We start from the raw sequence: 144,179 nt of genomic DNA, 5'->3' as shown, positions 1-144,179 counted from the left end.
CCAATCACATCAAGATTATGATCAGTGATTAGTACATTGACTATAACTGCCTTTGAAGTGAGGGATCTAACATTAAGTACAGTAGCCCTATTGAGGTGTGAGGTATCGCGATCTCTTTCAATAATGGCAGGAATGGAGGAGGTCTTTATTCTAGTGAGATTGCTAAGGCGAACACCGCCATGTTTAGTTTTGCCCAACCTAGGTTGAGGCACAGACACGGTCTCAATGGGGATAGCTGAGCTGACTACACTGACTGTGCTAGTGGCAGACTCCAATAAGCTGGCAGGCTGGCTAACAGCCCGCTGCCTGGCCTGCACCCTATTTCATTGTGGAGCTAGAGGAGTTAGAGCCCTGTCTATGTTGGTAGATAAGATGAGAGCATCCCTCCAGCTAGGATGGAGTCCGTCAGTCCTCAACAGGCCAGGCTTGGTCCTGTTTGTGGGTGAGTCCCAGAAAGAGGGCCAATTATCTCCAAATTCTATCTTTTGGGAGGGGCAGAAAACAGTTTTCAACCAGCGATTGAGTTGTGAGACTGCTGTAGAACTCATCACTCCCCCTAACTGGGAGGGGGCCAGGGACAATTACTCGATGCCGACACATCTTTCTAGCTGATTTACACACTGAAGTTATGTTGCACTTGGTGACCTCTGACTGTTTCATCCTAACATCGTTGGTGCCGACGTGGATAACAATATCTCTATACTCTCTACACTCGCCAGTTTTAGCTTTATCCAGCACCATCTTCAGATTAGCCTTAACGTCGGTAGCCCTGCCCCCTGGTAAACAGTGTATGATCGCTGGATGATTCGTTTTAAGTCTAATACTGCGGGTAATGGAGTCGCCAATGACTAGGGTTTTCAATTTGTCAGAGCTAATGGTGGGAGCCTTCAGCGTCTCAGAACTCATAACGGGAGGAGTAGAGACCAGAGAAGGCTCGGCCTCTGACTCCGACTCGCTGCTTAATGGGGATAACCGGTTGAAAGTTTCTGTCGGCTGAATGAGCGACACCGGTTGAGCATTGCTACAGCATTTCCCTCCAGAAGCCATGAGAAAGTTGTCCGGCTGCGGGGACCGTGCGAGGGGATTTATACTAACGTTACTATCTGTACTTACTGGTGGCACAGACGCTGTTTCATCCTTTCCTACACTGAAATTACCCTTGCCTAACGATTGCGTCTGAAGCTGGGCTTGCAGCACAGCTATCCTCGCCGTAAGGCGATCGTTCTCCTGTATATTCTCCTGCACAGCAGCACGTAAACAAGGCTCCAAATTGTGACCGGAAATGACATATAGTTAACATAGTTAACATATTACATATAGTTAAAACCTCTGGGATATGTGGGACGCTAGCGTCCCACCTGGCCAAAAGCCAGTGAAAATGCAGAACACCAAATTCAAATAAATGACTAGAAAAATCAAACTTTCATGAAATCACACATGTAAGATAGCAAATTAAAGCTACACTTGTTGTGAATCCAGCCAACATGTCAGATTTCAAAAAGGCTTTTCGGCGAAAGCAAACGATGCTATTATCTGAGGATAGCACCTCCGTAAATAAAGAGAGAAAAGCATATTTCAACCCTTCAGGCGTGACACAAAATGCAGAAATAAAAATATAATTCATGCCTTACCTTTGACAAGCTTCTTTTGTTGGCACTCCAATATGTCCCATAAACATCACAAATGGTCCTTTTGTTCGATTAATTCCGTCGATATATATCCAAAATGTCCATTTATTTGGTGTGTTTGATCCAGAAAAACACTGGTTCCAACTTGCGCATCGTGACTACAAAATATCTCAAAAGTTACCTGTAAACTTTGCCAAAACATTTCAAACTACTTTTGTAATACAACTTTAGGTATCGTTAACGTAAATAATCTATAAAATTGAAGACAGGATAATCTGTGTTCAAGACAGGAGGAAAACAAACTGTAGCTAGCTTTCTGGTCATGCGCCTCTATCTAACAGTACACTTGAAGTGACCCTCGTTCTGAACAGGGCTACTTCTTCATTACACAAAGGAAAAACCTCAACCAATTTCTAAAGACTGGTGACATCCAGTGGAAGCGGTAGGAACTGCAAGAAGGTCCCTTAGAAATCTGGAATCCAAATGAAAACTCATTGAAAAGAGAGTGACCTCAAATAAAAAATCGGAATGGTTTGTCCTCTGGGTTTCGCCTGCTAAATAAGTTCTGTTATACTCAGAGACATGATTCAAACAGTTTTAGAAACTTGAGAGTGGTTTCTATTCAAATCTACTAATAATATGCATATCTTATCTTCTGGGGATGAGTAGCAGGCAGTTGAATTTGGGCATGAATTTCATCCGGATGTGAAAATACTGCCCCCTGTCACCAAGAAGTTAGCAATGTGTTAACTATATTTTGTCTGCAAATGTTTATTATCAAAATAAAGAAAGTCGCACACTCCATGTGTAATCTCCCAGCAATTTAATTGGAATTTACCAACATTTAGGCATCACTGTGCCTTTAATCTTGCCACGTAGATCCCTTTAGCGGGATCATTTTCATCCAGATCCGGTGAATTGCAGAGCGCCAAATTCAAATTAAATTAAATTACATTTTCATTAAATCACAAGTACTATACACCAAAACACAGCTTAACTTGTTGTTAATCCAGCCGGCGTGTCAGATTTCAAAAAGGCTTTACGGGGAAAGCAAACCATGCGATTATGTGAGGACAGCTCTCAGCTGACAAAACATTACAAACAGCTTGCAGCAAAGTAGATTGGTCACGAAAGTCAGAAAAGCAATAAAATTAATCACTTACCTTTGATGATCTTTGTATGTTTGCACTCACGAGACTCCCAGTTACACAATAAATGTTTGTTTTGTTCGATAAAGATTCTCTTTATATGCAAAAACCTCCATTTGGTTGGCACGTTTTGTTCAGCAATCCACAGGCTCGTGCGGTCACGACGGGCAGACGAAAATTCCAAATAGTATCCGTAAAGTTCGTAGAAACATGTCAAACGTTTTTTTATAATCAACCCTCAGATTGTTTTTACAATAAATAATCGATAATATTTCAACCGGACGGTAGCCTTTTCAATAGAAGAGAGAAAGAAAAGGTCTCGCTCCTGGCGCGCGCGCATGCACAAATCTGAGGACATCTGGCTATCCACTGACGCGAAGGCGATTATTCTTACTTATTTTTCAGAATAAAAGCCTGAAACTATGTCTAAAGACTGTTCACACCTTGTGGAAGCCATAGGGAAAGGAATCTGGTTGATATCCCTTTAAATGGAGGATAGGCTTGCAATGGAAAAGAGTCGTTTCAGAAAAACAGCACTTCCTGGATGGACTTTTCTCAGGTTTTCACCTGCCATATCAGTTCTGTTATACTCACAGTCAATATTCTGACAGTTTTGGAAACTTTAGAGTGTTTTCTATCCTAATCCGCCAATTATATGCATATTCTAGCATCTGGGCCTGAGAAATAGGCAGTTTACTTTGGGAACTTTTTTCATCCAAACATCAAAATACTGCCCCTAGCCAAAAGAGGTGGGTATTTGCTGGGAGATTACACATGGAGTGTGCAACTTTCTTTATTTTGATAGTTATAGTTTATTCACCGTTAGTCATCACCTGCACACTAACTATTATTCTGGGTGTGCGGCATCTCATGTTTTTTTATCTGCAAATGTTTATTGAAAACAAAAATACATTTGCCCAATAAAGCACGTTTGTTTTCCAAATACATTGTTACAGTTGTTAGTTAGCTAGCTAACCCTAGCCATATTAGCATTTACATGACAAGAGTTAAAACATGTCAAACCAGAGATGGTATCAAGAAGAAAATACAACTAACTGAAATAAGCCATCTACATTCACTGGACAGCAGCTTCTAGTCGTTGTTGCTAGCTATCTGACCTACGATAATGACAACACAAAGCGTTTTGTCTCAGGGTTGAGCGCAACTTTTGTCGGGACGTTGTCAAACCCATCTGTCTATTGTTATCAGCTCTAAGTTTTAAAAAGTTGTAGTGCCTTTTTTCTTAGTAAAGAAACATTTGCTTCGTTTCTAAAAATCACAAATGGTCCTTTTGTTCGATTAATTCCGTCGATATATATCCAAAATGTCCATTTATTTGGTGTGTTTGATCCAGAAAAACACTGGTTCCAACTTGCGCATCGTGACTACAAAATATCTCAAAAGTTACCTGTAAACTTTGCCAAAACATTTCAAACTACTTTTGTAATACAACTTTAGGTATCGTTAACGTAAATAATCTATAAAATTGAAGACAGGATAATCTGTGTTCAAGACAGGAGGAAAACAAACTGTAGCTAGCTTTCTGGTCATGCGCCTCTATCTAACAGTACACTTGAAGTGACCCTCGTTCTGAACAGGGCTACTTCTTCATTACACAAAGGAAAAACCTCAACCAATTTCTAAAGACTGGTGACATCCAGTGGAAGCGGTAGGAACTGCAAGAAGGTCCCTTAGAAATCTGGAATCCAAATGAAAACTCATTGAAAAGAGAGTGACCTCAAATAAAAAATCGGAATGGTTTGTCCTCTGGGTTTCGCCTGCTAAATAAGTTCTGTTATACTCAGAGACATGATTCAAACAGTTTTAGAAACTTGAGAGTGGTTTCTATTCAAATCTACTAATAATATGCATATCTTATCTTCTGGGGATGAGTAGCAGGCAGTTGAATTTGGGCATGAATTTCATCCGGATGTGAAAATACTGCCCCCTGTCACCAAGAAGTTAGCAATGTGTTAACTATATTTTGTCTGCAAATGTTTATTATCAAAATAAAGAAAGTCGCACACTCCATGTGTAATCTCCCAGCAATTTAATTGGAATTTACCAACATTTAGGCATCACTGTGCCTTTAATCTTGCCACGTAGATCCCTTTAGCGGGATCATTTTCATCCAGATCCGGTGAATTGCAGAGCGCCAAATTCAAATTAAATTAAATTACATTTTCATTAAATCACAAGTACTATACACCAAAACACAGCTTAACTTGTTGTTAATCCAGCCGGCGTGTCAGATTTCAAAAAGGCTTTACGGGGAAAGCAAACCATGCGATTATGTGAGGACAGCTCTCAGCTGACAAAACATTACAAACAGCTTGCAGCAAAGTAGATTGGTCACGAAAGTCAGAAAAGCAATAAAATTAATCACTTACCTTTGATGATCTTTGTATGTTTGCACTCACGAGACTCCCAGTTACACAATAAATGTTTGTTTTGTTCGATAAAGATTCTCTTTATATGCAAAAACCTCCATTTGGTTGGCACGTTTTGTTCAGCAATCCACAGGCTCGTGCGGTCACGACGGGCAGACGAAAATTCCAAATAGTATCCGTAAAGTTCGTAGAAACATGTCAAACGTTTTTTTATAATCAACCCTCAGATTGTTTTTACAATAAATAATCGATAATATTTCAACCGGACGGTAGCCTTTTCAATAGAAGAGAGAAAGAAAAGGTCTCGCTCCTGGCGCGCGCGCATGCACAAATCTGAGGACATCTGGCTATCCACTGACGCGAAGGCGATTATTCTTACTTATTTTTCAGAATAAAAGCCTGAAACTATGTCTAAAGACTGTTCACACCTTGTGGAAGCCATAGGGAAAGGAATCTGGTTGATATCCCTTTAAATGGAGGATAGGCTTGCAATGGAAAAGAGTCGTTTCAGAAAAACAGCACTTCCTGGATGGACTTTTCTCAGGTTTTCACCTGCCATATCAGTTCTGTTATACTCACAGTCAATATTCTGACAGTTTTGGAAACTTTAGAGTGTTTTCTATCCTAATCCGCCAATTATATGCATATTCTAGCATCTGGGCCTGAGAAATAGGCAGTTTACTTTGGGAACTTTTTTCATCCAAACATCAAAATACTGCCCCTAGCCAAAAGAGGTGGGTATTTGCTGGGAGATTACACATGGAGTGTGCAACTTTCTTTATTTTGATAGTTATAGTTTATTCACCGTTAGTCATCACCTGCACACTAACTATTATTCTGGGTGTGCGGCATCTCATGTTTTTTTATCTGCAAATGTTTATTGAAAACAAAAATACATTTGCCCAATAAAGCACGTTTGTTTTCCAAATACATTGTTACAGTTGTTAGTTAGCTAGCTAACCCTAGCCATATTAGCATTTACATGACAAGAGTTAAAACATGTCAAACCAGAGATGGTATCAAGAAGAAAATACAACTAACTGAAATAAGCCATCTACATTCACTGGACAGCAGCTTCTAGTCGTTGTTGCTAGCTATCTGACCTACGATAATGACAACACAAAGCGTTTTGTCTCAGGGTTGAGCGCAACTTTTGTCGGGACGTTGTCAAACCCATCTGTCTATTGTTATCAGCTCTAAGTTTTAAAAAGTTGTAGTGCCTTTTTTCTTAGTAAAGAAACATTTGCTTCGTTTCTAAAAATGATGATGCTAGCCATTAAATATGTTAAATGGACTAGGCATCACCTATCATCTAGTTTGACTTGACTCATGATGATACTATGGTCAGGTTTAAAAAATATGAGAATGATTGAGTAAAATGTCTGTTCACTTTCCAGGAAGACCCACAGAGAACATTTGAAATGGCTTCTGGAAAGTACTGATAAGTGTATAAAAGTCAAGGGTACTGTTAACCCCCCCAGATGCATTTATACAGTAACCTTTTTATCCCCCCTCTTCCCTGGACCCTCTCATCAGCTCTGGTTTCAGCCCATGTTCAGTGGCAGTGAGTAATCTGCCACAATACTTAGCCTCAGCTTGGTTTCTTGGAATGAATTCTACAGACTATCTATTCCAGGCAGAACTCTCAGAAGTAAGTAGCTTTGACAACAGGGGTTGCTGTAACCATCATTTGGGATGTTTTACTTCACACTCCTTGTGCTCTCCATTTCTGTTGACCTACTTGGTACTTGGGATGTTTTTTGTAAGGGTTATCGTTAGTGAAGTAGACCCATTCAAGCCATAACTTGATCTGAAGACCCCTGTCTGAATGGCATTGTGCTGTTACAATAGCACTTTCAACAGAAGCGGCCTTCACATCAAAGCAACAGTCCTTTCTCAGAACCCACTCCCTTGGCAGAGTGATCGCACAGTTGCTGCCGAGTGCAGACTGCTTGAGCCCAGTCAAGTAGGTTACAACATGTCCCAAAACCCCTTTGAGGAAGCAGTCTGCAGGACAAAAGTCTCTTTGAATAGGGTATCATGACTGTCATTTACCAAGTAGCTCCTGTCAGATTTCAAGAACCTGAATCATAAGATACTAGACACATGCTAAAAGCCACATGGCATGACCCAAAACTCAAATCCTTTGCTCAGATGGGAATCCACCAACACAACTCTCAATTATCTTTCATTGGATAGACAGCTCCCTAGGTCACAATCATATTGATTTGTGCTCCTGAATGAGTACTCCTGTAGAGAAGGATTATATTAGTCCCAGCTCCTTGGAGGACAGGCAGCACAGTCGCCACACATCATCATTTTGCCCCTCTATGGGCTAGACAGGATTGGGTGAGTGAGACATTCAACAGAAGATTAGATTACACCTTGCCTGGGCTCAACATTATAGAGTTGCACCCTAGACACAAAACATTTGACTTGAATAATCATAATACACCAAACTTGCTAAGTAAATGATGCCACTGTAATGTCATGCAAATGCCATTGCAATACCTTTCTTATTTCAATGCCTTGATATTGGCACTGAGCAGGAGACAGGGGACCTAAGCTTCTGTGTAACAAACTTGATATGAACACATTAGAAAGAAGACCTGTACAGTGATGCACACTATTCATAGAGGAGTACCTGAAATTACTATAAAACAGCATATGCCATGAGAGAGGCAGGTGGCATTGATAGAGACAGATCGCAGATGTTTGTTGAGCACAGTGGCAGGAAGCTACTGGAAGAGCCCACCACCTGGTCCTGCCGTGTAACAGTAAAGGTCAAATAGGGAGACGAGGCCCTGCCTGAAGCACTGCCACATGGATGATGTCCAAGGTCCAGTAGATTTACAGTGAAGGCATAAAACCTCAAATGTTATTATGCTGACAAATTTGGAGTCATGAAAGAGGAATAATACTCTTACTGCACATTGAGCCTCTGTTCAGGCATAGTGAAGCAAGTTCATCACTGTCCAAAGCTTAAGATAGAGTGCAGTAACCAGTCGGAAAACAGACATTTGACTTTTAGAAAGCTGAGCACAGTACACAGAATCATTTGTATTTTTGTTTATTTAACCTTTACTTAACTAGGCAAGTCAGTTAAGAACCAATTCTTATTTACAATGACGGCCTACCAAAAGGCAAAAGGCCTCCTGCGGGGACGGGATCTGGGATTAAATTTAAAAAAATAAAAAAATATATAAATATAGGACAAAACACACATCACGACAAGAGAGACAACACAACACTACATAAAGAGAGACCTAAGACAACAACATGTTAAGGCAACAACATATGACAACACAAAATGGTAGCAACACAACATGACAACAACATGGTAGCAACACAACATGGTAGCAGCACAAAACATGGTACAAACATTATTGGGCACGGACAACAGAACAAAGGGCAAGAAGGTAGAGACAACAATACATCATGCAAAGTAGCTACAACTGTAATTAAGAGTGTCCATGACTGAGTCTTTGAATTAAGAGATTGAGATAACTCTCCAGTTTGAGTGTTTGTTGCAGCTCGTTCCAGTCGCTAGCTGCAGCGAACTGAAAAGACGAGCGACCCAGGGATGTGTGTGCTTTGGGGACCTTTAACAGAATGTGACTGGCAGAACGGGTGTTGTATATGGAGGATGAGGGCTGCAGTAGATATCTCAGATAGGGGGGAGTGAGGCCTAAGAGGGTTTTATAAATAAGCATCAACCAGTGGGTCTTGCGACGGGTATACAGAGATGGCCAGTTTACAGAGGAGTATAGAGTGCAGTGATGTGTCCTATGAGAACATTGGTGGCAAATCTGATGGCCGAATGGAAAAGAACATCTCGCCGCTCGAGAACATCCTTACCTGCCGATCTATAAATGATTTCTCCGTAATCTAGCATGGGTAGGATGGTCATCTGAATCAGGGTTAGTTTGGCAGCTGAGGTGAAAGAGGAGCGATCACGATAGAGGAAACCAAGTCTAGATTTAACTTTAGCCTGCAGCTTCAATATGTGCTGAGAGAAGGACAGTGTACAGTCTAGCCATACTCCCAAGTACTTGTATGAGGTGACTACCTCAAGCTCTGAACCCTCAGAGGTAGCATTCACACCTGTGGGGAGAGGGGCATTCTTCTTACCAAACCACATGAATTTTGTTTTGGAGGTGATAAGAACAAGGTTAAGGGTAGAGAAGGGTAGAGAAATCTGGTTGGACACTAAGAAAGCTTTGTTGTAGCGCATTTAACACAAAATCCAAGGAGGGGCCAGCTGAGTGTAAGACTGCATCTGCATATAAAATGGATGTGAGAGCTTACTACTGTTATTGTTTTTTTGTTTTTGTTTTTTACCCCTTTTTCTCCCCAATTTCGTAGTGTCCAATTGTTGTAGTAGCTACTATCTTGTCTCATCACTACAACTTAGCCGCACTGCTTCTTAACACAGCGCGCATCCAACCTGGAAGCCAGCCGCACCAATGTGTCAGAGGAAACACCGTGCACCTGGCAACCTTGGCTAGCGCGCACTGCGCCCGGCCTGCCACAGGAGTCGCTGGTGTGCGATGAGACAAGGACATCCCTACCGACCAAGCCCTCCCTAACCCGGACGACGCTAGGCTAATTGTGCATCACCCAACGGACTTCCCGGTCGCGGCCGGCTTATTAGCAGATTTTCTGGCTTTATACACTGCACTCTTTGAGAGAGGTAGTTAGCAAACCAGGCCAAATACTCCTCAGAGACACCAATACTCCTTAGCCGGCCCACAAGAATGGAATAGTCTACCCGTATCAAAAGCTTTGGCCAAGTTAATAAAAATAGCAGCACAACATTGCTTAGAATCAAGGGCAATGGTGACATCATTGCGGACCTTTAAGGTTGCAGTGACACATCCATAACCTAAGCGGAAGCCAGATTGCATACCAGAGAGAATACTATAGACATCAAGGAAGCCAGTCAGTTGATTGTTGACAAGTTTTTCTAACACTTTTGATAAACAGGGCAAAATAGAAATAGGCCTACAACAGTTAGGATCAGCTTGAGCTCCCCCTTTAAATAAAGGATGGACCGTGACTGCCTTCCAAGCAATGGGAACCTCCCCAGGAAGGAGAGACACGTTAAAAAGGTTGGAGATAGTCTTGGCGATGATAGGGGAAGCAACCTTAAAGAAGAAAGGGTCTGAACCATCTGACCCAGATGTTTTTTTGGGAGTCAAGTTTCAGGGGCTCCTTTAGCACCTTGGACTCAGTGACTGCCTGCAGGGTAAAACTTTTAGCGAGGCAGGGGAAAAAGAGGGAGAAGCATCAGGGATAGTCGCATTAGAAGGGCTGGGAGACGAGGAAATGTTGGATGGGCAAGGAGGCGTGGCTGAGTCAAATAGGAATCCTGACTTAATGATGTGGTGATGATTAAAGAGCACAGCCATGTTCTTCTTGTCAGTAACAAACACATAATCAACTTTAATCAACATGGGCAGCTTTGAGGAGGAGGGTTTATTCTCCAGGTCTTTAACCGTTTTCCAGAACTTCTTGGGGTTAGACCCACAGAGAGAGAAACTAACTTTGACCTCCCAGATAGCCTGAGTGCACTTATTTCTCATTTGCCTGAACGAGAGACAGTCAGCCTGAGTATGTATGTGCCGAGCCTTTCGCCATATGTAATTCTTGAGGTGGAGTAACTCTGCAAGATCACTGTCGAACCAGGGGCTGAACCTGTTTTTAATTCTAATTTTCTTTATGGCGGTGTATTTGTTAAAAATACCACTGAAAATATCAAAAAAGAAGGTCCAAGCGTCTTCGACAGAGGGGATCAGGACCATTCTATACCATTTTACAGAGGCCAGTTCACGAAGGAATGCTTGCTTAAAAGCTTTTTAGCATTGTGGAATCCAAGCAGCAGTGCAGCAGGCAACAGGAGTAGGTGTCACATCCACTTGGGAGAAGCTTATATTTCTGGAGGCAGATTTCTTGTAGAAAATGCTATTGGATGGACTGAACAACAGGAGGGGGCTTCAAGGCCTCTGGATCTGAATGGGGTAGCCAGCCATTTGTTGGGCTCAAAGGCTTCGACACCTCTCGCTTCACATGTCAGTGCTAATTGAAGTTGTATCTCTTTGTCCTAGCAAGCTTGGTAGCCTGAGCATTCAGTCCTTATAAAGTAAAATATATCATTGTGATGTATTTTTCTTCTTGGCTTTTGAAAGTAAAAAATTGCTTCAGACTAAGCACTACTCACTCAGCTCCAGGTTGGATGATGTTTTCATGTCTCTGCTTTGCCAGAGCATTTGCTGTATAGCTTAGCTTAGCTTAGCGTGTGTGTGTGTGAGAGAGAGAGAGAGAGAGAGATTTACTGCACAGGGACGACAACGTACTTCAAGCTTTTCTACAGCAGGGAGACTCCATACTAAGGATTTACACAACAAAAAGCCACAGATGCAATCAACCTCAGAAGCACAACATTTCCACGCCCCCATGAAATTATATACAAACCAACTAACAGTAGCACAGCAAAGACGTATCTACCCCAAACTCCAAGTATAGCCACCCAGACTAATAAAGCTTAAGATAGACTTACAAAGTAGATGCTAAGATATACACTCACCGGACAGTTTATTAGGTAGACCACCCCGTTCATGAAAATGGATTGCTCCTACAGACAGTGAGTCAAGTGGCCGTGCCCTGTTATATAAGCAGGCACACAGGCATCGAGGCATTCAGTTACTGTTACAGTTACTGTTCAGTTACTGTTCGATTGAACATTAGGATGGGCAGTGACCTAAGCAACTTTCAACGTGGCATGATCGTCGGCGGAAGGCATGCCGGACCCATTATCTCTGAAAACAGCCATCCTCCTGGACTTTTCACGCACGGCAGTGTCTAGGGTTTACAGAGAATGGTACAACAAACAAAAAACATCAGGTCAGCAGCAGACCTGTGGGCGAAAACAGCTTGTTGATGAGAAAGGTCGGAGGAGAATGGCAAGAATCGTGCAAGCTAACAGGCGTGCCACAGACAAATAACGGCACCGTACAACAGTGGTGTGCAGAACGGCATCTCGAAACGCACAACTCGTCGATCCTTGTCATGGATGGGCTATTGCAGCAGACGACCACATGGGGTTCCACAGCTAAAAACAAGAAGCGGTTCCAGTGGGCACGCAATCACCAACACTGGACAATTGAGGAGTGGTAAAACATCTGCTGGAACATGACAGCGAGTTCAGTTTACTTGAGTGGCCTGCACAGTCCCCATTGTCAATCCAATAGAGCATCTTTGGGATGAGATGGAACAAGCCTGTTCCCAGCATGAATGCACCACCGTCCAATCTGTAGCAACTGCGTTTCTGACACCTTGTAGAATGCCCCAAAAAATTCAGGCTGTTCTTTAGACATAGGGGGGTCCGCCCGGTACTAGATGGGTGTACCTAATAAACGGTCCGGTGTGTGTATAACTATATTACACTTACAGTAAGGATAGCTGTGGCTTTAAAGTGAAACCCTTAGAAACTGCTGGGTCAGTGCAAACCTTAGCAATGTGTGTGTGTGTCCTCTTCACTTCCACATGCCTTCTAAACTACATTGTATTTAATTAATAAAATGCACCCTTTTTTGAGCATTTATAGCCTAATGCTTCTAACTTTTAGTGCATCACCTTGCACAGTGATATATGAAAATGTGTCTGAACCAATCAGATTACTAAGGTGCTCTCTTGCTGAAGACACTGCTGCATCAATTTGACTGTGTTTCCAAGCCTGCTGACATGACATCTAAAGCTTTCGCATACCATAACAATCTATCACATGCATCTGTCTCTGGCCACCTGCCATTCCTGAATAAAAGAACACTGCATATTTATTGGAACACCAGGGTGGGGGAATGTTCTGTATACATTTTGTGTACTAAGTATATATATATATGTATATAGAGAGAGAGAGAGACTCAGGACAGAGAATGTGCTCAATGTATATATACAAGCTTTGATTCTCTTCAGCTTTGATTACAGGTCAGCAAATAGCGGTCAGAAAATAGAAAATGAAGGTCAGAAAATATCAGGTGTTATGTAAATACACTGCTCAAAAAAATAAAGGGAACTCTTCAACAACACAATGTAACTCCAAGTCAATCACACTTCTGTGAAATCAAACTGCCCACTTAGGAAGCAACACTGATTGACAATAAATTTCACATGCTGTTGTGCAAATGGAATAGACAACAGGTGGAAATTATAGGCAATTAGCAAGACACCTCCCAAAAAGGAGTGGCTCTACAGGTGGTGACCACAGACCACTTCTCAGTTCCTATGCTTCCTGGCAGATGTTTTGGTCACTTTTGAATGCTGGCGGTGCTTTCACTCTAGTGGTAGCATGAGACGGAGTCTACAACCCACACAAGTGGCTCAGGTAGTGCAGCTCATCCAGGATGCAACATCAATGCGAGCTGTGGCAATGAGGTTTGCTGTGTCTGTCAGCGTAGTGTCCAGAGCATGGAGGCACTACCAGGAGACAGGCCAGTACATCAGGAGACTTGGAGGAGGCCGTAGGAGGGCAACAACCCAGCAGCAGGACCGCTACCTCCGCCTTTGTGCAAGGAGGAGCACTGCCAGAGCCCTACAAATTGACCTCCAGCAGGCCACAAATGTGCATGTGTCTGCTCAAACGGTCAGAAACAGACTCCATGAGGGTGGTATGAGGGCCCGACGTCCACAGGTGGGGGTTGTGCTTACAGCCCAACACCGTGCAGGACATTTGGCTTTTGCCAGAGAACACCAAGATTGGCAAATTCGCCACTGGCGCCCTGTGCTCTTCACAGATGAATGCAGGTTCACACTGAGCACATGTAACAGACGTGACAGAGTCTGGAGACGCCGTGGAGAACGTTCTGCTGCCTGCAACATCCTCCAGCATGACCGGTTTGGCGGTGGGTCAGTCATGGTGTGGGGTGGCATTTCTTTGGGGGGCTGCACAGCCCTCCATGTGCTCGCCAGAGGTAGCCTGACTGCCATTAGGTACCGAGATGAGATCCTCAGACCCCTTGTGAGACCATATGCTAGTGCGGTTGGCCCTGGGTTCCTCCTAATGCAAGACAATGCTAGACCTCATGTGGCTGGAGTTTGTCAGCAGTTCCTGCAAGATGAAGGCATTGATGCTATGGACTGGCCCGCCCGTTCCCCAGACCTGAATCCAATTGAGCACATCTGGGACATCATGTCTCGCTCCATCCACCAACGTTGAAAAGAAAAAGAACATTGATAGTAAAATACTACACCACCAGCCTTACATTTTGGGGCGGCAGGGTAGCCTAGTGGTTAGAGCGTTGGACTAGTAACCGGAAGGTTGCAAGTTCAAATCCCTGAGCTGACAAGGTACAAATCTGTCGTTCTGCCCCTGAACAGGCAGTTAACCCACTGTTCCTAGGCTGTCATTGAAAATAAGAATTTGTTCTTAACTGACTTGCCTAGTAAAATAAAGGTAAAATAAAAAATAAATTAAGTTTGAGGTTTAACAGCAAGAAACGTTGCACCACAGACTGTCCAGGAGTTGGCGGATGCTTTAGTCCAGGTCTGGGAGGAGATCCCTCAGGAGACCATCTGCCACCTCATCAGGAGCATGCCCAGGCGTTCTAGGGAGGTCATACATGCACGTGGAGGCCACACACACTACTGAGCCTCATTTTGACTTGTTTTAAGGACATTACATCAAAGTTGGATCAGTCTGTAGTGTCGGTTTTCCACTTTCATTTTGAGTGTGACTCCAAATCCAGACCTCCATGGGTTGATAAATTTGATTTCCATTGATATTTTTTGTGTGATATTGTTGTCAGCACATTCAACTATGTAAAGAAAAAAGTATTTAATAAGAATATTTCATTCATTCAGATCTAGGATGTGTTATTTTAGTGTTCCCTTTATTTTTTTGAGCAGTGTATTGACCAAGCATGGTGTATTGCTGATAACTTTGTGTGTACTGCTTCAACATTCAGCACTACGCCACCTATTGGTGTGAAATAAGTATTATCATGCGACATCTGGTGAACTAGTACAGCTTCTAGTAGGAAAACAGTTTGTGTAGCATAGAAAATAAAACTGCCTGGTTTACAAATTAGCTGCCATTTATTCTTTCAGAATTTCAAGTTGAGTAAAATCCTCTTTCATAACAAACCTAACAGAGAACATTGGGATATTACATGAATATAAAAGTTTTACAAAACATAACTTTTTAGAACTACATATAAACTACATAAAACAACAGCATAACATTAAAATTGGTGTATTAGACACATTTTATATCTTCAAAGTTCTTTAACATTTCTAAAATTGGATAAAAACCCTCTAAGAAATGATACTATAATTGGTGTCAGGAGAAAAGATGTCGGCTTAAGAAGAATGACATACTTCTCTCCATAACACCACCACACTTAAGAGCCATTTAAAACTATTGCAGGTTTGAACTGTGCAACCTGCTTCTCAATTTGAGAATATTTAATCCTGGGTTATTTTGAAGATTCATGTGTCAAGTTAAGATCATTTCAGGCCATGTATACAAGATGGACCAAAGAACAACAGCACATCCTTTCAGCTTTGGAGTCTCTCTCAGTTCTGGAGTGTCACATATATTTTCCCAGGACTCTTGGGTCCTAGGCATGCACAGTGCTCTGTTGTTGTTGTTTTTCAAAGTATCAGTAAATGGCCTCATCCATGTTGTCATCACTGTCCCCTCCGAACTCCTCTCCATTGTCAAAGTACGACATGATATAGTCTGTCTCCTATGGGAACACAATCAGAGTGGGAAAAAAATGCTACGTATGAGCTCATTCCAACCTTGTGAACTGTGTTTGCTCACTTTCTGTTAAATCATGCATTGGTGTCAATGGAATATGTATGGGGGAAATTGTCTCTAGTAAGGATTCAAGTCAAAGTGATATTATCTCACTGAGGTTGTGTGGGGCATGAACCCTGATGAAAATAGTAAGAAAGAGCTTGGATGTGTAACAGTTTGGCATCCATCCCTCTCCTTTCCCTAACCTGAACGAAATGACAACTGTCACCCAGGAAGCATCGTTACCTGTCAATGCGGAGCAATGGAAACTACTTCAGGTCTCAGAGTGGGTGACGTCACCGATTGAACGTTACTAGCGCACACCGCTTACTAGCTAGCCATTTAACATTGGCTACAGATGCTTACCTCTTCAAACTCTTCTTCATCATACTCCTCCTCCCCATCTTGCTGCTCTTCCTCCTGCTTCTTCTTCTCCCCTTCCTCTTCATCTGAGGTCACTTCCTCCTCTTTTTTCTCCAATGTCTGAAATATGACACAAATGAATACAAATGAAACTAAAAGAAAAAGAACATTGATAGTAAAATACTACACCACCAGGCTTACATTAAGTTTGAGGTTTAACAGCAAGAAACATTTCCCTCATCTAGTGTGCCGAGGTTGAGTTGTGTTACCTTGATAATTTATTGTTAAAACGAGAGGCTGCCTGGATCTTTAATTTAAAGACCCTTGCGCCCTTCGGTCTCAACGTAGACTTTGACCTGAAGGCATTCTTGTGATTATTGTGACTTTGCCATTGTAATTGTTTGTAAACTTGTGTAGTGAAATTAATCTATGATCGTATGCTATCCATTTGTTGTTTGTATGCTGTTCTTTGTATGACATTTGATTATTTGATTATTAACCAATGATATTAGGCCACTCTTGGCCATGATTACAGACACCTGTGTCTTCTGACACTATATAAACGAGTCATCCCGCAGTGTTTGTGATTATACCCTGATGAAGACAGCTTGGCTGTCGAAACGTTGGTATTAATTTTTTTTTGGCATCTGAGCTCCTAGAGTGTGCGGGTCTTTTATTTTTGAGTTGTGTTACATGCCTATATATGTGGTGAAGAGGTCAATAGAATACAGACTATGGAGTTAATGTCTGATGTTCTGGCTGAGTACCTACTATTCCCACCTCTAGTTTATGGATGATCTCCTCTTTGTCCACCCGGGTCTTTTTGCTGGGTTTGGGGCCCACTGATGTATCCACACTAAGAGAGGTGTCTGTAACAGACGAAAAGGGGCAAAAGCCAATCATTAGTGAAAACCAACTCCCTCTATCTATTCCCCCTCCTCTCCTTTCATTTAAAAGGCCATTCAACCAAAAGCTATATTTATCTCATAATAGAAAATGGCAGATCATTTATGTATAAGTCAGGCAATATTGTCATTGTCAGTAACCAGCAGTGATTTTATCTTATCCTTCTGTTCAAAGCAGAAGGGCAAATTGATGCATTCATGTCTCTAGGGAGACACAAGCAGTCAGACACAATATTCTTCTGAAGACACCTCTCTCTTCAGCACTCCGCCCAGGAAATAGGAAGGAAAAAAATTGTGGGCGTAATATGCTCTGAAAGAGACAGGTCTTTCGCCAGCAACGTACATGTCATCAAGTCCTGCAGGAAGCAAACTAAACAGAACTGCAGAATGAATGGATTTTTTTTTTTGCAATAGCCTTCTGTGATCACATGGTGGTGGGTGGGCTTTCATAGTGAATCTGTATCACTCACAAAAATGTCCAGTCAGTCAATGTGAGGTATAAAACAACACTGTATCATCCACTTACTCTCTTTTAGGGGCTTCTTGACACGGATTCGAAGCTCTTTTGGTAGCCTTTTCCAGTCTGGCGTTAAAAAACAAAAATCAAACATAACCAATCAGCAGACACAGGTTCTACAATAATGTTTTTACACAGCAATGACCTTGTGAAAATGATGGAATGTTGGTTCACATCCGGTAAAGCTGAGGGACTAAAACCTCAAATTGTTTTCCCAATCAGCCTCTATTCAGCAGACCCTAATTGTGAGCGACAGCTCAATTTCTCCCATTTGAAACGCTTTGGGTCACCTGACAGTTTCAATCAGGACCGTTCACACTCCATTGTGGCTGACATCTCTGGGGCGGCGTAGCGAGTGATTTCATACTGCTTCAGGATTAGATCATTGATTCTATTAATCCCTGTTTAACAGTGTTATGCTGGTAATCAGATTGTACAATGCAATCCTTCTAATACATGTTCCATAGTCTCTATCTCCTTTCTGTTAAATTTTTTTAACTGGAGGTATGATGCAGCTGACTCACCTGGATTCCACTCAATGGTGTTGTCTGACGGCTCACTGTTCTGATATTTATCAGAATACCGCTCCACATCTGAAAGTCAGACAAGAAGCTCATTCATTTCTTAAACATGGTACAAGAACAAACATGTCTTTGAAAAGAAAGCCTCTGTGTATTATCATGTCTACCTCATTTGCTGCTCCCAAATGTTCTTATCGAAGCATAATTGCTTGACTGAATAATTGAAAAATATTTCCACCCCTGATTTAGGTAATGTCAGCCAAACCTTGTATCACCTAAAATCTTGTATCATTTTAATAAAATAACACCATTGGGAGCTGCTGACAGTGACAATACATTGACTGTCTAATTTCTGCTATGTTTGGATGTCTGTAATTATTATTTTCATCGCTAACACACAGAGATGGTGTCTTCCCAGGCTTAAGTACCTTTCTTGGAGACGGCTTGGCGGACATAAAATGGTAGGGTCTTCATGTTTCCCCTGAACTCCTGCTTCAGTGCCAACATGTACTCTGCTTCCTCTCCCATCACCAAGGGGACAGGCTTGTGTTCCATGGGCTACATGTGCACAAAAAACATAATACATATTAGGCTAGTCCTTAAAACGACAACAAAAGGCTCAATGCATGCTTTCCCAAAATAGCATGCTCTTATTTGCTCCCAACCAAACACATATCTTACTGTCTCAATACATTTAAACAAAAAATGTCAGCCCTGGATGTTGCTTAGACAAATAGAAAAATCAGGAGAAAAGACTGAGAATAGCCTCTAAATAAAGCCAATATTTGACAACAATGAGGTGCATCCAAAATGAAAAATGACAGCTACAGGGTCAGTCACATCACCCCTTACTTACAGGGAACAGAGGTGTAGGCTGGAGAATTGAAGGTGGCAGGTTCTCCCCTTTCCCAATCCCGACTGCCTCGATACTGAAGCTCATGTACCCCTTGCCGCGACCTCTGCCGCGGCCCAGGCCAGCCATGGAGCGAGCACACAGCGGGGGGGGGGGGGGGTTCACAGGTAAATCTGTCAAGGGAGGAAGAATGCAATGGGCACTAAAAGAGTACTGAGTAATAGCAATTCTATTTTCCCAAACTATCTGTGTAAAGCTACAGTTGAAGTCGGACGTTTACATACACTTAGGTTGTATATCATTAAAACTAATTTTCAACCACTCCACAATTTCTTGTCAACAAACTATAGTTTTGGCAAGTCGGTTAGGACATCTACTTCATGCATGACACAAGCCATTTTTCCAACAATTGTTTACAGACATATTATTTCACTTTTAATTCACTGCATCACAATTCCAGTGGGTCAGAAGATTACATAAATAAATCATTATCTCTACTATTATTCTGACATTTCACATTCTTAAGATAAAGTGGTGATCCTAACTGACCCAAGACAAGGAAGTTTTACTAGGATTAAACGTCAGGAAATGTGAACAAAAAAATATTTGGCTAAGGGGTATGTTAACTTCTGACTTCAACTGTATATAAGCTTATTTTTTATCCTGGCCAGTGCCTTGCAAAAGTATTCACCCTCCTTGGCATTTTTCCTATTTTGTTGTAAACTGTCGAAACGTCCTTTCACTGTCAACTGCGTTTATTTTCATCAAACTTAACATGTAAATATTTGTATGAACATAAGATTCAACAACTGAGACATAAACTGAACAAGTTCCACAGACATGTCCCTGAACAAAGGGGGAGTCAAAATCAAAAGTAACAGTCAGTATCTGGTGTGGCCACCAGCTGCATTAAGTACTGCAGTGCATCTCCTCTGAATGGACTGCACCAGATTTGCCAATTCTTGCTGTGAGATGTTACCCCACTCTACCACCATGGCACCTGCAACACTCTACCACCATGGCACCTGCAAGTTCCCGGACAATTCTGGGGGGAATGGCCCTCCGATCCAACAGGTCCCAGAAGTGCTCAATGGGATTGAGATCCTCCAAACCAATCCCGCTCCAGAGTACAGGCCTCGGTGTAACGCTCATTCCTTTGACGATAAACTCGAATCTGACCATCACCCCTGGTGAGACAAAACCGCGACTCGTCAGTGAAGAGCAATTTTTGACAGTCCTGTCTGGTCCAGCGACGGTGGGTTTGTGCCTATAGGCGACGTTGTTGCCAGTGATATCTGGTGAGGACCTGCCTTACAACAGGCCTACAAGCCCTCAGTCCAGCCTCTCGTAGGCTATTGCGAAAGGTCTGAGCACTGATGGAGGTCTTGTGCATTCCTGGTGTAACTCGGGCAGTCGTTGTTGCAATCCTGTACCTGTCCGCAGGTGTGATGTTTGGATGTACCGATCCTGTGCAGGTGTTGTTACACGTGGTCTGCCACTGCGAGGACGATCAGCTGTCCGTCCTGTCTCCCTGTAGCGCTGTCTTCGGGGTCTCACCGTAGGGACTCCTCATGCCTCCTTGCAGCATATCTAAGGCACGTTCACGCAGACGAGCAGGGACCCTGGGCATCTTTCTTTTGGTGTTTTTCAGAGTCCGTAGAAAGGCCTCTTTAGTGTCTTAAGTTTTCATAACTGTGACCTTAATTGCCTATCATCTGTAAGCTGTTACTGTCTTAACGACCGTTCCACCCCTAAGCAAGGGACACAACCAAGCGGCACTATGAAGACCAAGGAGCTCTCCAAACAGGTCAGGGACAAAGTTGTGGAGAAGTACATCAAGGTTGGGTTATAAAAAATATCTGAAACTTTGAACATCCCACAGAGTACCATTAAGTCCATTATTAAAAAATGAAAAAAAAAACATGGCACCACAACAAACCTGCCAAGAGAAGGCCGCCCACCAAAACTCACGGACCAGGCAAGGAGGGCGTTAATGAGAGGCAACAAAGAGACCAAAGATAACCCTGAAGGAACTGCAAAGCTCCACAGCGGAGATTGGAGTATCTGTCCATAGGAACACTTTAAGCTGTACACTCCACAGAGCTGGGCTTTACAGAAGAGTGGCCAGGAAAAATCCAATGCTTAAAGAAAAAAATTTGCAAACATGTTTGGTGTTTGCAAAAAGGCATGTGGGAGACTCCCCAAATATATGGAAGAAGGTACTTATAAATGCCTCCTGAGCTAAGTTCACCTGTCATACCCCATCACAATTCAATCAAAATTATAAGCTTTTTTTACTCCATTGTTTGTAAACAATGCAATAGTAAACAAACACTGTATAGACTAAAAACTAAAAACATGGTTAAAACTATAATTTTAGTCTCATGGATGGTCTGGGTACCAGTCTGGAACTCTTTTCTTTTGCATGTGACATGGAGTGAAATGAATGGAATATAGCCAGATAAGGATATAATGAGATGCTTGTCTCCACCCTAACAATAGGATTAGTTGTCCACAGAGTGGAACGGTGGGCTGTCAACTCTTTGGATTGGTGGATACATTTTGTTATTTGAATAATTTAAAAAATATATTCGATTAAGGGTGTTGACATCAACCACTAGTATTCAATGGAGCTTGAGATGCTATGCTAGCTTCATGAATATGCATAGACCTGCTCTAATTTCAACAGGGAAGTGTATCACACTTTTATCAGTACACTCATAGCAACCTAAGCATTAGAAAATGTATATTAGATTAAACAAGCCTCACGAAACAAAATAACAATTTATATTTATCTGGACTAAATTCAACACTATGATTTCGCCCCCATTCAAAAACTCCTCATCTGCTTAATAATTAAGGATATGCTTAAGTGGACAGTTTTTGGGCAGAAATAGGGCTCTCTGGTAACCAGGCTACCATCCTCCAGCTGCGTACCAAATCAACGCCAGGTGTTGCAGGAAGGCCAAGAAGATCATCAGGGACCCCGTAGCCTAAGCATCTCTGAATGGTGGGGTCCCTGCTTAGTTGTTGTTGGAATCGCATTCTGCCCCTTTAACAGCTACCAGCAAGTTACCTATCTAGTTTTGTGCGGCTTGCTAACTTGTTCCATCTTACCTTCTAGTGATTTCAGTGATATTAACTTGCTTGCTCAGATAACTTGGTTGCACAGTAGCTACATGACAGCTGTAGCAAGTAAGAACTTGCTAGAAAACGACTAGCGCCTAACGTTACTATCTAGTTAGCTAGATAACGACGTTAGCTAGTGCTGTCAGATTTATCACGACAAAATATCGGTCACCAAGACAACGTGCTTACTAACTAACCATATCAACTTATTCACGACCTCCCACCTTCTGCGCCATAGCTAGCTACTAATCTTAAAATATTAAAAAATATTAAAACATCGAAGTTAACGTTAGCTAGTTTACAAATCCGCGGGCTACGTTATTGTTTACCAAACACTATGTTGTTTGCGGAACTCCAGCGACTTGGGGTCGACTACCCTGCGCTACACTGCCCCCTGCTGTATTGGAGTTGAATACATTCCAGAACCTCATTCCAGATGCAGTGTCTCGCCAAAAATTATGGTCACACTTTTGCTTGCCATCTGAGAGATCAATATGTCTGTACCATACATTCATTTCGATTAGCTGAATGTCATGGCTGAAATGTTATCTAATGACCATTAATGACTAATGACCATTGTCAGGTGCAATTGTAAATGAGAACTTGTTCTCAACTTGCCTATATGGTTAAATAAAGGTGAAATAAAAAATAAAACAAAAAATTAAGGTTTGAGCCACCAAGTAGGAACCTCCGAGGGGAGTGAGTGTGATACAACATAAAGTAGATATATTTGTTCCCTGGTGTGGGAGCTGGGTTGGCATGCATTAGCTCAAAATATTTAATTTTGCTGACATTGTAAAGGTGGTTTGTCTTGGTCTGGATATTACCACATCCTGGTGATGTTTATTATTAATCGTTGTTCTTGTTTCTACAGTTGAAGTCGGAAGTTTACATACACCTTAGCCAACTACATTTAAACTCAGTTTTTCACTATTCCTGACATTTAATCCTAGTAAAAATTCCCTGTTTTAGGTCAGTTAGGATCACCACTTTATTTTAAGAATGTGAAATGTCAGAATAATAGTAGAGTGAAGGATTTATTTAAACTTTTATTTCTTTCATCACGTTCCCAGTGGGTCAGAAGTTTACATACACTCAATTAGTATTTGGTAGCATTGCTTTTAAATTGTTTAACTTAGGTCAAACGTTTTGGGTAGCCTTCCACAACCTTCCCACAATAAGTTGGGTGCATTTTGGACCACTCCTCCTGACAAAGCTGGTGTAACTGAGTCAGGTTTGTAGGCCTCTTTGCTCGCACACTCTTTTTCAGTTCTGCCCACACATGTTCTATAGGATTGAGGTCAGGGATTTGTGATGGCCACTCCAATACCTTGACTTTGTTGTCCTTAAGCCATTTTGCCACATCTTTGTAAGTATGCTTGGGGTCATTGTCCATTTGGAAGACCCATTTGCGACCAAACTTTAACTTCCTGTCTGACATCTTGAGATGTTGCTTCAAAATATCCACCTCATTTTCCCCCCTCATGATGCCATCTATTTTATGAAGTGCACCAGTCCCTCCTGCAGCAAAGCACCCCCACAACATAATGCTGCCACCCCCGTGCTTCACGATTGGCATGGTGTTTTTCAGCTTGCAAGCCTCCCCCTTTTTCCTCCAAAAATAACGATGGTCTTGATGGCCATTATGGCCATTTTTGTTTCTTCAGACCAGAGGACATTTCTCCAAAAAGGACCATCTTTGTCCCCATGTGCAGTTGCAAATCATAGTGTGGCTGTTGTATGACGGTTTTGGAGCAGTGGCTTCTTCCTTGCTGAGCGGCCTTTCAGGTTATGTTGATATAGGACTTGTTTTACTGTGGATATAGATACCTTTGTACCTGTTTCCTCCAGCATCTTCACAAGGTCCTTTGCTGTTGTTCTGGGATTGATTTTAACTTTTCGCACCAAAGTACATTCATCTCTAGGAGACAGAACGCGTCTCCTTCCTGAGAGGTATGATGGCTGCGTGGTCCCATGGTGTTTATACTTGCGTACTATTGTTTGTACAGATGAACGTGGTACCTTCAGGCATTTGGAAATTGCTCCCAAGGATGAACCGGACTTGTCTCGGCTGATTTCTTGGCTGATTTCTTTTGATTTTCTCATGATGTCAAGCAAAGAGGCACTGAAGGTAGGCCTTTGAAATATATCCACAGGTACACCTCCAAATGATTCAAATTATGTCAATTAGTCTATCAGAAACTTCTAAAGCCATGACGTCATTTTCTGGAATTTTCCAAGCTGAGGCACAGTCAACTTAGTGCATGTAAACTTCTGACCCACTGGAATTGTGATACAATGAATTATAAGTGAAATAATCTGTCTGGAAACAATTGTTTGAAAAATGACTTAGTAGATGTCCTAACCAACTTGCCAACTTGCCAAAACTATAGTTTGTTAACAAGAAATTTGTGGAGTGGTTGAAAAACTAGTTTTAATGACTCCAACCTAAGTGTGTGTAAACTTCCGACTTCAACTGTATCTATTTAAGGAGGATAAATAAGCTTTTGGCCAAGTCACCCTAAGCCAACTACAATCTCAAAGCACTTGGTGATGATTCCCCTCCCATCTGGGGGATTGGTGGATAGGGACACCATCACTTTGATAGAACCTTACAGCTGTGTCTGTGTGTGTGTGTGTGTGTGTGTGTGTGTGTGTGTGTGTGTGTGTGTGTGTGTGTGTGTGTGTGTGTGTGTCAGTCTGTCTGTCTGTATCTGTGTGCCTGCGTGCATGCAGCGTGTGTCTGTGAACTTGTGAGCATGCTTGCCTCGGTGAGTGTGTCACCGTGGGAACATTTCTGTAGGAATCCAGCAAATCAGTTGCCATAGCAACTGTGTTCCATAATAGCAACAGTCGCTGAATAAGTATTTTATGCATTTGGGGGAGTACACGTATTTCCTCCTCTCCATCTTTAGTAATGCAAGTTTCTCATTTATTTTGAGCTTTTAATGTGTGTTTCAGTTTAATATACTATTTATAACACCAAGTGAGACCAGACTTGTCAGTTGAAGCAGAACAGTTAGGCTACTTCTTCAATTGTGTGTATTAGGCTATATGTTCACAACGCTCTCACATTCACAATTAGGTAGGCCTACCTGTTGTATACATCTGACTTTGCATTGAAACAATATCTAATCTATACAGCAGGTGACTAATCATGGGCTACCACCAAGGATATGTGGGCCACTTCCTTCCTCTGAAAATTTGCAATGACTGAATTCTTATGACCTTATTTAAGAACCAGGAACTCATACGGCAACAAGATGGGGCCCTGGTGCAGATTAGTTTTAGCTGTGATCACAAGTGGAAATAATAGATGTGCTTACTGCAGAGGTGCAAAACCCCTTGCTACAGAGGTGCGAAAAGGCATAGAGGACTACAGAATCAGTCTATATAAATCTAAATGAAATCACATTTTATTGGTCACATACATACATTTAGCAGATGTTATTGCGGGTGTAGCGACATCTATACCAACCAAGCCATTGAGCCTTGTACACATTCTTTATTTTCCCTTGAGGTAACAGGACAGGAATAGTGTCATAAGCACAGAACAGACAATATTGGGCCCATACTTGCAGCTCAATCAGGTTTAAATATAGCCTATCCTTTGTTGATATTTCTTATAATAGGCTGTGTGGAAACTTGTATGCCTATCAAGACACCAAATTGTGTGTATAACATTGTATAGGCTACTGTTTTAATGAACAACAGTCATATGGTTCCTGCACATGATGTCTATATACAGCAGGTCTTTCTCTCTCTCGTGTTTCTTTATCTGTCTGTCAAGCGCAGGGATCATCATAGCGCATCGTCTGCGCGCAACATATCCACCGCGTTCGTATTCACTCCCACCACGCGACCCACTCCCCACCCCCGCTGCGACGCACCGCGTCTTCTAAACTAGTGGTTGCGGGAGAGATACGGGTGAAGAGGGGGAGGGGGAGAGAGGCTCGACGTTATCACAATTTCGGGGGGATATTACAGAGACTGAAGTCTGGCTTTTATATCAGAAAAAAAACATGCCAAATGGATCTGAATAAACTTGTTTCATCCATGGTAAGGATTTATATTTTCTCTTTATATCGTGTTTGCAGCGCATGGTGATAGAAGGCTACATTTGCATATTGTAGATTACATAAATATTTGTTGCCATTAAATTATTCCTTATGAGTGGTTAATGTCATGGCCAAATGGCTTGACAAAGCAATATCGACATGAACTGAGAACAGTGTTTTGGTATTCCATGTGAAAAAAATAAAACAAGTTGAATTTGATGAAAGACCAACAATAAAAAAAATATGCAATTCAACTGAACTTATTCAGATTTTATAATTCCTTGTTTCTTACCATATTTGTGTAAGAGATAAAATATGCTCTATAGCCTAAAATCCCGCAGACCAACGAACACGATTCGTTTGGCAGTTGTAATCAGATTGGTTGAGCCTTGCTATATGCAAAACTGCTACAAAAAGCAAATAGATTCAGCTGATTCAGATTTGCTGTCACAATTTTTCCATATTATAAGCAGCACATTTCTTGCCTGAGAGGCAACCCCTGGAACCTAAATCATGAACCAATCTGCATTGTCATGAAATTCTGTCACTTGGCTTATTGCGGTCCTATAAGATCAGCCGTATGATGGAATGTGGTAAAAAGAGAAGCAGACCTTCATGTTACATGTTATGTGTGTGAGAAAGGCAATACGTGCAGGGATGTAACTTAGGTCCTATTTTATTATCTCTGCTGTACTAATGCATAGGCTAGGCTACATTCAGTGTGGAGAAACATGTTTTATATCAACCGACTGTTGAAAGGGCTGTTTCTTTTTACTGGCGCAGTTACTGTTTTTGTCCAATAACCTGGAATAGTATAACTTCCCTGCTAGTTTAATATTAGAAGAAGTACGTCAGAAAACCAATTTACGTAGTGACTGGTCACCGAAACAGGTTTGAATTAGTTTTTCTTGGAGCCGATATGATAACACTGATGATGCGTCTCGGTTTCATTCAATATTACCAACACCATCACGAACTTGAATTGAAAGCATGAATTTCTTTACATTGCTTTTCTCAGTTCTCGGGAAGGTTGGCGTCCGGCAGAACGACCGAATCAGCACCATGGATAGCGACCGTAGTTTGGAATGGATTTAAGTTTCTTGCAACATTTCACATAATAGTTTCGCTGAATCTTTTGCTATTAGGCCTGTATGATATTGTAGAATTGTATACATATACACCTGATTAAGTTTCTTGGAAACAATCATATGAAACGCTTGGGAACGATGTTTGCTTGTATTACGAATTTACATTATACACAGAAACTTCCCTTGTTATTCATGTTCCCGAGAATAATCATTATACTTCTGCATTAAATGTATATCTTTAAATGTATTTCACATAGTGATATTGATTAATAGCTTATGTACTGTAGCAATTAGATGTATAGCTACTGAACTATGGGTTTTGTAAATGTTACAGAGAGCACTGCAATTACTACTCAGAAACAACAGGTTCACTAAGGGACAAGGGCATAAGACAACTATGACACGTGGATGGCTTCTTACAGGCGTTCTATGGAGGAAAAGTTAGGTGTAGGTCACATCCACCCCCACAAACCTGGAATTATGAATAATCTGTCTAGAGGGCCAATGGAGGGCACTGTCAGTGCTATATGCCATCACATCCATCGTTCCAACAGGAAGTGTGGCACACTCTGACATGCACAGCTCACCCGAGATGGGATACCAGGATGGCGGATCAGGGGGTACAACAGGGCCAATTATTGTAATGGGTGTTGGGGTGATGTCAGTTCTTGACATGGTGCAGCTGCACACCAGGGGACGGACATGTCATAGAAGGAATATTCTATTCTACTCTAGAGTACTCAGTCCTGACTGTCTCCGCCATGAGACTGTGTGTCTTCTGAGAGCAGATGGAAATGCATGACTTTAGCTGATAGTGAGTCAGTGAGCTGATAGTGAAGGAAAGAGAGAAAGAGAGCGAGAAAGAGAGAGAGAAAGAGAAAGAAAGAGAAAGAGAGGGAAAGAGAGAGTGTGTGAGAAAGAGGTCTGATGATGAACGATAATCTCTTTGGAATGGGGGTGGGGGTGGGGTGGATTTTAATAATGTTGCCCGCCTACACGTACAAATACACACACACACACACAGATTGATGTACATGTACTCAGACAAGCTTTTACACACCAATAACTAGACACGTATACAGTGCCTTTGAAAAGTATTCAAACCCCAAGACCTTTTCCACATTTTGTTACATTACAGCCTTATTCTAAAATGGATGAAAAAAAACATCCTCAGCAATCTACACACAATACCCCATAATGACAAAGCAAAAACAGGTTTTTAGAAATCTTGAAATACCTTATTTACATAAGTATTCAGACCCTTTGCTATGAGACTCAAAGTTGAGCTCAGGTGCATCCTGTTTCCATTGATCATCCTTGAGATGTTTCTACAACTTTGTTGGAGTCCACCTGTGGTAAATTCAATTAATTGGCATGATTTGGAAAGGAAAACACCTATCTGTATAAGGTCCCACAGTTGGCAGTGCATGTCAGAGATTAAGATCTGGGGAAGGGTACACATTTTTTTTTGCAGCATTGAAGGACCCCAAGAACACAGTGGCCTCCATCCTTCTTAACTGGAAGAAGTTTAGAACCACCAAGACTCTTCCTAGAGCTGGCTGCCCAGACAAACTGAGCAATCGGAGGAGAGGGCCTTGGTCAGAGGGGTGACCAAGAACCCGATGGTCACTCTGACAGAGCTCTAGAGTTCCTCTGTGGAGATGGGAGAACCTTCCAGAACCATCTCTGCAGCACTCCACCAATCAGGCCTTCATGGTAGAATGGCCAGACGGAAGCCACTCTTCAGTAAAAGGGACATGACAGCCCGATTGAAGTTTGCCAAAAGGCACCTAAAGATTGTCAGACCATGAGAAACAAGATTTACGGTCTGATGAAACCAAGATTGAGCTATTTGGCCTGAATGCCAAGCGTCACGTCTGGAGGAAACATAGCACCATGCCTACGGTGAAGCATGGTGGTGGCAGCATCATGCTATGGGGAAGTTTTTCAGAGGCAGGGACTGGGAGACTAGTCAGGATCGAGGGAAAGATGAATGGAGTAAAGTACAGAGAGAGATCCTTGATGAAAACCTGCTCCAGAGTGCTCAGGACCTCAGACTGGGGCCAAGGTTCACCTTCCAACAGGACAAACACCCTAAGCACACATCCAAGAAAACGCAGTAGTGGCTTTGGGACAAGTCTTTGAATGTACTTGAGTGGCCCAGCCAGAGCCTGGACTTCAACCTAATCAAACATCTCTGGAGAGACCTGGAAATAGCTGTGCAGTGACACTCCCCATCCAACCTAACAGAGCTTGAGAGAATCTGCAGAGAAGAATAGAAAAAACTCCCCAAATACAGGTATGCCAAGCTTGTAGCATCATACCCAAGAAGAATCAAGGCTGTAATCACTGCCAATGGTGATTCAACAAAGTACTGTGTAAAGGGTCTGAATACTTATGTAAATGTGATATTTAATGTTGTATAAATTAGCAAACATAAAAAAAAAACAGTTTTTGCTTTGTCATTATGGGGTTTTGTGTGTAGATTGATGAGGAAAAAAACGATTTAATCAATTTTAGAATAAGGCTGTAATGTAACAAAATGTGGAAAAAGTAAAGAGATCTGAATACTTTCCAAAGGCAGTGAGATGCACACTCTGTTTTAGAAACCCAGACAGACCCAGGTTTACACACAGATAATGTGTGTAAACCAAACAACAGAGATGTTATAAATGGAAAGTCAGGGAGGAAGAGCAATAAGGAAGAGACCTGTCGAGAGATGGGGAAAGAAATTTGTTATGGAAAAGCACAGACTCTTATATATTAGTAGCCTGAAATATGTTTTAAGAGGGATATCAATAAATAGTTACTGCAGACCTATTGTTGGTACTCAATACAACAACAGTATGAAATAAAAAATAAATCAACTGCTTATCAATTACCTTTTGCTGTTGTGCTGTGCATGAAATATGATGTTTTTGCCAATAGATTATCAATATTTAACGCGCGAACAATAGGAGGTTTTAGTGGATTAGTGGATGCGCTATCTACCCAGATTAAGGCATTACGTCAGTTGAAACTGCAGTGATAGATAGCAGCTAGGATGATAAATGTCATGCTATAGCTGAAACTACCCAGCCAGAAATAGCTTCTACTGCCTCCCTTATCAGAGTGGGAGTGCGAAGTGAGGAGTCTGGTTGGAAAATTGCAGGTGGATCGATGTCAACCCCTCTGTCGCTCCTGTCCTTTCCACAGCCCAGAGCAAGGGGTCAAACTGGGACACTCAGAGGCGGCGACAATCATGACACCACTGTGTGAGTTGGCGTGTGTATGTGTTTGCAGCTGCAGTAGGTCCTACCTGAATATTTTTTTCACAACCAAATCTCTATATTTTATGTAAATGGCATGTTATGGAAGGGTCCATACAATTGTTTTTGTGATTTCACATGTTTTAGAGGAATTTACCCCAAACTGCAAATCACTTCCTCATCCTCGTGTATCTTGGGGGCCCTGAAAAAATGATCAAAACACCCAAATACATCATTTTAGAAACAGCAAAGCTCTCAGTATAGTAATGCAGGTCTTTAGATGTTGTACACTTGAAGTTGTGTCATTCCGAAATGTATCCGCAATGTTATATTCCCTTTTTTGCGACTCAAGCCTTCTCAAGCAGTTCCATTTTCCGTGTAGCCTGCTGCTACAGGTAACTTCCCAAAAAAGGAAATACTGTACTAACATATAGTGTCTTCATTTTTGGGCGACTACCCCATGCTTTCAATATAAATTGTATCCCTCATTTACTCAAGTCTTTACTTTATTTAGGCAGTTAGGCCTACCTGTAAAATTGACTTTGGAGGTATCGCTGGAGTCGCAACAAAATGGAATATAGCCTAACGTTGAGGATAAATTCGAAATGACACAATTTCATGTGTATGACATCTAAAGACCTGCATTACTAGACTGAGCGCTTTGCAGTTTGATGTATTTGGGTGTTTTTGGAGCCATTCATGGTTTTTTTCGGGGGCCCATCAAGGATGAGGAAGTGATTTACTGTTAGGGTTAAATTACTCTAAAACATATGAAATCACAAAACAAATGTCTGGATCCTTCTGCAATATATCATTTACATCATTTTTTTGTTGATTGGGTTGTAAATGAAAACTTCTCATTTGACATGCCTAGATAAACACAGTATGACAGGGAAGAAAACATTTGGTGTGAATCATTGAGAGATCTCAGGGAAGGAATCTGTGTCAGGGATTCGTATGCTGCAACTATATTGGATTAGCAGCTCCATGAAGCCCCCTGAGCATCGTCATCTGACTGGAGCAGTGTTGCCAACTCCTCAGTAAGGAAAGTAGCTATTGGCTGTCCTAAAAGTCGCTAAATGACGTCATCACCTAATTTGCATAATTGGCCATGTGCATGTAATTGTGATGGACGCTGTAGGCAAGAGGAATAACGCCGTGGGAGAGACATAAATTGAGTAAAAAACACCCTAAATATGTTTAGAACTACAAATTAACTTTCTTCTGTCGATTCTTGTTTTTTTTTATGTCACAATTCCAACCCACCTCCTTTATCCTGGCTTGGGACCGGCAAAAGTGACCCAAAAGAGACACTCTGGAAGAGTTACTTAGTTTTTTATTTTATTATTTATTTATTATGTTATTTGTTTTTTTGTTTCGTTTTCTTAATTTGGTTTGGTTTTTAACCTTATGGTCCACAAGTCACAGTAAAACATTTTTAACCATAATATTTTTTACATTTTTTTGTATACAATCTAAATGGACCCAAAAGAGACAATAGAAAAAACTGTCAATGGCAATGTGAGAAAATTATGGTAACTAGTCTGGCCCTAATTGAGGTTAATTGTTTAAAAAAAATGTAAGCCAGGGCAGGATCACCCAGCGGATGGCTTCCCGCATGCGCGATTCATTTGTAGTCTGGACGCAGAAGGGTGAACATCTCCTGCACTGACTGCAGCTGGGAGGGACTGCTGCGCAAGGACTGGGCCCCGCCTGTGAGTGCTTTAGGACGGGGGTGGGGCCCAAAGCTCGTTGAGAAGAGTAAGAACGATACGTGCTTTCACGTCAGAGTCTCCAAAAGTCTCCAATAACACCAGAAAAAGTCACTAGATTTGTCGCTAGTCACTTTAAAAAAAAATTGTCGCTAGAGGGATCTGAATACTCACTAAATATAGCAACAAGGTCGCTAAGTTGGCAACACTGGACTGGAGCACTCACACTGTGCCTGTTTTCCTGGTCCATCTTGGCAGAAATGACTAGTGCCTCTGAGCTGGAGTCCATAGATCTTAGACAAGACAGCTCGCTCTCCCTCGTCTGCTGTGGGAAAAACTCTGCTCAGACCCACACAATACACCTGGGCCCGGTTTACCGACAGCCATGGAATTTAGTTTTACTAGTGTTTTAATGATGCAGCCGAATATGTAACACGCATTTCCCAAAACACCACGCAGAGTGCATCGTTGGAGCATCCTACTCTGATAGGATCGAAAGAAAGTGAGCTCTGCTCTCGGGTCAGCTTTCTCTATTAAAATCTCACCTTAATAGCATTATAATTATTTCACAATAATGACGACGGATCAGCAACAGTACCTCTACGATTGTATCCCTGAGTTGTCAAGAGTATCCCAGATGTAAATGGAAAAGGCCATGTCTGCTCTGCCTCATCTCCTGTTGTAGTGAATCCATACTGTCAAGGACCAGGAGATACATACTATTTGTCTACCTCTTTTCTTCAGCACTACAGAGATGTTTATGGTCACACATTACTTCTTCAGAGGTGTTTGACAGATAAATCCACTGGAGAAATAATAAGTAGAGCCGCAGGCTGCATTCAGATGTAGGATCTTAATTTGCCAAGGCAGCAGGTACTCTTCCGGGAGTCCAATCACAATTACATAACACAACACATTATTACACACTACTCTACCATAACATATCTACAATATGACCGTATGGCATTACAGAGGGTAGTGCGTACGTACATCACTGGGGGCAAGCATCCTGCCATCCAGGACCTCTATACCAGGCGGTGTCAGAGAAAGGCCCTAAAAATTGTCAAAGACTCCAGCCACCCCAGTCATAAACTGTTCTCTCTGCTACCGCACGGCAAGCGGTACCGGAGTGACAAGTCTAGGTCCAAAAGGCTTAACAGCTTCTACCCCCAAGCCATACGACTCCTGAACAGCTAATCAAATGGCTACCCAGACTATTTGCATTGTCCACCTCCCCAACCCCTCTTTTATGCTACTGCTACTATCTGTTTATTATCTATCCATAGTCACTTTAACTCTATCTACATGTACATATTACCTCAATTACTTCGACTAACCTGTTCCCCCCGCACATTGACTCTGTATCGGTACCCCCTGTACAGTGGGGCAAAAAGGTATTTAGTCAGCCACCAATTGTGCAAGTTCTCCCACTTAAAAAGATGAGAGAGGCCTGTAATTTTCCATCATAGGTACACTTCAACTATGACAGACAAAATGAGAAAGAAAATTCCAGAAAATCATATTGTAGGATTTTTAATGAATTTATTTGCAAATTATGGTGGAAAATAAGTATTTGGTCAATAACAAAAGTTTATCTCAATACTTTGTTTTATACCCTTTGTTGGCAATGACAGAGGTCAAACGTTTTCTGTAAGTCTTCACAAGGTTTTCACACACTGTTGCTGGTATTTTGGCCCATTCCTCCATGCAGATCTCCTCTAGAGCAGTGATGTTTTGGGGCTGTAGCTGGGCAACACAGACTTTCAACTCCCTCCAAAGATTTTCTATGGGGTTGAGATCTGGAGACTGGCTAGGCCACTCCAGGACCTTGAAATGCTTCTTACGAAGCCACTCCTTCGTTGCCGGGGCGGTGTGTTTGGGATCATTGTCATGCTGAAAGACCCAGCCACGTTTCATCTTCAATGCCCTTGCTGATGGAAGGAGGTTTTCACTCAAAATCTTTACACGGATCAGTCGTCCTGGTCCCTTTGCAGAAAAATAGCCCCAAAGCATGATGTTTCCACCCCCATGCTTCACAGTAGGTATGGTGTTCTTTGGATGCAACTTGGCATTCTTTGTCCTCCAAACACGACGAGTTGAATTTTTACCAAAAAGTTATATTTTGGTTTCATCTGACCATATGACATTCTCTCAATCTTCTTCTGGATCATCCAAATGCTCTCTAGCAAACTTCAGACGAGCCTGGACATGTACTGGCTTAAGCAGGGGGACACGTCTGGCACTGCAGGATTTGAGTCCCTGGCGGCGTAGTGTGTTACTGACGGTAGGCTTTGTTACTTTGGTCCCAGCTCTCTGCAGGTCATTCACTAGGTCTCCCCATGTGGTTCTGGGATTTTTGCTCACCTTTCTTGTGATCATTTTGACCCCACGGGGTGAGATCTTGCGTGGAGCCCCAGATCAGGGGGAGATTATCAGTGGTCTTGTATGTCTTCAATTTCCTAATAATTGCTCCCACAGTTGATTTCTTCAAACCAAGCTGCTTACCTATTGCAGATGCAGTCTTCCCAGCCTGGAGCAGGTCTACAATTTTGTTTCTGGTGTCCTTTGACAGCTCTTTGGTCTTGGCCATAGTGGAGTTTGGAGTGTGACTGTTTGAGGTTGTGGACAGGTGATTTTTATACTGATAACAAGTTCAAACAGGTAACAAATTAATAATACAGGTAACGAGTGGAGTACAGAGGAGCCTCTTAAAGAAGAAGTTACAGGTCTGTGAGAGCCAGAAATCTTGCTTGTTTGTAGGTGACCAAATACTCATTTTCCACCATAATTTGCAAATAAATTCATAAAAAATCCTGCAATGTTATTTTCAGGATTTTTTTTTCTTCTCATTTTGTCTGTCATAGTTGAAGTGTACCTATGATGAAAATTACAGGCCTCTCTCATCTTTTTAAGTGGGAGAACATGCACAATTGGTGGCTGACTAAATACTTTTTTGCCCCACTGTATATGGCCTCGCTACTGTTATTTTACTGCTGCTCTTTAATTATTTGTTATTTTAATTTTTTACTTAACACTTGTTTTTCTTAAAACTGCATTGTTGGTTAAGGGCTTGTAAGTAAGCATTTCACTGTAAGGTCTACTACACCTGTTGTATTCGGCGCATGTGACAGATAACATATGATTTTATTTAATAATACAGCAAAATAACTATATTAAAATGTATGTGTGTGTAGAGTGCGTGTGTTAGCATGTGTTTGTGAATGCTGTGTGTTTGCCTGCACAGTCCAAACTGTTCCATAAAGTGTAGTTTTATCAGTTTTCTAAATCAGATTGTACTACTTGACTGAGTTACATGATGTGGAATAGAGTTCCATGTAGAAATGGCTCTATGTAGTACTGTGCATTTCCCGTGGTCTATTCTGGACTTGGGGACAGTGAAGAGACCTCTGGTGGCATGTCTTGTGGGGTATGCATAGGTGTCTGAGCTGTGCGCTAGTTGCTTAAACAGACAGCTCGGTGATTTCAACATGTCAATATCTCTCACAAAGACATGCTGGCCCTCCGTGTACCTCTAAGGGCCCGCCGTGCTCTGTTCTGGGCCAATTGTCATTTGCCCATGTGTCTCTTTGTGGCACTTGACCATATGACAGGACAGTGGTCCAGGTGCGACAAAACTAGGGACTATAGTAGTTGTTTTGTTGATAGCGATGTCAAGAAAGCATAGTAGTGCTTTATTATGGACAGATCTCTCCCCATCTTAGCTACCTTTGCATCAATATGTTTCGACCATGACAGTTTACAATCCATGGTTACACCAAGCAGTTTAGTCTCCTTAATTTGCTCAATTTCCACATTATTCATTACAAGATTTAGTTGAGGTTTAAGGATTTAGTGAATGATTTGTCCTAAATACAATGCTTTTAGTTTTTGAAATATTTAGGACCAGCTTATTTCTTGACAGCCATTCTGAAACTGACTGCAGCTCTTTGTTAAGCGTTGCAGTGATTTCACTTGCTGTGGTAGCTGACATGTGCATTGTTGAGTCATCAGCATACATGGACACACAGGCTTTACTCAGTGCCAGTGGCAGGTCATTGGTAAAGATTTTAAAAAGTAGGTGCCTAGACAGCTGCACTGGGGAATGCCTGACTCTACCTGGATTATGTTGGAAATGCTTCCATTGAAGAACACCCTCTGTGTTCTGTTAGACAGGTAAGTCTTGATCCACAATATAGCAGGGGATGTAAAGCCATAACATATACATTTTTCCAGCAGCAGATTCTTATTAACAATTCTTCTCAGCCAATCATCAGTCATTTGTGTAAGTGCCATCTGTACATGTTGAAGGCCCTTCCCTGTAAGCGTGCTTCAAGTCTGTAGTTAATTTGTTTACTGTGAAATAGCATTGCATCTGGTCAAACACATTTTTTTTATTAAGGGTTGTTAACAGGCTTACTCTGGACGGCTGTTTGAGCCAGTAAAGGGTGCTTTCTTGCTATTCTTGGGTAGCGAAATTACTTTTGCTTCCCTCCAGGCATGAGGGCACACATTTTCCTGCAGGCTTAGATTGAATAGATGGCAGATAGGAGTGGCAATATAGTCACTATCATCCTCAGTAATTTTCCATCCAAGTTTTCAGACCCAAGGTGCTTGTCATTGTTGATAGAAAACAACATTTATTTCACCTCTTCCACACTCACTTTACAGAATTCAAAATTGTAATACTTGCCTTTTATCATTTGGTCAGTTATGTATGGAGTTGTAGGTTCATAATATGTTGTTGTTATGTAATTTCTGAATTTTCAATGAAAAAATCTTGGAAGTAGTTGGCAATATCAATGGGTTTTTTGATGAATGAGCCATCTGATTCAATGAATGATGGAGCTGAGTTTGCCTTTTTGCCCCACATTTAATTTAAGGTGCTTTTTAGTATCATTCTTTATATAATTTATTTTTGTTTCATAGTAATTTCTTCTTCTTTTTGTTAAGTTTAGTCACGTGATTTCCCAATTTACAGTACGTTTGCCACTCGGCTGTGCAACCAGACATTTTGCCATTCCTTTTGCCTCATCCCCCCAACCACAATTCCTCATCAATCCACAGGTATTTAATAGTTTTTACAATAATCTTCTTAATGAGTACTTGCTTATTAGTAACTGGAATAAGCAATTTCGTAAATGATTTAAGTGCTTGCGTGAGGATGTTCCTCGTTACACATTGCCACATTTTCAACATAGGAATCATTGCAAAACCTCTTGTATGATCACTTATACACTATTTTAGGTCATCTTTGAAACGTTGTTTTTCCTAGATATGGCTTATTATATTATGATCATTACAGCCGATGGGTGTGGATACTGCTTTAGAGCAGATTTCTGCAGCATTAGATGTGATCAATACAAGTGGATGATTTAGTTCCTGTTCTGTTTGTGAATACTCTGGTAGGTTGACTGATAACCTGAACCAGGTTGCAGGCACTGGTTACAGTTTGAAGCATTTTCTTGAGTGGACAGCTTGACGAAAGCCACTCAATATTTAGGTTACTCAGAAAATATGCAAACTTGTAATGTATTTGAGTTTTAAAAAGGCTTCTAACGTTTGTAATTTCCACTTTGACATTTCAATTGAAATGATTGATTTGCCTTAACGAAAAATGTAACAACCTCCACAAATTATAATCTGCATAATAATGAACATTTCCTATTGCTGCAGGATTATTTTACTGTGGTAGCAAACTGGCTCAAATTAAGATCCTACATCTGTATGTATACAGTAGTATCAAATCAAATCACATCTTACTCGTCACATGCTTTGTAAACAACAGGTTTGGACTGACAGTAAAATGCTTACTTACGGGCCATTCCCAACAAAGCAAGAGAGAAAGAAAATAGCTAAATAATAGAAAACTAAAACATGTAATAATAAAAGTAATAATAGATACACAATGAGTAATAATAACTTGGCTGTACAAGGACTACCAGTACCAGTTGATGTGCAGGGGTACAAGGGAAGAGGTAGATATGTACATATAACGAAGAATAAAGTGACAGATATTAAACAGCAGCAGCAGCGTATGTGATGGACTAACTATTTATCAGTATTGTGGCTTGGGGGTAGAAGCTGTTCAGGGTCCTGTTGGTTCCAGACTTGGTGCATCGGTACCGCTTGCCATGCGGTAGCCGAGAGAACAGTCTATGACCTGGGTGGCTGGAGTCTTCAACAATTTATTGATGTATTTATTTAATATTGTAGGGGAACAATATATAGAGAAAGGAGAGTCTCTCTCTCTCTGTAATTCTGAAACGCTAATAATCTATAATGGTGGTTAATCCAGTAACTGTAATAATACTTTACTACATTGTTTCAAAGGCATCAATCCACTTTGATGCAGATCATTGTGGATCGTCATCCACTTTGATGCAGATCATTGTGGATCGTCAAGTTGCCTTCCGCCCCAGTCGACAGATTGGGTCTTTAGCATGGGCAGACTAGTGTCAGACCCACAGATACGCACGCACGCACGCACGCACGCACGCACGCACGCACGCACGCACGCACGCACGCACGCACGCACACACACACACACACACACACACACACACACACACACACACACACACACACACACACACACACACACACACACACATACACACATACACACATACACACACAAACAGAGAGAGAGCTGTAGGTGGCAGCCTCGTAGCCACATTCTCAGGATAGAGAGCCTCTCCCTCAGCCCATCTCAACTCAGCACCTGTCAACTGCTTCCCACTCCACCCACGGAGTCCCCTGGCAGCGAGCCAGTAATGACAAAGTAACAACTGTTATTAAACTGCCATTGATTCCCAACAGAATTATTTAGGCAAATAGGCCATAATAAAAAGGGGTGGATGGATTAAATGTAATTGAGTGTATTGATCATAGTCTGAATGAAAGAAAGACGGAGCCCTAGCCATTGTAAGGACTGACTCCGACTCACTCAAATTAAACTGTGTTTGTAAATGCTGCACTGTTAAAATGAAGTGCTTTGTAACACCAAAACTAGCGGCAACTGAGCTGCCACCAATTTGAAGGAGACGACTTGCAGGAGGTTTGAACTTTTCAGGAGTATTGAAACACATCATCCTGATATGTTTTGAAACATAACATGGTGTGTAGTAACACCACTTAATCAAGGGTTCTGCAACACCTTGCCAGGGACTGGGAGCCCTAACAGAAAAGATTGAAAACACTATTTTGTTGTTTCGCGTCCTGTTTAGTGCAGAATTAGATACCTTCTCATTTGGTGGCGTTTCCTCTCTCTAAAACAATGTGTCAAACACATTCTGTGTATTAAAACACGTTAGGTTTACATTCAAACACCCTTTCAAACACCTGATCTCAGCTTAGGTGCATTACTTTTCATGGTTTCATTACACAATCATGGTGTTTTGAGACATTCTATTCTATCTTTTACAGTGTGTATTATAATATGCATGCTTAGGGATGGTTAGTTAGACGTCTCAATATGTGTTTCAACTCAGCCAAGGAAAGACTCTGGCCTATAATATTGTTGTAACAGAAGTCACGAGTCTCTCAACCTATTTCATGTGAGGTTGTTGGATATATTGCTACACTTAGGGGGAATGAAGAACAAATAATATCTTCCCTCTTCATTCTGGCTTCCCAACTCCCTTCCCCACAACCACCACTAACTACTTCTCTATTATACCCAGATGATTACACTCCGTGTTTCGGTTTGTATAGCCACTGTCTGTCCCCATGCTCGTTGTTCACCTGGGTTATGAAATAGAGTTGTTTATTAACATGAACAGGGCACATTGAATCACCTTAGCATAGAACTAAATATCCCAGTTGACATACGTAGGAAGCTCATTCATTGCTAGACAGCTGTTTATTTCTCTCTGCACAAGATGCATCTCCTTCTCCCCATCCAAATGGATCACTAGATCCCAAATGGTGGGTCAGGACCCACTGGTGAGCCACAGGCAACCAGTCCCTCCTCCTCTTGGGTCACGGTGAAAGTTGTGGCTGGATTTTTTTGTCGTTGTCTATTTGATGGATAATAATCAATCGTTTGAGATCATTGAAATAGATTACTTAGAGGAAGGTTTGGTAGAATGAATATTCCAAGAACATCATTATGTTGATTTTCAGTCACAGAAAAAAATATTATAATAATTAAATCAGTATTAGGAGTCATTTAAAAGTTTAGACAAGTCAATTCACCGTATATCCTGTTGGATATCAGATTATTCTTTTTTGAGTCATTTGAGTTATTTTGAGTCATTGCCTCATCTTTCTGTATCTCACACTTGCAGATAATTTCACTTTCAAGCACCAAATTATTAATTATTCACTGTTTTACATATTACCATGTTACTGCAGCAGGAAGTTGCTCTTTTGCTGATGGGGAGGCAAAAAGTCCAAGTCATGCATAGTTAATTCTCTGCAAAGTCAAACTTTATTCAACTCTGCATAGTTTAAGAATACCAGGAAAGTTAGTAAAATAAGCCAATCTTAGCATAGTGCGGTCAAGGATCAGTATCATGCATTCACCAATCATGGCAGAGATGTTGTCAATCTTGAGGGAGAAAAAACGCTTTCCCTTTGAAAAAGATTGTCTAAAATGTTTTTGTTACACCAGATGGGTGCTGCATCTTGTTGTCATTTCACCTCATGAGATGGCTATCCAGACACTCCCTGTCTTGCTCTTACAGACACACTTCATATCAAAGGCTTCAATTGCAGTCACTCTGAGATGGCATTGGTAATGCAGTATAACTGTTGTACTGCTGCATACTAGACATTAGATATATGCATAGACCAACCAAACTAAACATCTTAACCACCTTTTAGCACTGCCTGTCTGTACTGTACGTTTAGAATTCTGACATCACTTTGTTTTTCATCACAGGTTCACCAACTTCGTCTTGAAGATGGCCAGTCAGCGCTAAGCTAACTAGCTGGGTGTAGCAGATTTGACTGGAAGAAGAGGTGCCAAAGGTACCATGGGAGATGGAGGAGCCCTCCATACGGAGGGGAACGCCCTTCTCAAAGCCGTCTTCCAGGGCAAGCTGCGACTGACCCGGCTCCTCCTGGAAGGGGGTGCCTACATCAACGAAGGCAACGAGCGGGGCGAGACCCCCATCTCTGCTGCCTGCCTGGCTGGCTACGAGGACCCCCAGAGCCGCCAGAGGATGGTGCGCTACCTCCTGGAGAAAGGAGCCGATCCCAACATCCCAGACAAGTCTGGGCGGACCTCCCTGATGCATGCCTGTGTCGAGCAGGCGGGCAAAGAGGTGGTGTCCTTGCTCCTAGAGAATGGAGCTGACCCCAGCCTCAAGGACTACACAGGCTCCTCCGCCCTGGTCCATGCCATCAACAGGGGTGACAGAGACACCCTCCAGGTCCTGCTGGACGCATGCAAGGCCAAGGGCAAGGAGGTAATCATCATCACCACCGACACGTCACCCTCGGGCACCAAGAAGACCAAGCAGTATCTCAACTCCCCCCCATCACCAGGGGTGGTGGACAAGCTCTCGCCCGTAGCCTGCATGTCGCCCTCAGAGGTGGCAATCCAGACCTCCAATTCCCCAGCAGCAGAGAAGGTTGAGGAGGAGGACAGTATCTTCAGCTTTGCGCTGACATCAGCCTTACCCCTACCCTCCACTAGAACCCTAGGGGAGAAAAGGCCGCCTCCCCGCAAACTCCTGAAGAGGCTCAACTCTGAGCCTTGGGGGCTGGTAGCACCTTCAGTGCTCAGCAGGGTCCCACAGGAGAGGGTTGATGGTGGACTGGAGGAGGAAGGTGGAGGTAGGATCATCACTGAGATGAATGGTCTGTCAATCTCGGGTCCTGGCAGGCCTCTCCTGTCTCGTCGGCACAGCATCGAAACACATGACCCCTGCTCGCCCAAACTCATTGACCGATCCTGCTCAGAGGACTGCGCAGCCCTTTGTAGCTCCTCCTGGGCCGACAAGGTCCAACAGCACCAGATCCTGTACCGCAGGAACACCGCGCCGGAGTCTCAGGAAAATGCAGGCGGACCAGGGGGGGTGGCTTCACGCACCCTGACTCACCCCAAACTTACACGTATGGAGCACTATGAGTCAGACACACACCTGTGTCCTGAGTCCATCCCTGGATCTCCAGACTCGGGGCGCGTGTCTGTGGAGCGGAGGAAGTACAACGCCTCGCCCCTCTCTCTTCTCACCACCTCCTCCCGGGAGTCCCTTGAGAGCATCCCCAATTCTATCTCCCCCATCACCATGCGCAGACGGCCCCCAGGCCTCCTGGAGCGCAGAGGCTCAGGCACCCTCCTCTTGGACCACATCTCCCACACCCGCCCTGGGTTCTTGCCCCCACTCAATGTCAACCCCCACCGGCCAATCCCAGACATCCGGGCCAATGGCAAGCCCACTTCCCCTGTCCACTCTGGTCCCAAGATCCTGGTTCCAGTTGCCCCTGCCTCACCCAAGAGAGGCCCAGACTTCAAGATGAAGAAGAAACTGACGAGGAGGCACTCCATGCAGACGGAACAGATGAAGCAGCTCTCCACCTTCCAGGAGATCCTGACAGAGAAGGTCATTGAGTCCAACGGGGACTGAGACTTATAAGGACATGTGAGGGTACAGTGGTGGATCAATTAGTCTATCTAATTAGTCCATCATTATCCTCAACCAGTGCTTAAACCAGGACTACTAACGTGAATTTGGCTCATTCAGAGTGAGACCTCAGTCCCATCCTTGTTCTGTGTCAAGTGCAGATGGTTATTTTTATTTTTAGGTGACCTATTTTAATTTGTTGTGTTTCCTTTCTGTGCTGTCACAGAAAGCTGGTTGATTGAGTAATACGGTATACAGCAGATGTTCTTTTAATTTCTCCTCAAATGATTTATTAATATACCATTTGCAGTCAACAGAAATAGAAACGTATTTCTGTGTTTTTAGATGTTTACACACTGCAAAATGTGCGCCAATGTCATGCCCATTGTTCCGTGTGCTGAATACATTTTCTTCCCTTCTGAAATCAGTCACCCTATCTATCTATGACACTTTAAGTCGAAAGAAAAAAATCAACAGTAGAGATGCTAGCAACAGCTTACCTTGTCATTCTGAATGCCCTGTCTTCCCGATTTTCAATTCTTGCGTTAGCTGCTTTAAAACGTCAAACTTCAATCCTAAAATGCTCTCATGTTGATGGGTTTGTTTGGGGGAGAATAATGCTGCATTCCATGAAATAGTTTTCAAGACATATTGCCTGAAGATTTCACTGTCATTGTATTGTTGCTGTTATCTACTTTCACTGTATTTATTTGCCTTTACTTTTTAATCACTTGAGATTTTGTGTTTTAGAGAGCTATTTAGCTATATGGTCTAACCACACGCCTGACTTACCCTGACAACTACAGTGGGATCAACATGTGGGACTCTTTATGAGTATCACACTGTAATAATGTTATTATCAATTGATAAAAAAAATTAAAAAATTAAAAAGTCAATTGAGGTGCAATTCATTTCATACAAAATTCCAAAGAAATCCCATGAAAGCATGTTTGTTTACATTGGAGTGTGTGAATACTGTTAGATGGCTTTTAGAAGAATTAACCTCAAATAATTGCACATTGATGCTGTGCGTTTCCATATGGAAAGAGCTCCTAGCACATATTAACTGTAAATAATGTAAAGATAAGACAAACCTAATTTGCTTAAGAAATATGTCCATGTGCAATATGCTGTACTGTAATGTCAATGGATTTACTTCATCTATGGTGGATGTCAAGTTGTCTTTACAAATTGTACATTAAAAGCAATCTGAAGCACTTCTTAACATTTACTGTACACAGATTTGCTGAAAGGTAGAGTTTTAGGCTCACAGAACTAACATTTACAGTTACTTACACATTTAGATTGTCACTTGAGATTTAAGAGAAAAAAAGTTAGAAAATGCTTACCGAGCTTACAATGTGACCGCTTGTCCCGCTTCCATTTGGAATATTTCTGTCTTTAATGAAATAATGTTTATGTGCTACAAGGTTTAATATTGACCTCCTGTCGATTGAACTGTAATGTAGGTTACTTGAAGTTTAAGAGAAATACAAACAAAAAATACATATTTTTGTATGCCTGTTAGGAAATAGCAAAGTCAATTCTAATATGTAATCTATTTTCACGTTTGAACTTGATTGTAATTTGATTGTGAAATAAACATTTGTTAAATGTTCGTAAGTGAATTATAACAACCTTTAGTTGTCATGTGTCTTTAATATGAGATTTGTCATGTCAATTTGACTTAAGAAGTGTAATCATAAAATGTATAATACTGTACTTTCAGTATCAAGAATCAACCAATCTCCATTCGTTTGGATATTTGTTCAAAAAAAATGATATGCTTCATTTTCTGTGATGGCAAGAATCACAGGGTGCAGAACACTTTCCATACTAGTCGTAGGTATTGGGTATTCAGTACAGGTTCCATACTAGTCGTAGCTATTGGGTATTCAGTACAGGTTCCATACTAGTCGTAGCTATTGGGTATTCAGTACAGGTTCCATACTAGTCGTAGCTATTGGGTATTCAGTACAGGTTCCATACTAGTCGTAGGTATTGGGTATTCAGTACAGGTTCCATACTAGTCATAGGTATTGGGTATTCAGTACAGGTTCCATACTAGTCGTAGGTATTGGGTATTCAGTACAGGTTCCATACTAGTCGTAGGTATTGGGTATTCAGTACAGGTTCCATACTAGTCGTAGGTATTAGGTATTCAGTACAGGTTCCATACTAGTCGTGGGTATTGGGTATTCAGTACAGGTTCCATACTAGTCGTAGGTATTGGGTATTCAGTACAGGTTCCATACTAGTCGTAGGTATTGGGTATTCAGTACAGGTTCCATACTAGTCGTAGGTATTGGGTATTCAGTACAGGTTCCATACTAGTCGTAGGTATTGGGTATTCAGTACAGGTTCCATACTAGTCGTAGGTATTGGGTATTCAGTACAGGTTCCATACTAGTCGTAGGTATTGGGTATTCAGTACAGGTTCCATACTAGTCGTAGGTATTGGGTATTCAGTACAGGTTCCATACTAGTCGTAGGTATTGGGTATTCAGTACAGGTTCCATACTAGTCATAGGTATTGGGTATTCAGTACAGGTTCCATACTAGTCGTAGGTATTGGGTATTCAGTACAGGCTCCATACTAGTCGTAGGTATTGGGTATTCAGTACAGGTTTGAGACTATTGTCCAGCATGAAGGACAAAATCATCTCTTAATTGAGCAAAATATCCACCACGACCAATATTGATTAGAAGCCTGCCTGACTCTGCTGCACATGGCGGGAAGTATTTATTTTAGCCAGAAGTGACCTCCACACATTCATCTGTTAAACAAGATGCACTCCAGCACAGGTGGAAGATGTCTTCTTTGGCAAAGGCCTGGAGGAGGGACTTTAGATTGCGTCATCATAGGCTAAGCGTGAGACAACATACACTAACACTGCAATGGATAAAGGAGTCATTTGGTGAGGTAGACTTAATCTCCATAAAAGCATAACTTTGGACATGGTTAATAAAGTATGTTTTGTGAAAGTGACAAACTTTCTAATAGAGTGGGGTTCAAAGTCAATGGATCTCTTGATAAAGATGAGCAAAAAAATACTAAAATAATACAAATACTTTGTTATATTGTATGCTCAAATAAATGGAAAAAGTATATTATTTTATACTAATACAATTGCTCAGAGAAAGAAAGCAATTTTGTTTAACAAGTAATACAAAAAAATCTAAAAAGATAGTGGTCAACATTTTTGGATCACCTGTTTTGTCCATCTCTGTCTCCGGACTTGAACCCCATTGAAAACCTGTGGCTTGAATTGAAAAGGTTAGTCCATATGTGCAGACAAAGAACATCTAGGATCTGGAAGGGGTCTGTATTGAGGAATGGTCTAAGATCCCTCCCAATGTGTTCACCAAGTCTCATATGCTAATCTTTATCAAGGGATCCAATCATTTTGGATACCACAGTATATTGCTAGACTAGGCCACATATACATAGATCAGGGATGTGAGTTTGATATAAATAAATACAAATTCAGGACTTATTCAAACATCACTCTTTATCAGGCTGCATCTTTAAGGACATGGCCGGTTTAAGAAATCATAGTTTATTTGGTGCACATGCTGCCCAAATTGCAGCCTTAACCGACTATAGGAAACCAGTAACTGCCAAAATAAAGCAAACAGTTGAGTAAATGAGTGATTCAAATTTGATGTTATGGTGTGGGGTGCATTTTCCTGGCATGTTTTAGGTCCACTTGTAGAATCTATGCCAAGGCGCATTGTTCTGGCAGCTCGTGGTGCCCCCAACACCCTATTAAGACTTAAGACACTTTATGTTGGGAGGGTCCGGGTGGGCATCTAACCGCGGTGGCGGCTCTGGTGCGGGACGTAGACCCCGCTCCACCTCTGGCTCACCCCACTTTGGTGGCGCCTCTGGTGTGGGGACCCTCGCCGCCGACCCCAGACTGGGCACCCTTGCTGCGGGCCCCGGACTGGGCACCCTCACTGCAGGCCCCGGACTGGCATGTGGAGCAGGCACCGGACTGGACCGTGGAGCAGACACCCGACTGGCCCTTGGAGCAGACACACCGGACCCACCAGGCTGGGGAGACCTACTGGAGGCCTGGTCCGTGGAGGAGGCACAGGATGAACCAGGCTGAGGAGACCTACTGGAGGCCTGGTCCGTGGAGGAGGCACAGGATGAACCAGGCTGGGGAGACCTACTGGAGGCCTGGTCCGTGGAAGAGGCACAGGATGAACCAGGCTGGGGAGACCTACTGGAGGCCTGGTCCGTGGAGGAGGCACAGGATGAACCAGGCTGGGGAGACCTACTGGAGGCCTGGTCCGTGGAGGAGGCACAGGATAGACCGGGCTGGGGAGACCTACTGGAGGCCTGGTCCGTGGTGGACGCACAGGATAGACCGGGCTGTGGGGGAGCACTGGATATCTGGTGCGTAAGCCTTGGCACCACTCTTTCAGGATGAATGCCCACTCTAGCCCGGCACCTCCAGAGCGCAGGCACAGGTCAAACCGGGCTGTGGGGGAGCATTGGAGCTATGGTGCTTAGCACTTGCACTGCTCCTCTTGGCTGCATGCCCACTTTAGCCCGGCACGTGCGGGGAGCTGGAACAGGCCACACTGGGTTCTCCTGTCGAACTGGGGAAACCGTGCGTATAGCCGGCACAGGACTCACCGGGCTGTGGAGGCGCACTGGAGGTCTGGAGCGCCAAGCTGGCACAAGACGTGCAGGGCTGGAGAGGCGCACAGGAGGCCTGGTGCGTGGGGATAGCACAGTCTTCACCAGACGGCTAGCACCCACCTCAGGACGCTGACTCAGGTGACATCAAACCGAGGACACGCTCCGTAGGGCGAATGTCGTGTCTCATGCACCAACACAGTAGCTCTCTCATAGCTCTCTCCTCCAATCTCCCCATCAACTCCTTCACTGTCTCTGCTTCGCTCCCCTCGCTCCCCTCCAATTTCAACACGACTGGCTCTGGTTCCATCCTCAGCTCCGCCGACCGTCCCGTGTGCCCTCCCCCAAAAAATGTCTGGGGGCTGCCTCTCCTGGCCACACTGCTTGGTCCTTTGGTGGTGGGAAGTTCTGTCACGGCGTTCTTCCTGGAAGGAATAAGTGGACCAAAGCGCAGCGTGGTGAATGTACATTTTCCTTTTATTTCAAATGTCGCCAAACAAAACAAGAACCGAAACCGTGCCACTTAAGTGGGCTATAGTGCCACTAACAAAGTCAACTACCCACACTGAAAGGAAGGAAAAAGGGCAACCTAAGTATGATTCCCAATCAGAGACAACGATAGACAGCTGTCCCTGATTGAGAACCATACCCGGCCAAAACATAGAAATAAAGAAACATAGAAAACAAAACATAGAATGCCCACCCCACATCACACCCTGACCTAACCAAATAGAGAAATAAAAAGGCTCTCTAAGGTCACGGCGTAACATTTTCTTTAGTTTGGAAGTTACCTGTATGTGCTTGTGATTAAATGTTTTTTTTACTATTGATCCTTTGTGGTGGTGTATTTTGAACATTGAGAGCGGGCTCCTGTGGTAGGATTTTTATTTTATTTTTATAAAACACAAAAATAAATTGTTTATTTTATTTTGCCTCTTGGGCCCAGCCACTGACTCACACAAATCTATTTTGCCTCTTGGGCCCACCCACTGACTCACACAATTCTATTTTGCCTCTTGGGCCCAGCCACTGACTCACACAATTCTATTTTGCCTCTTGGGCCCACCCACTGACTCACACAATTCTATTTTGCCTCTTGGGCCCACCCACTGACTCACACAATTCTATTTTGCCTCTTGGGCCCAGCCACTGACTCACACAATTCTATTTTGCCTCTTGGGCCCAGCCACTGACTCACACAATTCACCGGCCACTTGTATTAATTATGCCGTTTATTTTATTAATCCCAATCAATCACTTACCCACGTGGGCTCCCTACCTCCTCTCCTCCCCCATCTGACCATTAGCAGAGCGGCAGCAGGCAGCTGCAGGCTGTCTATGCTCGTTGACAGCGGGCTCCTGAATCCTTCTGTGGTTGAAGGTTGCAGTAAAACAATAAAAAACATATAATACATATTTAATATACAGTTGCAAGAAAAAGTATGTGAACCCTTTGGAATGACCTGGGTTTCTGCATGAACTGGACATAACATTTGATCTGATCTTCATCTAAGTCGCAACAATATACAAATACAGTCTGTTCAATCTAATAACACACTAACAATTATACATTTTTATGTTTTTATTGAACACACTGTGTAAACATTCACAGTGCAGGGTGGGAAAAGTACGTGAACCCTTGGATTTAATAACTGGTTGACCCTCCTTTGGCAGCAATAACCTCAACCAAACATTTTCTGTAGTTGCGGATCAGACCGGCACAATGGTCAGAAAGAATTTTGGACCATTCCTCTTTACAAAACTGTTTCAGTTCAACAATATGCTTGGGATGTCTGGTGTGAACCGTTCTCGAGGTCATGACATAGCATCTCAATCGGGTTGAGGTCAGGACTGGGCCACTCCAGAAGGTGTATTTTCTTTTGTTGAAGCCATTCTGTTGTTGATTTACTACTGTGTTTTGGGCTTCAATTGGCGGACAGATAGCCTAAGATTCTCCTGCAAAATGTCTTGATAAACATGGAAATTCATTTTACCGTCGCTGATAGCAAGCTGTCCAGGCCCTGAGGCAGCAAAGCAACACAAACCATGATGTTCCCTCCACCATACTTTACAGTTGGGATGAGGTTTTGATGTTGTTGTGCTGTGCCTTTTTTTCTCCACACATAGTGTGTTCCTGCCAAACAACTCAACTTTAGTTTAATCTGTCCACGTCAAATTTTGGAACATCCAGGTGCTCTTTTGCGAACTTCAGAACTTCCGTGTTGTCCTCCCATGAACACCATTCTAGTTTAGTGTTGTATGTATTGTAGACTCGTCAGCAGAGATGTTCTGTCTTTAGCTAAGATTCAGTCTAAGATTCTTCTTAACCTCATTGAGCATTCTGCGCTGTGTTCTTGCAGTCATCTTTGCAGGACGGCCACTCCTAGGGGGAGTAGCAACAGTGCTGAACTTTCTCTATTTATAGACAATTTGTCTTACTGTGGACTGATGAACATCAAGGCTTTTAGAAATACTTTTGTAACCCTTTCCAGCTTAATGCAAATCAACAATTCTTAATCTAAGGTCTTCTGAGATCTCTTTTGTTCATGGCATGTTTCACATCAGGTAATGCACCTTGTGAATAGCAAACTCAAATTGTGTGAGTGTTTTTTACAGGGCAAGGCAGCTCTAACCAGCATCTACAATCTCGTCTCATTGATTGGACTCCAGGTTAGCTGACTACTGACTCCAATGATCTTTTGGAGAAGTCATTAGTCTAGGGGTTCACATACTTTTTTCAACCTACACTGTGAATGTTTAAATTATGTATTCAATATAGACAAGAAAATACCTATAATTTGTGTGTTATTAGTTTAAGCACACTGTATTGGTCTATTGTTGTGACTTAGAGGGAGATCAGATCACATTTGTTGACCAATTTATGTAGAAATCCAGGTAATCCAAAGGATCTGCTGTTTATATGCCTATATAGCATATGTGAACGTATGTATCCCATCATGGTAGTATATGTTTTCCCTGGCATTGCAGTGCAACACTCATTTACACTCTACTCTATGCATTGCCTTTGGGACTGAGAATACTCCTTGCAGCCCTGATGAATAAATGTTCGGATGAAAATCAATTGGGCAGCAATTTGCACTGTGACACCACAGAATGCAATAATCTGCCAAAGGAGACAGACGAGGGAATAGGACTTTCCCGTTGGTTATTATTTCCAAATTTGCACTGACAGTAGAAAGCTGCAATGCTTTTTTTAATCATGATTTTTTTTCACTGTCACAAACCTCTATGTATGTAAATCAGGCTGACATAAACAGCATCTCTGTTATTTTTTGTGACATTCAAACACAACAAAAAAATTGTAATTATTTAAGTTTTTCCACTGTACAACTGACTATGTGACATGTGTCCATGGGACTGCATTCCTCTCAGGAAAATCCCATTAGGAATTCTATCACTGTTGAGGCCAGCTCATCCCAGTTTAATTTGAAACCAGACGGTGTGACCCCTGCATTTCTTTGATTGTGGCGTGAGCTACAGGGAGCGACCTGACTGCTGAATGCTGATACAAGGGGGCTCTGTGCTGCAGCCAAAGTACATTTACTGCTTCAGTATACAGAAAATACTATAGCAAGCTGAGGCTTCCATAGGGCTGTTCAATAGCTGTGGATCTCACATAATACGTTTTTTTTTGCCTATTTGAGTGCACTTCTTGTTGTGTGTCACAGAGCACATATAGAACAGGCCTTTGCCATATTGATATTAAAAACAAAAAACAAAGTTTTAAAACTTCTTAAGGATCGGTGTCCGCTAGCAGGTCAACTTCTGGTGAAACTGGAGGGCGTGTGAAGTAGGCATTGGTCTGAAGACGAAAAAATGAAGGAAATTCACATGAGCATCACAGTGCATCCTTCACCCATGCTCTACCAAGGTTTTCCAGCACACAGCTTTGACTTACTACAATATCTATGTTGGTTTATTGTACCTCCAACAATGTGCAGGCAGATTGCTTAGGATTCAAATACAGGAGGTTGGTGGCACCTTAATTGGGGAGGATGGGCTCGTGGTAATGGCTGGAGCAGAATCAGCAGAATGGTATCAAATACATCAAACACATGGTTTCCAGGTGTTTGATGCCATTCCATTTGCTTCGTTCCAGCCATTATTATGAGACGTCCTCACCTCACCTATTTTTTGGTGAGTAGATGCCAACATAACAACAGGAGGTGGTGTGTTCGACTCAGTCACTCATATACAGTGGTAAGAAAAGTATGTGAACCCTTTGGAAATACCTGGATTTCTACATAAATTTGTCATACAATTTGGTCACAACAATAGACAAACACAGTCTGCTTAAACTAATAACACAAACAATTATACATTTTCATGTCTTAATTGCACACACCATGTAAACATTCACAGTGCAGGATGGAAAAAGTATGTGAACCCTTGGATTTAATAACTGGTTGACCCTCCATCAAAGGTTTTCTGTACTTGCGGATCAGACCTGCACAACGGTCAGGTGGAATTTTGGACCATTCCTCTTAACAAAACTGTTTCAGTTCAGCAATATTCTTGGGATGTCTGGTGTGAACTGCTCTCTTGAGGTCATGCCACAGCATCTCAATCGGGGTGTAGTCAAGACACTGACTGGGCCACTCCAGAAGGAGTATTTTCTGTTGTTGAAGCCCTTCTGTTGTTGATTTACTTCTGTGTTTGGGGTCGTTGTCCTGTTGCATCACCCAACTTCTGTTGAGATTCAATTGGCGGACAGATAGCTTAACATTCTCCTGCAAAATGTCTTGGTAGACTTGGGAATACATTTTTCCGTCGATGATAGCAAGCTGCCAGGCCCTGAGGCAGCAAAGCAGCTCCAAATCATGAATCTCCCTCTACCATACTTTACAATTGGGATGAGATTTTGATGTTGGTGTGCTGAGCCTTTTTTTCTCCACACATAGTGTTGTGTGTTCCTTCCAAACAACTCAACTGTAGTTTCGCAAACTTCAGACGTGCAGCAATGTTTTTTTTGGACAGCAGTGGCTCCTCCCATGAACACCATTCTTGTTTAGTATTTTACGTATAGTAGACTCGTCAGAGATGTTAGTATGTTCCAGAGATTTCTGTAAGTCTTTAGCTGACACTAGGATTATTAACCCACATTGAGCATTCTGCGCTGTGCTCTTGCAGTCATCTTTGCAGGACAGCCACTCCTAGGGAGAGTAGCAACAGTGCTGAACCTTCTCCATTTATAGACAATTTGACTGATGAACATCAAGGCTTTTAGAAATACTTTTGTAACCCTTTCCAGCTTAATGCAAGTCAACAATTCTTAATCTTAGGTCTACTGAGATCTCTTTTGTTCGAGGCATGGTTCACATCAGGCAATGCTTCTTGTGAATAGCAAACTCAAATTTTGTGAGTGTTTTTTATAGGCAAGACAGCTCTAACCAACATCTCCAATCTCGTCTCATTGATTGGACTCCAGGTGCACTGACTCCTGACTCCAATAGGAGTCTAGAGGTTCACATACTGTTTCCAAGCTACACTGTGAATGTTTAAATTATGTATTCAATATGGACAAGAAAAATAAAATAATTTCTGTGTTATTAGTTTAAGCACAGTTTGTCTATTGTTGTGACTTAGATGACTTCTGTCATGTGCGCTCCTTCTCAGGCCTCTAGGTCACCAGGCTGCTAGCACACCTGTCACCATCGTTACACGCATCTGTGCATCATCAGACTCACCTGGCATTCATCACTTCCCTGATTACCTTCCCTATATATGTCACTCCCTTTGGTTCCTTCCCAGGCGTTGTTTCTGTTCCAGTGTCATGTCTATGTGTTGTTTGTGTCTCTTGTTTTGTATTTCGTTGTGTTTCTTTATTTAAACACTCACTCCCTGAACTTGCTTCCCGACTCTCAGCGCACATCGTTACAGAATAACGCCTCACCTAAGGGAAGCATCAGGGAGTGTTTTTTGTGTCAGTGGGAATGACGTCGGGTCCGGGAGCTGCCACAGGCTCTCATGTCTCAGTTGGATCGCCAGGCTCCCCTGCCTCAGCCTGTCTGTCAGGTTCCCACGCCCTAGCCGGCGACAGGTTCCCGACCATCAGCAGGGGTGACCGGTCTGCTCCTGATCCCTGGGATCGTCCCTTTGGTTGGCGTATTGCGGCTGGAGCGGAACGCGCCGGTGAGGGGGTACCGTCACGTATGCTCTCTTTCCGGCGCTCTAGGTCGCCATGCTCCTGCGTCTCAGCCGGACTGAAAGGTTTCCCTCTCCTCAGCAGAGGTGACCGGTCCACTCCTGATCCCCGGGATCGTCATTTTGGTCGGGGTCCTGCTGCTGGAGCCGCGCGTCGGGGAGAGGGTACTATCACGTTTTCTCCCTCTCAGGCCTTTAGGTCACCAGGTTGCTCGTTATGGCACATACCGATCACCATCGTTACGCACACCTGTGCGTCACCAGACTCCCCTTGACTTAGCTCTGACAGCTGATGCATAAAGTTAGAGAGGGAGATATAAGCCTCGAGCTTCAGGGATTTTTGCAATTCGTTCCAGTCATTGGCAGCAGAGAACTGGAAGGAAAGGCAAGTTGCTGCCGGGGGTGCTGAGCTGTTGGCCCGTGTAGGGGTTGCCAGGTGGAAAGCATGGCCAGCCATAGACAAATGCTTATTGAAATTATCGATTATCTTAGATTTATCGGTGGTGACAGTGTTTCCTAGCCTCAGTGCAGTGGGCAGCTGGGAGGAGGTGCTCTTATTCTCCATGGACGTTACAGTGTCCCAAAACGTTTTGGAATTAGTGCTACAGGATGCAAATTTCTGTTTGAAAAAGCTAGACTTAGCTTTCCTAACTGCCTGTGTATTTTGGTTCCTGACTTCCCTGAAAAGTTGCATATCGCGGGGGCTATTCGATGCTAATGCAGAATGCCACAGGATGTTTTTGTGCTGGTCAAGGGCAGTCAAGTCTGGAGTGAACCAAGGGCTATATCTGTTCTTAGTTCAACATTTTTTTAATAGGGCATGCTTATTTAAGATGGTGAGGAAAGAACTTTTAAAGAGCAACCAGGCATCCTCTACTGACGGGATGAGGTCAATATCCTTCCAGGATACCCGGGCCAGGTCGATTAGAATGGCCTGCTCGCTGAAGTGTTTTAGGGAGCTTTTGACAGTGATGAGGGGTGGTCGTTTGACCGCGGAACCATCACGCATGCAGGCAATGATCGCTGAGATCCTGGTTGAAGACAGCGGAGGTGTATTTGGAGGGCAAGTTGGTCAGGATGATATCTAAGAAGGTGCCCATGGTTACGGATTTAGGGTTGCACCTGGTAGGTTCCTTAATAATTTGTGTGAGTTTGAGGGCATCTAGCTTAGATTGTAGGACGGCCGGGGTGTTAAGCATATCCCAGTTTAGGTCACCTAACAGTACGAACTCTGAAGATAGATGGGGGGCAATCAATTCACATATGGAGTCCAGGGCACAGCTGGGGGCTGAAGGGGGTCTATAACAAGCGGCAACGGTGAGAGACTTGTTTCTGGAAAGGTGGATTTTTAAAAGTAGAAGCTCAAATTGTTTGGGCACAGACCTGGATAGTATAACAGAACTCTGCAGGCTAACTCTGCCCCCTTTGGCAGTTCTATCTTGTCAATAGATGTTATAGTTAGGGATGCAAATTTCAGGGTTTTTGGTGGCCTTCCTAAGCCATGATTCAGACACGGCTAGGACATCAGGGATGGCAGAGTGTGCTAAAGCAGTGAACATGCATGAAACCAAGGCTTTTACGGTTACAGAAGTCAACAAATGAGAGCGCCTGGGGAATGGGAGTGGTGCTGGGGGCTGCACGGCCTGGGTTAACCTCTACTTCATCAGAGGAGGAGTAGGATAAAGGTATGGCTGAAGGCTATAACAACTGGTCGCCTAGTGCATTCGGAACAGAGAATATAGCAAATATTGTTAATCTCCAATCAACATTAAATAACCTTAAACTGAGGAATTCTCTCTCACACCATTTTTCGAATAGGAGCACAATCTCCATAACTTCACCTACTCAATCAGTGCATAAATTCCAGAGGCATCACCATCTAATTCAGTCATAATTACTGTAAGTCTATGGAAGGGGGTGAGAGCCATGAGCCTCTTAGGTTTTGTATTGAAGTCAATGTACCCAGAGGAGGACGGAAACCATCTGTTCTACGGCTACACCATGGTGCTACCCCAGAGAGTGCTGTTGAGAATACTGTAGACTTTCATTGCAAGTGTGTTTTATTAATTATTTAGTGACGTGAATATATTTAGTATAGTTGTATCTAAAAAATAATACATTTTTTGATGTTTCACTGAGGAGAATGGTCCTCACCTTTCTCCTCTCGGGAGCCTCCACTGATGTTGCATCCCAGCATATTTTACGTACTTCAGGTTCTCAATGGTGTTAATGCCCCTAAAATCATGTACATTTGAAGCAGCATTATGAGGACTTATTGTCACAATGGTAACTGAGCTGGTCTTTGTTCATTTACCAGTCATTGTTTCAACGCAGCCTTGAAATGCATGGACAGAGTCCAGGAGCCAAGATGATTTGGATGGACTCTGTTATTCCTGTAGAGTATCTTCTGTTTCTAGAAGGTGTCATAGTTATCAATAAAAGTGACTCCAGCAGAGCTAAAGTAGTCTTTTAGCCAGATGTGCTGAATCTTTCACACCCGCGACCCAACGATGGTACTGGACCTGAAATGTTTGGCTGTTTTTTGGAGTCTTTTAATGCTAAAATCAGTTCTTTAAAATCCATTTTCAAATGTTCCGAGCTAGCCCTCCTAATGGTGTTTGACCTAACATGGACTACGACAGTGTCAGCTCCCGGCATCTGTGGTAGAACAGTCGGAAGCAGCCTTGTTATGTCCTGTACTCGTGCTCCTGGGTAGCACAGGGTTTTTGCCTTGGGGACCGAGATGTTTCTCACCATAGAGCTGCCGATGATGACAGCTGGTGGCAGGTCCCTCAGGCAGCCTAGACTGTGAGGCTGGGAGCTCCGAGAATCTTAACCTGAGATAGAAGCCACCGGAGAGGGAGACAGAGCCGAGGATGAAGACACAGGTACCTCGGATCAGATCTTGATTGGGAAGCAACCACGGACAAAGGCGCCGGAACCTCTGGATCCAGGGCGACAAAACTGTTTCTGGTCTGTGTCAGGTCCAGCCTCAACATCTCCATGGAGACCCTTGTTGCCAGAGGACGCCTTCCTCGACTTCCACGGCGAGTGACGTGCCTCCATGTCTGGTTGGTTGGGTCGAGATCAGCTCCATTCTCCAGGGAAGGGGGAGACCCCTTCGGGGATGGAACCCTGCCTAGCACCGGCCAGTAGCCTGTAGAGAGCCGACGCGGCGGCAAAACATCCACCAGACCAGAGCGGCGTCCGGCTACTGGGGTGGAAGAAAAATAAAAAGTAGGTGGGTGTGGGTTCCCCAGTAGCTTATGTAGGTTTGCTACTTGCTTGCTAAGAGTTCCTACTTCACTCCGCAAGCAAGCAGTTGCTACATTGAAAGTCAACGCGGTCCACATTGTCCCATAACAAAGTAAAGTAAATGCAGCTCCTGCAACGTTGGAAACATTCATTAGTAGCCTATATTCGAAGGAGAGAGAATTGTAAGCAGAATGACTAGCTGACACACTGTTAATTTATGTAATTTCGTCACAGATGGATGACTAACAGAGGTTTCAGGTGGAGTACAAATAACCAGGCTCATCAATACACCACTGACTGGTCAGATCACCTCTTACTACAAACATCCTGTTCTCCTCTCTGAAGATGTCCAGCTCTGTAACAACAAATCAAAGTTTATTTGTCACGTGCGCTGAATACAACAGGTGTAAACCTTACAGTGAAATGCTTACTTACAGGCTCTAACCAATGGTGCCAAAAAAAGGTATGTGTGTGTGTGTGTAGGTAAGTAAAGACATAAAACAACAGTAGAAAGACATTTGAAAAGAGAGTAGCAAGGCTATATACAGACACCTGTTAGTCAGGCTTATTGAGGTCGTATGTACATGCAGGTATCGTTAAAGTGACTGTGCATATATGATGAACAGAGAGTAGCAGAAGCGTAAAAAGAGGGGTTGGTGGTTGGTGGGACACAATGCAGATAGCCCGGTTAGCCAATGTGCGGGAGCACTGCTGGGTTGGGCCAATTGAGGTAGTATGTACATGAATGTATAGATAAAGTGATTATGCATATAAGATTAACAGAGAGGAGCAGTAGCGTAAAAGAGGGGTTGGGGGGGAGGGCACACAATGCAAATAGTCCGGGTAGCCATTGGTGATCATACCTGTTCAGGAGTCTTATGGCTTGGGGGTAAAAACTGTTGAGAAGCCTTTTGTCCTAGACTTGGCACTCCGGTACCGTTTGCCATGCGTTAGTAGAGAGAACAGTCTATGACTGGGGTGGCTGGGGTACTTCTCCTGTCCTATCCGGTGTCCTGTGTGAATTTAAGTATGCCCTCTCTAATTCTCTCTTTCTTTCTCTCTCTCTGAGGACCTGAGCCCTAGGACCATGCCTCAGGACTACATGACATGATGACTCCTTGCTGTCCCCAGTCCACCTGGCCGTGCTGCTGCTCCAGTTTCAACTGTTCTGCCTGTGATTATTATTATTATTTGACCATGCTGGTCATTTATGAACATTTGAACATCTTGGCCATGTTCTGTTATGATCTCCACCCGGCACAGCCAGAAGAGGACTAGCCACCCCACATAGCCTGGTTCCTCTCTAGGTTTCTTCCTAGGTTTTGGCCTTTCTAGGGAGTTTTTCCTAGCCACCGTTCTTCTACACCTGCATTGCTTGCTGTTTGGGGTTTTAGGCTGGGTTTCTGTACAGCACTTTGAGATATCAGCTGATGTACGAAGGGCTATATAAATACATTTGATTTGACAATTTGTAGGGCAACAACCACTAATGGAGTAGTGGTCATCACCCATGTGCATCCTTCTGGAAACTGAATGAAGGACACTTCTCTCCCTCACTGTCTGGGACAGACAGTCTTCTCAGTGCTGGGAAGATTCCGGATGGGGCATCCAAAAGTGCTGGGGGTAATTTCGGTTTAAGATAATTTATATTTATTTTCCAACCAACATTTTGGTTTGTGGCTTTAGCGAAATGTACTATAATACTATTTTACTGCACAATGAGCCATTGTACTATGCTACTTTAAGATGTTTTATATGGTTTATTCATTTAAATCCAGGCAGAAGCTAATCCTTTGATTTTCTCCCACAGATCAAACAGTTAATGATTGGTTCGATGATGCTTTTGATAGGAATTGTAATGATTATAGCACCACAGATAGACAGTATTGGAGGAATCAGTTTAATATTTGTCTAGGGATCCATCATTGTATGTGATGTAAACAATGTACATGTAAAAACAATGTAAACATCTTTATAATTGAATCATGTAGTTTTGAATAACAATGCATTCCAATTGTTTTTTATGCTATTTAAAAAAAATCTTTCATTTGAGATAATGCTTCATAATCTCTTAGTTATCTAATGACATATATTATCTAATGACTAATATATACTGAACAAAATATGAACGCAACATGTCAAGTGTTGATCCCATTGTCACGGCTGGCTGAAGGACTGGACCAAAGTGCAGCATGGTAAGCGTACATTTTCTCTTTATTCAAAAATGACGCCAACAAAACAAAGAACAAAAACCAACCCGTGAAGCTTTGGGCTATGTGCCCTGAACAAAGAAAGTTAACTTCCCACAAAACAGGTGGGGGAAAAGGGTATCTAAGTATGGTTCTCAATCAGAGACAACGATAGACAGCTGCCTCTGATTGAGAACCACACCCGGCCAAACACATAGAAATAGAAAATCATAGAACATAGACTGCCCACCCAAATCACACCCTGATCAAACCAAAATAGAGACATAAAACGCTCTCTAGGGTCAGGGCGTGACACCCATGTTTCATGAACTGATATAAAAGACCCAGACATTCTCCATACACACAAAAAGCTTATTTCTCCAAAATGTTGGCAGCGAATGTATTTATACATTATTTAGTCAACTTGACCAGCGATAATATAGCAAGCAGGAATGAGTTGACGGAGAATCCACGCATCAGGCGCGACTCTCACTCTCTCGCTGCAGTGTCCCCGTGAGAGGGTGCGTATGCCAAAAATGATAATCAGGTCTCTCCGCGACGAACATACAGTCGTGGCCAAAAGTTTTGAGAATGACACAAATATTAATTTCCACAAAGTTTGCTGCTTCAGTGTCTTTAGATATTTTTGTCAGATGTTTCTATGGAATACTGAAGTATAATTACAAGCATTTCATAAGTGTCAAATGCTTTTATTGACAATTACATGAAGTTGATGCAAAGAGTCAATATTTGCAGTGTTGACCCTTCTGTTTCAAGACCTCTGCATGCTGTCAATTAACTTCTGGGCCACATCCTGACTGATGGCCTCCCATTCTTGCATAATCAATGCTCAGAGTTTGTCAGAATTTGTGGGTTTTTGTTTGTCCACCCACCTCTTGAGGATTGACCACAAGTTCTCAATGGGATTAACTTCTGGGGAGTTTCCTGGCCATGGACCCAAAATATCGATGTTTTGTTCCCCGAGCCACTTAGTTATCACTTTTGCCGTATGGCAAGGTGCTCCATCATGCTGGAAAAGGCATTGTTCATCACCAAACTGTTCCTGGATGGTTCGGAGAAGTTGCTCTCAGACGATGTGTTGGTTCCATTCTTTATTCATGGCTGTGTTCTTAGGCAAAATTGTGAGTGAGCCCACTCCCTTGTTTGAGAAGCAACCCCACACATGAATGGTCTCAGGATGCTTTACTGTTGGCATGACACAGGATTGAAGGTAGTGCTCACCTTGTCTTCTCCGGACAAGTTTTTTTTCCGGATGCCCCAAACAATAGGAAAGGGGATTCATCAGAAAAAATGACTTTACCCCAGTCCTCAGCAGTCCAATCCCTGTACCTTTAGCAGAATATCAGTCTGTCCCTGATGTTTTTCCTGGAGAGAAGTGGCTTCTTTGCTGCCCTTCTTGACACCAGACCATCCTTCAAAAGTCTTTGCCTCACTGTGCGTGCAGATGCACTCACATCTGCCTTCTGCCATTCCTGGGCAAGCTCTGTACTGGTGGTGCCCCGATCCCGCAGCTGAATCAACTTTAGGAGACAGTCCTGGGGCTTGCTGGACTTTCTTGAGCGCCTTGAAGCCTTCTTCACAACAATTGAACTGCTCTCCTTGAAGTTCTTGATGTTCTGATAAATGGTTGATTTAGGTGCAATCTTACTGGCAGCAATATCCTTGCCTGTGAAGCCCTTTTTGTGCAAAGCAATGATGACGGCACGTGTTTCCTTGCAGGTAACCATGGTTGACAGAGGAAGAACAATGATTCCAAGCACCACCCTCCTTTTGAAGCTTCCAGTCTTTTATTCAAACTCAATCAGCATGACAGGGTGATCTCCAGCCTTGTCCTCGTCACTCACACCTGTGTTAAAGAGAGAATCACTGACATGATGTCAGCTTGTCCTTTAGTGGCAGGGCTGAAATGCAGTGGAAATGTTTTGGGGGGATTCAGTACATTTGCATGGCAAAAAGGGACATCTGATCACTCTTCATAACATTCTGGAGTATATGCAAATTGCCATCATACAAACTGAGGCAGCAGACTTTGTAAAAATTAATATTTGTGTCATTCTCAAAACTTTTGGCCAGTAGTAACCGTCTACCTGCTTCTCTACCGATAACCTTTTAAGTCGCACGGCGAAATGGACGGTCAGAAAACTAAAGGCGGAGCAGAGAGGGAGAGAATAAAAAGAGAAAGGCCCTTGCCAAAGACGCAGCTAAATGCTGCAAAATAAGCGACATGTTTGCCAGTAAGGGACCAGGTCAGTCAAAAACACTAGCTAAAACACACACACTGACACACACACACGACACCCAGCATGACAAGCTAAGTAGCCTAGCTAATAATAGTGACACAACGGCCGGTAGGCTAAACAGTTTCCACGTCTTATGTCTTTGTGGAGGAATTATATCATAGCAATGAGTGCAACATAGCGATCATATTATGACATTGAAGGCAATATGTTTCAACTAGTAAAAAATAGTAAACCTAGACTATGGACTTGCCAGCATTCGGTCATGACTCATGCCACATAAGGTAGAGAATGTGCACATACACTGTACAGCAAAACAGGCTACAGCAATGTAACCATCCATGAACGTAACACAGTAGCCTGTGTGACACAGCACAGGCAATGACAAAGATCATTAGCGCCATTAGTACCTGCAGTTACTAGAATAATATACAGCTCTGGGAAAAATTAAGAGACCACTCCAAATTAAGAGACCACTCTTAATTTTTTCCAGAGCTGTAATAATGTAGCCTACCGATACACTAATGATAGTGAGTATGATAATATAGTATTTTTTGGAGAAGGAAGGGCACTAGAGCTTCAGGTGCTCCTGCAGAACTGGAGATGGTGGTCAGTTCAGAGTCAGACTCCGAGCAGGAACCTTCAGGCACAACTTAAGAGCACAAACCTAAACATGGAGTCTATGATTTCAGATTCATATGTGCTTTATTTATGAGATTATCAGTAGGACTGTAACCGGGGGGAATACAATCGATGACTACACAAGTAATACAAGTTTATGTCTAGGTTATTTACAATGTTAATCTCATTCTGCAGAGCAACCAGATGTTCAGAGAGAGAGAGAGGTTCGGAGCGCAGTACAGGGAAAATAGAAAGGGACAGCGAAAGCACTGAAAATCCATTTGATTATTTTGCCCGTCCTCAGTCCAAGAATTTTGGCTTATTTGTTCAGTACCACCCAAAACAAACCCCTCAGAGTCATTCCCAATGTATTCCACTCCAAAGATGGCACAAACAGAAAATGGCTGACATACAATGAAGTAACTCCCTCCTTGTTCTGCTCAGTATGTCTTGCATTCGCAAAACCTTCAGCCAGTGATAGTGCATTTGTCAAAGGAGGCATGCAGGCCTGGAAACATGCCCATCAGAGAGTGCAGGAACATGAGAGAAGCAAGACCCATAGAGAAAGCACAGAAGCCTTTTTCCTCAGAGCCGGCAAAGCAGACATCTGTACCCTTCTGAGTGATAAGCAAATGTCAGTTCAACGAGACCAGGTCAGAAAGAGGAGGCAGGTCATGGAACCGTTGATATAGTTAAAGTTAAAGCAAATGCTTACTGGAATTTGATTAACATGCCACTGTTGAACTGATCAGCCTTGCATAACAGTGGGAAAGTCTGAAACAGTCAGCATTGGAGGAGTACAACACCAGGGCTGCCGCCACCAATGATGAATCAGGGGAAGGCTTTGAGGATCCTGATGAAAGGGTGGAGTTTAGTGAGCAGAGGTTTTTCCACATGCAAAAACTGCCCGATATGCTGCTATCTTCTCCTGTTAGTACAATTTGCTCACGGATGCGTATCACATCATTGGTTTGGCCTACAAGTTCCTCCTCACCCTATCCATCACTCAGGTGGCTTGTGAGAGGACCTTCTCCACCCTGAAATTCATGAAGAACCTAAAGAACCTCCCTCACTCAAGAGAACCTTGAAGCGTTCCATTTGATAGCCACAGAAAAGGAGTTTGGTAACTAGTTTGGTACCCGTTACATCAACAAATAGGGTTAGCCTACAAAATTAGCAGTCTGGTGGTTTGCATGAACAGGGTGGCCTGGGATGGAGTCAAATTCCCAGCCTGAATTATTGTTTCAGTCCGCCCGTGCCTACGGTGAAGAATGGTAGTGGTAGCATCATGTTGTGGGAATGTTTTTCAGCAGCAGGGACGGGAAGACTAGTCAAGATTGAGGGAGAGATGAACGGAGCAAAGTACAGAGCGATCATTGATGAAAACCTGCTCCAGAGCCCTCAGGACCTCAGACTGGGCGAAGGTTCACCTTCCAACAGGACAACGACCCTAAACACACAGCCAAGACAACACAATAGTGGATTCGGGACAAGTCACTAAATGTTCTTGAGTGGCCCAGCCAGAGCCCAGGCTTGAACCCGATCGAACATCTCTTGAAAGACCTGAAAATAGCTGTGCAGCGACGCTCCCCATTCAACCTGACAGGGCTTGAGAGGATCGGCAGAGAAGAATGGGAGAAACTCCCCAAATACAGATGTGCCAAGCTTGTAGCGTCATACGCAAGAAGACTCGATGCTGTGATCGCTGCCAAAGGTGCTTTAACAAAGTACTGAGTAAAGGGTCTGAATACCTATGTAAATCAAATCAAATATGTTAGTGGTTACATACACATGGTTAGCAGATGTTAATGCGAGTGTAGCGAAATGCTTGTGCTTCTAGTTCCGACAGTGCAGTAATATCTAACAAATTATCTTACAATTCCCCAACAACTACCTAATACACACAAATCTAAAGGGTTGCATGAGAATAGGTACATAAGTATATGGATGAGCGATGGCCGAGCGGCATAGGCAAGGTGGAATAGATGGTATAAAAGACAGTATACACGTGATATGAGTAATGTAAGATATGTAGACATTATTAAAGTGGCAATATTTAAAGTGGCATTGTTTAAAATGACTAGTGATCTATTTATTAAAGTGGCCAGTGATTGGGTCTCACTGTAGGCAGCAGCCTCTCTGAGTTAGTTATTGCTGTTTAGCAGTCTGATGGCCTTGAGATATAAGCTGTTTTCAATCTTTCTGTCCCAGCTTTGATGCACCTGTACTGACTTCGCCTTCTGGATGGTAGCGGTGTGAACAGGCAGTGGCTTGGGTGGTTGTCATCCTTGATGATCTTTTTGGCCTTCCTGTGACATCGGGAGCTGTAGGTGTCATGGAGGGCAGGTAGTTTGCCCCCGGTGATGCGTTGTGCAGACCGCACCACCCTCTGGAGAGACTTGCCGTTGAGGGCGATGCAGTTGCAGTACCAGACTGTGATACAGCCCGACAGGATCCTCTCGATTGTGCATCTGTAAAAGTTTGTCAGGGTTTTGGGTGACAAGCCAAATTTCTTCAGCCTCCTGAGGTTGAAGAGGTGCTGTTGCACCTTCTTCACCACACTGTCTGTGTGGGTGGACCATTTCCAGTTTGTCTGTGATGTGTATGCCGAGGAACTTAAAACGTTCCATCTTCTCCACTGCAGTCCCGACGATTTGGGTAACGGCGTGCTCCCTCTGCTTTTTTCCTGAAGTCCACGATCATCTCCTTTGTTTTGTTGATGTTGAGTGAAAGGTTGTTTTCCTGACACCACACTCCGAGTGTCCTCACCTCCTCCCTGTAGGGTGTCTCGTCGTTGTTGGTAATCAAGCCCATTATTGTTGTGTCGTCTGCAAACTTGATGCTTGAGTTGGAGGCGTGCATGGCCACGCAGTCGTGGGTGAACAGGGAGTACAGGAGAGAGCTGAGCACACACCCTTGTGGGGCCCCAGTATTGAGGGTCAGCGAAGTGGAGATGTTGTTTCCTACCTTCACCATCTGGGGGCGGCCCGTCAGAAATTCCAGGATCCAATTGCACAGGGCGGGGTTGAGACCCAGGGTCTCAAGCTTGATGACGAGCTTGGAGGGTACTATGGTGTTGAATGATGAGCTGTATTCAAGGAACAGCATTTTTACATAGGTATTATTTTTGTCCAGATGAGATAGGGCAGTGTGCAGTGTGATGGCGATTGTGTTATCTGTGGACCTGTTGGGGCGGTATGCAAACTGAAGTGGGTCTAGGGTGGCCGGTAAGGTGGAGGTGATATGATCCTTGACTAGCCTCTCAAAGCACTTCATGATAACAGAAGTGAGTGCTACGGGGTGGTAGTCTGTGATTTCCTGTAGACCCTGCCACATACATCTCGTGTCTGAGCCGTTGAATTGTGACTCCACCTTGTCCCTGTACCGGCATTTCACTTGTTTGATTGCCTTGTGGAGGGAATAACTACACTGTTTATATTCAGCCATATTTACAGACCTCTTTCCATGATTAAATGCAGTGGTTTGCGCTTTCAGTTTTATGCAAATGCCGTCATCCATCCACGGTTTCAGGTTAGGGTGGGTTTTAATAGTCACAGTGGGTACAACATCTCCAATGCACTTCTTTATAAACTCACTCAACGAGTCAGCGTATAGGTCGATGTTGTTCCCTGAGGCTGACCGGAACATATTCCAGTCCATGTGATCAAAACAATTTTGAAGCGTGGCTTCCGATTGGTCAGACCAGCGTTGAATGGTTCTCGTCACTGGTACATCCTGTTTGAGTTTCTACCTACAAGACGGTAGGAGCAAGATGGCATGGTGGTCGGATTTGCCGAAGAAAGGGCAGGGGAGGGCTTTGTTTGCATTGCGGAAGTTAGAGTAGCAGTGGTCGAGAGTATTACCCCCGCGTGTAGGGCAATCAGTATGCTGATAGAATTTAGGTAGCCTTGCTCTCACATTTGTTTTGTTAAAATCCCCAGCTACAATAAGTGCAGCCTCAGAATATGTGGTTTCCAGTTTACATAGAGTCCAGTGAAGTTCCTTGAGGGCCGTCTTGGCGTCTGCTTGAGAGGGAATGTACACAGCTGTGAATTTAACTGACGAGAATTCTCTTGGCCGGCATTTCTAGGTTGGCTGAGCAGAAGGACTTGAGTTCCTGTATGTTTTGATTACACCATGAGTCGTTAATCATAAAGCATACACCCCCGCCCTTCCTCTTCCCAGAGAGGTGTTTATCTCTGTTGGCACGATGCACGGAGAAGCCCGGTGGCTGAACTGATTCTGACAACATATCCCGACAGAGCCATGTTTACGTGAAACAGAGAATGTTACAATCTCTGATGTCTCTCTGAAAGGGAACCCTTGCTCGAAATTCGTCTACCTTGTTGTCAAGAGACTGGACATTGGCGAGTAGTATACTTGGGAGCGGTGGGCGATGTGCATGTCTATGGAGCCTGACCAGGATGCCGCTCCGTCTGCCCCTTCAACGGCGCCATTGTTTTGGGTCGGCTACTGGGATTAGAGCTGGGTGGTGGTCCAAACTGAGGATCCACATCAGGAAAGTCGTATTCCTGGTCGTGATGTTGGTAAGTTGATGTTGCTCTTATATTCAATAGTTCTTCCCGTCTGTATGTAATAAGACTTAAGATTTCCAGGTGTAGCAATGTAAGCAATAATACGTAAAAAAAAAACGAAATACTGCATAGTTGAAGAAAGGTGACCATCTCTGTCGGCACCATCTGTGATATTTCTTATTTTTTTATACATTTGCAAACATTTCTAAAAACCTCTTTTTGCTTTGTCATTATGGTGTATTGTGTGTAGATTGATGAGGGGGAAAACGACTTAATACATTTTAGAATAAGGCTGTAATGTAACAAAATGTGCAAAGAATCAAGGGGTCTGAATACATTCCAAATGCACTGTATGTCATTGTCAAGGTAATAAATATCCTATGATGTCCTGTGTCACTATTTTTGTTGTTATCTATGTTTCCGTTGAAAGCCGGGCAATGGCTAGCACATCACTGTGACGACACTATTATATTGATGGTGTCTGTTGTTGTCCACAGCTTCTCTAATTATGTTAACTAGCTATACGGTTAATAATATCATAGCATCATTTTTTTATGTATTTGTAATTTATTTATATTTGTTCTTTAACTGACAGCCAGAATTGTGTGAAAATATTACATTTATCAAAGAAAAGGAACCACAGTTTAGCCATGTTAGTTTTGTCAATGATTGTTATAAGACAAAATACTTTGTTGAAAATTGATCTGGCATCACTTTTTAGAATATTAAAACAACACAAATTAATGTGACTGGATGTCCCGAAAAAGATAATTACCTCATTGTCCACACAATAACATTTCCATAGAAAATTTGTCTCTGAAGGGGCTGAAAACATTATTATGAGAGATCAATGCAATCTCTTTAGGTTGAGAGGTGGATGGAATATACAGCAGCCTGCCCTGGAGATTATTAGGATATCATTTGGGTATTCTTTAACATTTATTTTTGCAATTGTATAATTCTTGTTTACAGACAAGTGATGTAGATCATGTCGACCATAATGACCAGATGTGACTATAAGGAGTACAGCTGCCACCCGTAGTGACTTTAACAGCAGGTTAGGAGAGCAAAACCCTAACCCTTTTCCTAACCTTAAGTCTCCTAACCTGCCACATTAATTCTCCTAACCTGCTGCGTAAATTCTTCTAACCTGCTACGAAAGTCTCTTCTGGTCATAGATGTACTTCTTTTAGTCAGAACCATAATGACCCTGACACACGGGCAAGGGGAGGTGTGTCTGTGTCACACACGGCCACAGCACAAAACACTTGAATCCATTTATTTATTCAAATATCGAGTGTATTCTTTCAGATGTTTTGTTTCCATTACATAATAAAAGGTCCACATATCATAGACCATATCACCATCATCATTTGACCACATCAAATAGTTGAAAACATCGCTTAAACTTTATTGACAGAATATGATGCAAGCCATTGGAGTCATATTGTGACAGTATTGCGTTGTGTTGTTGAGAGTATTCCATGCTCTGTTTGACACAACATCTAGTACTCCTTCATCTTTTAAAAGGGGTATTAGAAGACTTGCTTTATGACCATGGCTAGGTTAGCACATAGCTTATCCATTAGGACTGTATTTTAAACACACAGCGGGTAGTTCATCTCATGAGTCTCTTTCTTACTTATATGTGGACCATGCACTGCCATTCCCTGGAAAATATATACTAGGAGAAAAAAAAATTATGAAATGTCCCATTCCAGTTGTCTGATCTACGCCAAGCCTTACAATAATTTTTACGAGGAGAAATGTTTAAAAGTGTACGATAATGATAATAATATGAACTAATCTCTAACTGAACATCAATGCTGCTGAAAGTAAAGCATGTAATAACAGCGGAGCACTTCATACAATGTATAGACAAAGTGGTCCTGGGATAGATCAAACAACTCTCCATAAAAGATGATCCTACTGCCTCTAAGTACTAGAAAACAAGATATAGAAAGTTGAGAATGCTTTTGATAGTAAATAGAAAAACCCCACACATTTTTGCACATTTGTGGCACAGGAATATACAGTGATCAATAAACAAAATGACAAGCTTCACAATATCCATGGCTTTTTGTTAGTTTTTCTATACAATGCATACCCACCTTGAATTCAATGTGTCTTATTCCACAAAGGAGGAACGCATATGTACAATAAATACGTCATTATTATAACTACAGCCGTTCAAGATAATATTACCTGACAATTTCTTAAGTTAATTATATTTCTTGATTTTTCTTTTTCCCCATTTGTTTGTAAAAAATTTTTTGAAATTAAATTGAATAGACAGGTCAGCAAAATGTAGGTTTTTTTAAATGTTAGAAACCTTACAAAAATGACATCTGAAAATGCTATTTTTCCTGTGTTTTTTTTCTTTACTTTCTTTAAAACAAAAATGTTAAAATGGTGCATCTGGCATAGTTTGAGAAAGAGAGAAATATTGATGATGAAGTAATTCCATAACGCATACATACAACAAAGAGGACAAAGATAACTATCAAAAACAGTGAGGCTGAAAATCACCCATGGGTCACTGTTGTCCATCCCAAACAGTGATCTAGCTGTGGGGTGTTCTGTGTTATTGGACTACGGCAAACCCTGGGTCGTGTTCATTCGGCACGAACAGTAGGAAAGGTTTTCAGACGGACAATAGAAATGAACGCCCCTATAGGACAAGTGCAGGTAGTACTACCTCTGTTTAAAATATTTTCTTCAGTTTGGTGCTTACTGAACACGGCCAATACAACATCTGTTCCATCTGGGTGCAACAACAATAGTGCTTATACTACTGTATATGGGAGTAAGGCTACCTAACTAGTTGGGATACTAAATGGATAAAATAGTAACATTCAGCACAAATACTTGAATGAACTTTGTCTTCCCTGTGTCTCAAAATATTGCACCTGTTTTTGAAGTTTATCAAAAAGGGCAAGGAGTAATCCACTGCTCTCTGGCAATATGTTTAATGTTATGTTTTAAAACTGCAGGGTATAAGAGGCAATAACCAGGCAACTCCTGCTTGCAAGAAGAAAATTTAATTGGAATTAATATTTCCTGCTGCTTTAAAATGGATGCACTAGTATTTGTTACTTCCAAATATTATCCTGAAATAATTCAACATCAGGCATTGCTGAAATAGAGCCACAATTATCATGAGATGGAACAATAATCAATTCAATAATAATCAATCAATTCACCCTGGATTCCTGGTGGACAGAAACAATATCCCTACTCTCTGTACCTAAGTGCTCTGCATGTACAGTCCTGTGCATTGCCATAACCCATCATGTACAGTACCAGTCAAAAGTTTGGACACACCTACCCATTCCAGGGTTTTTCTTTGATTTTACTATTTTCTAAATTGTATAATAATAGTGAAGACATGAAAACTATGAAATAACACATGTGAAATCATGTAGTAACCAGTGTTAAACAAATCAAAATATATTTGAGATTCATCAAAGTAGCCACCCTTCGCCTTGATGACAGCTTTGCACAGGCTTGGCATTCTCTCAACCAGCTTCATGAGTTAGTCACCTGGAATGCATTTCAATTAACAGGTGTGCCTTGTTAAAAGTTAATTTGTGGAATTTATTTCCTTCTTAACACGTTTGAGCTAATCAGTTGTGCTGTGACAAGGTAGGGTTGGTATACAGAAGACCGCCCTATTTGGTAAAAGACCAAGTCCATATTATGGCAAGAACAGGTCAAATAAGCAAAGAGACATGACAATCCATCATTACTTTAAGACGTGATGGTCAGTCAATCCAGAACATTTCAAGAACTTTTAAAGTTTCTTCAAGTGCAGTCACAAAAACCATCGAGCGATATGATGAAATTGGCTCTCATGAGGACCACCACAGGAAAGGAAGACCCAGAGTTACCTTTGCTGCAGAGGATAAGTTCATTACAGTTACCAGCCTCAGATTGCATACCAAATAAATACTTCAGAGTTCAAGTAACAGACACATCTCAACATCAACTGTTTAGAGGAGACTGGTCTGATGTGTCCAAATTTAAGATTTTTGGTTCCAACCACCATGTCTTTGTGAGACGCAGAGTAGGTGGACAGATGATCTCTGCATGTGTGGTTCCCACCATGAAGCATGGAGGAGGTGGTGTGAGGGTGTGGGTTTGCTTTGCTGGTGACACTGTCAGTGATTTATTTAGAATTCAAGGCACACTTAACCAGCATGGCTCCCACAGCATTGTACAGCGATACACCATCCCATCTGGTTTGCGCTTAGTGGGACTCATTTGTTTTTCAACATGACAATGACCCAAAACACATCTACAGGCTGTGTATTGGCTATTTGACCAAGAAAGAGAGTGATGGAGTACTGCATCAGATGACCTGGCCTCCACAATCATCCGACCTAAACCCAATTGAGATGGTTTGGGATGAGTTGGACCGCAGATTGAAGGAAAAGCAGCCAACAAGTGCTCCGCATATGTGGGAACTCTTTCAAGACCGCTGGAAAAGTATTTCAGGTGAAGCTGGTTGAGAGAATGCTAAGAATGTGAAAAGCTGTCATCAAGGCAAAGAGTGGCTACTTTGAAGAATCTCAAATATATTTTGATTTGTTTAACACTTTTTTTGGTTACTACATGGTTCCATGGCGTTATTTCATAGTATTTTTCTTTATTTTTACAAGAAAATAGTAAAAATAAAGAAAAACCCTTTAATGAGTAGGTATGTCCAAACTTTTGACTGGTACTGTATATCCTGTAAATATCTCTTTCTATAGAACTATTTGATTTATGTAGATATTCAAGTTGCATTTGTCATTCTGTATTTATTTATTGTCTCCTGTTCAAAGTACCTTTCAGATACGCAAACACTTCAGAAGACACAAAACATCTAAATAGCTTAGAGCAGGTTTAAAGCTAATAGCTAGCTAGCCACTCTCCCTGACCGTTTTCAAATGCCTCCCAGACACCATGGGGATAATGTTGACATAAGAAAGTTCAAATAGTATCTAAACGGAATCCATAACTTTGAATGACAGGGTAGAGTGAACAATAGCAAATCCTATTAGCTAAGAGATGAAAACAGGGGAGAGAGGGAACCCCTGTGCCTCTTCCCCCCCATTCCCACTCCTAAATAAGTACAAACCATGGTCCTATGGGAAACGCCTTAGATTTTGAGTCTAAGGATGATCCCTCCCACCAAATCCAATACCTGTATCCTCTCCAATTAAATAAAAACCTTATTCACCTGATCTCTCAGTACGTTCACATGAGCTCTCGTCCAATTAAATGATCTCTCCAATCAATACCCCATCAATTATATATGCTTTAGGATACTAACTGCCTCAGATGAAAAGGTGAAAGGATACAGGGCAACTCTGCTATAGGTTCAGTTTCTGTGCCTTCATATCCAATGGGAGTAGTATTTTTTCAGCGGTGCATCCAATCCAAGTCCAGATGGTGCATTGGGCTGTCTCTCTTTGTGGGATATGTATCCATCCTTGTTTCAACAATCAGTTAGAGGAGCATTGCTTCAGACAACTCTGGGGTCTCAATCATCCTCTTTTCTCCCCACAAATCTTTGAAGAAAGCTCAAGCTCAAAGGCTTGAGAGTATCAGGTCAAAGTTAAACCATCACAATCACCTTTTTAAAACAAAGGTTTGGTCGGTCTGGTAGAATTTCTCTTCCAATAATTCACAACCAAATGTGGAAAAACAGGGTGATGGTTGAATTCAGAAATCAGAGAAAGAGCAGGGATTTGAGTGATGCAGTTCTCAAAAAGATAGCTTGGTAATTCCAGACATAACAAAGACTTGAGTTCGGTAAGGAAAGCTCAAGCGAGACAAAATATTGCTTCAAAAACAAGCACATAAATTCCAAAACAAAAGACACCCCACACTCGGGACACTGCCACAAGCATATAAAGACAGGGGTTCTCCACAAAGATGGGCACGCTCATAACTGGTAGCGGCAATGTAGTAACAACATCCATAGCACTAATGACGATAGTAATAACAAGAGGAATTAAAAGGGGTTTGCATCACGTTCAAATGAAAAGTCATTTCAGAGTTTGGTGGCCTCTTTTGACTCGTTGATTGTGTTCTTCATACAGGTTAGTTTGGTAGGCACACTAACAGGCACTGCATGCGATGGGGGTTGAGGTGTGGTGTGGGGAAGGGCTGTGGTATTGCGTCGGGGCGGGGTGAGGTTCATTTCTGTCCGCTGATGGACTGGGATATGGAGCGAGGCGGGATCATGTCCAGCAGGTATTCCCTCTGGCGGTCAGCCAGGCTGGACCCCTTGTGGCCGACCACATTGCCTGGGTTCAGGTAGGCAATGTTCACCCCTGGAGAGGGAGGAAGAGGGAGGGAGGCAGTGTGAGACTGTCAGAAAGGCCTGCCTCAGCCCCATCCCCTGGTCTATAAAGTTATTTGGCTAATCTCAGCCCCATCCCAACCCCTGGTCCATACAGTTGTATGGCTGATTTCCGTCCCAATCCCAGTCCATCCCCTGGTCTATAAAGTTATTTGGCTAATCTCAGCCCCATCCCAACCCCTGGTCCATACAGTTGTATGGCTGATTTCCGTCCCAATCCCAGTCCAACCCCTGGTCTATAAAGTTATTTGGCTGATCTCAGTCCCATCCCAACCCCTGGTCCATACAGTTGTATGGCTGATTTCCGTCCCAATCCCAGTCCAACCCCTGGTCTATAAAGTTATTTGGCTGATCTCAGTCCCATCCCCAGCCCAACCCCTGGTCTATAAAGTTATTTGGCTGATCTCAGTCCCATCCCCAGCCCAACCCCTGGTCTATAAAGTTATTTGGCTGATCTCAGTCCCATCCCCAGCCCAACCCCTGGTCTATAAAGTTATTTGGCTGATCTCAGTCCCATCCCCAGCCCAACCCCTGGTCTATAAAGTTATTTGGCTGATCTCAGTCCCATCCCCAGTCCAACCCCTGGTCTATAAAGTTATTTGGCTGATCTCAGTCCCATCCCCAGCCCAACCCCTGGTCTGTTTACTCACCAGGGATGCTGTAGAGCTGGCGGCGGTTGTCGTGATGCTGCTGCTGCTGCTGCTGCTGCTGTTGCTGCTGTGCCCGGCTGTGCCCACTAGTGCCCAGCTGTCCACTGCGCTTTCCAGTCATGCCCAGCAGGCTGCTGGCCACCGAGAGCTGGGAGGCCTGGGCGAAGTTGGAGAGGACGCCCCGGGCCGAGCCAGACAGACCCCGTTGGAGGGAGGCCTGTGACTGGGTCACCTGGGGCTGAGGCGCCTGGAGGTCACACACACATACACACATCAGATGGAGAGTCTATTTGTCAGCATGGGACATCCTCAACAACTAAAGGGGGTGTGATGATGGTTGGGGAAATGTGAAAGTATCAATGCACATTCCCCGCCTACCTCAGGATTCCCCTTTTTGCAGCCATTTTACCCCTGTTTTTGTCACATAATCGTCGCTGGATGGATTTATTTCAAAATAATATGCCAATTAGGAGACACTTTTAACCAAAGCAACTTACAGTCATGCATGCATACATTTTAAGTATGGGTGGTCCCAGGAATCGAACCCACTATTCTGGCACAGCAAGCACCATGCTCTACCAACTGAGCTACAGAGGACCACGTGAAAGCAATGCACATTCCAACCCTTGCTTGTAAATACACTTCCCAATTGATTTTGCGATTGCTTTTGCTCACTCAAACACATGCCAGTCAAGTTCAAAATGTCAACAATGGCATATGTGGTTTTTGATATACATCCATTTCAACGCCCACCCTTAGACGGGGATTAAAGACAGAAGAGAAAGTGATCATTGCACAAGACAGTACATTTTTGTAAAGTTTTTAAAAGTTCAGATTGAATTCATTTGAAGTGTTTACAGAGTAACTCAGCCAGTCACTCCCAAAAATGTACAACCAAATCTCATAAATAGGAGGTTTAATATTACACAAGACAGAGGTTTATGTGGTTTATGAGCTATAATTCAGTCAATATTTGATCAATTAAAAAAATATTGATCAAGTATCCATTACGCAGCTGTTACAATTGGACCTTTCATCAACTTTGCTGAACAATGCTAGATGACAGGGTGTCTGTTGCAGCAGGTAGCACTTACTAACAGCGGTGACAGTGACATACCTGTCTGTGTGTGTGATGTCTGCTCATAGACTCCACCTTACTGACGCTTGGAACAGTTTGAGCTGAACTGGTGGCAAGAGCGGCTTGCAACTGGATTCTCTGCTCAATCTCCTGTGACACATTTAGTAAAATATGGTTACACACACACACACACACACACACACACACACACACACACACACACACACACACACACACACACACACACACACTATAAACAATGGTTGCCTGAACAGAGCAACGGGGAGCCAATGGAATGCTGACCTGCTCCTGCTGTAGAGCCTTGACGAAGGCGTTCTTCAGCCTATTGGTGTGCTCAGCCTTCAGTGCCTTCTTCTGATTGGACGACATACAGGTCTCGCAAAGTATGCGCCCACCCTTCTCCTGCTTCCAGTGAGGGGTGAAGTCCGTCTTGCACTGGGCACACGAGAAGGGCTCCATGGAGGAGGGCAAACGCAGTTTACCTAAAGAGAGAGCCACAAGAGTTCAATGAGGGGGGGGAAGAGCCCAATTCCAAACCGACTCATCTGATAAAATTGTTGGTTTGATGGTTGTGCGCAGAACAAATGGCTAGCTAGCCATCAGCAAAAGGGTTCCAGTTCCTTCCCTTACCCTGACTGTCAATGACACTCTGCACAACCTCCTCCAGGCCCACCATGTAGATAAACTCGCTGTTGGCCGCTGACGGCAGGAAGTGGAGGAGCGGCGCTGGCGGCTTGGGAGGAGGGATCTCTAGCAGGGTTTTCTCCAACTGCTTCCTCAGGGCAAGTTTGGCAGCTGCCTGACTGCTGGCTGTGTCTGCCATGGAGGAGCCCACCGATGTCCCCCCTGGGCTGTGTGTGGCTGAGGGGCTGACCGACCCCACCCCTGACACCCCGCTGATTCCTCCCGCGGCTCCGGCCGCCTGCATTTGGGTCAAGTTCATGTAGATGGCAGAGGAGGAGGAGGAGCCAGAGCGCTGAGAAGCTGCCACCTGCTGGGTGGAAGACTGCAAGTAAACACAGAGAACCATACACGTCATTCAGATTTACGTTTAAGTCTGATGGCACAACAGCTACATTTATCTGCTAAAAATGATATAACAACCCTCAAAACCTGGCATCTGAGTGGAAGCAACTGATTTTGAACCTCTATGACAGTGGTATTCAAACTTTCCCAGCACTTTTTCTATGGACATACCCTGTCCATAGACTGCTTACAGATTAAAGAACCCAATATGTGATTTTGTAATTTGGGTAAACTATCCCTTCAGTTTGAGAGAACCAATAAATACAATTTAATCAATAAAATAGTATTTTCTAATTATCTCTCAAAAAAGTTAGCATTATCCCCTACAATAATCTATACTCTTATTTCATTTTTTTCCACTGCTCTATGATGATTATGACCAATAACAGGGATGACGTTGGGGTTTTACCTGCTGGTAGCTAATGGCGTTGTTAGAGCTGCCAGTCGAGGAGCGCATGCCACCCTGCTTCTGCTGTGACAGCCTCTGGCCCTGCAGCTGGGCAGGGTTGGGCGCTATCACCCTGCTCTGTGACATCATCATCTGAGACATGGAGCTGTTGGTGGCTGACCTGATCACCGAGTGACCCTGGGGGACGAAAGAGGAGAAGAAGGAGGAAGAGAAGGAGAAAAAGATCATAAATAGGACATGGATGGTGGTTTTTGTCAGTTTTCAGTGTCATGTCATTTTCCTGCTCATATTCACCAGAGATTATTTAAGAGGGTAATGCCTCTTCATACCACGAGATGGCACCACTGTGCTATTATTGAAACAGGAGACTGCTTTATTGTGAGATGGTTCTCAAGCAAAATATTAAAAATCATTGTTCAATCCCATCCCCCAACTTTGGCTTCCTTGCGCCTGCCCAACTTGCATTGTGACCGACCCAAGGCACAAAGGGAACCCAAAGAGAACCAGTACTGTAGCCCACCTGTGCAATGCTGTAGCCCACCTGTGCAGTGCGATGGTTCTGGGGCTCTGGGGTGTGGTGGCCAGGGCGGCCAGACATCTTGCTCATGCTCTGAGCACCGTGGACGGCACCGCTCTGGAGGGCAGACGCTGTGTTCTGGACCACAGGGACCTGAGGGGGACGGAGGGGAGAGGTGATAGAGGGGTCAAACATAGAATAATACTAATGTAATAAGGTTATTTACCTGACACTTTTATCCTAAGCAACTTATAAGTAAGCCCTTTCCACTCTATATTGGGTGAATATAGCAGATTTGGTCACTGATATGCACATTAATTGGATAGCAGTATAGTAACATACTATACATTACGTCAGACCTCTGGGTATCTGTTTTAAAGCGGTATATTTAATTTAAATTGTATTTAACCTTTATTGAACTAAGCAAGTCAGTTAAGAACAAATTCTTATTTACAATGACGGCCTACCAAAAGGCAAAAGGCCTCCTGCGGGGATGGGGGTGTAACGCTCTGGGTGTAGTGGGTGCAAAGTCAGGCGCAGAGAGTACAGGGTAGTGAGGGTAGTGCTATTTATTGCACACACGGCGAACATAAGTCACCCCACGAAACACAGGGCGCACACAAAACAATTGCCCCAAACACGGGGACCTAAACAGTCCGGAGAAAAGCCCACGAACGAGACACGTCAACTTCGAACGTGCTCAGAGCAACACAAAACAATCCCGCACAAGGAGCAGGCGGGCCTACTGGCTAACATAGCCCGACTAATCAGCCTACACACAAAACAGGTGAAACCAATAAACAGAAAGGGGAAAAGGGATCAGTGGCAGCTAGTAGGCCGGTGACGACGACCGCCACCCAAACAGGAAGGGGAGCCACCTTCGGTCGGAGTCATGACAGGGGGCTGGGATTCAAAATAAAAATAGATGAAATAAAAATATAGGACAAAACACACAACAAGAGAGACACCACAACACTACATAAAGAGAGACCTAAGACGACAACATAGCATGGCAGCAACACAATGACATGGGAATCGACTGACAGACATTCCAAGCGGGAGCACCACCTGCAACAAGAAGATGCCCCCATCCTTCGCGCCAATTGGGTTACTTTGGCATTAATGATTGTTATGTTTGATGTACAATTACGGCGTCATACCCTGGGTTGTTGTTCTGAACAGAAGGAGCCTATATTCGGCGTAATGTGAAGAAAATGATCTGTGAATTAGCACCCGAATGCACCCATGGCTCCATTCCATGCGCACCAAAAATTCTGTTCCTCTGAAGTGCCTTGTGAAAGCCTAACACTAAAAATCAGATTATAGAACTTCGCTACTCATGTTGGCAATATAATAATCATTCAAATATGCACACCTAACCCTGATTGCAATTTGTAATGGACCATTTTTGGATTGCATTAACAACAGTAATTGTGTGATGGTGTGGATGCGGGGCTGTGTTCCAAACCCAAAAAATACAAGGGTGCTTGCTTCAGTTCCTTAACAGTACAGCTAGGAGAGCTCAAAAGAGAATATAATTGTTGAAGGCTCTTTCCTTGTCTCATAAACGTGTATTTAAATTACTTAGGAACTGTGCACACATAGGTGTGGTGTGTAGCAACTTGGAGACACCAATTTGACCCCTGACCCTGAAATTGTTTTGTCTTATACTGCATCTACCCCAAATGTTGCATGGATATTCTCATTGTGTTATTGAATGTGTCCAGAGTATTTCCATATTTCTTTATCAACAAATATTGCAGAAAGTACAAGAAATGTCAAATGCAGATAAAATGAACTGCGTAATGTTTGGATTTTGTGTCAGGTGAACTGTTTGTTTCCCCATAATCTCTAAAATGTTCCCTTTCAATTGCTACAATGGTTATGCATATGCTTCTTTTTTATGTTAAGGCCCTATCCGTATAGGCCAATTCCCCCAAGTGTAAAGTGTTAATGCATAAGCAGTAAGTCAGTGAGAAAAGGATGAGTGAGTGAGAGAGTGATGAGTGCAGTGCAGTGGCTGAGAGAATAAGAGAGGGATGAGTGCAGTGACAGAGAGAGAGGGATGAGTGCGGTGGCTGAGAGAGCGAGAGAGAGAGAGGGGTGCGTGCAGTGGCTGAGAGAGCGAGAGAGAGAGAGGGATGCGTGCGGTGGCTGAGAGAGCGAGAGAGAGAGAGGGATGAGTGCGGTGGCTGAGAGAGCGAGAGAGAGAGAGGGATGCGTGCGGTGGCTGAGAGAGCGAGAGAGAGGGATGAGTGCGGTGGCTGAGAGAGCGAGAGAGAGAGAGGGGTGCGTGCGGTGGCTGAGAGTGTGACAGAGTGAGCAGTGGATGCCAGAGGGATGAGCGATTGAATGACTGAAGCAGGTGAGTATAGAGGATGGATGGGCAGCGTTGGGTGGGTGACTGACTGACCTTCTGCACCAGGTTCTCCTTCTGCATCTGGCTCTGCCTCAGCTTCTTCAGGAGCACCAGCCTGGCCTCCTCCAGCCTAAGCTCCTCTCTCAGAGCCCTGATCATCTTCTGCCTCTCCTCCCCCGTCTTACCCTGAAGCACACACATAGAAACAAATGAGCACACATACTGTACCCACTTCTGCCATTCCTCTCCATACCCACATATATAACTATAAAACATTTTATCTATTCTACTTGGTTTTTGTGTATAGATTATGTGTTATAGCTGATACCAATGATGTATAGATGATATAATGTATTATAGCTAATACCAAATTAATATCTGTACTGTTTGCCTACAGTGTCTCAAAACTATCTGAGTGGTCCACAATGTATTTTTTTAAGTTAATGTATTAACTCTACACAACTATGCACTATTCTAACACTCATACACACAAAAAGACAATATGCACATACTTCAACATTTGTCAAGACTGCACTAATATGTGCTGTAACACACACACACCTTAAACATCTCCAGGTTCGCTGCCCTCAGGCGTTCTTCCCCTTGGCTGGGCCCTCTTGGACTGGACGCCTCATTGTCTGACAGGACGATCACATCAGGGGAGGGTGTGTGTCGCTCCCGGTCCGCGTCACTGTGGAGGAACACACACACTTTCAACTCTGACTGACTGATTCTTAATTGTAAGAAGGATTTCTATTTTCCCTCCTATCCTCTTGTACTCCCCCTCTCTCCTCCTCCACTCACCCTTTCCGGGCGCTGAAATCCACTGGCTCCTCGCCCATGTTCTCCTTCCCGCTCTTTCCCACCATGCCATGGGCTCCCACAACCTGACCACGGAGGCTCCCATTGGTCTTCTCCTCATAAGCCCCTCCCCCTGAAGACCCATGACCCTTGACCTCACCCCTTAGGGCCCCGCCTCCTGAGACCCCTCCCAATCCTCCCCCCTCCAGGCCGGCCAGGTCCTTGCGTTTCAGATAGGCCAGCATCTTGAGGCGCTCCATGGCTTGGTGGCCCTCCATCTTGATGCGTTTGGAGAGCAGCTCATCTCGCTCACTGCTCGTGGCGCCACCTGCAGGCGAGGAGGAGTCCAGGCCTCGCTTCAGCAGGCTCAGCCGCACCGCCTCCTCATTCAGTCGATCCATACTGGACTGGATGGATGAAAAAGAGAGACAGGGATAAAGGGATGGAGAGGAGTACGTAGGAAATCGCTTAAGTTAGCCATGATTATTTGTCCTAATGTGGCCGATGTGAAATGGCTAGCTAGGTAGCGGTGGTGCGCGCTAGTAGTGTTTCAGTCGGTGACGTCACTTGCTCTGCAAGGGCCACGGCTTTTGTGGAGCGATGGGTAACGATGCTTCGTGAGTGACTGTGGTTGATGTGTGCAGAGGGTCCCTGGTTCGAGCCCAGGTTGGGGTGAGGGGAGGGACGGAAGCTATACTGTTACACTAAGATAAAACAAATATGATTATGACATATATTGAAATGTGCAACTCAAACACAAACAATGAAAACCTCTACTCAAGCAAAGAAAGAAAATATCTTCACTTGTACGTACAGTGGGCATACTTGAGCTAATGATACACTAGCCATTTTTGGAGACAATATTGCTGGCAACGGAGTAGGGTATGAGACACTGGAGCAATTATAAGCAATATGGCCATGAATAGCATATGAACTTAAAACCTAAATTTCCACATTTATTTACTCATCTCCTATAGCTTTTTGTTGCTTGTTGACCGACACATTGGTACTGGAATTTGTCAGCTAACAAACGAGCAACAAAGAACTCAACCTACTGTCAGTCAAGTCAACAATGGCAATGCAGACATAAGGATAACTACATTTAGCAAACGTTATGCTTCACAATTCTAAGTGTAAATGGTATTCATCAAGCTATCCAGCTAGTTTAACATACAAAAAAACTATCTAAAAGAAAAACGAAAAAGGCTAGCTAGCAAATTAGCCTGTTAGTCTGATTGACATAGCATGGGTTTTGGGTTAGCATGCTAATGACGATTAGCATGCACCCCAGGTGGATATATGTCCATTAACATGACAAACTGAATACAGTAAAACACTGAGTGTACAAAACACTAGGATCACCTGCTCTTTCAATGACATTGACTGACCAGGTGAATCGAAATGAAAGCCATGATCCCTTATTGATGTCACCTGTTAAATCCACTTCAATCCGTGTAGATGAAGGGGAAGAAACAGGTTAAAGAAGGATTTTTAAGTCTTGAGACATGGATTGTATATGTATGCGCCATTCAGAGGGTGAATGGGCAATGCAAAATATTTAAGTGCCTTTGAACAGGGTATGGTAGTAGGTGCCAGGCGCACCGTTTGTGTCAAGAACTGCAACGCTGCTGGGTTTTTCACACTCAACAGTTCCTATGTGTATCAAGAATGGTCCACCACCCAAAGGACATCCAGCCAACTTGACACAACTGTGGGAAGCATTGGAGTCAACATGGGCCAGCATACCTGTGGGACCCTTTCGACTGATCAAAATTCCTCAGCTTATAATAAGTTGCTCATTTTCAATGTTGCTCTCCCACCATATTGTTTGTTTTGCCACCTCAGACAGCGCTAACAGTTATCTGTCATTACCCCTGTCCCATAACCATAGACTAGCAGCAGGCTAACACAGTACAGCACACACAGCTATCCTATTGAATTAAGAGTCAAATAAGCATGTGTAACAACTGTTACAACTCCAATAATCACTATTCATACTTCTATCCTAAAAGTTCATATTTCCATCAAAGCCAACAGAAAACAATGGGAGAAATACTTTCTGTCCTTTAACATGGTTGCAGGTACAGAAAAAGGCACACACCCACATTTTTTCCTTCCTGACCTTCTCCAGTCTGAGTTGAAGGGGTATGTAATATGATATGTACCCAAGACAGAACATTCTTGAGGGCTTTATTTATCTATATGGATGTATACTGTACCCTGTGTGTGTGTGTTACTGTAACATGCATGGTGTGCAAATCCGATTGTATTTGACACACTTGAGTCATACAAAGGTTGGTTGAGGATGCACAGGCAGACAATGTAGGTTGTGCCACAGGGAGTTAGTTTGCCCTGCAACTTCGACCAATGATACGCTTGAAGAAGTTGGAGAGGGATGAGGATTGGCCAGGAAGAGGGGGGGAGTGGGGGGAGTGGTTGTCAGGGGACTAGGATGGTGGACTGGTTATAATTAGAGCATAATGCCTTGCTATGTAGAAATGGTAGCACTCTTATGTACACACACTAACACACACACACACACACACACACACACACACACACACACACACACACACACACACACTACCACACCCATTCATAAGGAAACACACATAGTATGATTTTTCAATGTAGCAATTAATAAATACAAAAAAATATGTGTACTACTCTCTCTCTCCAGGTCCAGAGAGTCATCATGCATGAGATATGGAAGTTACCACGTCCTTTACAAAGGAAAAAGGAAGTGGTAACCCAGATAGAAAACTGTGGAGAGAGAGAGAGACAGAGAGAGCAAGAGCGAGAGAGATGAGGAGAAGGTAGAATAGTGAGTAAGTGTGAGTAAAACCAAATGTGGCTAACAAGCCAATCAGAATTTTCTTGTGGTGTGTGTTTTTGTGTCTGTGTGTGTACATGTGACCATCTTTACCCAGCACCTCTTGCCCCCCCCCCTTCTCTGTCCCTATTGCTCCTTATATAATGTGATGACTGTTTCCCTCAGCTGCAACAAACCACCATCTATCTCTCTCTCCCACCAGTCTCCTCCCACAGCGCCCAACCCCAACACGCATTGACACACATGCACGCACACATGCACACACACCACACTCTGGGCACGCTGCCAAACAACACAAGTCAGACGCCTCCATACCGCGAGAGGAAGAGAGGAGGAAGAAAAAGGGGGTGCTAAGATGGAAGGATGGTAAACGAGAGGGGATGATCAGCACAGACACACACAGACATACTTAAACAGCACACAGACAGACACAGACAAACAGACAGACAGTCAGACTAACATTCCCCAAAGCTACATAATCATTATCCTGCAAAGTGAAGCTACTGTTGAAGTGATGTAGAGGTTGGACAAAAATACATTCTACTGGGACCAGCACCCTCGGATAAAAGATGCAGTGATATACACAAATCTGTCTTACTGTCCTTTCTCTTTTTTACAATGATCATATTGGCATTCAATCCTAAACAATCCTACAGGGACAACGGACAGACTGCTATGATACAGTATATATATCATAGTCACTGTAGCCTATATCCTGTAAAAGAGAGCTACACAATAGAAGACTGACACAGTAACAGATAAAGATATGTACAGTATTCTTCATCCATACCCAGCCCTGTGAGAAGACACGCACGCACACACACACACACACACACTGGGTTTTCAGAGACCATGCCAACATAAGGCTCCTTTGTTCCCGTTCCTCAACCCCCACCCCTCCTCCATTTTCCTACAGTTGTGCGATGCCAACAAAGCACCCGTATAAACACTCCCCTCCCTCCCCTCTCCCCGTCCTGACTCCACTTCCCTCCATCCATCCCTCAAAAAACACTGGGGAGAAAATACAACTTTGTTTTATCGTAAACATATGCTGCATAGTTGTGTTTGCAAGACCCCGAGGGGGGAAGGGAAGTGACGAATAAGGGCTTATGTCGTACTGTTGGCAATATAGTCCCAAGGGCTTTCATTTATGTAGGGACCAAGTATGTACATGTACGTGGTGAATGAGGAGTAGATTACAAACAGAGATGTGATTTACTTCGTTAACCTTATTGTTGCTTGGTACTAGCAGAAGTCAGTGCAGAAGCAGCCTTAGAAACCCACCAATCTCAGCCTAACCTGTCAATGAGAGAGCACAGGTTGTATGCAAATAATGAAGTACTGATGATCGCCACACTTTTGACAACACATTGTTAGCAAGGTGCAACCGAATGGAAGAAAGGAATCAGCCATGATCCCATCCATGTCCTGACTTAATGTGGGAGAACCCTGAGCTAAATTCTGAAAAAACACCCAAAAAATCTTGTTTTAGCCTTTGTTCCAACAGAATACCATATAGCAGTGGATCCCAAACTGTGGGTCAGGACCAGGTGGGTCACGTGATTACATTTTTTTGCGCATTGCACATTTAGAAATACATTTTTGGAATGGAAAAACGCTTTCAATGTCAACTTAAATGACTAAAAGCAAATCCAAAGTATGTAGAAAAGATAATGGACCTATAGAATAGCCTATAATCTTTGAGAACATACAACAAAATAAATGCTAGACTATCAGGCCCCCATTCATTTTGTTATCATGTTTGAGTATAAGAACACAGCATTAGACATGCAAAAATGTGTAGAATTGCAGGAGATTAGCTAATAACAGCAACAAAAAGAATCTCAGCTCCATGGCAACATTTGTAGAATAGCTGAAAATTAGGTTTAAAAATATACATTTTTCTGTCCTCTGCTAAGGCGATATTTTTGACTTATTCTTTGGTCTGTGTAATATTAAAACTAGCTACTTTTATATGTGTTGTGTTGTGATACTTTCATTAACTTTCATAATTGCCCCCGAGGGGATAAATAAAGTTGTATTTAATTTAAATGAATATGTACTGTCAGACTGAATCCCTAGAATGACTCTAAGGCTAATCTAAAAATCCTATCATCATTATAAATCACCATTATTACTATAATAACATGTAATGGTCCGTTCATAAAGAACATGGGGGGTTCATGCCGGGTCACTGTGGTCATTAGGAGGGAATCAAACACAATCATATCTAACTCCATTCAAGATCAGTGTGTTTATGGGGGGGAGGAGAGAAATTAGGACAGGACACAAATAATTAACCGGGCCTTAAGTTTATCTCATAACTGTAGCCTGATGAAAACTGTATTGACTGAAAAGAAAGGGGAAAATATATGAGGACATGGCAGTGATGGCATCAGGGGTTGTTGTCTACAACCAATAGGGTTTCATCACACGATCAACCCCAGAGTACAGAGGGTTCCTGACATGAGACTGGTTAGGAAACAGTGTCCATGGGAAACCAAGGGGTAGCTGGTCACCTTGACAAAAAAGTCAGATTAAAAACATTTAAAAAACAGAATCTATTCAATTGGATGAATCCATTTACTCACACAATGAATCTAGCACAAAGCAAATGCAAAACACACACACACAAACACACAGTCCAACATTACACTGTGATATCATATCACACCTGTTAGTGTCAGATCACATAATCCAGACAAACGAACCTACACACTGTCACCCACACCCATCCTCCTGCTCCCACTACACTACAACAACACTTAGGAGGCCCAGTTCTTCATCACACAACACTTATCACATGGTTGCCATGGCAACCATGCCCTGTCTATTTATAGACCGCACCACTAATCAATTTAATTTCTGCGGTTGCCTAAGCAAAGGAGGGAGCAAGGGACAAAGGGAGCAAGAAGAAGAGGAGGAGAGAGCAGAGATGTCAGAGTTTTGTATTCTGTTTATAGTGGAGATGCTGCATTTCCTAGAAAGACATCCATACCTTTGTCCTAATGATACGTCAATCACATTTATTTATAAAGCCCTTCTTATATCAGCTGATGTCACAAAGTGCTGTACAGAAACCCAGCCTAAAGCCCCAAACAGCAAGCAATGCAGATGTAGAAGCACGGTGGCTAGGAATAACACCATAGAATGGCCGGAACCTAGAAAGAAACCTAGAAAGGAACCAGGCTATGAGGGGTGGCCAGTCCTCTTCTGGCTGTGCCAGGTGGAGATAATAACAGAACATGGCCAATATGTTCAAATGTTCATAGATGACCAGCAGGGTCAAATAATAATAATCACAGTGGTTGTAGAGGGTGCAACAGGTTAGCACCTTAGGAGTAAATGTCAGTTGGCTTTTCATAGCCGAACCATGATTGATCGAGACAGGTTTGTTTGAGGTTTGACATAGACCAAGATGGACAGACATGTACATGCATATTATGAAAACGGGCAATTCCACAGATGCTGAGACTCAGATTTTTCACTTTAACCCTATCAGTCCCAAGACCCCAACATCAATTGTTGGGATGTTTATTATATTAAGCCAATTAAGTGTTTTAGGCCTAATGTTTTATTTTCAGGACAACCAAGTAAAACTCAAATCAGTTTGACAAACAGTTGCATTGATGAGTTTTTTTGACAAATGTCCATTTAAAAAAATGGTCAGCCAAAGCAAAAACCTGATAAAAATGGAATGCTGTAAGTACAGAAATGGTTTGCTCACTGAGAAATGAATATGCAGCTAGTCAGTGACAACTGTGTGGAGTTTGGAGTTTGTGACCGCAACTATGTGAGCTTATTACAGCATATTACGCTTGTGAGCATCATAGAGCAAAACGTGCTACATGTGTTTGTGAGGGTCTCAGGCTTCCATAGATAGCTTTTAGTAGTTCGTAGCACAAATCATTCTGACGTTTTTATAAAAAGATCCGTCCCTGGGCCCCTTCGGGATCCGCCCGTGTCTCACAAATACCACTCTAGCTCAGCCCCTGTTAATCATACATACTAGTTTTTTTTTTATTTAACCTTTATTTAACTTGGCAAGTCAGTTGAGAACAAATTCTGATTTACAATGACGGCCTACCCCGGCGAAACATGGACAACGCTGGGCCAATTTTGCGCCGCCCTATAGGACTCCCAATCACAGCCGGATGTGCTACAGCCTGGATTCAAACTAGGGATTGTAGTGTTGCCTTTTGCACTGAGATGCAATGCCTTAGACCGCTGCGCCACTCAGAGCATGATGGTCTGTAAGTCAAACACATGATGTTTAAAGGAGGTCAAAAGTCCAAAACGTGACAATGGGACTCATTGGGTTAAAATGTATGCCAAACTAAAACCAACGATTGCAAAGTTAAACAAACCAAAACATTATATGCACAAGGATGAGTTTGAACAATTTCCACAGAAAATTTAGCTGAAGAACAGTGCAGATGCAAAGTTCGGTAAAAGAAGGACGGCACAAAAGAGCACAACCCATCATTCTGCATTTGCATTGTTCATGTGTTTTTCTAACATTTTCAGTGGAAATTGTTTAAGTAGTCAATCTGAATTGTTGTATCGTTTGTTTAGCTTTGCAGTCATTGGTTTTTGTTTGACATACATTTTAAAGTGAAACATGTCAGTCTCAGCATCATTCTGTTACCGTGGAATTGCCCATACACAAATGCATTGCAACTGCCGTAAGGCCTATCCCATCTAGGTAGATAAGGCCTAGCCTATAACATGGGTCACAGAGTTGGGCCCCCTGTCCCTTTAAGAACAAGAGTCACCCATTATCTCTCCTTTCTGTTCCCCTGTGGTGCCAAGCACTGTCCTAACGCGCTAGCCAGTCTGAGCCGGTCTATAACCTCAGGATATGGAATGATCTCTTAATATGAAGCCTTTAGTGACGTCACACGGGGGAGAGAGAGAGGTGGGTATGTGTGTGGGGGGCAGGCGTACAAACGCATGATGTGCAAAATTCAGATTAGTTCTATGGCGTTTGTATTGTGGACGCCTTTCAAACCATCCACACTGCTTCTAACCTACATTAACCCACACATCGTCTGTCAACCACTCATGTCAGGGTTTGTGTTGTGATGATGATGTGAGGTATATGAACCCTAAAGAGTTGCCAGTTCGGGTCCCACTTCAGTTCAACCCTGGCGGTGCTCCTTTAATGGCACACTTCAGTCCAATTTGCTTCTGGAGATAAAGAGCCCAAGAGATGTATAATTTGAAGCCAGGAGATCTACAAATGGAGACTAGAATGACAGAAGAGCACATAGACAACCACCTGTCCACCCCCTTTCTGAATTTCTATTCCAAAAATAAATTGTATGGCAGAGGAATCTCCAAACTTTCATCTCACCTGCAAAAGTCAAAGTCAACTAGACAAGTTCTTCCTGGAATAAATCATCAGGAACGTGACAGTCAAAATGTGTCATAAATCAAAGATTTGGTCCGTTTGTTACGGTCTCTGTTTGACCTCCATGAGTAAATGCCATGATAGTTTGAACAAGTAGTTCTCAAGGATGGAAAAGATTTACTATTGGATTCTTGGAAAAAGTGGCACTGACTAGTGAAACATTGTCCCTCTGTGTTGGTCACAAAAAAAACAGAGGTAAAGTCTAACCCTAGTGGGAAAGTTACAAAATGATAATAAAACACGTACATACACAAACTAGATTATCTGCTTATCTATTGGTTTTCACAAGTGACATTTCTGATGCAAAAATAAATACATCAATTGATCGGTCACTGAAACATACATTAACCTGTCATACATTGACCTGCCACTGAAATGTTCATGAAACTCAAAGAAAAAAACGAAGTTGACACCAGCTGAACAAAATTTGATTAAAGTCAATTGATAAGAACTCTGATAATCTGGTTGCCCCACGTATCACTACAGGCATTCACTGATTCCTTCAACAGCACTTGTCATCGCCAACCATGGTGGCCATTTGCATAGGGCTAGGAAACAAGTTGAGAGGGTGAACACGTCTTCACTTACGTAAATGGCTGATGCATTTTGAATTAATTTTATTGTATGACATATGTACAACACTTCATGCCATTTGTCTCCAGTTCGCGCAAAAAATATCCTTCATATTCAAACTCGATCGTAGCAACGTTGATAAATATATTTCAACAATCAAATTACAACCATCGGTTTCAGATTAACATTTTGTTCATAACGACACCACGAAGACGCATTTTCCCCCCAACCAATCTAGTTTAACCTCAAGGGACTCGAGATTAAACAATAAAAGTATTCTATCAATATGATCCGCGCTCACTGTATCATTTATTGCTATAATGTAAACAAATTTGGAACGTTAAAACATTATCAACGTTTGTGTCCGCTGTTTTAGGCAGACCTCTCTCATTACCTACATTTTGGAACTAAAAATAACGGCAAAGCGCATCACTATTAACCCAATAGAACTACTATGTAACCGTTATTTCGCTCCTCATCTCACATTGTCCCAGTACTTCAGTTGGACTGAAGTCTGGAGTCTCATCACATCTAGAACCATGATCCGGGCATTGAGGTTTTTAGTTAAACTTCACTTCAGATAGGCCGCGGCAAAATCCTCGGTCTCACCTGACTCGCCTTCACCCCGCAGGTTCCACTGGCTTCGGTTTTGGCTTTGGGATCCTGGGGCGCTGCAGTAAACACTCACAACCAGTCAGTCCCCGGCACTGGCAGGCAATACAAAAGCGCTGATTGGGCCCCGACAAGCTCTCACGCTCTCTGTCCGTAACCAGACAGACAAATTATTGGACCGCGCTTGTGTCACTGACGCGCCTCTACTCAAAGGTGTATGTTGTTGTCTGGAGGGGAGAAAATAGGAGAAATTGACCGAGATGCCCATCCTGTGAACAATACAACATTTAGGCTATATGCCATCAAAAATGTGACATATGCTCATGTCGTCAGTTATTCTAGTCATGTCGTCAGTTATTCTAGTGTAGACATCACCTCGAATTAATTGATTGTAGCCTACTGGGCCTACTTTGATGCATTTATACTATTTTTAGTCAAGGGACAATTTTGTCAGTAGCCTATTTCTTATGCAATCACTTGGACCTTATGTTAAACATATTTCACGGCTGAGGTAAGGTACCAGTATGGGACCCGCATTCAGCATGCATTATGCCCGGTCTAACAATAAACAAAGATCATTTAATTGCCATGAGTAATAAACACTTAATGGCCTACATGCAAATCTGCATGCATTTTAATTGGCATTCCAACTTTTGTAAGCTACCATTAAACATAAAGATTATCAGCCATATGCTTCTACAATTTAGTTGAACAAATACTGTTAAACCATTGTCTATTTATTCTGCACAGGATGCTGCCTGGAAGCTATTGACCGAAATGCTAACTGTGCCCTCTAGTGGCTACCTGGTAGTATTGCGCGGGCACATTACTGTATAGTACCTCAGTGACTTTCAACGTGGCACGGTCATAGGATGCCACCTTTCCAACAAGTCAGTTCGTCAAATGTATGCCCTGCTAGAGCTGCCCCGGTCAAAGTACAGTTATTGTGAAGTGGAAATGTCTAGGAGCAACAACCACTCAGCCGCAAGCCTCACAAGCTCAAAGAACAGGACCGTCAAGTGCTGAAGTGCGTAAATATCATCTGTCCTTGGTTGCAACACTCACTGTCAAGTTCCGAACTGCTTCTGGACACTACTTCAGCACAAGAACTGTTCGTCGGGAGCTTTATCAGATTGGTTCCCATGGCCGAGCAGCCGCACACAAGCCTAAGATAATCATGCACAACGGCAAATGTCCGGCAGGAGTGGCGTATAACTTTGTCACCACTAGACTCTGGAGTAGTGGAAACGTGTTCTCTGGAGAGATATCTGGCAGTCCTACGGACAAATCTAGGTTTGGCAGATGACAGAACGCTACCTGCCTGAATGCATAGCGCCAACTGTAAAGTTTGGTGGATGAATAATGGTCTGGGGCTGTTTTTCATGGTTCTGGCTAGGCCCCTTAGTTCCAGTGAAGGGAAATCTTAAGTCTACAGCGTACAATGATATTCCAGACGACTCTGTGCTACCAATTTTGCAGCAACAGTTTGGTGAAGGCCCATTCCTGTTTCAGCATGACAATGCCCCCATGCACTAAGCGAGGTCCATACAGTAATGGTTTGTTGAGATCGATGTGGAAGAACTCGACTGGCCTGCACAAAGTCCTGACCTCAACACCATCTGAATCAATTGAAATGCCGACTGGGAGCCATGCCTAATCGCCCAACATCAGTGCCAGACTTACATCCATTCAGCCACGAGCAATGGTAAGTCCCCGCAGTAATGTTCCCACATCTAGTGGAAAGCCTTCCCAAAAGAGTGGAGGCTATTATAGTGGAAAGGGGGGGGGGGGACCAACTCCATATTAATACCACGATTTTGGAATGGGATGTTTGACAAGTAGCTGTCCACATACTTCTGGTAATGTAGTATACATGGTGAATATCTATGGCGGGCATTGTTATTCACCAGTTTGTGGAGCTCACAGAGCAATCATGCATATTTTTATTTTTTAAAGAGTCTTATGGCTATTATGAAAGTAATAAAATCTCTCATTAGAAATAAACTATCATTAAGAATAACAAGTGAAGAAAATACTTGGTTAAACTATGTAAAAACCAAAACTATGACAGAAAAATGACATTTTTATTAGAATATAAAAGTAAAAAACAGGAGTGTTAACAGTTTCCATTGCATAGTAAGATTCATTAGAACAATTTAAATCAGGCAGTTGGTTAATTCATCTAACCAGACAAAAGACAACATTTCCCTTACAGCACTGACATGTAAAGAAATTAGTTGTATTGTCATGTTGGTCAATATTCATATTTACCAACTAATTGTGACTGGCCTGAACATTAGTGTTGAAAAGATAAAGGGAAAGACTGACATTAGGGTAGCAGAAAGACAGATGAAAATACAAAGAGAAGAGAAACAAATGACAGAAAATATGTACATAAGTTTAAACAAAGTTTCAAGCACAGACTAACAAAAGGTCAAGCCGCTTAGGTTAGAGGTCAAAGGTTGAACAACAAGGCTCAACCACATCTCCAGCTGACAGAAGCCCAGCTAAATGGAGTCACCCTCATTGCAATGTCATCTGTCTTTAGGGTCAAATACCGTACAATGTGGCCAGATCTGTCAGTAACCTACACATCAGGGAGACAAACCATAATCACAGGAAGTCCCAAGGCACATATTACAGTACCATTTCCTGTTGCTAGGCTAATGAATGTGGCATTTGAAACATTAAGCTGCACAACATAAAAATTCCCTGAGAGCATATGTATGTGGAGTGGGAGGCAAATGCAGCTTAGCGGCGGTCCTGTGCCCATTTTAAGTAGTGCACAAAATACTAGAGGATTGTGTCAGCTGCTATGTGGCAAACTGTAGTGTTTCCATTTAAACAAATCCATCCATACTGTATGAGAAGTTGCTCAGTGAGTTTTTGAAAGGGAGTAAGGTGGCGAAATCAGCCGGCTGAAAAATGCTTAGGATACAGTCGTATAACATCAGAGGATTAAATAAATGATAATAGATTAAGCCGTTTGTACACAGATAGAGCCACTAGAGATAAAAAAAAAAAAATGTAAATAAGGTTGCAGTCTTTCTGATTAAAATCCCTTAAAGTAAAGCTGCTCGAATATTTAAAAGATTAACATTTATATATAAAAGAAATCAAAGAAAACAATGTAAATCTGGGAGGGTGAGATTAATACAAATTGAGGCATACTATAGCCCTGTCATCCCAACAAGCAAAATGAGGAACATCACTCAAGGCAAATAATTGGGCAGCAGGTAACCTCAAGGTTAGTGCTTGGCCCCATTGTCTCACGTCAGATAGCACGACGGCAGTCTGCACTGAATTGAGGTTAAGGGACAACCATCACGTAAGAGTGACACGATCTGACGTAAGACAATGGCGTTGGGCCATTATAACCGAAAGTTCGCCGGATCAAATCCCGAAGCCGACAAGGTGAAAAATCTGTATAATGCCCTTGGGCAAGAACCTTAAACCCAATTGCTCCAGGTAGGCCGTTATGTCTGCCCCTAGCTGGCTCTGACCCAAACTCTGAGGGTGTCTCAGGAGTTAGGATATGTAAAAACACATTTCTAATTCACACAAGTTCATTATTATTAAATGAGCAACCCTCATCCTTAGTGACCACATTTTTGAATTTCCTGCTTGAATAATATAACTAAATTAACTGATTTGATTAATATAGTTAGATATGAACTAAATCTGTCCATTGGCACATTTACAAAAAGTAGCCAAAGTACACACACAAAAAAATTGCCTTTTGGGGTGGGAGATCTGGCAGTTTCCTCTAACCCCTCACTTCTTGAAGAACTTCTTATTGAGAAGGAAGATGAGCAGGTTGACGTTGACTTTGGCCTTGTCGAACATCTTCATCACCGCCACTCCCTCGTACTGGAGCTGCAGCAGGTCCTACACACACACACGAAGACAGTTCTGAAATCCAAGATCTTTCAAAATAGCAACACTAAATAATTTACCATTGCATCACATACAATATAGAGCACTGATTTCAGTGAGACTGGGATATGCATCAATCACAGACCATAGGTTTGTATTGAAATGTCGGTTCTAGTTTTTTCTACTACTACCACCACCCACTCACCTGGTATTTGAGGGGGAACTTCTCCATGTCCACCCCCATAAAGCGAGCCTTTACCTGGAACGTGCCGCCCTCCTCACCGGGCACAATGTCAAAGATCACATTCTTAAACCTGAGGAGAGATAATAAATCAAATACATTTATTTTCTTGAGGCTCTAAGTAACCATACATGATTTGGTAGGGTGGTGTGTGTGCATGTTCCTGCTTGGGTGTGTATACTCACTGTGTGACTGGCAGGTCCTCAATCTCCAACAGGACTCCTTTCTCATGTAAACGGGCAGCAGTGTAGGTCAGAGTGGGCTGCTTGCTCTTCTTCCCTTTGCTCTCCGCTGACTTCTTTCCACTCACCTTACTGAGGGGAGAGAGAGAGAGAGAGAGAGAGAGGGAGCTCAGCACAGTAGCAGTCTGCAGCCGTTTTACTCCTGAACTTCAAACAGTGTGGTCACACTCCCACATATGTTTATGTGTACCTGTGTTTGGCTGTGAGGTTATCCAGGCAAGTGGTGATGTACTGGCTGTAGAAGTCCACCTGTTCGCTGTGGAAGGAGCTCTTACAGTGAAGGCTGCCCATGGTCTGTCTCAGCTTGACCAGCTCAGCCTGACGACGCTGCCGGTACAGACGCTGGTGGCGGATGTCCTGGGAAGGATGGTTTGGAAAGAGGGTTACATTTGGGGGGGCAAATCCAAATGGCGACCAATTGTGACGAGATATACCATCTTGGTTTAGGTGTAGTTGATTTGGTATGATAACTTTACAACTAAAATGTCATTGTGTGTGATGTGTAGTGTCTCTATCCACCTTGGCTATGAGCTGTAGTATCTGCGTCTCAGAGTCAGGTGGAGTCAGGACCCCCAGGCTCTCCAGCCTCCTCAGGCTACGCTGGATCTTCCGCTTCTTCTCCTCCAGAGACATGTTGCCGTCGGCAACGATCGACTGGTTCCTCTTCATCTTCTCGGGGGTGCGGGCGTCCCTCTGGGCGCGGCGATGCATCATCCACCCATGCTGCACCTCCTGAGAGGAGTACACCAGCGGTTAGGGGGTTAACTACTACCAACTCCCTGCAAAGGGATTAGTGTGAGGAAGAGGGTGTGTGGGAGCCCAGTGAAGAGCTGTGGAATATACCTGATCCTGAGAGGAGGAGGCCCTGAGGACCTCACTCAGTGTGTCTCCAGGCTGGGCTCGGATCACGTCGATGATCAACTGTTTGGTACTGCAAAACAAGCACACTTCACATTAGACATGCCATTTTCAGTGTGATAGTCGTACCACACTGAAATGTTAAATGGTTTAAGCCCCTACCTGAGGAGAATCCCCCTGGCGTCAGGGTGGTCGTCAGAGCCCCTGAACACATCAAATTTGCTGGTGAGGGTGAGGGACACCTCCATCTTACTGTACTGGGCCAGAGTCTGTTCTGTCTGGGGCTCTGCAGCGCTCACAGCCCCCTCACCAACCAGAGCGTGGATAGTGGGCACCTTCCCCAGGTCTCTCAGCAGATTTAGCAATGGGTCAGACTGGTCGGGACACAGGGAGTCCTGGTGCTCCAGCAGAAGCTACACACACACACACACACACACACACACACCTTACTTTAGTGCACAGGATCTACTAAAATGAAAAGGTTTATACCCAACCAACAGCCCTCAAAACCCATTAAACTAAAAGTTTGGATGAGTCTTTATCTTATGTGGCATCCAGACCTTGTGGGTGTTGAGGAGCTCACTAATGGAAATATAGATGACAGGCTTGTTGAGGATGACCATCTCAGAGTACTCATCAATGTTAAAACGCTCCTCGGGCTCCGGCACGTCACACGCAGCATGTAGGAACTTACTGCGGAAGACATATGAACAGTGCTTAAGAACCACTTAGCATGTATAGCCTAATTATAGTAATAAAGCTCTCCTCTGAAAAGGTGGTGGAGAATGCACTAAAATGACAGGACGACAGGACGACTCACCGGAACTTGGAGTGCGTCAGGGTAATGTAGTCGTTGAGGGCACGCAGGTGAGGGCTGTCACCGTGGAAGTGTTTGTGTGCGGCAGCATGCTGCAGGATGCGTGCGATGGAACCCAGGATGCGGCGCTGCTCGGGGAGCAGGGAGGAGCCGGCCGAGAACTCGACCACGTCAAAACCATCCGGCGCCACCACGGCTGGGTTCATGTAGCGGTAGTACACCAGGTTCCCCACAATCTGACCACAACACAACCATCATGTTCCCCACAATCGGACCACAACACAACCATCATGTTCCCCACAATCGGACCACAACACCAGCTTCCCCACAATACCAGTATTCCAGAAAGCCGGACTAGTGACTCAGAGATCTGTCACACCAGAACTTTCCAGTTCCAGAGAAAGAGCTTGAAAGACAGACAGCCTGATCAGAAACCATAGTAGCACCGAATTCTGAAGTAAAACGGCTACCTACTAGGTTAACTTGATCTTAGCAAATACGGGACTTCTCCACCAATAAGATTGTTCATGACTGACTTGTCCCTTAGAAAATCCATATGACATCGGAGCCTGCGTTGTCGACAGTGCTTTATTTCCATAACAATATGGGCGATGCTGAACTATTTGGCAGGGCAACTGTGTGTAGAGCTATATGAGGTGCCTCACATTGAAGAGGTCTTTATTACATTCCTTGGCTAACAAGTTTTCCATATAATCATGGAGGACTTCTACAGAACTGCAGGTAGAGTAAACTGAGGTCAGTTGACTGCCAGCGATGCTAATCTCACATTAATTAACCTAGGCAACATGATAAAAATAGCCTAATTCATCCAGATCAGATTTTCCAAAGTCATTGGTGCTATAGATGGACACATTCCCAATTCAAGGACCCTCTGGACCAAATGAAGGAGACGAAGTGAATAGAAAATATTTTCACTGCATAAACAGGTAGCTATTGAATATTGTAGCCAACACTTCTAGCAAACCAAATCATTTTCAGAAAGTCATTCAATTCAATGATTGTCCTTACTTCTTTGGTCAGATGATCTGTGACTACCATGGGGTTACAACTAAACATAGAACACATTGTTGCCCGTGTGGTCATGAAAAGCACTAAGAATTCAATAAATTATTCATCCTACATAGGCCATGGAATGGGCCTAGCATATGTAAGTTGTAGTAGCCTATTAGGCCATAAGCCTTGACACTTAATATGTCGCCAGCGTTGCAATAAAAATGCTTATAAAGTAAAAACATTACTAGTCACCCATGTGTGTAAGCTAGGCATATTAAATATCGGAATCATGCCACTTCACACATTTACTCTGTCTGCAATTGTCTGCCAGGCTCTGGCCCTCTGGCTTTTGCAGCAGTGGATGTATTACTTTTTGGGGGTAAATACACCACATATACACAAAAGTACAGTACCAAACTGCACAAGCCAGTTTTCAGATCAATCAATCAGAGCTTTGCTAAGCCTAATAACTTAAACGAGAAGCAACGGTTCTGGAACCAAGAAATCCTGAACTCCCTCATCTGGTTAAGACAAGTCGGATACGTTCGGGAAATCCTGAATTTGTTAAACCATCTTTGTGGAATACTCCTCTGGTTCCCCACAATCTAACCACAACACAACCAACAGCACGTCATCACACATGGAAGGATCAGATCCTGTCTAGCTGATAACCGTATCTAAGTGATTTAATCATTGAGTCTGGTCAGTAGTGTACCTTGTAAAGCTCGTCCTCGCTGGCCTGAGGAAACTTCTCATGTAGAGAATCTCTCAGGACCTTGGCTGTGTAGCGCATCCCATATCTGTGGGAGGAAGGAGAACGCCTGAGTGTTGAACTCCCATCACAGAATATAAAGTACCAGAGAAAGAAATCAAACTAAATCAATAAGTAGCCAAATCTGGTGAGAGGAAGACGTGAGCCGCCAACAGCCATTTGATTAAGTTGCTGGTGATTCAAATGAATTGCACTGAGAATGAAAAGGAAGCTCTGCAGAGTGCATATGAAGGGCCTCTTACGGTAATTTATGCAGGTTGCTGGTGATTGCGTTGAGCAGGCGGTCTGTGAGGTTCTTGAGGTTTACAATAGAGATGTCCAGGCGACGCTGCACTTCTGGGTGGGCCAGGGCCTGCTCTGCACTCACTTCATAGGGCAGGGAGCTGGGGAGAAGAGACAGAGTATGTTGTGTCTGTATAGATGTACGTTTCTCAATGGACCTCTTGAAGCCAATCAGAGTGTCAGCGTACAAATCTTTAAAATACTAGTCTTGAGAAAATCAAATCAGTACATTCAACTAAAGTAAATAAATCAGTCTGCATAGTATAAGTATTTCTTGCTGTATGCAGACCTCGTGGCCAAGCTAAAATGGTCACCTCTAGTAGATGGCTCTCTATAGGAGAACGAGTGTGTCGCTGTGATACTACATTTGCTCCTGGTTCAGTGCTGACCTCTTGTGGCCGGTCTGGGTCTCGGTCTGGTTGACCCAGCTCTTGTAGATCTCGCAGGGGTCCGTGCGGATGCTGAGGGTGCGGTCCTGCAGCACCTCTCTAATAGCCGGCCCCAGGATCTCCTTCAACGCTGTCTGACCGCGGGCATGGCGGTAGAAACTCACCAACATCTTAATGACTGTGGGGTTCCCTGTCACCACCTCCTGGGGCTGGTCCACCTTCCACCTGAGAGGGAGGGAGTGAGAAAGAGAAATTAAGTTCAGTGCAACTTGATCCCCCTGACAGCCTGTGTGTGAGAATAGTGTGTGTACACCGACTTGATCTCATGGCGCAGCGCGGTGGTGAAGAGCTGCAGCAGCAGGTAGGCCTCCCTGCAGTCGGAGCCGTAGTTGAACAGGGTGAAGATGACCGTCTCCATGAAGAGAGTCGTTTTATTCTGGGGCATCAGGAAGATCAGCTGGGCCAGGTACAGAGGCTGAGTCTGGAGAACACACACTTAAATTAAACGAGCCATTGCAGAAAACTCAGTACAGGCCACATACGAGGGGGCAGATAAAATAGTCGACCCTGTATCGTTAATACCTACTTTTAAAAAATGACGCTTCCATCAGCTCACCTGTAGCAGATAGAAGAGGTGCTGGTAAGCCTCCAGTTTCTCCCTCTTATCTTTGCTCAGGGCCTTGAGGCCCTTGCTCTTGTCCAGAGCCATCATGTCCGACAGCTGCTCCTTGTTCTTCTTGGTCAGCTTCTTGCAGTGGGAAACCACCTCCTGTAGTCATGTTAGTTAATCAAATGTATGGATGAGAAGTGTGATGGACGACGGACCCTTCTAGGCACCTTCCAAATCAAAAATGAATAGAACTTCTGAAGCCGGTGTAGTAATAATCGAATGAAATATGCTCCGACCTGCAGCGTGACACGGTTGCGGACCAGCAGTCCTATCTTGAGGTCCATTAGGCCCAGGTCAGTCTCCAGCTGGCGGTTGGAGCGAATGGTCCTCACCACCTCCTCCCTCATACGCAGCAGCTCCCCCTCCTGGCGGATGTCGTTGTCACCCATCTCCAGCAGGTGCGCAAACTTCCTCACTACTGACAGAGGAGGGGTAGTGGAGTGGACTGGAAGAGAGCAAGATCACGGTGTTAATACGGGGGATGTCAATGCAATTGAGACTGGTGTTATGCAAAAGACTTGGTATTTACATTGGACTAAAGTTATGATCATTGTAAAAAATAAAAACAATTGTAGGAAACCAGGCAGACTTGTGAGTGGAGCTGTGGCCACCTACCTAGCATTCTGTATTCCTCACGGGCCTTGTTGGCTCGGAAGAATGCCTGGATCTTTATAATGGCGCCCACCTGTAGAAGAACAAAGGTCAGGCTACATTTCAAGGTATGTAGCCATTTTTAGAGCTGAGGGTTTGTCTACAGGGGTGATGGTTGGTTGCACTCACTTGACGTCTGAAGAAGCGCCGACGAGAAAGGTATTTCCTCCGAGCAATCCACATCTTCACACTGGCCTGGACCTAACACACACAGTAAGAACAACCAATGTCAACTTCACAGGGTTAGTCTTTAATTTACAAAGAGATTATTTGGTCAACCTTACCCTGACCACAGCCCTCCAGTTCTGGTAGAGATACTGTAGCCTCTTTCTGTAGGCTCTCTGCTGTACGAACCTCCTCCAGTGGGACTGGAAACAAACACACACACTGAGCACCTTTCAGTTTTGAAACATGTATTTGGGTATGTAACGTTAGTCTGCACTGTAGTTCTATGCGTTCTATGGTAGCTGACCTGGATGGTGATGATGGCAGGTAGCTGGGTGTTGAGGAAGTGCAGACGGGCACCCAGCCTCTGTCTGAGGAGGAATCCCTGGGCCCTGGCCTGCAGCTGCACCACCAGGCCCTCACTGGCCTTCCAATGCACCTCCCGGCCGTGGGCAGCAGTTACACTGCTCAGCACCGCCTGTAGAGGGAGACAGACCACAGAGACAGTCAGCCATAATAACTGTTGGCTTATCTAATCAATACAAACTCTAGCTCTTCAGCAATACTTGTTTCTACTGAATTTACAGGTGATTTTGACCTGTATTTCTTCATGGGCCAGGAACACTGTGCACTGGACAAAGCCCTGCGGTCTCTCCCAGGTGCCCTCCAGCTTGTGCAGGTGGAAGTAGTAGGGGCTGTCCTCAGTCTTGGTCTTCAGCCATGGGCTCCGGTTGTCTCCTAAGTCCAAGTACATAGAGATTATGGCTTGTCACTACCTAGAAGCTTAAAGGTAGACTCAGTGTAATGATGCTGCCAGGAGCAGCACCGCAGATACTGAGATGAACGCGATGCAACATAGTATCTGCGCATGAACACGGGTATGCATCACTCTGCTACAATGTGGCGGCTACGGGACCAAAACAGTGGAGACGTTTAGCCTCATTCTTCAACGCTGTTGTTGCTGAAATTGACATTTACTTTGTGCGTCGCTGAGTCTACAGTTAATCCCGACCAATTGTGAGCAGCTAATATGCTACTAAAGTGCATAGATCACCACCAGCATGAACGCAAGTGAATCACGGTAGTGGGTACGGACCTCCCACAGATTTGGCTCCGAGTAGGGCGGTGAGTTCAGCCTGGTACACTCCAGCACATTCTGCCACCACGCTCCGCAGCGCCACCTCTGGCAGACGCAGGACTCGCAGAGTCTGTGATGCCTTGCCCTCCTTCACCGCCTGGTTCACGGCCGCCAAGCCCAGGGACACTGGCCAGGGAAACACACACACAGTAAAGATAATGGTATACATTTTGTGACATGAATTACAGTTGTTGTGAGGAAACCCATCAGCATAGAATTTCACCATTGCTTTAAAAAGACGATGTGGAGGGTATCTTGCCAACTCACTCTTCAGGGCTTTTTGAGTGTCCTGATTGGCTCTTCTCACTCCTTCCTGAATGTCAGCCAACCACAACTCTGCTCCTGGGTCACGGTTCACCTGTGGTAGGACAAGGCACAGCATTGAATAATAAACCACAAAATCTTGTTTAGATTCCCTGTTTTAAACTATTATTTCTTCCTGGCTGACATACCTCAGCCTTCTGCCTCCGGGCTCTGGTCAGTACGTCATGGTAGCGGCGGGCATTGAGTGTCGTCACCTCCTCAAGGCCACTAGAAGGCAACAGCAGTGCAGCAAGAGTCTTCTGAGGGTCGCCTCGGCACAGGGCCTGGTTAATCAGCCCGATGGTGAGGATCTCTGGGGACAAACAGGAAGCAGATCCAGTCAAATACAAGGTGTTTCCGTGGTTTTAGAGTCAAATAGCATCCAACAAAATATTGCTGTCAATGGACCTAAACCCAGAGTGTTTCTGGGAGTTGGTGTCCAGTTCACCAAACGTACGGTCATGCTCTTCCTGTGCTGCTGCATTTACAGAGTTTAGTCCTCTCTGGAGATCGTTCCACGTCAGCAGAGCTCTCCCAGCCTTCCTCCTCTGATCACCCAGCTCCTCAAAGTACCTGAGGCAAATGACAAAGGAGTTCGTTAAAGTATACAAATCTGCAACCAGGCTACATGGGGACAACGGAGAATTGTCAGGAGTGGTACTGTAAACCCACCTCTGGACTAGGCTGTCGTCAATATCGGCCAGACCGGCTGCAGGGCTGATCAGCGTGGCACAAAAGGCTCCAACATCTTTGGCCTCCACCGCCTGGTTGATGAGAGCCACCGCCGAGAGCATCTCCACTGCTACGTACAGCTCCTCCTGCTGCAGGTCCCCCTGCAGGCACAGAGGACCACATTCACTAGAGTTAGTTTACATACAACAAAGTTATTCAAGTTCAGTAACCTGGTCATTTCCCCCTATATTGTTTATATTACTATATAAACAATAGTATATTTCTATCTATTTCTTTTTTTACAAAATGTTAATGGAACAGCCTTGTCTACAGCCAAGACAGAGTTGCAGAAAAAAGGAGTTGAGTGATATGAGGGAGATTAGGTGGCCATGGTAGCTTGACGGGCCAGGTGGGGAACTGTAGCCTAACCTACCTGAGGACTTTGTCGCTGCAGTGGGGCCAGTTCACTCTGGTAGAGCGCTGAGGCAAATGGGTAGACGTCTGGGAGGTGGGCATCAGGGTCCATGAGTGCACGGACAGTCTGCCTGGGCTCCCCAAGAAGCAGAGCCTCATTGATGGACCTTACAGCTTTCTGCACTGAATAAACACCCACACTTTGTTTGGATGGATCTACAACGGAACATTGTGACTGCAAAGGACCAGTCATTAATATACTTACGCACACATGCAGCAACTCAAGAGTCACTAGAATTGATATAGTGCATGCCCCTTGTTATAAGAACTGACTACGATACAGTATTTAGTTGTGTACTAACTTGTCTGGTTGCGCTGGGCCTCCTCGTTAGCCACACACAACCCCTCCTGCAGCTCATCTCGCTCAAGAGGGTCCACACAGCCCAGGTCCTGCCACATGTCAGTGAGCAAAGGTCAGGGGTCTGTGTGTGTGTGTGTGTGTGTGTGTGTGCGGTGTTAATGTGCAGTTTCTCACCAGGGCCTTCTGTTCACGGTCAGTGGCCAGTTGCTCCAGGTACCAGGGCCCATGGTCTCTCTGGAGGCCCCTCAGGGCCAGACAGGGGACCTGGAGGGCTGCCAGGAGGGCCAGAGAGTCCCCACAATCCAGGGCCTCGTCCACCTGCTCTATGGCCGCACGCACTGCAAACAGTGACAAAAATATTTGATTTAGTTCCGATTTTTTTCCCTTCATCTTCTTATTTATCTGTTTGATGGTTAAGTCCTACTCACCATTCACTTTGTCAATATTCTCTTGAATCTCACTTTGGGTCAGGTATTCCTCATAGATATCCTTCTCTTCTGAACCTTTACACTAGAAATTCAGTACACGATTACCACCCTGACACCAACAGAAACTCTGTACCAGGGATATGGCTATAAATGCATTTTTAAATCATATTAATTCAGTCAGTCACCTTGGTGTAGGCGAGAGCCGCCTTCTGTGCCCGTGCTTGGCGCAGCATCTCCTGGTAGACTGGCATCAGGTGCGCTTCCAGGTTGGTGAGCATGGCGCTGGGATTCCGCAGGGCCTGGGCAGTGACCTCCACATGCCCACTCTCCACCGCCTCATTGATAGCTATAACTGCAGCATGGACTGGAGGGAGAGAGAAGGGAGATGAGGCAACATTTTGATAAACTATTCAAGGACAGTGAAAACATTGACTCTTAGATGACAGTCGATGACTAAGGAACTTCAATAGTATCTGATGAGTCTCTAGGCGTTTCAAATTTTGGAATCCCACCCATATCAGTTTAAGTAGAGAGTACCAATGTGCCAACAGACAACCCCTTGTCTAAAACTAACACATTTTGGGCGTGAATTCATATTTTAACTTGAAATAAGGTGTATTTTCTACATCTGAAAACATCAAAGCAAAACATCTGTGCCTCTACTTACCAGCAGCCTCATCCACTGTTATCTCATTGGCTAAGATTCCCCCAATCTTGCTAAAGGCTGGCATCTGGATGCCATATTTGTCCAGCTCCCGTTTCATGTTGTTAATCTCCTCCTCTGGAGAATAAATATTACCCAAATGAGAGAGGAATATTAACGATATTTTCCCCTTAACCCAGTTACCAGTTGTGATTGAATAGTAAGGGGTTACTAAGTAAGACTACCTGTAAATTTGACCTTGCCACAGAGGTCATGGATCTGAGGGGCCAAACCTAGTCGGAAAAGGTAGAGGCTGAGAGCATGGATGCAGTACACAGTTCTGGGCATGTTCTTCTTATCATAGATGTCAGTGGTCTCTGGGTGGAACATCTGAAACAACAAGGACAGGTTAGGTGCAGTTCAGGTGTAACAGTAAACAAGATAGCTACTGTTATACGTGAGGAGAGGCCTAATAAAGAGTTTCTCCCTTTAAAATGTACCGTTGGTAGTCCGATCTCCGCCATCGCACTGCGCCAATGGTTGATGTTGTCCGTGTGGCGGAACTGCAATCCCATACCCTGAGGGAGAAACATATGATCTGTTGGAGAAATCTGCATTATGACACCTCTGATATTCAGCTACACTATTCAATGCCTTTGAAATAGAGTATTATGCTTGCTCAGCACTAATTCAAAGGAGTTGGTTTTCAATCACAGTCACATGTGAAAAGAAGATTAGAGCAGAAAAGCAGGTACTAGGAAAAATAGGTTGTTCTAAAGGACCACGAAGGTAAGCAAGAGGCAGAGTGTTATTTTTCAGAGATCAATAAATGACAAGACTGTCAAAAGATCCAAAAGAAAGTTTCCTGCTGAGAAACTCAGTCTTTCTTACTGACAGAGGCATTTCAGTAAAACCCATCAGGCTGTGAACAATAAAACAGACCTTGAAGCGTTCCTGGTCCAGGTCATAGATTTTTTTGAGGGGGATTATCTTGGGGGCAAAACAGTGGCCTAGCTTGGCCAGCAGCACCCCGTTCCTCAGCCCCTCCTCCAGTTCAGTCGGGGCAGGCAGCTCCTCGTGGAGACAAGCTTCCATCCACCTTGTAAAGAGAGAACATGCGTCTAATGTCAACTTACTAGCGAATATTAACGCAAGATTTTTCCAAGTATTGCATGTGATGTGTTAAAACATGAAGTAAGAGCAATCAGACTTAAATGACAGAGATAGTTGCTTTTACAATTTCCTGCAGACAAGTGAATTGGCCAATTATCTCAAAAGACCGAGGTAACGACAGTTTCAGGTTGGATATTAGACGGATATTTGCCTGTAGTTTTCCTTACCTCCACCAACAGCAGTTAGGGACTGTCAACATAGTGACAAATCAACGTTCTCTCATTTCAATAGCTATTTAACCATTACTCCTAAAACTTTCAAAAGTGGTTCTAGCTAACCCGATGGCATAGACACACATTGCACACTTTTTTAAATGTAGATTTACATCACACCTTTTAAATTATTTACATTTTTGAATTTCAATAGCTCATTGGTCATATGACCTACTAGACTCAAACCAGGTTCAGAATGTCCACTGACTGCCTTCGCACACTGATGTTGGTCTACTTTCATCTCATGCTATTAGACTTAAATCTGTAAGCGTTGCAGGCCTTTATTTTACATGGGTGAAGTTAACAAATGTTCCAACCTTGCAATAACTATCTTTTATATGGACCCTGAAAAGATCCGAAAATGTCTGTATGTGGTATGGATCAAGGACAGGAGAGGTGTTTGAACAGAGGTGCTTAAAGGAAGGCGCACAGGTAGGCTTCATGAAAAACAATGTTTCATATACTCTTTTTAATCACAGTAATAGGCAGCGATTTGTCAGACAGAGTGAGCTTGATAACGTGAAAGAATCCTTTTCATAGCATCACTTTCATATACTGTACATTAAGACAAATCCTTCTACGTCGAGTATTAGAACGCAGTTTACCAAACCCGATAATGACTTGATATTTGAGTGCATTCGCAACAAGCCACCTGCAGACAACTTACAAAATGCAATAGCGCATTTGAGGGTTCGTTTTTCTGATGAAATAGTTATGCCGCATGGCCTACTATTTCTAACTGGGAAAATAAACGTTTACGTCTTTTGTGAGTAAAATCCTTTTTCCAAAATTGATTTAGATACATTTTTGTGAAGAGGTATGAGGGTTGTGATATGGGTCATTTAATGGTAAAATCATTTAAGGGATCAATACATTTCTATATTGCTTCCCCAGTATCTGCATGAACCATCAGGCCAAGTGTTTTTGGTTGACACTGCTGTACAGAAAGAGGAGGAATCAGAACACACTGCATTCAAATTCAGGTCTTAGTTATTCCATTGTACTGGATCTAATACATATTAGCATTTTACATACATTCATAAGTGTAATAATATTTTATGACATACTGTGAAAAACTCACTGCTGGCTGTCACTTTCAGACATGCGCAGAGCAGACTGAAAGGGAAAGGGTAGCTCTGGACTTGAACTACAGGGGTTCTCTGTAAAGAGAGAGTAATCCAAAAGGCACAGACACACCCCTTGACTTTCAATTGGTATTCTCTCCTGATTGGCTCTGTGGTGCACAGTCTGGCAGTCTGACTAAAGTGCCAGAGGTATGAGGAGAGACATCCTCCTTTGTATTTATGGGAACAAATATTTCCTAACACTTTGGATCCTATTCTTGGACAGTTAGAAAACAATGCATCAATGCAAAAAAAAAAATAATGACTAATTACTGTCCATGAGTAACCTCAACCTTGTGGGTCTGTGGGTGTTTGGGCCAATAAAGTGCCAACTCAATTCTACCAGACTAGTCTCTCATGCCCCTATAAAACAGGGACACGGGCGATAGTAATTAATCTAAACCAGACCATTTTTACTGAAGTACACAAACCCGAATTTGGGGCTCTTTTCTTGACACAGAGTAGCAGTTAACCAGATTAGAAGTCAAGAAGATCAAAAAGTAGATTGTTGTAAGGGTGTATTAAGTCCTGTGCTGCCACATTGTCATATCCATTCTGGATTCTGAGTGGTAAAATCATAGCTGAATAATGCCTCTATGCATGTGTATACATTTTCCGCCAAGACAGAACTGCCATAGAGGGTGGAGTTGCAATCTACTGCAGAGACAACCTGCAGAGTTCTGTCATACTATCCAGGTCTGTGCCCAAACAGTTCGAGCTTCTACTTTTATAAATCTACCTTTCCAGAAATAAGTCTCTCACTGTTGCCGCTTGTTACAGACCACCCTCAGCCCCTAGCTGCGCCCTGGACACCATATGTGAATTAATCGCCCCCCATTTATCTTCAGAGTTTGTACTGTTAGGTGACCTAAACTGGGATATGCTTAACACCCCGGCCGTCCTACAATCTAAGCTAGATTCCCTCAATCTCACCCAAATTATCATGGAACCTACCAGGTAAGGTAGAAGCCCAAATCCATAAACTCGGGCACCCTCATAGAAATCATCCTGACCAACCTGCCCTCTAAATACACCTCTGCTGTCTTCAACCAGGATCTCAGCGATCACTGCCTGCATCTGTAATGGGTCAGCGGTCAAACGACCACCCCTCAACACTAGAGGTGGACCGATTATGATAATAACGATACACATTAGAGGACCAAAAAAGCAGATACTGGTTAAAAATTGGCCGATTTTTAAAAATGTATTTGTAATAATGACAATTACAACAATACTGAATGAACACTTATTTTAACATAATATAATACATCAATAAAATCAATTTAGCCTCAAATAAATAATGAAACCTGTTCAATTTGGTTTAAATAATGCAAAAACAAAGTGTTGGAGAAGAAAGTAAAAGTGCAATATGTGCCATGTAAGAAAGCTAGCGTTTAAGTTCCTTGCTCAGAACATATGAAAGCTGGTGGTTCCTTTTAACATGAGTTCAATATTCCCAGGTAAGAAGTTTTAGGTTGTAGTTATAGGAATTATAGGACTATTTCCCTCTATACGATTTGTATTTCATATACCTTTGATTATTGGACATCCTTATAGGCACTTTGGTATTGCCAGTGTAACAGTATAGCTTCCGCCCCTCTCCTCCCTGGGCTCGAACCAGGAACACATCGACAACAGCCACCCTCGAAGCAGCGTTACCCATCGCTCCACAAAAGCCGCGGCCCTTGCAGAGCAAGGGGAACAACTACTCCAAGTCTCAGAACGAGTGACGTTTGAAACGCTATTAGCGTGCACCCCGCTAACCATTTCAAATCAGTTACACCAGCCTAATCTCGGGAGTTGACAGGCTTGAAGTCATAAACAGCGCAATGCTTGAAGCATTGCGAAGAGCTGCTGCCAAAATGCAGGAAAGTGCCGTTTGAATGCATGCTTACGAGCCTGCTGGTGCCTACCACCGCTCAGTCAAACTGCTCTATCAAATCATAGACTTAATTATAACATAATAACACAGAAATACGAGCCTAGGTCATTAATATGGTCGAATCCGGAAACTATCATCTCGAAAACCAAATGCTTATTCTTTCAGTGAAATACAGAACCGTATTATTTTGACAAACACACTTGGTGCTTACAATTCATTCTCTATTGTCATAGATTTGGTGGACACTCATCTGTGATGACTAAGTAAGTACTAATGAAACTGTCACTTAATTTTATTCACCTTGTTTGAGTCACTAGGTCACATGACCAAAGAGTTATTGACATTTTACATTTAGAAAAATTCATGTAAAATCAAGAGATGAAAACGGACAAACTAAAGGGTGTGCAATACAGAAGGGTAGTCAATGGACATTCTGAACCTTGTTTGAGTCAAGTAGGTCACATGACCAAGGAGCTATTGACATTCGAATGTAAAGAAATGTTTGTACTTTGTTTACGAAACGCTGCTCACATTTCCACATGTTTATTAGCTTTAGAAAGCGAAATAAATGTCAAACTCGTGAAAATAAGACCTGTGCAATTTTTCCAACATCATGACACTTATTTGGAGTCTGTGGCTCAAGTGGTTTGAAAGCGCGAATATCCGTCAAATATCAAACTTGAAACTGTCTTTACATCGGTCTCCAAAAGCAAGTTAGCTATCCATGATAGGGTGAAGTAATACTGATATAGTCTGAAGTACACGTCAGCTATTGTCTGAAACCAACTGAGAAGAAAGTTAACTGTTCTTACCTTTTAGCCTCTTCCAAACGGCAGAGGTATTGATAGGCAACATTCTGGATGCGTTGTTCATCCATCTCCTCAGCTGTCAACCGCTCATCTGTAACAAAATGTCAAACAATCATATAACTGTATACAAAGTACCATCTAGCTAGCTAACTTAACTAAATACCGGAGTTGACATGGACTTGAGCCAAGTTAACCTTGACAAGTTAGCTAACGTTATATTAGGATCCTTTGCTATTTTGCTAGCTACAACGTTACAGTAAGCCTTTAACATTAAGGTTAGATCATTTACTAATGTTACCTGCAATCTATAGTTATCCACCCACCTAAAACAGGAAAAACAACCAGTTTACTATTTATTGTCTAACAAACTTAATGTTAATTAGGTTGCAAGGTCGCTTAACTTACATCCACCTGAACGCGTTTGTGTGCCCGTATCTCCCATTTTCTTGACTTTTCCTCCTACGACAGATTACTGGCACGTTCTCTCAAAACGCTAGTTATATTTTCTGGTCTCAAGTTATCGATATGACTTTCGCATGTGGATAGTGTTTTAATTAAATTGTTGATGCTGTTTCCACATTTAAAAAATAAATAAATGCACAACCCTTCCTACTGATCCAACTGCAGTACACACATTTTTCTGTTAAGGTTCCGTCAAATTTGAACTTTGAATATCCCGCCATCCACTCATTGGCTAATCAGAAGCTGTTCTGATTGGCCAATACAGTTGGTCACTTTGTATTGTGGTACATGAAGTGTATTTTGGAATCGTTCGAAACATACGTGATAACCATAAATAACTTTATGGGAGATGTTTACTTGTTACTTAAAAAAAAAAAAAAATCATAGCTAGCAATTCGATATTTAAGTTGCTGATTCAGTCTCCTTGTTAATTGTGCCGAAAATAATTTATATGGCCAACTACTCCTCACTTCCTATTTAATATTGCCATAGCAACATACCTGCTACTTCATAGCTTTCCCTGGCTCCACAAACCAGTAACTCCCTAACATTAGCTAGCTAACAAGAAATGCCAGCTAAAACGTGTGATATAGACTAACTAGGGTTTACGGCTGTACGGATAATTGACCAATGTATTTGTCAAACTAATTAACTAATTTCAACGGCTCTGTCTTGGATGGCTGTTCATCTTAAAATGTGAGTGAAATAGCTAACTAAACTAGCTACGTTAGCCATGTTACCGAGACTCGAGAAGCTAATGCGTTAATCAATCATGTGGTTTCAAGTAAGTTAGCTAGCGAACAGGATAAACATCTGTCCATGCTACTTCTCAAATATGTTTATTTTTATGCGATAATTCTGGCTATATATGCCTAAAATAAATCCATTTCAGTGAGCTCATAATAGACTTGGTTAAACATTTATTTGAAAGGACAGGCACTGAGTGAGTCCTCATGTTGTTTGCCACATAGCAAGTTCTCACTATCACCAAAGGAGGGCAGTTTTTTCAGTGTCATGACCTGAGTGAGTGTGACAATCAGACCTTCATAATTATTTCGCTCTCCTCTTTCCATCAGTTTCCTCATATTGCTATACTGTAGCCACCCCCTGGCGAAACCAACACGGCATCTGATAGCTACCCATTACATGAGGGCAGGAAAAATAAGAGTGACTGGGTGTAAAGAGCAAAGGCTGATGTCCTGAAGGTCCAGGTGGACATAGAGGAGCTCACAGCCTCTGGCCACATTGCCCTAAAGCAAGGGGACTGTGAAGAAGCCCTCAGCCTCTTCAAAAAGGCCTTCAAAGCTTCCATAGAGGTGACATTACTTAGGCTACTTCCTTGTTGTCCATGTTGAGACATTTTGTCCTGCACCTCACCCATATAATATATGTCTCGCTAAAACTGTGAGAGGGAGAACTGAGCACCTGATTTTATTGTTTGGAAAATGTCCAGGCAACAAAAACTTGTCTGGTTCCAAGTCCAAATGGATTACAGTATTTACAGAATCTTTATTGTCCCCAAATAGTAATTGGTTTTCACAATGACATACATCTGACGACCCCCATATTTAGACATACTGTATGGAAGAAAGTCAAATATGCTGCATAATGTTTACTGGTACTTATGTTAGCTTTTATAATGTTTAAGTATTCTCTCTTACCATACTCTATCATCCACAGCTAAAGGAGACCAGGGTCTAGCGGGCATGTGCCTTTAACCTGGGAGCTGCCTACGTGGAGGCGGGTAAAGCCCTGAAGGGACTGGACTTCCTAAAGCGGGCCCAGCCAGAAGAGAGGGGCGAGCGGATAGCAGACCTCCAGTTCAACCTGGCCGTAGCCCATGAGCCCCTGGGGAACCACAGCCAGGCAGCTGTTCACTGCCTCCAGGCAGCCCAGCTGTACTGCTCCCAGGGGGACGGGGCCAGTGAGGGGGAGACCTGCATGAAAATGTCCCACTGTCACCTGCTCCTAAAGGTCAGTCAGCTCAAGGTGTATGTTTTTTATGGTTCAGCTCGAGAATCAGATTACCCTGCCAAAAATCTCAACCCCTAACCACTAGAGGAGAACTGTAAAACAGCAGTAAACTGTACTTATCTTCCTCACCTTAAGCCATTCCAAAATTTTAGGTGGGATACTCTCCTAAAGAGATTTAACACCAATCCAATAGATTTCGAGAAAAGCCCAAGCTGTGCTTTTTTATAATGAGATATTACCACCAGGAGATTTGCCTTCAAGCACATTAAGATTGTGCTGAGTCAGAATTTAGAAGCCCACCCATATCTTCTGCAAAGATAATAAGATACTTACGCATGAGGCCTAGAATACTCAAGACTGAAAATTGAATGTTACGTAAGAACTATACCACAATAGGAAGAAAACAAGCTTCTCTGCTAAAATAAATGCTCAAGTACTCAAATCTTGAGTGAATTGCAAAAGTTGAATGATTGTTAAATAAGTTTTTTTTTTACAAACAAATGGAAATGTTTTATTTTTTATGGAAATAGTTTCTTATAGAAGGGTCCAGACACCTTTTAGAAACAAACAGCAAATCACTTCCTCTTCCACGTTGTATAGTATGGGGGCCCTGAAAAACATGAACAAAGGCTCCAAAAACAACCAAAAATGTCATTTTAGAAACGGCAAAGCTCTCAGTATAGTGATGCAAGGCTTTCGATGTTGTACACATGAAATCGTGTCATTCCAAACTTTATCCGCAACATTATATTTCCTTTTGTGCGACTTGAGCGATACCTAAATTTAGTTGTAAAAATACAACTTCTCCTTTAATTGATTGTCAGTTGATTGATTCATATGAGCCATCTTCCTTCTAATGTATTAGGTGCTCAGAAATCATGCTTTGCAATTTGTTTAATCAATACAATTATAACACCAAGAAAAATCATGCCATTAACCTTTTCAGATCTTTAGTGAACCTGCCCACCTCCCTCATCTTTGCTGATCACTAGCTGCCACTGATGAAGGGCCAGTCTCTGTCATTATGGTCTGTTTTTTATTCGGACACCCTCAGTTGGTGTCAGTCGAGCCACGATTAAATTATTTAGAGAACTGCCAGAGGCAGTGTGTGGGTGTTATCAAAAATTAGTATCATTTGTAATAGGGCTGTAACGATTCACCTACAGTTGAAGTCGGAAGTTTACATACACCTTAGCCAATTACATTTAAACTCCGTTTTTCACAATTCCTGACATTTAACCCTAGTAAAAATTCCCTGTCTTAGGTCAGTTAGGATCACCACTTCATTTTAAGAATGTGAAATGTCAGAATAATAGTAGAGAGAATGATTTATTTCAGCTTTTATTTATTTCATCACATTCCCAGTGGGTCAGAAGTTTACATACACTCAATTAGTATTTGGTAGCATTGCCTTTAAATTGTTTAACTTGGGTCAAATGTTTTGGGTAGCCTTCCACAAGCTTCCCACAATAAGTTGGGTGAATTTTGGCACATACCTCCTGACAGAGCTGGTATAACTGAGTTAGGTTTGTAGGCCTCCTTGCTCGCACATGCTTATTCAGTTCTGCCAACACATTTTCTATAGGATTGAGGTCAGGGCATTGTGATGGCCACTCCAATACCTTTACTTTGTTGTCCTTAAGCCATTTTGCCACAACTTTGGAAGTATGCTTGGGGTCCATTTGGAAGACCCATTTGCGACCAAGCTTTAACTTCCTGACTGATGTCTTGAGATGTTGCTTCAATAAAACCACACAATTTTCCTGCCTCATGATGCCTTCTATTTTGTGAAATGCACCAGTCCCTCCTGCAGCTAAGCACTGCCACAACATGATGCTGCCACTCCCGTGCGTCACGGTTGGGATGTTGTTCTTCGGCTTACAAGCCTCCCCCTTTTTCCTCCAAATATAATGAACAGTTCTATTTTTGTTTCACCAGACCAGAGGACATTTCTCCAAAAAGTACGATCTTTGTCCCCACGTGCAGTTGCAAACCGTAGTCTGGCTTTTTTTATGGCAGTTTAAGAGCAGTGGCTTCTTCCTTGCTGAGCGGCCTTTCAGGTTATGTCGATATAGGACATGTTTTACTGTGGATATAGATACTTTTGTACCTGTTTCCTCCAGCATCTTGACATGGTCCTTTGCTGTTGTTCTGGGATTGATTTTCACTTTTCACACCAAAGTACGTTCATCTCTAGGAGACCGAATGTGTCTCCTTCTTGAGCGGTATGGCGGCTGCATGGTCAAATCGTGTTTATACTTGCGTACTACTGTTTGTACAGATGAACATGGTACCTTCAGGCGTTTGGAAATTGCTCCCAAGGATGAACCAGAGTTGCAACGGTCTCAAAAAAATATTATTGGCTGATTTCTTTTGATTTTACCATGATGTCAAACAAAGAGGCACTGAGGTTGAAGGTAGGCTTTGAAATACATCCAGGGGTACACCTCCAATTGACTCAAATGATGTAAATTATCAATTATCAATTATCAGAAGCTTCTAAAGCCATGACATCATTTTCTGGAATTTTCCAAGCTGTTTAAAGGCAGTCAACTTAGTGTATGTAAACTTCTGACCCACTGGATCTGTGACACAGTGAATTATAAGTGAAATAATCTGTTTGTAAACAATTGTTGGAAAAAATACTTGTTTCATGCACAAAGTAGATGTCCTAACCGACTTGCCAAAACTATAGTTTGTTAACAAGAAATTTGTGGAGTGGTTGAAAAACGAGTTTTAATGACTCCAACCTAAGTATGTAAACTTCCGACTTCAACTGTATATGCATCAGTCCCCGGTTCAAATGTTTAAGATTTGAGTGCATCGGTCAGCGGGACCCCAAACCGATCCAAATGTAACATGCATATGTCCGAAAATCAATTCAAACCTTTACAAATCGGCTGTTTACAATTTTGATGTTGCTCAAATTACTTTCCTTCTGCCTTCCCGAAAATGTCTCTTATCTTTTGTGACATCTGTATCCTCTCCTTCAGTGTCAAACTTAGCATACAATTGTGTTGACAGTCATTGATCTACAAGTCATTTTGCATGCCGAACAACCTCAAGCATAATCAGTAGTCCAACTGCGACCAGCTTCGCTCGCTGACCAACGCAAGGCATTCCTATTTCTGATCTGGCACATCTGCACTTCACCTTAAGCATTCAGATGTTTGAAAATGTCTTGTACAATAGTAAGGTTTTATCACTTGAGTGACAACTAATGTAATTTGCTAGATTATGTTTATCAAATGCGCTGTTGAAAATGGTGTTTTACCGGAATAAAAGTAGCCTAAGCTATCATGGGACACACTGCTCTCATCTGGCTATACATGCTGATCAGGGCTTACATTGGGTTTTATTTTGATTGTTCAGGTTCACCATCAGCAATAGTTTTGGTAGTTTTGCTTGAAACAATGAGTATATACGGTCATTTTTAGATATACAAGGTCAAGTTGATCATTTCTTAATGAGGACAGCAATCACTTTTGCTACCTGCACTGCATGGTCGAAGCGGGAGAAGAAGAGGAGCTCACTCGAGTCCAAAAGGTCCAACTTCCTAAACCATTCCATTCTGAGACACGGGTGAAATCCAAAGTTGTGCTTTATATTCATGGGTTATGTCATAGCAAATTGTTTACTAATAAATATTGATCCATTACTAGCTAACACTTTTTTAATATGCAAAAATGACGACTGAATTAGTGGGTGATGGGGATTTCAGATCAAAAGCAAGGTAGATACCCAGTTTCCCTTATGGCTCAGCCCAGGTGCCTACATACAACATAGACATATACAGTACATCATACACACACACACACACACACACACATACACACACACACACACACACAGAGAAGTCGGCTCAGACAGATCCAGTTCAGAGAAGCCCAGCTCATAAGCTCCATCAGCAGCATATTTTAATTTAGAATGGAAAAGGAATGTGTTTATGCAACAAATGTTAGTGCATTGCATCGAACTGAATCGCATCGATTCGTTCCTCTAAACAAACCGAATCGCACAGATCGTTTCAAACTTATCGTTCCTGTATGGTATTGTAGCCCATGTATCGAATCGTCTTGAAAGGTGAAGATGCACATCCCTAATTTTTAAGAGCTGCAGTGTCTGACTGACTCATTTGAGATGTGTAGCAGCCAGGTCTATATACTGACAGCTCACTGACTGTCCTACATAGAGCTGGTTTTGATTCAAGCTGTGTGTTTTCAGGACTGGACCCAGGCAGCTTAGAGCTTCCAGAGGGCTGGGGAGAGCTACAGGATGGCAGGCAAGCTGGACTCAGCCGACAACGGCCTTCAAATAGGCAGGGAGTCACATGCTCCAATCAGATGACTTCACCATGGATGATATCATCACCGTGCTCACTGATTGCCTCGAGCTGAGCAACAACATCAAAAACCCAGAGTTCCTCGGTAGGTAAACTGTCAGATTAACTGAATTGAGGAAAAAACAAATGAGTAACAGCGTTGTCAGTCACAGTTTTGTGACTTTATCCCTCAGCCTTTCAGGTAAGGTGTACAATGACCTGGGCCTGGGTTTCTCCCAGCTGAAGTTGTTCCAGGAGGCAGCCTGGTGCTATGAGCGGGCCCTGCCCCTTGTCAGCACCAGGCCCAAAAGGCTGGCCGTGGTCCTACAGAACCTGGGAGCCGTTCACAACACACTGAGCCAGTACCGGCAGGCCCTGGACTACCACCGATAGACAGCCAGCCTGCATGGTGAGCTTATTACATCACTTACGCTGGAGAGTATAGTTATACTGTATTTTCTGCAAAGTTCAGTGCTGTTATGTACTGCATGTAATAATGATATACCATTTAGCATGCGCTATTCTCCAAAGTACTCTGCGTGCATATTGTTTTTGTATGAGTGGTGCAAGCACTCTACCAACTGAGCCACAGAGAATCGTGTGTGTGAGGAACATGTTACCTGAGGCGTGTAGGAGTAATTGTTTAGGCAGAGGGGCAGACCATTCCTCAAACATTTCATTATACCCTGATTAATCCTTTACAGTATCTGGGTGTGTCCAGTGCTCTCCATGCCTCTAATCTGTCTCTGTGAGCAGCTCTCACATTAGCAAGAGAGGTGTGTGTATGTGTGTGCTCGCGCGCAGGGGTGTGTGTGGCTGAGATTCCACTGAGGCAATCCCATAGGGACTTACAGAGTGCTTACCACAGCACCACTGAGTGACTCACACACTGGTATGTCTTGTGTGTATGTGCATGTAACGGTTCTAAGACATGTTTTTTTCGGCAGCCCACATGCTGTTGGGGATGTGAACGTGACATAGCTACTTATGCTTTTTTTTTAAGTGAGTGAAAAAGTGATGACGCTGTAAATATTGTCTCTTGTTCCCTGTATTAACCCCTCTCCCTTTGTAATCTATCTTTCTCTCAAACTCTGTCTCTCTCTGATACCCTTCCCCCTTTCTCCCCATCATTCTGTGTGTCTGCGTCAGGGTCTTTGGGCAGTCGTCGTGCTCAGTGCCGCTGCTTCAGTAACTTGGCCTTTGCCCTCAGTCAGCTGAGGGAGCATGAGGAGGCAGCAGAGAATGACCTCCAAGCCCTGCAGGCCTTCAAAGACACTGGTACAAAATCAAGTCCAACTTTCTAAGAATAATGATAAGCACATTTTTCATGTTGGAAGTGTGTTCTAAATGTTTAAACGAGCTATTAATGACTCTTTACATCCATTGACCCCTTTTGACACTAAGTCTCACCCTCATTCGCTCTCTCTTGTTTACTCAACTTTCAATATCTCTTTATATTTATCTATCTTCTTCCTTGTCTGTCTGTCTGTCTGTCTGTCTGTCTGGCACATCTAGTCACTGGGATTTTTGCCCATTCTTCAAGGCAAACTGCTCCAGCTCCTTCAAGTTGGATGGGTTCCGCTGGTGTACAGCAGTCTTTAAGTCATAACACAGATTCTCAACTGGATTGAGATCTGGACTTTGACTAGGCCATTCCAAGACATTTAAATGTTTCCCCTTAAACCACTCGAGTGGTTTGCCCTGCTGGAAGGTGAACCTCTTTCCCAGTCTCAAATCTCTGGAAGACTGAAACAGATTTCCCTCAAGATGTTCACTGTATTTAGCGCCATCCATCATTACTTCAATTCTGACCAGTTTCCCAGTCCCTGCTGATGGAAAAACATCCCCATAGCATGATGCCACCACCATCATGCTTCACTGTGGGGATGATATTCTCGTGGTGATGAGAGGTGTTGAGTTTGCGCCAGACATAGCAGTTTTGTTGATGGCCAAAAAGCTCAATTTTAGTCTCATCTGACCAGAGTACCTTCTTCCATATGTTTGGGGAGTCTCCCACATGCCTTTTGGCAAACACCAAACGTGTTTGCTTATTTATTTCTTTAAGAAATGGCTTTTTTTCTGGCCACTCTTCCGTAAAGCCCAGCTCTGTGGAGTGTACGGCTTAAAGTGTTCCTATGGACAGATACTCCAATCTCCGCTGTGGAGCTTTGCAGCACCTTCAGGGTTATCTTTGGTCTCTTTGTTGCCTCTCTGATTAATGCCCTCCTTGCCTGGTCTATGAGTTTTGGTGGGTGGCCCTCTCTTGGCAGGTTTGTTGTGGTGCCATATTCTTTCCAGTTTTTAATAATGGATTTAATGGTGCTCTGTGGAATGTTCAAAGTTTCTGATATTTTTTTGTAACCCAACCCTGATCTGTACTTCTCCACAATTTTGTCCCTGACCTGTTTGGAGAGCTTCTTGGTCTTCATAGTTCCGCTTGCTTTGTGGTGTCCCTTGCTTAATGGTGTTGCACTCTGGGGCCTTTCAGAACAGGTGTGTGTGTATATATATATATACTGAGATCATGTGACACTTAGATTGCACACAGGTTGACTTTATTTAAATAATTGTGTGACTTCTGAAGGTAATTGGTTGCACCAGATCTTATTTAGGGGCTACATAGGAAAGGGGTTTGAATACATATGCATGAAACACTTTTACGTAAAAAAAAAAAAAATGTAACAAGTTATTTTTCACTTCACCAATTTGGACTATTTTGTGTATGTCAATTACATGAAATCCAAATATAAATCCATTTAAATTACAGGTTGTAATGCAACAAAATAGGAAAAACGCCAAGGGGGATGAATACTTTTACATTTTAAGGCACTGTATCAACCAACTTCTGGTCTGTTGGTGGGAACTATAATTGTGTGTGTGTGTGTGTGTGTTGACTGTGAAAAATGTTTTTCCATTTCAAGCCACTTTCAATTATCTTGTAGAACTTGTAAGTGTAGTCATGTGTTTATACAGTTTCATCACCAGTGTACTGACTGGGCTGTTGTTCCCTAGTGAGTGGAGCTGGCTCTGCAGAGGTGTCTATCGGAGAGCAGGGGAAGGAGGAGGAAGCCCCGGTTCCAGATGGAGAACAGGCACACACAGTGACGATGGGAGAAGCATGTGACTCTCAGTCACCGGTGACAAGATCTCTCATTGAGAAGCCGGGGTATCTGACTGTGCTGCCAGGGGCAAACAGGCAAGGCATTTAACACACACACTGTCGTAGCAGAATTAGTTAGGTAACATTGATAAATAAGATGTTTTATCTATTTTCATAAATATGCTTATGTGGGAAAAGTCACTTGGGGCCCAGAGAGGGTAGAGGTCAGGATTGTCTTCATATGTGAGGGTATCTGTTAAACCATGTGAAGGGCTCCACAATGTCTGTACACCAGTCACTCCCTACTTTTCCCATTGGTGGGAGGAGTATGGCAGTGTCTGGAACCATTGTCCCCTCTGATGTCGAAACTTGTCTTTCATAGTATATGACCTAGAGGCTCACTCCTCTCAGGGAGCTTGTCCAGGGGTGGGTTGTATTTGAGATGGGAGTATCTAGAATTGACAATTGATATATGCCATTGGATGAGGTAATGTTTTGGTAATATGAAGTACCAAGAACGAGAAGTAGAACCTCGTCTAAGAACGCAAACTGAACAATAATTTATAGCTAATGCTGTCTGGCTATGGGATACTCCTCTCTCAAGTAAAAGTCTTCCTTTGTGCAGTTTTCCTAAGACCTGTGGTTTGTCATTGTGAGTTGAGAGGGGTGGATCTTTGCTGTGAAAGATCTCAGTTGCCATTATGTTGACACTCTCTCAGAATTTATTTATAGACACCGAATTGATCTGAGAGTCAAAGGGATATGGTGAAGCTCATATTATTAAAAGATGAAGTTTAAAGTATAACTCTGACTTGTGTGTGGTTTGTAAACTCTCCTTTCACTTAGTAATACAGGAAATTACCACGACACACACACTGTAAACATCATCATACATGCTCACACAGTGCACATTATCACTCATTTACTGTACACATTAGCACACATACATAGATGCACCATTATACACACATGTGCATACGCTCAATAACACCCAACTCATAAATTAACCCAGAGTCATTTTACTTCTGTGATTGACTTTGATTCTTTATTAGCACACTGGAAAATCAAACACTTTTTCATTTCGTGCCACCAGACTCCGGCCTCTTAAATTGTTTATTTTTGCAGAATGTCTTTAAGGTATAAAAACCTATTGGGTTTTCTTAAATTACACTGAAGAAGATGAGCTCTGTGAGTGTCTGCTCTGCAGAGAAGAATTGAATAATAGGGAAATGGAGAGTTATTAGCCAGCCACAGATGTAGCAGAAGAGCACCAGCAGAGAAAACAAAACCGCTTACATAATTCATGTACATGGCGATGACCTTGGCATCCACTGATGATTCACTACCATCCCCCTGTAAAAACACACACACACACACTCATTTCTGCATAGCTGCACTGTTTGTTATTCTCCCGTTCCCTGAGTAACCATATATCTAAGATGCCTTTAACTTGGCATTGCTGTGTGTGTGTGGCCAGTGTTACACTGCTGCTTGTCATTTTAAATGATTCTTGAAAAGTTATTTTTGAGATGATCATGTTTAAGCGTGCCTCTTCCTCTCACCTCCAGGAACCTGAATAATACATATGAGCAGCCCGACCCGACCACCATTATTAGAACCAGGACCCATCAAACCACCCTGTACTCACCCAGCAGAGTAAGAACCACTCCCCTCAATCTTAACCTGAGAAACGGTTGCACAACATGAACTTTTGCACAAATCTCCCATTGGGGAAGTAGCTAGCTATAACTAGTGTGTGGGCTAAGTAGTCCTTATTTGGACAGAGGACCACTAGCATGTTAAAATAACACAACTTTTTAAAATCCACATTCTGCACATATACAAGAAAGTAATGGCTGTGTTATCAAAAGCTTTGTTCAACCAATATTTACTGTTTGTTATAATCCCTCTGTAGGCGAGCATTTATATGAGAGCTTTAAACCGATGACAACACAGACTAACAGGTGTGTAATGTTTGTTTGTAAGTTATTTCCAGTGATCGGCTTCAGTTTGAGTAATCATTGATACTGACTGAACACGTATCATGTGTTTTAGTGAGACTCCATTGTCCGAAAGCGCCGAAGATTCACCCACTGGTGCGACAGATAATGAAGAGACCATAACCCTGTTAAAGAAACGGAAGTCCTAAATCTGCACAGTCATGTGACTTGATGCAAGTTAATGTGGTTGGTTAATTGAAAGCATTCATAGAAATGACTCTATTGGGTGTATTTCTATGGGTCAAATCTGCTCTTTGCACATTGGTATTAAAAATTCTAATGCACATGTAAGTGTTACTGTATAACATTGTCTGTCTCATCTCCTGCACGTACAAGTGTTGCCATGTCATTGCATTTGTCTTCCAAACACTCCCTGTGTGTATGCTGGTCATTGTCCCCCACACTGAAATTGGGGAAGGGACTGTGGATCTGTTTCCGTCCGTTAGTACGTTCATATGTTAGTCACAAGCGATATCTCAGACAGCATTGGCCCGGTTTTGACTAAACTTTGGTGAATGGTGCATCTTGCCATAGCTTTACAGCATTTAGAAAATTACACTGATTGGCCAGATGGTGGCCCTGTAACAAGATTGAAAATGCAAAGTTTGAAAGGTCATGCCCCTCACCCCATTATACCTTAAATCATGAAATATAGTAGATCGGTTCCTGTCTTCACAAGGAACAAATTTGCCTCTGGACCCATAAGTTCCGCCATGATGGATTTTCCGCCATTTTGAATTGTGTGAAAAACACTTAACCCTACTCTTCTGATACCGAATGACCAATCTGCACGAAACTTGATATGTGGCATTTATGGAAAACGATCTCTCAACGCAATATTTTCCAGACTGGTAGCTAAATCAACATGGCCGCTATATTGACCAATAAACATTCACCTGGGTGTGTTCTGGCACATAACTGCATATAAATCAGTCAAAGACATTCGTATTGTAACAGAATTTGATAAACCCTGTCAAGACTCAACATATGCAAGAACATTCATATCGACCTTGCTGTGGCGCTATAACGGGCATATATCTGTTGGTCTGTTTGACTTAGTGATGAAATTTGGCACGCATGTTTAGGGATATGAGCTAACCCACACGATATCTCAGACACCACTGGCCCAATTTTGACAACATTTGGGTGAATGATTAGTCATGCTATAGAGATCTGAAAATGACAAAATTATACCTTTTGGGCCAGGGGGGCTATAGTAATCAACTGTACATACGTTAGTCATTTGTGGGGGGATGACATGTTTACTGTTGCCTTATTTCAAGGTGTCTTGGTAGTCAATATTCTAAGATTGTCATAATGTGTATCATTTCTTCAATCATGCTAATTTAAATCTCTGCTCTTCACTTGAATCATGGTTGTACAATTTGAAATAAATGTCATCTGTTTTTGAACTATTTAACTCTGATCCTTTGTAAATGTATAGTCACCACAACGCTTAAGAAAGCCATCACCGTTGATCATTGCTACAAGAAAACACAAAAAAAGAACAAGCACTCAATCTGTTTTCAATTGGTTTTCCTAAAGGTCACACTATGAGAAAATAGGCCTAACCTGTAATTAAATATCCACAATTGTTACCCAGAGGAGGGCCATTTTTTTTCAATTTCAGTCAGGGAGAGGGTTTAGTCTTTTATTCATTTTTATATATTTGTTATTTAGTCCAGGGGAGGGTCATGTAATTTGTAATCGATTTAAATGTCATTGCTCAGTGTTTGAGAATTAGCATCTCATGTGTGCCTGATGCTGCCCCTAATCCCTGACTCTCTGCTGGGTGTGCAATATCAAGTGTGCCTAGTGTGGTCTCAATAAAATTATCCATAGCCTATTCTATAGGCCAGGGGTGGGCAAACTTTTTGGCTCGAGGGCCACATCGGGATTTTGAAATTCAACTGAGGGTTGCATTTTTTGGGGGACCAATTGTTTGTTAAAATCAATTTGCAGGTGTCACTACAGACCAGGGTTCGATCCCAGGCTGTGTCACAGCTGGTCGTGACTGGGAGACTCATGAGGCAGCGCACAATTGGCCCAGCATCGTCCAGGTTAGGAGAGGGTTTGGCAGGCCAAGATTTCCTTGTCCCATCGCGCTCTTGCAACTCCTGTGGCGGGCCGGACGCATGCACGCTGACACGATCGTCAGGTGTACGGTGTTTCCTTTGACGCATTGGTGCAGCTGGCTACCAGGTTAAGAAGCATTGTGTCAAGAAGCAGTGCAGCTTGGCTGGGTCATGTTTCGGAGGATGCACGGCTCTCGACCTTCGCCTCTCCCGAGTACATGCAGGAGTTGCAGCGATGGGACAAGACTGTAACTACCAATTGGATACCACAAAAATGGGGAGAAAAAAGGGTTGTCTTTTTTATTTTTGTACTTATGTATTGAATAGTTTTTTTGTGTTATTTTTTTTATAAGCCCTTGGGCTTCCAACCATACTTGCACACCATTTAAAAAATAATTTTTTAACTGTGTTGTTTATCACTTATTTTCTTTGGTGCAAATAAATTCAGCCTTAGGTTTTAGGTTGTGTTAGAGAAAAAGCCATTTGTTATTTAAGTCATTGATGATCAGATACTAAAGTTGTAACTGGTTCTGTTGGCAAAATGTTTACAGTTGATAGACAACTTTAGCACTATTCCAAACTTAGACTATCCTCTTTAACAATAGCCTTTATAGAAATCTAAATGTCTTTGGTGCTGCAGCATGCGCTCATTCATTGTCATACTTTGTTGTGGCATTTAAAAAGATTCTGCTTGTCTCCAGTCATGTAAAATGACAGTCATGCAAGAAATGCGTTAATAAAAGGCACAAAAAAAATCGGGCTGCAAATAAGATGGTGGATTCATGCAGTGCATTTATTATAATGGATATCTTTTCATCCTGTCACGTTCTGACCAACTCACTTACCAGGCTGTATTTTGGTCCTCCGATCCTTCTCGCTTCTCCTCCTCAGAAGAGGAGGACGAGGTTCGTTACACATCCTTACCCTTGTCTGCGTTGGTCTGCAAATCCACAATCTTCTAGCTACTTTGGTATGTAATGTTAACAAATCGAAGAGCAGTTTCTAAAACTGCATATCTAAGGCTCTGGGCTCTGTTTCATAAAAGCATCGTAGCACGAAGATACTGTTCTGTCCATTTAGTGTCAGTGGAATTAGGATGATCTTAGTGCTACGATGCTTTTGGGAAACTCAGCCCTTGTCTGTCATAGGAGTGAGGGTAAACGTAGGCATGTTCTGTTATCCACTTTGTTTTAATTATTATTTTGGGTATAGGGGAGGGTCACAATTTTTTTTTCAAGCGTTCAGGGAGGGACATCCATTTTCATTTCAGAGGTCCGATTTTCTCCAGGTATCCCTCATTATCAATAACTTGCAGTCCTTTATCAGGGGTGCTGCCGCACATCCCGCACCATTCCCGCTGCTACGATTGTATAAGGTAATATATGATTAAGTGCTGCTGCACATAGGCTATCAGCCATCCAGACCGAATATTGGTGGTGATGTAAATCAAGTGTTATGCTGCTCTGGCATTAATGTTTATATTTAAACTAGTTAGCTTGCTGCACACACTCCACCAGTGACTGCATTTAAAGCCATGCATGTTTGGATAATGGGCGAGCGCAATCTCCATGAGTGCTGAGCAATTAACCGATATGTCGGTTGTTTTGGGGTTTTTAAACAACTAATTGACCAAGTTTAAATGATTTGAATTTTGTTAAGTTTTTTTCTGTGAGCTCAATGTGCAGTTTATGTAGAGATCAAGCCTGAACTATGCAATGTAGTAGGTTGTTTTAGTTTCCAACAGGCCAATAGTCCACATATTAGCACAGAAAACATGGTAATTAACTATAATGACAATAATCCATTGGTCACCTGCATACTTGTCCGGTCTGTGTGGAGCACTGAGCTATTATAATAAGAACCGTGTGGAGCAGATTGGTGATTGATACTTGGCATTCAGTAGTCATAAAAGTTTGTTTTATTTACTTTGGAAGAACTATTAAAATGTTGATTTGGCAGACTGTATAGGCAGCAGCTCTATAGAGATGAGATTACTTGGAATGAAATAAAGTAATGAAATAAACCATTTTATTAAAGTGAAGTAATGTGAATACATTATGGTTAAGGTATAAGCAGTAATGGTCATCACTAACATTTTTACTTTTAATTGTTTTCTGTGTTACAACATTCGACCCACATAATACATAGTGCATTTAATGTATAAAAAAATAAACTGAAATCGAAACAACCTACCCCTCCCCCCCAAAAAAACTAATCGCTCAGGACTAATCTCCATACAGGGGGGTGGCGAATTTGACGTCATCACGACAACTGGGTGGAAGTGGGTTCAGAACAACAATATAAAATTATACCACCACACAAAAGAGCACTTGGCAAGTGGGAGGGAAAAGGGGCAGGTGTTCTGGCACAGGTAGACCCATATTGTGCACACGCCTGCAAATCAGTATTGCCAAATAATCTGTAGTCTGCTTTTGATGCACCAGATTTCTTTTCAGCACTTCAGCACCTGCGTGTATGGACAGCTCCCCTCCCATGTCTATTTTTGATGAACGCAAGTAGTGGGATAGAGTGGTCTGTTGAACTGCACTGTAGCTGCAGAACCTATTTCACCAACCTCGGAGCCCCACAAGGTTTGGACATTGGATAATTTTTTTAAACTCCGATGGATATTGAGATATACAAAAAGAAAACCGAGTGAAAGATGAATCAACCGAAACGCTGAAATTGTTGTAGGTCTACTTTGGAGAGGAATACGTAATTTTGGTTTTCAATTATCTTTGATGCTGCGGCAACTGAAGATAATACAGATATTTCATTGCATTACGGCTGAGCTGATCAATTGGAATATACAACATTGTATCGGAGAGAAAGTGTGCTTTGTGGCGTATTGTGAGGGAATGCGCGCATTCCAAGTGAGTTGAGCGTTAAACAAGGTAAGAGTGAGCATTGTCCTGTAATATATCGCACTGCATGTTGTCATTATGTGGACAGATGACTAGCATACATAAACGTGCTATAGGATACATTGGAGTAACTTGTATAGCCTACATTATAGTGGCATAAAAATAAATATCCTAATTTGCTAAATGACTATATGGTACGAAACAATCAATAGAATAAAATATGCAATAACCCTGCATATCTACGCTTCTTGTCCATTTACTCCATGAAAACAAATGTCCAAAATATAAAGGCAAAACGTTGCAAATATATAGATCTTATACTTTCAATTTTTTTTACCTTCCATTTTCAAAGGTTAAGTAAAAGGTTTTTCGCCCCACTTAAAGTTTAGAATCCCATTGACCCATCCATCAGATTGCTGCAGTTTCCGAATCGACCCTGGCGTTTTTCCGTGCATACATGCCAATATAGCAAAAGCAGTGACGCCAACCGAAATTTGTCTTCCGCATTTAATCCAACCCCTCTGAATCAGGTAGGTGCGGGGAGCTGCCTTACAACGTTCACCGCGGCCGGCGAGCAGTTGATGTTGGGGGTTAACTGCCTTGCTGAAGAGTAGAACGGTTCAGGGGTTTCGATATAGGACTTACATTGCCGCCGCTTTGCCGTGATGCCAAAAAATTATTCATGAGTGTACATCGTAAACACTGATTGAAGACCCTAGTAGGCTACTGGTGCATCCTGGGATCATCGATTTACTGCGTGAAACTTGATCCCAATGTCCTTCAAACACCTTCGCGTGCCGGTGCCAGGGATTCTTCAGTGGATGGAAAAACAACCACAGCCACAAATAACTCACATAATTCTATTACGTTATTAACACCTATTCAAGACTTCATTTTGAATATGTTAACATATTGAGAGGAGGCAGAGTGAGGGTCAGTATTGAAAAACTTAATTAATGAGAGGAGATGGTGAGAGAGAAAGTGTGTGTGTGTGTGTGGGGGGGGGGGGGGTGAAAGGCTTAATTAATGTTGGATTAATTAAAGTGAGATGGTGAGAGACAAAGCAATAGAGGGAGTGTGTGTGTGGCATAGGACACACACACACACACACTTAGTCCAAGGTCATCTAAACTGAAAGGGGAAAGGTTGTCTTTGTGCTGCTACTTTAAGTGCAGTGCTGTGTCAATGTTCTCAGCATCAGTACTGGGGCCATCAGGGATCTGACGGGGCCGAATTGAAACAAGTCATGGTCAGAAGAGGCTGAAAATGACCATTATATCAATTTAATGTGCCTTTCCCTGTGTTACAAACCAAGAATGAACACCATCTCTGCATATGAGTCATTACACATGACAATGCCCTTTGTAAAATATTTATAAACTCTGTTAATTCCCAGGGTAGGCTGACAAACAAAATGAGCTCACGAGAAATCCATTGCACCAGTCGGCTTTTTCAGCACATTCTGGTGTGACATTTCTCTCTGGCGAAGAGCAGAAGTCTCCCTGTCCCAATGTCCCTGCTGTAGAAACACATGATCTTTCTTCTTTTCTTTAGTATTCACAGGGCAATGTGTTTGGAGAGGGTGTTGACAGCTCTGGAGTGGGGTAAGGTCAGGCTCTGCAGTCCTCTACATTGACTTTCAAGCCAATAGTCAGCAGGCAGACGACACATGTAGTCTAAACAACACTGGCTTTTCTTGTTTCCAGGTTCAGTGTCATTCCATCTTACTCTAGGTGAACAGTTCATGTGTTTGAGTACTCGTTAATAATGTTTTGATGATTGTTGATTGGTGGTGTTTAAATCTACTGCACTTGCTAAGAGAAGATGTATAGTCACTGCCATACTGTCTGATCTTTACAATTTATTTCACCTTTATTTAACCAGGTAGGCAAGTTGAGAACAAGTTCTCATTTACAATTGAGACCTGGCCAAGATAAAGCAAAGCAGTTCGACACATACAACAACAGAGTTACACATGGAGTAAAACAAACAGTCAATAATACAGTAGAAATAAGTCTATATACGATGTGAGCAAATGAGGTGAGATAAGGGAGGTAAAGGCAACAAAAAAAGGCCATGGTGGCGAAGTAAATACAATATAGCAAGTAAAACACTGGAATGGTAGATTTGCAGTGGAAGAATGTGCAAGGTAGAGATAGAAATAATGGGGTGCAAAGGAGCTAAATAAATAAATACAGTAGGGGGAGAGGTAGTTGTTTGGGCTAAATTATAGATGGGCTATGTACAAGTGCAGTAATCTGTGAGCTGCTCTGACAGCTGGTGCTTAAGCTAGTGAGGGAGATAAGGGTTTCAAGTTTCAGAGATTTTTGTAGTTCGTTCCAGTCATTGGCAGCAGAGAACTGGAAGGAGAGGTGGCCAAAGGAAGAATTGGTTTTGGGGGTGACCAGAGGGATATACCTGCTGAAACGAGTGCTATAGGTGGGTGCTGCCATGGTGACCAGCGAGCTGAGATACGGGGAGACTTTACCTAGCAGGGTCTTGTAGATGACCTGGAGCCAGTGGATTTGGTGACGAGTATGAAGCTAGGGCCAGCCAACGAGAGTGTACAGGTCGCAGTGGTGGGTAGTATATGGGGCTTTGGTGACAAAACGGATGGCACTGTGATAAACCGCATCCAATTTCCTGAGTGTTGGAGGCTATTTTGTAAATGCCATCGCCAAAGTCGAGGATCGGTAGGATGGTCAGATTTACAAGGGTATGTTTGGCAGCATGAGTGAAGGATGCTTTGTTGTGAAATAGGAAGCCAATTCTAGATTTAACTTTGGATTGGAGATGCTTAATGTGAGTCTGGAAGGAGAGTTTACAGTCTAACCAGACACCTGGGTATTTGTAGTTGTCAGAACCATCCAGAGTAGTGATGTTGGACGGGCGGGCAGGTGCAGGCAGCGATCGGTTGAAGAGCATGCATTTAGTTTTACTTGTATTTAAGAGCAATTGGAGGCCATGGAAGGAGAGTTGTAATGGCATTGAAGCTCGTCTGGAGGGTTGTTAACACGGTGTCCAAAGAAGGGCCAAAAGTGTACAGAATGGTGTCGTCTGCGTAGAGATGGATCAGACTCACCAGCAGCAAGAGCGACATCATTGATGTATACAGAGAAGAGAGTCGGTCCAAGAATTGAACCCTGTGGCACCCCCATAGAGACTGCCAGAAGCCAGGACAACACTGTACTCTATCAGAGAAGTAGTTGGTGAACCAGGCAAGGCAATCATTTGAGAAACCAAGGCTATCGAGTCTGCCGATGAGGATGTGGTGATTGACAGAGTCGAAAGCCTTGGCCAGGTCAATGAGCGGATCATCTTCTCATTTGATATTAAGCTGTAGGATCAAATGAATGATGAATACTGATAATTTATCTGATCATAATCCTATTTCCAACCTTATTACCTCTATGTGTGTGATATACAGTACATGAAGTCCTCCTGGATCAGCCTCTCACTTTGAGGTTTGTCATTACACTTTGATATGCAAAGACATCTCGCTCCCCCACTATGATCCATGGTGTTCTGCACATCACTGTGCCATTATGAATCAGTCCACAAACAGTGCACACAATGATGCTTTAGGGCACTGATTGCAGTCCTCTGGGGCTAGGACACAACACAGGCCAGGTTATTGTGCTCTGTGTGTGGGCTGATTTGCATTGGCCATAAAGTGGTATAAATACAGATCCATCATGGTCAGAGTCAACGTGGTTATTTACAGGTAGGTAGGCCTCTATTACAACCCAATTGGGGTCACTGAATCAGATCAGGTTGGATCATTGTTTTGCAAATTAATGAATGCAATGCTTCTCACCAACACTACAGCTTATTTGAAACAGCTGGTCCTGTATTTCTTATTGAGCATAGGATTTAATGTATGTTTTTTCAATACAGTGCATATATCTCAAGTCCAATTCCACACAGAGCCTTCCATTCAAACATACATCCTATGTACATTTCCTCACAAACATCTGTCGTGAAAAGTACAGTAGCATCTATATGGCCATTTCCCTGGTGTTCAGGACGTCAGATGAATATGTTACACTGGGCAGGAGTTTAGCTGACATGCCAAACCTGTGTCTAGCTAACAGAATAGAGGGATATTTGGGAGGCCAACTAGAGCCATACAAACAGCAGCAATGAGTAGGGAAGATGCAGCGCTTGTGCGACTACTGTGCGAGTTATATTGCAGAGGTTTGTTATTAGCAGGGGAGGCTGCCTCATGTCTCATTAGTGACAACAGTGTGTTGAATACCCATACTTCTCCACTGGCCTTCTGTGTATAGTTGAGCAATAACAGGCAGCGTCATATTCTGATTACCAAGAGATTACAATATGTCACCGTGCGATTCTGTCAGTGGGATAATTGTTTATCATCTTGATACCATTACCCACCATGCACAAACTGGCTGACTCAAAGTTGTTTCAACTTAATTTGTCAACGTATTGTGATGTGGAATCTGCATGGAAAATACATTGGATTTGAAAAAAGTCATCAACTGTTGTTTTGAGGGTGGTATTTCAGCCTCAGGATTATGTCATTATGGTAACCAAATGTAAACATAGACAACACTTGTGTAAAATATGTTGAATTTGTACCTTTAAAACGTCAAATCTTCAACGTTAAAAAATCCACTGTCAGAAAACAACAATAGGCTGTGCCGCACCTCCTACTGGAGAATCTACCCTTTGGTCTCCCATCCAGGGTTTTAAGGTTCTAACCAATCCCAGCCCTGCTTAGCTATGATATTTTTCACTGACTATTACTAATGTGCGATCATGAGAATTCTTGTGGGGAGATCTCCACTTAAAACTAAATAGATTCACTGTTGCTATCGAAGTCATTCCACAGGGTAGGTTTAACAGAGCAAATGAAATGTGACCATACTTTATCAATCATATAACATCAATGATGCTATTTAGGCCTATAGCGTTTGAAAAGTTAACAGCTATTGTTTAAATTAAACCCAGAATTCAACAATTCAACAATACAAACTTAATTTAAAGTGCATTTAAAGTATGATTTGATTTAGTCTTATTGTTTAACTTTTATTTTTTATTGAGATAAAGACGTGAATCCAACATATCAATTATAAATTTTTAGACAAACTGGAATTAAAGCCAGACTAAGTCAGTGGCACAGATGGAGCTATCCAATCAGAAGATAAATCTCCTTCAAATGTTGGTATTTTGTTGCATTTATAATCAAAAATAATTCAATATCACCTTTGAAATTGTCCACGTTAACAAATGATATGTTGGATTCATGTCTCTAACTCAACCAAAAATATAAATTAAAGAATAGGATTAAGACAGTGGCTTAGATCTAACTATCCAAGCAGTATATACTGTCACACCCTGATCTGTTTCATCTGTCCTTGTGATTGTCTCCACCCCCTCCAGGTGTGGAGACTGTGTTCTCTGTTTGTCCGTTGCCAGTTCGTCTTCTTTGTTCGAGTCAACCAGCGGTTTGTGTCTCAGCGCCTGCTTTTTCTAGTCTCTCTTTTCTTGCCCTCCCGGTTTTGACTCTTGCCTGTCCTGACTCTGAGCCCGCCTGCCTAACCACCCTGAGCCTGCCTGCCGTCCGGTACCGTTGCCTGACCTCTGGTTTTCTGACCCATACCTGTCTTGCCTGGCCCAGTTGGAACATTAAACTATTGTTTATTTGACGTGGTCTGCATCTGGGTCTTCCCTTCATACTTGATATATACAGTACATCTCCTTTAAATGTTGGTGTTTGGTTGCATTATCAACCAAACTGAATTTAATATCACTTTTGTAATACAGTAAATAATTTTAGGCCATCTTCCAAACTAATGTAACATTCCACCTTAAAATTAGGAATACGTCCATTCGCACGTTGTTACTGTAACTATACACATAAAGCATGCATGTTCAAGATGGTATGTGTAGGATGTTGCAGGTCTATGGAGATCGTCACAATCTGCACACAATCTCAAATGGCATTAATGTAATCTCAACTGCAATACAGTTTTGATTCTGCTATTAGATGAATTAAACACAGTGATAACACATATCTGACACTGTATTCCCATTTGAACTTTGCTGTGCTTTAAGATGGTTGAAAGTGCAGTGATCGACATTTGGGTGACAATTAAACCAAAAATCAGACATTGTTTTCCATTGGCATTTGGTTGTGCTTTTAGATGGTTGAAAGCATAGTGATAACACACTGGCAATTCAACGAACAGTGGTGGAAAAGTACCCAGTTGTCATACTTGATTAAAAGTATTATACCTTAATATAAAGTTACTCAAGTAAAAGTGAAAGTCACCGAGTAAAATACTACTTGAGTAAAAGTCTAAAAGTATTTGGTATGCCTTTGTGTTTAGTGAGTCCACCAAACCAGAGGCAGTAGGGATGATAAGTATATGAATTTCACAATTTTCCTGTCTTGCTAAGCATTCAAAATGTAATGAGTTCCTTGGGTTGCCAGGGAAAATGTATGGAGTAAAAAGTACAATATTTTGTAAAAGTTGTCAAAAATATAAATAGTAAAGTACAGATACCCCAAAAAAACTACTTAAGTAGTACTTGAAAATATTTTTACTGAGGAACTTTACACCACTGCTTTTTGAGTGGGTGAATATATGTTGTAATCTAATTGATTAACGGCTCAACCAAATATTATCCAATTATCCACGTTGAAATTATGTGGTGTACCCAGTGGGTACGCTTCTCTCTGATGAGTTGGTTGGTGGACTGTGGTCTTATTTTACATTAATAATCACTTATACTATCAAGAGCAACGTAGAATATCTGACCACGCATAAAAACTTTGTGTATATGATAATAATGTATGTAATCACGATAATGACATGCATGTTCTATTTTGTCATCTATAGTCATTCATATAAATCTTGTCTTTTCCAACCCAGGATGTCTGGCAACCTGTCCCTCCTGAGGCCTCCCTTAGTGGGTGCCACCGGGTCAATGCAACCCGCCCTCTTAAACATGTCCCAGTTTCCACCTCTGGTTGACTGGGAGGCGCCCACCTTCACCCGAGCTGCCCAATTCCGTGTCGGCGCCACCTTAATCCTCTTCCTATTTGCTGCCTGCAGCAACCTTGCGTTATTGATCAGTGTGTGCCGGGGGCGTGGCCGGCGCCTGGCTTCTCACTTGCGACCACTCATCATGAGCCTGGCCGCCGCCGACCTGATGATGACCTTTGTGGTGATGCCACTGGACGCCATTTGGAACATCACGGTGCAGTGGTATGGCGGAGATGCCATGTGTAAGATGCTGTGCTTCCTCAAGCTGTTTGCCATGCACTCGTCAGCCTTCATCCTGGTGGTGGTCAGTCTGGACAGGCAACACGCCATCCTGCACCCGCTGGACTCACTCAACTCCCACCACAGGAACAAGAGGATGCTGGGTCTGGCCTGGGGCCTCAGCGTGCTTCTGGCCTTACCACAGGTGAGTTAAAACCCTGGTAGCCTTGTTTACTATAAATAGTGTGGCACTCCAAGAAATTCAAGGTAAATTCCTTAAAATTTAAATTAAATTTTGTTCATTCCTGGTATGTTGTTGAGATGACGTGTTCATGCCAAGTGCAGCTCTAGCTGTGGGTTAGTCAAGGCACTTTGAAGTGTGTATTTACATTTTAGTAATTTAGCAGACGCTCTTATCCAAAGGTACTTAGAGTAAGTGCATTAATCTTAAGATGGCTATGTGGGGGCCTCCCAGGTGGGGCAGCGGTCTAAGGCACTGCATCGCCATGTTGCGGCGTGACTACAGCCTGGGGTTTGATCACCGGCCATGACTGGGAGTCCCATAGGGCATCGTCCGGGTTAGGGGAGGGTTTACTTTGCTCATCATGCTCTAGTGACTCCTTGTGGCGGACCGGGTGCCTGCAGGCTGAGCTCGGTCGTCAGTTGAACAGTGTTCCCTCGGACATATTGGAGCAGTTGGCTTCCGAGTTGAGCAGGCAGATGTTAGGAAGCACGGTTTGGCGGGTCATGTTTCAGAGGACGCGTGACTCTACTTTCGCCTCTCCCGAGCCAGGCAGCGATGAGACATGATCTTAATCACAAAGTTGAGGAGAAAAAGGGGGTAAAAATGACATGAATAAATAAATAGATATCTAGGTGAGAACCACATATCACAGGGCGGACAGGACAGGACTTTTGCCTCAATACAGAAGTTTGTTAAGATATTCTTTGGAGAGGTAGGGTTTGTTGTTTTTGGAAGATGGGCAGAGACTCTGCTGTCCTAGCTTTAGGGGGAATCTTGTTCCACAATTGGGGTGCCAGGACAGAGAGGAGCTTTGACTGGGCTGAGCGGGAGTGTACACATAATCAATCAGTTTGCACAGATGTTTCAAGTGCCAGTTAACACTCTCGACCCAGTGGTTGATGCACTGTGGTGAATGATGACAGGTGAAAGGATGGCTGAGGTCACCATTTGTGACAGATACTGAATTAATCTGGTCAAGGTCAAGCGTACATCTAATACACACACACATACACACACAGTGACAAACGAGGAGGCATTACCTACGATTCTGTTCCTGCATGGTGTGCTGTACTCAAGAGTTGAGTTGAACTTTCATCTCATCCAGAAATTGAAACCGCTTCGCCTACTGTGCACACATACTGATGGACCTAGATGGGGATTTAATGAATATAGGCTGAGGATCTCCCTGGCTCTTTGGCAATGTGTTCCTTGAATCAAAAACACAGTCCTGTCCGCCGTGTCATTGAAAAATGCTTTCCTGAAAACCCCTTGACAAAAGCAGTGCATTAAGGATTATGTGAAAGTGATAGTTAATGGTGCACTGGTCTGTGAGGACAGCCAGTGTAGAGGGAAATGTGGATGGATGCATTCATTGATTCGCTTTGAAAGGGAAATTAAATATTTCCTCTGAACTTGACAGAGTGGTTTATGTCTTGTAATATATTATTATTATAAAAAAGAAAAACTGCCCCACAGTGTGATCTTGAATTTGTTTTTGGCTACAACCAATTCAAGCTCACAATGCGGGGCATCTTTTTTTCCCCTGTAGAAAATATATTACAAGTCATCTGATTTAGAATGTAGCCTAAGGCAATAGAAAATGTACAGTAAATAACTTACTGTAGTTTGGAATGTTCTTGGGTATATTCTTGCACAGTATGTAAAATGGTTTCAAAGAGTAATGGCATACTACTGCACTACAACTTCAAAGTAGTCCAGGCTTCTCTACATTGTTTGGATGGCTTACTTCAAGCTGCAGGAGAGTGACTGTTTGCTTGAAGGGGGTAGAGTGTCAGGGTGTGGAACGGGAGATTCAAAGGGGGAGAAACAGAGTGCGTCCCTCATGAGGATATATTTATGTATCTGAGTAGACAAAAAAGCCTAATTTGGTGCCAGAGTGGCGCCGGGGCTGCTGGGAGTTTTATCAGTGCACCTGCTGGTAGGCGAGTGATTCACCACAGGGCAGAGCATCTTGAACGTCTTGCCTCAGGCTCTTCCCCTGGCATTTAATTCTCAGAGCTGCAGAGTGCAGAGGGGCATAACAGGATTTACGTATCAGTGCCACACCGTCTGAGATCCCACGTAATCACCGCCCCTATGCAGCACGGGGGCAAGGACAAGGGGGTAGATAGACAGATAGGGATATGCCTTCCGGAGTCTTCCTGGAAATGAGGCATTTCAGCGAGAAATCTTTAAATTCCTGGCATGCTGATATTAGTTAGTTAATTGTGCCCCCCAGAGTGTGGAATGTGATTATATTCCTGAGAATTAGGAATGTGCAACATCAGCAGAGGGAGGAGGGAGATGTTGTAAAAGCAAGTATTTAAACACTGAAAACAATCTAACGTTTTATTAATACATGGGGGATTGGAAAACAAGTCAAATTGCATTGTTGCAAAAGGCTAACAACTCAGATTGGATACAACTGAAAGTCTAAAATCATAAATCAATTCAGTATTTATATATGTCTGTCATGGTGATTTATGTCCCCAAATCATTTTGAAAGCCAATGCAGAATATGGATCCACCTTGAAAGCTATTGTGATGCTACTGACCACTGCATTCATTAATCAGAAAATACTGCAGACATGACTCAGCCACTGCATTTTCTCATTAAACCACCCATTTCTGGCCAATGCGCCGGCACAAAATAGCAGCCAAGATCTCAACTGAGTTTTATACTTTGAAGGTAGATTAAATGATCCTCAACACAACCTAAAGTAGTACTGTAGTAGCCCAGTGCATACCTGTGTGAAAGGTACTTCTCTATTTACAGTAGGTGGATTGTCATACATCTTAGATGCTGTGGTTGTTGTTACTCAGTGACTTCCTGTTCCCCAGCTGTTCATCTTCCGGGCCATCAAGGCAGAGGGCGTAGACTTCACCCAGTGTGTGACCCATGGCAGCTTCAAAGAGCGATGGCAGGAGACGGTCTACAACATGTTCTACTTCGTCACTCTCTACGTGTTCCCCCTGCTGGTCATGAGCTTCTGTTACACACATATCCTCATTGAGATCAATCAGCAACTCCACAGGAACAAAGGTACAAGCTAGCTATTCCAATCTGGCAACCACAATACTTGCATGTCCAAAATGGCAACCTCAGTAGGCCTATATGCTGTTCCAACATGAATTATACATTGACAATGTTTAGGAGAGATATGATAGCTACATTAGCTTTAGGAAGCTACTAACCAGTGCCATACATTTCCAGATGGCGAGTCCTGCCTGAGACGCAGTGGCACAGACATGATCCCCAAAGCACGAATGAAGACTCTAAAGATGACCATCATCATTGTGATGTCCTTCGTGGTCTGCTGGACGCCCTACTACCTCCTGGGTATCTGGTACTGGTTCCAGCCGGAGATGCTGCAGGTCACGCCTGAATACATCCACCACGCCCTGTTTGTCTTCGGCAACCTGAACACATGTTTTGACCCGGTCATCTATGGCTTCTACACGCCCTCGTTCCGGGCCGACCTGGCCATGTGCTGGTGCTATAGAAGAAGGGACATTAAAATGTCGCCCAGGTCTCTGGACCGCCTGTCCGCCCACCAGGGCCCCCACAGTGGAGAGCAGGACTCTGACGCCCCCGGTGTGGAACAGACCAAAGAGACTGGAGGTGACGGTAGATGACTGGCGCTGACAGTAAGTACATCTGTAAGGTTGGAGAGCTGAGGGAGAGCAGACCTGGAAATGAGCGGTACTAAGGAGTATGTAGACCGATCTACTTATTCTGTGAGGTGAAGACAGTGACAGGCTAAACAGCACCACCAAAATGTCTCCCCTCTGATTGTACGCCCATCTTTGACATTTTGAGGACATTGTTGAAGCATGGGAAGAGGCACTTGAGTTAGGGGTCAAGCCTCAACCTGAGATGAAAGGGGATAGATGGATAAAGAGACAAAACTATATTGGAAGTCAAGGGTTGAAGGGTTCAAATCCTTCAGGATTACTTTACCCAGAAAATACTAATCTACAGCGTTAAGCACCATGGCTAAGGCAGTTCAGAAGCAGACTTAGGAGCCTCCCTGATCTTGTGAGCTTACATGAATGGTTTGTTGTTTCCAAGAAGTCCAGCGGGAGGCAGAACAGAACCAACTGGGCTGCAACACGTTTCTGCCAACGTTGGATATCCAGTTATACAGCAATAGTTAAGCACATGCCATTCTATTTCAATTACTATCACATGGAAAGGCAAACTCATTTTAATGGCCGTTCCACAACTTTCTACGAACCATTAAAACCCTTGGCTGTCCCCTGATATATATATATATATACACCATGCTGCTTACAGTATGTCACACTGCTCGCTGTCTGCCTACAGGTTGCTTTTCCATGCAACACTGTGTCTTTACAATGCCAGGCTGCATGAGATGATCTCCATAACCACACATCACTATACAGAACTGTCAAATTACAAACAAATTTACAAATGCATTTGATGGTACAATAAAATGGTTGGCCGTTTCACTCGGAGGACAAACAGTCCAGAGAACTGTCACATTCAGTGCATGTCATGGAGAAAAACATAATTTGTACTGTATTTACTATTCATGCATTCACTTCAGCCATTCAGGCTTGAAAACCAAAGCACAACCACAGTATAATATAACACATTGAGTATACAAAACATTAGGAACACGTTCCTAATATTGAGTTGTACCCCGTTTTGTCCTCAGAACAGCCAGTTTGTCGGGGCATGAACTCTACAAGGTTTCAAAAGCGTTCCACAGGGATGCTGGCCAATGTTGACTCCAATGCTTCCCACAGTTGTGTTATGTTGGCTGGTAGAGGATCTCTACTCTGAATAGATCATTCCATCTCATCCCACAGATGCTCAATTGGATTGAAATCTGGTGACTGTGCAAGACAATTCAGCTACTGCAGTGTCTGTCATGTTTGTGGAACCATTCCTGGACAATCCTAGCCTTGTGCCATGAGTCATACACTGCTGCCTTGCATGGATGCATCTGATTGGTAATGATGTTCAGATATCCTGTGGCGTTCAAAACTTGCTCCACTTTTATCAATGGGCCCAATGTGCGCCACGAAAACATGACTAACTGTAGCCCGTCTGTTGCTGCTCTACACAATTCGTGTCAGCCTCCTCTGTCCTCTTTCATCAATGACCCTTTTTTGACCACTGGCCTGCCGTTGGCTGAATGTCCTTTGGGTGGTTGACCATTCTTGATACACACGAGAGAGAAACTGAGCCTGAAAAACCCAGCAGCGTTGCAGTTCTTGACACACTCAAACTGGTGCGCCTGGCACCGACTACCGTACCCCCTTCAAAGGCACTTAAATATACTCTAACCCAGAAGCTTCCAAGAAATCCCGCTATGCCCTGCGACGAACCATCAAACAGGGCTAAGATTGAATCATACTACACCGGCTCAGACGCTCGTCGGATGTGGCAGAGCTTGCAAACTATTACAGACTACAAAGGGAAGCACATCCGCGAGCTGCCCAGTGACACGAGCCTACCAGACGAGCTCGCATCGAGGCAGGCACCACTGAGGCATGCATGAGAGCATCAGCTGTTCCGGACGACTGTGTGATCACGCTCTCCGTAGCTGACGTGAGTAAGACCTTTAAACAGGTCAACATACACAAGGCTGCGGGGCCAGACGGATTACCAGGACGTGTGCTCCGGGCATGTGCTGAACAACTGGCAGGTGTCTTCACTGACATTTAATTTTTTTAAATATAAAAAAATATTATTTTACCCCTTTTTCGTGGTATACAATTGTTTTTAGTAGCTACTATCTTGTCTCATCGCTACAACTCCCGTACGGGCTCGGGAGAGACTAAGGTTGAAAGTCATGCGTCCTCCGATACACAACCCAACCAAGCCGCACTGTTTCTTAACACAGTGCGCATCCAACCCGGGAAAGCCAGCCGCACCAATGTGTCGGAGGAAACACCGTGCACCTGGCAACCTTGGTTAGCGCGCACTGCGCCCGGCCCACCACAGGAGTCGCTGGTGCGCGATGAGACGAGGACATCTCTACCGGCCAAGCCCTCCCTAACCCAGACGACGCTAGGCCAATTGCGCGTCGCCCCACGGACCTCCCGGTCGCGGCTGGTTACGACAGAGCCTGGGCGCAAACCCAGAGTCTCTGATGGCACAGTTGGCGCTGCAGTACAGCGCCCTTAACCACTGCGCCTCCCGGGAGGCCCTTCACTGACATTTTCAACATGTCCCTATTCGAGTCTGTAATACCAACATGCTTCAAGCAGACCACCATAGTCCCTGTGCCCAAGAACACAAAGGCAACCTGCCTAAATGACTACAGACCCGTAGCACTCACGTCCATAGCCATGAAGTGCTTTGGTAGGCTGGTAATGGCTCACATCAACACCATTATCCCAGAAACCCTAGACCCACTCCAATTTGCATACCGCCCAAACAGATCCACAGATGATGCAATCTCTATTAAACTCCACACTGCCCTTTCCCACCTGGATAAAAGGAACACCTATGTGAGAATGCTGTTCATTGACCACAGCTCAGCATTCAACACCATAGTACCCTCAAAGCTCATCAACAAGCTAAGGATGCTGGGACTAAACACCTCCCTCTGCAACTGGATCCTGGACTTCCTGACAGGCCGCCCCCAGGTGGTGAGGGTAGGTAGCAACACATCTGCCACGCTGATCCTCAACACTAGAGCTCCCCAGGGGTGCGTGCTCAGTCCCCTCCTGTACTCCCTGTTCACCCACGACTGCATGGCCAGGCACGACTCCAACACCATAATTAAGTTTGTTGACGACACGGCCCAGTACATCACCGACAACGACGAGACAGCCTGTATGGAGGAGGTCAGAGACCTGGCCGGGTGGTGCCAGAATAACAACCTATCCCTCAACGTAACCAAGACTAAGGAGATGATTGTGGACTACAGGAAAAGGAGCACCGAGTACTGTCTGGTACAGCAATTGCTCGGCATCCGACCGCAAGGCACTACAGAGGGTAGTGCGTACGGCCCAGTACATCACTGGGGCAAAGCTGCCTCCCATCCAGGACCTCTACACCAGGCGGTGTCTGAGGAAGGCCCTAAAAATTGTCAAAGACCCTAGCCACCCCAGTCATAGACTGTTCTCTCTACTACCGCATGGCAAGCGGTACCGGAGTGCCAAGTCTAGGACAAAAAGGCTTCTCAACAGTTTTTACCCCCAAGCCATAAGACCCCTGAACAGGAGTCTCCTCATCAATGGTTACCTGGACTGCATTGTGTGCCCACCCCAACCCCTCTTTTACGCTGCTGCTACTCTCTGTTTCTTATATGCATAGTCACTTTAACTATACATTGATGTACTGTACATACTACCTAAATGGCCCAGCCAACCAGTGCTTCCGCACATTGGCTAACCGGGCTATCTGCACTGTGTCCCACCGCCCGCCAACCCCTCTGTTTACGCTTCTGCTACTCTCTGTTCATCATATATGCATAGTCACTTTAACAATACCTACATGTACATACTAGCTCAATAAGCCTGACTAACAGGTGTCTGTATAAAGCCTTGCTACTCTTTTCTCAAATGTCTTTTTACTGTTTTATTTCTTTACTTACCTACACACACACACACACACACACCTTTTTTCCCCGCACCATTGGTTAGAACCTGTAAGTAAGCATTTCACTCTAAGGTTGTATTCGGCGCATATGACAAATAAACTTTGATTTGATTTTCCCTTGTCCATTCACAATCGATGTCTCAAATGTCTTAAGGCTTAAAAAACATTATTTAACCTATCTCTTCCCCTTCATCTACACTGATTGAGGTAGATTTAACAGGTGACATCAATAAGGGATCATAGCTTTCACCTGGTCAGTCTATGTCATGGAAAGAGCAGTGTTTTGTACACTCACTGTATATGGCAGCAGAGAGCAGACAGGTGGAATCAATAATGCATCAAGCCCATTAATCTTACCATTGTGCTAAAGGGCCAAGAAGATACTTGTTAGTAGGGTCACAAGTAGTGGGCTAAGCCATAGTCATTACGCAAAACAAATCAATTCTCCTGTAGCTACGGTGTGCTCTGAGGCTTGAGGCAGCCAGATTGATGGTCATGTAAGAAGAATATCATGGGATGTCTGTCCTGGGAGCATACACAGTACACATATGGTATGCCCACCTTCTTATGGAATGTTCCGAATATCATATACACAGAGGTATGGGGGGGTTGTTCCATCCCACCCAAAATCCGTATGTTCCTGAGCTGTTAAGCGTTCTCGTAAAGGGAGAGTATGCAACAACCTCTCTCTCAACGTGAGCAAGACAAAGGAGCTGATCGTGGACTACAGGAAAAGGAGGTCCGAACACGCCCCCATTCACATCGACGGGGCTGTAGTGGAACAGGTGGAGAGTTTCAAGTTCCTTGGTTGCCACATCACCAACAAACTATCATGGTCCAATCACACCAAGACAGTCGTAAAGAGGGCACAACAAAATGTTTTCCCCCTCAGGAGACTGAAAAGATTTGGCATGGGTCCCAAGATCCTCAAAAGGTTCTACAGCTGCACCATCGATAGCATCCTGACCGGTTGCATCACCACCTAGTATAGCAACTGCTCGGCAGAGGGTAGTGCGTACGGCCCAGTACCCCCGCACACTGACTCGGTACCGGTACCATGTATATAGCCCCGTTATTGTTATTTTGTGTGACTTTTTATTCAATATTTTTTACTTTAGTTTATTTAGTATATTTTCTTAACTCTTTCTTGAACTGCATTGTTGGTTAAGGCCTTTCACGGTAAGGTCTGCATCTGTATGTGACAAATCAAATTTGATTTGATTTGAGATTTGCCTTGAACAGACATTTGCCAAATTATACAAAAAAAGACAATATTAATGTCGACACAATTGTTTTTACCCACTTCAAGTAACTGACGTTGTTTATGAAGCAGGATAGCAAGATAAAGCAAGATAACAAGGTGTGTCAATACACAATGTATGTCTGTGTAAGGCATTGGAATGATTGTAATGTTCAGTGTGCAGTATTTGCTGTTTACTGTTGATGACTTCATCTTAAAATCAGCCACAAATCCCCTTGTGACAGGGGGAATGGAAGCTTGTTCTGTGTGTTCAACAGGGAGTGGCAACTGAATGCAAGCTAAAAATGAAATAAAAACATTTGTTTAAACATTTCTAGCCTTTCTGTCTATGGGTAACACAGTTGACGTGTAATGCTCGACCCACTCAGTTTCCCACCTGCTTTTACGCTGATTTGACTATTAATGTACAATGTTTATTTCTTTTTAAAAAGGAAGCGTTTCATTATATTAAAACGAGAGATCAGTTCACGTAACAAGATTGACCTTAAAATGATGGCCATACATACTTTAATTGAATACTAAATCACATGAAATAAATAATAATCTAGGGCTTTACAATGATCGTGAAAACATGGAGAAGTTAGGGGTTAAGTGGGTTCAAATCTTCCAGAAGTGACAGAAGTTTCACATTTATTGAATGCTCCATGTGTTCGATATTAATGTATCGCGTCATGAATAATCACCGTGAAAATAGAGCTTGAGAGAGATAAAGGAAGAGATGGAGGAAACCAGTGTAAATTAGAAATCAATGAATCTATCATAGCTGCCAGTGTTAGTGACATGTGTGGGTAACAACCATCCTGTGGTCCATAGAGGCAGAAGAGGTTGCTGAGCTGACTGGGTTTAGTTAACCAGGAACAGAACAGCCCTCTTATCTACTGGAAGGTCTCCATAATGTCTCCCCATACAGTTAAAAGAGCCATACTGTAGGCCCATGTGCTGGCGCACAATTGGCCCAGTGTCATCCGGGTTAGGGAGGGTTTGGCCGGCAGGGATATCCTTGTCTCATCGTGCACTTCGACTCCTGTGGCGGGCCGGGCGCAGTGCACGCTGACCAGGTAGCTAGGTGTACGGTGTTTCCTCCGACATATTGGTGCGGCTGGCTTCCGGGTTGGATGGGCATTGTGTCAAGAAGCAGTGAGGCTTGGTTGGGTTGTGTTCGCCTCTCCTGAGTCTGTACGGGAGTTGCAGCGATGAGACAAGACTGTAACTACCAATTGGATACCATGAAATTGGGGAGAAAAAGGGGTAAAAAAAAAAAGTGCCATATTGTCAGACTTGTCCTGCTTCATTCACACACACACAAGCATACACCTTCACACAGTGCTGACATCAGGATGAGGCTGCTCATTAAAAAGGGCAGGTGGTGAGTGTGTGCATGTGCAAGCACGAGCATGTGTGTGCTTTTGGTTGTCTCTTGATTATTATATTCCAAGAAGGGAAGAGAGCACCATGCTCAGGGGATGTGCAGAGGGACTCTCCCAGAATACCGGAATATGAAATGCCTCCTTCCCAGCTAGTTATGGGTAATAACCTACTGGGCACAGACATCATTTCAACGTCCATTTTTGATTTACATTTGGTTGAGTTGTAATGTGAATTCAACAAAAAATACAAATTTCCCTTTTGTTGATGACTTTTTGCAAATCCAGTTTTCCACGTTGATTCAAGGACATCACATTGAATGTTTCTGTTGAAATGACGTGGAAACAAAGTTGATTCAACACGTTTTTTGCCCAGTGGGAAGTGAAAACATTAAAGTGTGAACATGGAGATGAAAGGAATCATTACTACATGCCATGAGAAGGATTCATCATACCGTCTGACACACATAAGAAACATGTGCTAAGATCTTTCATAGGAAGAATACTATCTTTTTTCATACTTTCCATACTACTATCTAAAACAAAATGGTGACAAAAAGTGTAGGTGTGAGTGACAGACTATGTCCCAATCAAGCAATCAAGTGCATACAGTAAGGAAGAGATTAACAGCAGTCTTGCACTTACAGGCTAGAAAAGTGTACTGTCTGCCGTTGGAGGAGGTTGTAGGAACAACATGTACATTCAGAATACTTGCTGTTGAGTTTGATTGATACTCGGTGTCAGCTGAAGAAGGCAGAGTGTGGAAGGCCAAGCTGTGCTTTAGAAGAAACAGACTCTCATACAACACCCTGCCGAGTGATTAGACGCAAGGATTCACATTGGGTAAATAACAATGATGCATTACATTAGCAAACACACACACGACGAGCTCCGTCTTGATAATTAAGCAAGTACCATTGGAGACATTGGAAATATCCATTCCATTCCCTATAAGGCATATACTGTACTATTAAGGGTGATCTGTTTGAGGCTGTCTTCTATTCCTATTTATCCAACACATGCTGAGAAGAACCAATATGGGCTCATGCTTAATACCTGAGCAGCAACAGAGAGATGTATTACACTGGCCAAGACCTTCACCATGATACAGCATCATGATGTGTAAAACACCACAGTCAATCACCAGCCTATTCTACCCTACTCTTGAGGACACACTGCTTAACCTCCGTACTTTCACAAACCCTGGACTAGGAGGTAAAACAACCCTTAAAATCCAGAGTTCAGAGCCATGAATACTAATTAGATCTTTACATATTTCTTTGATGTCCTTCCTGGTCGATACTTAATTGA

The 144,179-nt window shown here is 43.1% G+C and overlaps 5 protein-coding genes and 2 long non-coding RNA genes across 16 annotated transcripts; 4 read left to right on the top strand and 3 right to left on the bottom strand.

Moving 5' to 3' along the window:
- Positions 1 to 15,239: 15,239 nt before the first annotated feature.
- On the bottom strand, positions 15,240 to 22,645 carry polr3glb (RNA polymerase III subunit GL b). Of its 6 annotated transcripts, none has more exons than XM_020497958.2 (8): positions 22,241 to 22,645; positions 19,127 to 19,296; positions 18,699 to 18,828; positions 18,274 to 18,342; positions 17,759 to 17,815; positions 17,108 to 17,196; positions 16,331 to 16,447; positions 15,240 to 15,911 (listed from the first exon to the last, which is right to left on the bottom strand). In XM_020497958.2, exons 2-8 carry the CDS (start codon positions 19,250 to 19,252, stop codon positions 15,825 to 15,827), a joined length of 675 nt encoding a protein of 224 aa, XP_020353547.1. In that variant the 5' UTR covers positions 19,253 to 19,296; positions 22,241 to 22,645; the 3' UTR covers positions 15,240 to 15,824. The 6 variants fall into 6 exon arrangements, with proteins under 6 accessions (XP_020353547.1, XP_031642738.1, XP_020353546.1 ...); XM_031786878.1 differs by having other exon boundaries at positions 17,099 to 17,196; positions 22,061 to 22,619; XM_020497957.2 differs by having other exon boundaries at positions 17,099 to 17,196; positions 22,241 to 22,619.
- Positions 22,646 to 26,055: 3,410 nt separating this feature from the next.
- LOC109901453 (ankyrin repeat domain-containing protein 34A-like) lies at positions 26,056 to 44,569 on the top strand. The gene is made up of 2 exons (XM_020497452.2): positions 26,056 to 26,311; positions 41,243 to 44,569. Exon 2 carries the CDS (start codon positions 41,337 to 41,339, stop codon positions 42,933 to 42,935), a length of 1,599 nt encoding a protein of 532 aa, XP_020353041.1. The 5' UTR covers positions 26,056 to 26,311; positions 41,243 to 41,336; the 3' UTR covers positions 42,936 to 44,569.
- Positions 44,570 to 67,991: 23,422 nt separating this feature from the next.
- Positions 67,992 to 89,465, bottom strand: LOC109901941 (transcriptional repressor p66-beta). 5 transcript variants are annotated; one of them, XM_020497961.2, is made up of 11 exons: positions 89,248 to 89,465; positions 79,823 to 80,226; positions 79,580 to 79,709; positions 79,073 to 79,204; positions 76,663 to 76,812; positions 76,143 to 76,319; positions 75,338 to 75,698; positions 74,990 to 75,189; positions 74,726 to 74,836; positions 73,609 to 73,855; positions 67,992 to 72,929 (listed from the first exon to the last, which is right to left on the bottom strand). In XM_020497961.2, exons 2-11 carry the CDS (start codon positions 80,218 to 80,220, stop codon positions 72,793 to 72,795), a joined length of 2,043 nt encoding a protein of 680 aa, XP_020353550.2. In that variant the 5' UTR covers positions 80,221 to 80,226; positions 89,248 to 89,465; the 3' UTR covers positions 67,992 to 72,792. The 5 variants fall into 5 exon arrangements, with proteins under 5 accessions (XP_020353550.2, XP_020353548.2, XP_020353549.2 ...); XM_020497959.2 differs by having other exon boundaries at positions 75,338 to 75,713; positions 89,248 to 89,464; XM_020497960.2 differs by having other exon boundaries at positions 75,338 to 75,701; positions 89,248 to 89,464.
- A 1,848-nt stretch (positions 89,466 to 91,313) lies between these two features.
- Positions 91,314 to 109,029, bottom strand: iqgap3 (IQ motif containing GTPase activating protein 3). Its single transcript, XM_020497965.2, has 36 exons — positions 108,792 to 109,029; positions 108,390 to 108,477; positions 104,129 to 104,285; positions 103,687 to 103,764; positions 103,432 to 103,576; positions 103,211 to 103,324; positions 102,729 to 102,907; positions 102,544 to 102,625; positions 102,290 to 102,453; positions 102,117 to 102,204; positions 101,774 to 101,937; positions 101,341 to 101,501; positions 101,126 to 101,241; positions 100,818 to 100,981; positions 100,633 to 100,723; positions 100,324 to 100,491; positions 99,826 to 99,965; positions 99,535 to 99,705; positions 99,347 to 99,430; positions 99,192 to 99,263; positions 99,027 to 99,096; positions 98,648 to 98,856; positions 98,358 to 98,510; positions 98,059 to 98,222; positions 97,742 to 97,966; positions 97,313 to 97,453; positions 97,014 to 97,098; positions 95,288 to 95,520; positions 95,028 to 95,160; positions 94,630 to 94,880; positions 94,453 to 94,540; positions 94,129 to 94,341; positions 93,800 to 93,966; positions 93,553 to 93,681; positions 93,332 to 93,440; positions 91,314 to 93,138 (listed from the first exon to the last, which is right to left on the bottom strand). Exons 1-36 carry the CDS (start codon positions 108,826 to 108,828, stop codon positions 93,025 to 93,027), a joined length of 4,947 nt encoding a protein of 1,648 aa, XP_020353554.1. The 5' UTR covers positions 108,829 to 109,029; the 3' UTR covers positions 91,314 to 93,024.
- A 320-nt stretch (positions 109,030 to 109,349) lies between these two features.
- On the top strand, positions 109,350 to 119,045 carry LOC109901944 (uncharacterized). The gene is made up of 7 exons (XR_002256801.2): positions 109,350 to 109,544; positions 109,925 to 110,164; positions 110,529 to 110,822; positions 115,047 to 115,249; positions 115,338 to 115,552; positions 116,293 to 116,421; positions 118,156 to 119,045. It is a non-coding gene; the product is annotated as an uncharacterized LOC109901944 (long non-coding RNA).
- Positions 119,046 to 119,808: 763 nt separating this feature from the next.
- Positions 119,809 to 121,658, top strand: LOC109901945 (uncharacterized). The gene is made up of 3 exons (XR_002256802.2): positions 119,809 to 119,899; positions 120,159 to 120,207; positions 120,299 to 121,658. It is a non-coding gene; the product is annotated as an uncharacterized LOC109901945 (long non-coding RNA).
- A 10,334-nt stretch (positions 121,659 to 131,992) lies between these two features.
- LOC109901455 (gonadotropin-releasing hormone II receptor-like) lies at positions 131,993 to 137,856 on the top strand. Its single transcript, XM_020497453.2, has 3 exons — positions 131,993 to 132,622; positions 135,503 to 135,704; positions 135,876 to 137,856. Exons 1-3 carry the CDS (start codon positions 131,993 to 131,995, stop codon positions 136,295 to 136,297), a joined length of 1,254 nt encoding a protein of 417 aa, XP_020353042.2. The 3' UTR covers positions 136,298 to 137,856.
- Positions 137,857 to 144,179: the final 6,323 nt, after the last annotated feature.

Source organism: Oncorhynchus kisutch, linkage group LG13 (assembly GCF_002021735.2).
Source record: "Oncorhynchus kisutch isolate 150728-3 linkage group LG13, Okis_V2, whole genome shotgun sequence".
Lineage (NCBI taxonomy): Eukaryota > Metazoa > Chordata > Actinopteri > Salmoniformes > Salmonidae > Oncorhynchus > Oncorhynchus kisutch.
The sequence above is the reverse complement of the archived record's forward strand: the minus strand, read 5'-3'. Positions and strand labels throughout refer to the sequence as shown.

Bases quoted from the DNA above. Each gene is read 5' to 3' on its own strand.
- polr3glb (XM_031786878.1), bottom strand. From the start codon at position 19,252: ATGGCTGGCCTGGGCCGCGGCAGAGGTCGCGGCAAGGGGTACATGAGC. The intron at 18,829-19,126 runs GTAAGTAAGGGG...GTGCACATGTAG, and splicing joins AGCCTACACCTCTGTTCCCT to CCCATGGAACACAAGCCTGT. The intron at 16,448-17,098 runs GTAGGTACTCAG...GTCATATTTCAG, and splicing joins ATAAACTAGAGGTGGGAATA to ACATTGGAGAAAAAAGAGGA.
- LOC109901453 (XM_020497452.2), top strand. From the start codon at position 41,337: ATGGGAGATGGAGGAGCCCTCCATACGGAGGGGAACGCCCTTCTCAAA.
- LOC109901941 (XM_020497959.2), bottom strand. From the start codon at position 80,220: ATGGATCGACTGAATGAGGAGGCGGTGCGGCTGAGCCTGCTGAAGCGA. The intron at 74,837-74,989 runs GTCAGCATTCCA...AATGTGTCACAG, and splicing joins AGGCTCTACAGCAGGAGCAG to GAGATTGAGCAGAGAATCCA. The intron at 72,930-73,608 runs GTGAGTAAACAG...CTCCCTCTCCAG, and splicing joins CCAGCTCTACAGCATCCCTG to GGGTGAACATTGCCTACCTG.
- iqgap3 (XM_020497965.2), bottom strand. From the start codon at position 108,828: ATGGGAGATACGGGCACACAAACGCGTTCAGGTGGAT. The intron at 100,492-100,632 runs GTGAGTTGGCAA...TTCCCTGGCCAG, and splicing joins CACTCAAAAAGCCCTGAAGA to TGTCCCTGGGCTTGGCGGCC. The intron at 99,264-99,346 runs GTAAGGTTGACC...TGTGTGTGTTAG, and splicing joins ACTGGAGGGCTGTGGTCAGG to GTCCAGGCCAGTGTGAAGAT.
- LOC109901455 (XM_020497453.2), top strand. From the start codon at position 131,993: ATGATAATAATGTATGTAATCACGATAATGACATGCATGTTCTATTTT. The intron at 132,623-135,502 runs GTGAGTTAAAAC...CCTGTTCCCCAG, and splicing joins TGCTTCTGGCCTTACCACAG to CTGTTCATCTTCCGGGCCAT. The intron at 135,705-135,875 runs GTACAAGCTAGC...ATACATTTCCAG, and splicing joins GCAACTCCACAGGAACAAAG to ATGGCGAGTCCTGCCTGAGA.